Source organism: Melanotaenia boesemani, chromosome 10 (genome assembly GCF_017639745.1).
Source record: "Melanotaenia boesemani isolate fMelBoe1 chromosome 10, fMelBoe1.pri, whole genome shotgun sequence".
Lineage (NCBI taxonomy): Eukaryota > Metazoa > Chordata > Actinopteri > Atheriniformes > Melanotaeniidae > Melanotaenia > Melanotaenia boesemani.
Window position 1 is genome coordinate 20,263,905 of NC_055691.1, and position 143,111 is coordinate 20,407,015.

At 38.6% G+C, this 143,111-nt stretch overlaps 8 protein-coding genes across 18 annotated transcripts; 5 read left to right on the forward strand and 3 right to left on the reverse strand.

The window, feature by feature from the left end:
- Positions 1-7,594: 7,594 nt before the first annotated feature.
- si:ch211-272n13.3 (ankyrin repeat domain-containing protein 26) lies at positions 7,595-34,342 on the forward strand. 10 transcript variants are annotated; one of them, XM_041997464.1, is made up of 45 exons: positions 7,595-7,682; positions 8,687-8,975; positions 9,492-9,606; positions 9,715-9,888; positions 10,315-10,421; positions 10,515-10,652; positions 10,761-10,915; positions 11,023-11,049; positions 11,333-11,369; positions 11,454-11,523; positions 11,611-11,656; positions 11,754-11,950; positions 14,402-14,567; positions 16,014-16,075; positions 16,200-16,296; positions 16,585-16,689; positions 17,105-17,172; positions 17,257-17,320; positions 17,406-17,450; positions 18,033-18,299; positions 18,411-18,512; positions 18,588-18,658; positions 19,256-20,116; positions 21,093-21,268; positions 21,584-21,799; positions 22,360-22,390; positions 22,486-22,627; positions 22,830-23,043; positions 23,180-23,363; positions 24,717-24,863; positions 25,951-26,413; positions 26,505-27,010; positions 27,150-27,302; positions 27,480-27,655; positions 27,873-27,966; positions 28,131-28,157; positions 28,526-28,603; positions 28,891-29,025; positions 29,138-29,250; positions 30,212-30,359; positions 30,488-30,778; positions 30,872-31,107; positions 31,210-31,453; positions 33,407-33,452; positions 33,574-34,342. In XM_041997464.1, exons 2-45 carry the CDS (start codon positions 8,776-8,778, stop codon positions 33,702-33,704), a joined length of 7,125 nt encoding a protein of 2,374 aa, XP_041853398.1. In that variant the 5' UTR covers positions 7,595-7,682; positions 8,687-8,775; the 3' UTR covers positions 33,705-34,342. The 10 variants fall into 10 exon arrangements, with proteins under 10 accessions (XP_041853398.1, XP_041853397.1, XP_041853402.1 ...); XM_041997463.1 differs by lacking the exon at positions 7,595-7,682 and adding an exon at positions 8,229-8,409; XM_041997468.1 differs by lacking the exon at positions 7,595-7,682 and adding an exon at positions 8,229-8,409 and having other exon boundaries at positions 19,256-20,053.
- A 5,595-nt stretch (positions 34,343-39,937) lies between these two features.
- Positions 39,938-44,007, reverse strand: LOC121647764 (myoD family inhibitor domain-containing protein-like). Its single transcript, XM_041997440.1, has 4 exons — positions 43,809-44,007; positions 42,596-42,685; positions 41,874-42,134; positions 39,938-40,518 (listed from the first exon to the last, which is right to left on the reverse strand). The coding sequence occupies exons 1-4, from the start codon at positions 43,906-43,908 to the stop codon at positions 40,247-40,249; spliced, it is 723 nt and encodes a 240-aa protein (XP_041853374.1). The 5' UTR covers positions 43,909-44,007; the 3' UTR covers positions 39,938-40,246.
- A 3,220-nt stretch (positions 44,008-47,227) lies between these two features.
- Positions 47,228-56,513, reverse strand: LOC121647772 (forkhead box protein P2-like). Its single transcript, XM_041997450.1, has 13 exons — positions 56,470-56,513; positions 56,128-56,227; positions 55,868-56,030; positions 55,343-55,447; positions 51,364-51,451; positions 50,889-50,999; positions 49,992-50,169; positions 49,826-49,896; positions 49,339-49,440; positions 49,119-49,240; positions 48,228-48,297; positions 47,767-47,900; positions 47,228-47,680 (listed from the first exon to the last, which is right to left on the reverse strand). The coding sequence occupies exons 1-13, from the start codon at positions 56,506-56,508 to the stop codon at positions 47,575-47,577; spliced, it is 1,389 nt and encodes a 462-aa protein (XP_041853384.1). The 5' UTR covers positions 56,509-56,513; the 3' UTR covers positions 47,228-47,574.
- A 7,208-nt stretch (positions 56,514-63,721) lies between these two features.
- Positions 63,722-72,525, forward strand: LOC121648101 (protein phosphatase 1 regulatory subunit 3A-like). Its single transcript, XM_041998049.1, has 7 exons — positions 63,722-64,611; positions 66,153-66,220; positions 66,304-66,389; positions 66,697-67,104; positions 68,251-68,466; positions 68,659-69,403; positions 72,491-72,525. Exons 1-7 carry the CDS (start codon positions 63,722-63,724, stop codon positions 72,523-72,525), a joined length of 2,448 nt encoding a protein of 815 aa, XP_041853983.1.
- Positions 72,526-79,674: 7,149 nt separating this feature from the next.
- bmt2 (base methyltransferase of 25S rRNA 2 homolog) lies at positions 79,675-87,147 on the forward strand. Its single transcript, XM_041996527.1, is given in 6 exon segments — positions 79,675-79,772; positions 79,774-79,958; positions 83,501-83,642; positions 83,766-83,894; positions 85,995-86,109; positions 86,372-87,147. Coding segments are annotated over 6 exon segments (1,296 nt in total). The 5' UTR covers positions 79,675-79,680; the 3' UTR covers positions 87,005-87,147.
- Positions 87,148-89,311: 2,164 nt separating this feature from the next.
- tmem168b (transmembrane protein 168b) lies at positions 89,312-94,419 on the forward strand. The gene is made up of 5 exons (XM_041996524.1): positions 89,312-91,178; positions 91,353-91,495; positions 93,016-93,290; positions 93,401-94,014; positions 94,046-94,419. Exons 1-4 carry the CDS (start codon positions 90,042-90,044, stop codon positions 93,946-93,948), a joined length of 2,103 nt encoding a protein of 700 aa, XP_041852458.1. The 5' UTR covers positions 89,312-90,041; the 3' UTR covers positions 93,949-94,014; positions 94,046-94,419.
- A 1,009-nt stretch (positions 94,420-95,428) lies between these two features.
- Positions 95,429-116,152, reverse strand: ptdss2 (phosphatidylserine synthase 2). Of its 2 annotated transcripts, none has more exons than XM_041996526.1 (13): positions 115,929-116,152; positions 115,034-115,414; positions 110,856-110,957; positions 109,371-109,453; positions 107,104-107,171; positions 105,657-105,791; positions 104,111-104,161; positions 103,483-103,596; positions 102,544-102,662; positions 102,295-102,409; positions 101,358-101,503; positions 99,547-99,732; positions 95,429-97,846 (listed from the first exon to the last, which is right to left on the reverse strand). In XM_041996526.1, the coding sequence occupies exons 2-13, from the start codon at positions 115,264-115,266 to the stop codon at positions 97,693-97,695; spliced, it is 1,506 nt and encodes a 501-aa protein (XP_041852460.1). In that variant the 5' UTR covers positions 115,267-115,414; positions 115,929-116,152; the 3' UTR covers positions 95,429-97,692. The 2 variants fall into 2 exon arrangements, with proteins under 2 accessions (XP_041852460.1, XP_041852459.1); XM_041996525.1 differs by having other exon boundaries at positions 115,034-115,386; positions 115,929-116,151.
- A 5,653-nt stretch (positions 116,153-121,805) lies between these two features.
- On the forward strand, positions 121,806-123,811 carry LOC121647058 (cyclin-dependent kinase inhibitor 1C-like). Its single transcript, XM_041996201.1, has 3 exons — positions 121,806-122,493; positions 122,612-122,729; positions 123,114-123,811. Exons 1-2 carry the CDS (start codon positions 121,962-121,964, stop codon positions 122,725-122,727), a joined length of 648 nt encoding a protein of 215 aa, XP_041852135.1. The 5' UTR covers positions 121,806-121,961; the 3' UTR covers positions 122,728-122,729; positions 123,114-123,811.
- The last annotated feature ends 19,300 nt before the right edge of the window (positions 123,812-143,111 follow it).

Below are 143,111 nucleotides of genomic sequence, written 5' to 3' on the forward strand. Positions count from 1 at the left end.
TTTTCAATTCTTTCCTTATATATTTCCTTGTTCGTTCCCTTGTATGTTTCCTTATTCTTTCATTATATAATTATTTTTTTCTTCTGTATGTTTCTTTCTTTTTTATTATTCTTTTCCTTATATTCTCTTTTTTTCTCTGTGCATCCTGTTTATGTAGACTGCAGTTAAGTGGATCTTCCCCAGAAATGTAATTACCTTTTGTAGTTAGATTACACAGCAATGAAAATGTTACATTATTCTATTTGTTAAGATAAATCTACCTTCCTTCCACTTCTTCCTGTGGGAGAGGAGATGTCAATGTAGTTTACTATAGCTTAGGATTGTCAGATGTTTAGACTTTGTAACATAAATTTTAACTTTAACACTATGAAATGTACAAAAATAGACTGTCTCCCTTGGCTTTGTCAGAACCAGCTGTAAGTCATGTTGCTGCTGTGTAATTTGGCTCCTCTGATGGGTCTGAAACTCTACATGAAGTCATTGTTCTGATCAGTTATAATATACTGAAGATAAGATATGACCCTCTCATGAGTTTCAGACTCGTCAGATCAGTGGTTTCCAAACTTTTTGAATCATGACCCTCAAGATAACATTTGTTGGCTTTAGCAACTCCCCACAACACCTGGATTAAATGTGTGATATATCAAATGGGTCATCCTGTGGCCTTTCTCTAAATATTAGGCTTGGAAGAAAAAAAGAAAAACAGAAACTTTAAAATTAATGAGGATAAAGTGGTTTTTGGTGGATTTGGTTCACTGCTGTAACAAAGCACATGCCCCAAATCATCTTTTCTCGCAGACACAATGCCAAATTCAGCTTCTTCCTTTTTTTTTTTTTGCTTTGTCACAACGATGAACCAGACGTTTTCAAAAATGTCTATTCTCCAACATCATGTTATGGGCTACTGTTTGGCTCAAAGCACAGGGGGGCTGTCATAAAGAAAAGAATAAAGAAAAGAATAGGGAAAAATATATTTATGAAAATAAAAATGAAGTTATGTAAAAATAAATAAATAAATAAATATGAAAATATTCATATTTTTTTCTCTATATATTTCCTCATATATATATATTTCATATATATATATATTTATATTCTTTTATGGCACTCCTATCATTTCATAATATTATGTGTTTAGTATCTGCCAAATCTTTTTTTAATTGTACTATCATACACTTTAACCTTTAACATAAGACCTGAGCTATGCTTTAACTTGCATTTCATTTCTTTTAGCTATTTGTCGTTAGGATGAACCAATAAATATAATAACCAGATATTATCTTTGAAATAAAGCTCTTTTTCTAAAGGAAAATTATGTCTACATAAGTGGATACTTGGTCTGTGTTACCTCAGAACCCAATCAAGACCCCACTTTGTAATAAATGCATTTTAATGTCACTGTTGCTTATAACTGTTTCCATTTCTTAACACAGCTATTAAAAGAATCATTTTCACAAAAACGGTAGCACATGCTACAACCTCAACATTGTGCTTCTACTTCATGCTTTTTGTGATGCGCCGAAACTACAACTATTCCAAACTAGGAGCACTCTCTTTTAATTCTTTTGGACTTAACAACCATAGATCACAATATTCTGTTATTTCAACATTTTTTCGGACACAGCTCTGTCCTGGTTCAAATCATACCACACAAGCAGGTACTTATTTGTCAACCAACGGGCTCATTCCTCTTCAGCTGTCTCTCTTCATTTTGGGGTTCCCCGGGGGTCCATATTGAAAGCATTGCTGTTTGTTTTGTACATGTTGTCACTAGGTTTGATCTTTAATAAGCATAACACATTTCTTTGTTTTGCAAATAACATTCAGGCCTATAGTTAAGCGAAGCAGTAGTAATGCCGCTTAGCTTATCGTGACACCCTTATTAAACTGTCTGGCAGAAATTAAATCTGGATGAGGTTTAGTTTTCTAAACTTTAACAAAAAGAAGTGATCTGGTTTGGAAAAGCATACCTCATCATCCACACACCTATGAGAGCACTCTGGTCAATTGGCCAGATTCTTCTCGATGTACACACACACACATACACACACACACACACACACACATATATATATATATATATATATATATATACATGTATATATATTTTATTCAGTTAGTTCAAGTCCTATATATATATATAGGACTTGAACTAACTGGATAAAATAGTTTTTTAGAAATCTTAACTTCTGTGTTTTATATGCTATTGTTTCATTTTATGATTGTTGTTGTAATTGTGTACTCTCCTCACTGCTTCTTGCCTCCTGTTCTGGAGGATGGTAATCAGCGTCCTTCATGGGGTCATCAGTGTCTTAATAGCTCCTCTACCTCTGAGCTGTGCAGAGCACTTCCCCCCAGCACTAGTTCAAGTGCCTGTGACAGAGTATGGTACTCTGGAAATTATATCATTAGAAAAATAAAAGAAAAAGATAAAAAGTTGTGTATCACATATTCATTGTTAATTTCTTCTGTTGTAAACTATTGTAAACTAATGTAAACAGAATCTTCCCAAACATTTTCACTTTTTATGCTAAAATTGACCTGACATTTTTACATTTTCAACAAAGCTAAGTCCCAACGTCCACATATGTGGATCTCAAATTTAGCAGCATACTAGATCTTTATTGTTATAAACGTTTGTCAAATTTGCATGTCATATTGAACAAACTAATATGCATAACTTAACTAGAATTAACAATGAAATCATATTAGATTTTTCACCTTGTCAACATTTTGGCTAGATGTGGCTGCCTGACGTTTCGGAGATGTTTGCTGCCATCTTGGAATAAGTCTATTAGGTGTTTTTATCTTCTGACACCACCAGACGGCAGAATAGGCAGATTTCTGTTACAAAAACTTCACTGTTATGGTACAGATAACCATGTCGTAGGAGGTTAACTGAGCTCATGCAGCTCTAGGGTTTCTCTGAGTATTGCAGCTTGACCTTGGGTTGAACTTGCTGGTACTTCCACTCCTGAGAAGTTTGTCAACTGTTTTAAATGTTTTATATTTGTGATTAATAGTTCTCTGTCAAATGATTCCAAATTATTTAGAAATGCCATTATAACCACTCCCAGTTATACATGAGCAACAGCAGTTGCGTAAGATCATTGATGGCATGATTTGGCATTGTGTAACACACACCTGAAATCTCCAGACCAGCAAACTGTAAAAAAATTCTTACACTTGACGATTGTTAATAGAGTAAGTGCTTTTGTTTAGCTGCTACTCACCCTCCTGATTCCTATTAAGTAGTTAAGTTGTTTAAAGTTTTGTTGTTTTTTTACACTCACCTTAGTTTTTGCAGAGTAATATTTTTGTGTTGTTTGCTATATGTGGGTATATATATATCATACTGCAAAACCTGTAAGAAACCAGACCATTTCTTTTAAATATGTCCACATATGTAAAACATTAGAAGTGACCAATCACTCCTAACAAGATGCACTTTACTGCTGTGAACATGGTTTGTCAAACTACTTTTTTTTCAGTTGAGAGACTTTTTTTTCAATAAGAATTTTGTTGTCAGGAGATGTTGCATTAAAAAAATTGTTTACTTGGTCTAGTCTAAACCTCTCTGTGGCCCATCACATCACTTTCATCCCTTAAGACAATAAACCACTGCTTCATTTCACTAAAGCACCAGGATTTCTCACAGCGATGGCTCAACACAATCTTCTTCAATGCAAATGATTTTGAGAAGTCGTGCTCTAGGGGAGATGAAAAAACTTACCAAGTAAATGATCTATATCAACATGCTGTGTCTAATTTTGCTCTATCATGATTGCAATTAACTTGTAATTTTATGCAACTGCTGAGAAAAAGTAAACTTGTTTTTGCATCATCATGTAGTTAGAGACTTTGCAGCAGTTCGTTTAAAAACTCACATTTACAGCAGTCACATCACTGCCTGTGTATTCATCCTGTCTGTAATTATGTTCACTGTTAGACTCAGATGATTAAACATCTTTGTGTGTACAACATCTCAGAGTGGGTTACTACCATCTTTGGTAACACTTGCATGTATGCAAAACACAGTTAAACTGTACCAACTGATTCTTTCAGCAATATTACAGCTAAAAAATAAGATAGTAACATTCAGGCTTAAAAATTGGTCTAGTAAAATTCTTCTAAGAAAAGAAAGCACTTACAGGATTATTTTTATTATCCTGCACCCACCAGGAATAAAAAGGTGATATTAAAATGACTGATGTTATCTGGTAACAGTAAAGCCATTCTGCCATCATGACCCCTATTCTAAATTTCCTATATCAAGCATCCAGTTCAGTTTTGGATCTAGATTTTAGAAAATAAAGAGCACTTATGCAGTTCAACCTAGATCAGTTACGAGTCAGTCTAATGCCCCACTAAAAAATCATTCAGGTCTCTGCAGACTGTTTTGAATACAAATGGTTATACACTGCCTGTCCCAAAACAAAAGTTGCCAGGTCACACACTCTAATATTTAATTGGACCACCCTTTAGCTTTGATTACAGCAGTGTTCACTGTGGCATTGTTTCTATGCCTTTCTGAAAAGTCAGAAGATTTATTTCCAACCAGTGTTGCATTCAGTTTTCACCAAGATCTTTTAAAAAATGATGGCAGAGTCCAACCACAGCACAAAGTCTTCACTAGCACATTCTCAGTGGGGTTCACGTCTGGATTCCGTGATGGCCAATTCGTGTGTGAAAATGCTGTCTCATGCTCCCTGAACCTCCACTGATGGAGTAACCTGGTCATTCAGTAAATTCAGGTAGTCAGCTGACTTCATTCTTTGAGCACATAATGTAGCTGAATCTATACCAACTGCAATAACCCCAGATCATAGCACTGACCTCAAAGGCTTGTACAATAGGCACTAGGCATGATGGCTGCATCACTTCATCTGTCTCTTTTCTTGCCCTGCACTCATCACTCTGGACCAGGGTAAATCTGGACTCATCAGCACATGACCTTCTTCCTTTGCTCCAGAGTCCAATCTTTATGCTCCCTAGCAAACAGAAGCATTTTTTTCCCGTTAGCTTCAATGATTAGTGGTTTTCTTATATAAGGGAACTCAGTCCATTGATTTCTCTTTGCATTGTGCCCATGGAAATGCTCTTACTATCGCTATTAAACACAGCCCTGAGTTCTACTGTTGTTTTTCTTTGATTTAATTTCACCAAACCTTTAAGTGAACAGTGATCATGATCATTGAGCTGTGGAGCTGTGACCATAACTTCTTGATTTTATGGTAGATATAGGGTGTCTTATCATACAATATAACTGGATAAAAGTGACTATCATAGACTATAATAAAACAATTAAATTGACGCACATGCATTTGAGATGTCTGTTTAAAAGTACATCTTTGGAAGATTGTGCTGTATGTCAGTGAACTCAGGTGCTTAGATACAAATGATTCTAAACTGAAATATAATTATAAGAGTGTGATGTAGAGTTACCCATTCTGTCATGTTAATTTTGATTGGCAAATTTTGTTTTTAATGCATCATTCTACATTAAATCTGTATTATCATACCTGTAATGAAATGATATGAGAACACTTCTGAGTGTTTAGAAAGCTGGAAATCTTTGCCACTGCTGTGGTTGACATTAGTCTGTCTGCTTAGCTCTTCTGTTCACTCACCCTCAGCCAAGCTTACAACTGGAATTGACAGGAATTTTTGATGTACATGGTCGGTAGAATGACTCTTACATCTATTGACAACACAACCGTAAATCATTGTTAACGTTAATCATAAACTGAATACAACAATGTGCTATCCACAGGCGGTGACAAACCTAGGCTGCCGTTCTCTTTGACCACTTGACCCACAAAATGGTGACTCACAATGCAATGATGTCATGCAAAAAATACTCTATAGGTAGCTTGTATCTATTTACTTAGTTAAATCCAAGTGATGACTTTTCTTTTACTTTTTTTTTTTTTTTTTTTTTGCCCAGTCAGTGTTTTTATTTATAGACACAAAGATGTCTGTGAAAACTTGAAAAGCTGGACACGGGAGAAATTCAAAGCTTATTAAATTAAGGCATGTGCTGTTATTAAAAACAAAACAAAAATTTGCAATCTGATCTTTCTTCAGAGCCTCCTAGAGGACACAGAGAGATTCAAAATATTTTTGCTTTGCCATGCAATACACCTCACAGCAAGCAAATGATGCTTCTGAGGAAGAACAGACAGAATAGTCTATATTTAAGAAATAAGAATAAATCATCATTTTTGAGCCAAAAGAGCCACAAGAGGAGCTAACATTATGTATGATGAGAAGTTAAATAATTCACAGTCATGAAAATGAATGGAAATGGGAGTTCACTTAATAAATCAAAAATAAATCATATCAGTTGCACTTTTCTGTCTAAACACAAGCCAGCAAAACAGAAAAAGCAGCAACTTGCTTGATTCTGATCACAGCAAACCTACCAAACCTCTTTACCTGCACTTTTAATTCATCTGTTAAGGCACTACATTACAACATGTTCTCTATAGGGGTTTAAGCAATGATAAGCTATGTTGTTTAGCTACAACGTGGTTTCATTAGTACTGTATATGCATATGTCTCTAATCTTTTGATTCACAATGATTATTTTAATCTCTTGGTTGTATTTTAAATAGTTTTAATCTCATACTTCCCCAACAAAAATAAAAATAGACTGGTTTTGAAGGATAAATTATGTCAATATAAATAGCCTAAACATAACTCACATTGCCACATGAGTTAGCTCTTATGTCGACTATCTTAGTTATATCAGTATAAGCTGTTTACCAAAAATCACTGTTTACTATCTTTCAAGAATTGAAAACAAAATGTATTTTTCATAAAGTGATCACACTAAAATAACTGGACCGTCTGAGATTAATGTGTTTACAAATGCTAGAAAATTATAAGGCAAATGTCTCCATCGTGTGCTGTACTTTTGATATTACACAGCAAGTTTTCAGTGGCTTGTAAACCAACCTTTGGTATAAACTAAAGTCGCTCATTGGTCAATGCAAACAGTCAATAACTCGAACTTATTTCTGATTGGCTTCTACAACACCCTGCCTATTCTTTCAGTGGGTCCGGTCCTTTACTGTCAGCCGGGCGATGACCCGGGGAGCAGTGAGGACGAGCGGTGGAAGAGGAGTTTGTCGTTTCATTGGAGGCGAGAGCATTTGCTGCTGGAAGATGCTTTACCACAACAAAAGAGGCACGAGCGAAATTTATAATAAAAATAATAAAAAGTAATAAAGACATAATTTTGTACGCATTTTTCCAGGCTGTAGTCTGCAAACAACCACAGCATCCATTTGAAGTCTTTTAACAAATAAAGACAATGCAGTTTAAATTTGTTGGACTGGAACATAACTTTGCTGCCTCAAGCAGCAGAAAATCTACAGAACCTAAATAAAGGCCATACATCAATATTATTTATCAGGTATGAGCATTTTCGAATTTTATCTGCAAACTGACTGATGTGTTTGTTCCACCAATATGTATAAAAGGAACGTTTTCGCCGAACAACCCGTCGGATCCAAGCGGATCCTCAGGCTGACGGTCGCCCGGTTTAATGGAGGGGAAACTCCGCCCACCCGGCTCGGTCACCCGGACAGTAAATAGTGCGGACCCACCAATGGCATACATTCTTTAGCTTGAAGTTAGCTTCGTGATGAAACTGACCTGACTTCGACAATCAACAGGTTAGTATTTAAGCTATTATATTGTTTTTTTTATCATTAATTCGCATACATGCTCTCGCGGATTTCGAGTTTTAAACACACAAATTCCTATTATGCATTCGTCCTCAAGTCAGCACTCAAAGTAAGCTAAACTCTCCCACGTTTGATTTTAGCGTTTGCTAATTAGCATTGGGTTAGCAGTGTTTCACTTTCTCATGCGAGTTTGATCCTTGCATGCGTGTACAGTATCTTTGAGGCTACCAGAGTTTTGTATATTAGTGTTACTGTTGCGGCAATCCCCGCTGTGCTTGACTCCACCACACATTCATTTCAAATGTGGCGGTTTGCATCATTGGTGAAGTGACGACGTGGGAGGCGCAGCACAGAGACATCCGAAGCTAGATAATGTTGCTAGGCAACAAAAAAAATTATTAATGTGATAAGAAGCGTAGCTTTTACGATATTTAAACCTTTCTGGTTTACTTTTCATCTGTTAATAACACACACACACACACACGAGTTTATGGTAGGTCTGATAATTTACTAATCAGGTAACCTGTCACCATGGTAACAACCAAGAAGCTTCGACACCAACTACGTTGAAGCGCCGCAAATTTAAGCTAATGTAATTAGTGGTTATATTCGTTGTAATGACACCATAACCAGTAAAATGATGAAACATTAACTAGCATTTTTTTTTAGCCCAGCTGTTGTCGTTACTGGATGTAGGGGGACATTCAAGTGTAAGGTATGCCGTAGTTAGCATCACGGAAAAGCTTATGTTAGCATGACAGCTATGTTGCTGTCACCCTACACTGCGTTGCAGTAATAAGATATCATACATAATGAGTTTTACCTCATTACTGATATGTGGACTCGGTTATCACGCCGTGCGTGCACGACAGCTTCATCACTTTGTGTTCGCTCTCTTGGGAGCTGTATTTGTGATACTCTTGCATGAAGCGACACCACGGTGCTCGCAGCACTTTATAGGCTTCTAATCCGCTTTGTACGTCTTATTTTAGGGATGGGAGAGCCGCCTGTAGTGACCCTTCAGCAGCAGGAAGGTGGAAGGTAGTAACGGTTCTAAAGCAATGTTGGGCTGTTATATAAAATGAAGAAGATATTTAGCTTTACTAAGAAAAAGAAACACTCACAAGGGACCCCTGACAATGGGAGTGTTCTTTCTGCTGGCTATGACCTGAAAGACAAGGATCTTGGGAAGGTTCACAAAGCTGCCTTACAGGGTGATTTGGCAAAGCTGAAGCAGCTAGCTAAGAAGAATGACATTAATCAACTTGACAAAGAGAACAGGTAATTTGGAAGTTTTTGTTGACATGTCCATTAAAGTTTGCTGTGGAGAAATGAACATAAGTGACATTTATTAATGTTAGTCATAATCTTGCCAGTACCTTAATGTTTTTTTTGTGTATGTGCATATGTAAAGTATCTTTGAGGCTACCAGAGTTGTTTGCATGCAGTATAGTGAGTTGCTGTACTTGATTATGAAAAATAAACTCTCATATTTAACATTACTACAACAAACTACCAACTGTTGAGTTCTAAATGGCACGTCATTGTTTCTTTTCTACTTGTGTTTCAAGGTAGCATCTAGTTACCATTAACATTTATAATGTCTCAGATGTAACTGAGTGTTGTACTTGAAATAATTTACAGACTTGCAATGAGTATATTGTATTTATGATGATATTAAGTATTTCAGACTTTAAGACTTAGGCCTAACATATCTTCCTTAAAAGAATCAGTGAAGGGATTAAGTAACAGCTTTAATGTCTCCATTAGAGTAAACTCTTTCCATTCCTGTTACAGAACTGCACTTCATATTGCCTGTGCTAGTGGCCATGTTGAGGTGGTGCACTTCCTTGTTGAGAGCAAAGCCAAGCTTAACCTATGCGACAATCAAAATAGATCCGCCTTAATGAAGGTAATCCTCAAAGATGACACTCCAAGTTAGTGTTTGTTTAATCCAAAACAACATAGTTGAATGTTCTTTTTCTGATTTATTGTCTTTGAATTTATGTACATTTTTCAGGCGGTGCAGGGCCAGCATGAGCGCTGCGTGAACATATTGTTGGAAAATCATGCTGAGCCTAATTTGGTGGACATCAATGGTAATACAGCCCTCCATTTAGCAGCAAACATCCCTTCCTTATCCACAGCTGTGCTCTTGTTGCAGCACGGGGCTGAGATCAATGCTCAGAACAAGGTGATGGCACTGCACAGTTTCTATTTTGCCTAATAGTATGGCTTTCCTCAGTTAATTCAAAGCCACAGGTTACCAAATATGTCTGAGACATGGCCTTAGTTAAGATGCCAGGCTCTGGACAATATTTGTCATACAGTTGTATTTTTTTATAGCAGTTTTTTGTGAAATAACATACCTGACTTTGGGATTTAGGAATGCTTGGTTTCTGCAGCACAAATGCTTCAACGCAGGTCATAGAACACCAGTTCAAGAACAGAGCAAAGTCTTTTGTTTAAGTTTTATTTTCCTACTTATATTCTATGAAAATGATAAATGTTTGCCTTCAGAAATGTGCATTATGCTTGTTATTGTCAGTTTGCAAATGTCTGTATGTAAACCATAGTAATGATTTTATAAGTAAACCTTTGAGTATGGTCTGTGGTTTAGGAGGGCTTTACACCCTTGACTGTAGCAGTTCGTGAGGACCACATTGAGATGGCCGAGTTTCTGCTCAAAGAGACTGCTGATGTTAATTCTACAGATCAAGACCAAAGGCTAGTATTAAGCAACACACTTTTCTAATGCATGCTTAGTAATGTATCCTTATCACTTACAATTTGTGTTTGGCCATAATGTTTTATCTCCAGGTCCCCATTAATGTTAGCTGCTGGAAATGGACAAATCAGTATGGTGAAGCTGCTCTTGCAATTTGATGCAGATATCATACTCAAAGATGCCAAAGGATGGTCCGCTGATGACTATGCAGTGATGAATGGGCATCACCCGTAAGCTCTTCCTGTCTTCACACTTAGGCTTCTAGATTTATAATTTCACTGTAATTTCTACATTTGGATGTGCAGGTCCATGACATCGGTGTCTTGTTTCATTTGCAGTTGTTCCCTCCTGATCATAGAGCATGGTACCCAGAGGACGGACCGGGCCTCAGGATCACATCAAGGTCCAAGTAAGAAGAAAAAAATGTTGGGCAGTCCCTCCCAAGACTTTGAAGCAGGCTTCTCTTTGGGAGGACCAGCCACTGACAAAGATGGTAGGCAGTTTTCATCAGATAACTGTGAGCAATCATGATGTACATTGGATTTGTTCATTACTGACTTTGATCATTTTATTTACTCCTCATGCCAAACCTGGATCTAGAGCATGGAGCAAATGAAGCAGGGGGAGGTACTATGCTTAGATGAACTTTGCTAACAAGTAAAAGTAAAAGAGTGTCAGTAAAAATAAGCAGTTGCTGCAAAGTACAAATATTATTCCTCCTGTTTTCAGACAATGCAAAATTCGCTGCTGCTTAGATTGTGGTGTCCTGGTCATTTAGCTTTTGCTGCTTGTTAGGGTGCTTTTAAGATCTTGCTGTGTCACACATGTATAGGTGTGTTGTGAGATGTATGATGCTGACATTCAGTTTGATGAGGGCGAGTTACAAGTAAGATCTTTTTTTTTGCTGCAGATTTTGAGGACAATTCCCAGTCTGAGTCATTAAGTCGGTGAGTCCTATTTTCTTATTGCTTTCTACAGTTTATAATTGCGTTTGATATCTCAAATGTGAGCACTCTTTAATTTTTCCTCAGGGTTTCAAAAAGTGCTGCCGATGAATGGCTCTCCTCAGAGGATGAGGATGAATCTGTTTTACTTGAAAAGGTTGGTGCTATTATTTTCTCCTTTTTGGAGCTTTGTTATTTGTTTGGAAATTTTGCTGTAATCTATATTAAATGTTCTGTATTTCAGAAACCATTAAAAGTCAACCTGAGCAAAATGATCAAAAAGGGGAAAGGTACCCAGAGTCTTTAAGTCCTTTGTCACTTTCAGTATCAGTGTCTCCATAATTAGTAGTGTTTGATAGTAATCCTTTATCCCTGCCTGCCCTGTAGCCTCTGCACTACAAGACACATCTTTGAGTGGCACAGAATCAGAACCAGATAATGAAAATGGAATGCAGAGAATCCCATCCCTCCCAAAGGCTTCATCTCCCATCAAACCTCTGCAGCACCTAGTAGATCCCCCTCCTGTTTCCTTCCTTTCCAATGAACCCCAGATGACTTCCACTCCTCTTCCAAACTACAGAAAGGTAATTTTTTTTATCTTTGCCAGTTGCATGTCTGTGACAGTTTTCTATTCTATTTTCTCATTAATGCTGACAACAAGCAGACAGTTCAGCTGAGAGGAGGAAAAGAAGTATCTGTAAAAGGCCAGACTCTCAGGAAGGAAGTTCAGCAGGAGAAGACTCTGAAGAGGAAGTTGGAGAAGAAGAGGAAGACGATGAAAAAGAGGAGGAGGAGGATGAAGAAGAAGAAGAAGAAGAGGATGATGATGATGATGATGATGAAGAGGAGGAGGGAGATGAGGAAGAAGAGGATGATGAAGAAAGTGAAGAAGAGGAGGATGGATCTGTGGAGGAGGATGACAGTTCTGCTGCTGCAGTCCAGGCTGACACCACTGACCCAGAAGATTTGTTGAAACCTTCTGTTACTGTTGCCCTTAAGACTGGTGAAAGTCCTGATGCTCAAAAGATGCACGGTGCTGACGATACTGGAGCATCTCTTGGGGCTGAAGATAAAAATGATGCCTGTGAGAAAAATGTCAGTGCAGAGACTGAAAACTGTGCCACTAGTGTAGAAACTTATGAAACGTCAGCAACATTAGATGTAGCAGAAGATTGTGTTGTGTCAGCCATCAGAGTAGAATCCAAATTTTCAGATGAAGATGAGAGCCTTGGAAAGGACTGCTTAATGTCATCACATCAAAACATTTCAAACCAGAGTTCTGTAGAAGGGCTTGTGCCATCTAAAACTTACACTCCGTTGCTCACTGACGCTAAAGAGGAAGATTGTGAGAGAGAAATGGAAAAGGATAATAATGATTTAAGGAAAAAACATGATAGTGGTGATGAAATGTGGAATGACAGTGAGAATGAGGAGGATAATAAAATAGAAGGACATCGTAGCAGCACTTTGATTTCTTATCAAAGAAATGTGTCAGCAAAAGTTGATGTAGAAAATCCAGACAGTGAGTCTGAAAATGATCATGGATCACAAAAAAAAGCTTTCAAAGGAGAGAAGTGTCAATCCTCATGGGGCTCATCAATAGAAGGTAGTGAGACCGAGTTGCCTAAAGAAGCTGAGGAAAACAATGACACCATACAACAGGAATGTGAAGTTAAAGCACAAGATTTGCTAGCAGAAGACACTGCATTGCTTTCTACAGCGGCAGTACCTCCAAAAACAGATCAACCAGATAGTTCATGGGATTCTTCATCACCATCCAGAAAATGTGTCTCACCCAAACTAGCTGTAGATGTTCATAAATCATTTGCAGGAACAGGTTTGACAAGCTCTCCCCACTCCAAAAGTAGACCTGGCACAGCAACCGCAGATGAATCTGAATGGGATTCTTCTCGAAATAATGATTCTAAAGTAGGTGTTACAACAGTAGACCAAACCGGAGAGCAGCAAAAGTGGTCTTTAGAGGAAGAGGATAAAGAAAGTATTGAGAAAGGGTCAAATGATCCATCCCCTGTAGTTTCAACTGTACCTGAAGATGAGGATACAACTGGAATTCAAACCCTTGATGATGATGTGAAATCAGATGCTCAGCCTTCACAAATGGAAGGAAAATCAGACTCGGAGAACGAAAAAGAGGATAGTAGTTGGGATGATGATGACGATAGTGATGAGTCAGAAAAGCAGAAGGCAAAGAAGACATCTCACTCCAGCCCAACCAGTTCTCAGTCACTGAATACGGGAAACCGAAAAGGCAAAAAGGTAGCAGACAAACCTAAAATGGATGATGTTGAGAGTGATGGGGATAACGAAGTGATTCCTCATTCTGTTATTGATGGAAATGATGAATCCTTTCAGAACGTGAAACCAGAAGAAGGAAAAATGGTGGCTGATAAGTACAGTCGGAGCAAAGACTGTGAGTCAAGCGAGGACTCAGACAGCGAGCATCAGAATCTGCAGTATGATTTTGCCAGCGCCACGGTCAAAACGCTTGACGTGAGAGATGTTTCTAGCGGCGCTGCTGATGGACATCTGTGTGTTGGTGACAAGTTAGTCGATGAAACCCAGGCTAGACTGACAGCTTATTTTCCACTTGAAAATGAAAGTACCATTGTGACCAAAACAAGAGTGCCATCAGCTGATCTTCATGAAGGGCCAGCGCAGGAAAATCTATTTTCAAATCCACCCACTAAAGATGATGACACCAGCAGTCAACATAATGGTTCAGATGTAAACCCACTGTCTGATGAAGTGTTGCCTCAGACTGACATTGATGATGTTGATGTAGACTCCCCTGATGAAGCAGACAGCACAAGCACAAGAATGCATGCACTCAGAAATGTAGAAGAGTCTGATATGCAGGTAAAGAGAAGTTTATTCCCTGTAGTATGAAATGTACTGTAGCCTCTGCAAAGATGTTCATTCATTATTTATTTTCATATGCTTGTTCCTGAGTTAGTGCTTTGCTTTTTAGAAATGCATTATTATGAATAAACAGTTTTATTATATATGTTATACAGAAAGAAGATTCCACTGAGGATGAGGAGGAGAAAGAGCAGGAACAACTTGAGGAAGCAGAGGAAGATGATGTGTCAGATCAGGATGACCAACCCGAAGATAGCAGAGAGTCTCCAAATGCCACTTCACCCATTCCTGATGAGGGAGTCCGCAGGGATAAGAAAAGGGGTAAGATGTCATTCCTTACTGACAAATTCCATATTTTCATGAAATGGTATTAAAGGCTAAAATCTGAATGCAGCATTGCCCACCCACTACCTTGCAATACTTTCAGAAAAAATTAATAATAAAAAAAAATAAAACCTTAAATGTTTCGGCATTCAAGTATAAGAGCCCGATGAGTATAGCTGAGTCAGTTTTTCTTTATATATATATATATATATATACATATATACATATATTAGGCAGGAGGGGGGAGAGGGAGGTGTGCACAATATACAACACATGCACAATAACCCATACAAACAGTTGCAATAACTTATACGTGCAATAAGTGAACTGGGAATCTGTACCACCTCTACTGTGTGCAATGCTTGTTTATATTATTTTATTTAACTTATCTTATTATTTATTGCATTCTATTTATACTTTTTATGCACCTTATTGCCTCTATTTTACTTTATACCTGTATATATTATATCTTGTGCTTATCCTGCTTTACTGTTGGTGTTGTATTGCTGCTGGTACCCAAATTTCCCTGAGGACTCTCCAAAGGGATTAATAAAGTATTTCTATTCTATTCTATACTATTCTATTTTATATATATATATATATATATATATATATATATATATATATTAACATAAAAGAGTTAATCAGTGAATCACTGAAATAATTTTTGTGGAGTCTGTTAGACAAAGCTTTGGACAAATAAATTAAAAATGAAAATTTCTTGAATTAAGGTTTGTTGCCTCATCACACTTCCCAACTTTGTTCCAGGGCTCAGAGTTAACATTGCATCTCTAAATCTTCCTTTATTATGTTAATTTTCAGTAGTAATTTATCCTGTTAGTATACTTAAACAGATCTCAGAAGTGAAGAACGATATAATATCAGCAGGCCGGATACCTTGTGTCACACTTTGACAGTGCACAGGTTATTTATTTATTGATTTAGTTGGCATTCTGTGGGCCTCTCACAACAGCATTGTTTTATAAATTCTAAAGGAAATTAAGGAACAGATGTGTGATTTAATGTTTCTGTTCAGTACATTGATATGTCATGAAGTACCTAACTGCATCTTTCAGAGCAGCTACACAATAAGCAGTCACATTTTATATACAGGACATCTGCTGTAAATATCCCCAAATACTTGATTTAACTGTTTTTGTTTTGTATTATGATGATTATTTCAGTAATGGGAGGTAATATCCTGTCATAGATTATTAATGATAGACTTTGACAGTAAGTAGCAACCATGTTCTAATTAGTTTTTAATCAATGCAAAATGCTAACTTTTTTAAATCAAAGCAAAAATTTAAATTAGAAGATGCACAGTTAGAGAGCAGCTCCTACAAATTAGAATTTCCCTGCTGTTATTTACCAAGACCTCACTTGTAAAACTGTCTTGTGATGAAGTACATCATCATAATTAGTCTACATTTTAATGTATAGATTTTCTGTCTGAACTGGGTCTGGAGAAAGACGAAGAAGAGCAGGATTTATGGGACTCTGAGGTACAGTAAAGACAATATGTTGGAAAACCATTTAGATGTTTTTTTTCCACAGCTTCTAATGCACTGTTTTTTTTTTTTGTTTGTTTTTTGTTTTTTTTTGTTTGTTTTGTTTTGTTTTTTTCAGTCAAATTCTGAAAACTCTGACATGGCTCATGAAGAGAAACTAGGTTTGCAGACCCAGACTCAAGAGACATCCACTACAGAAGAAGCACTGCAAGAAAGTAAGTCAATTTCAATACTTTCTTATATGTTTTAATGCTTTCTGGTTTGTTGTTGTTTAAATGTAGTCAAATCATTTCAGGCACCATTCCATGCAGCAGTAACAGTGTGATTCTATTTATTTATTGTTATAGAAAGACTCCTTTAGTGCACTGATGCATTAATTTTGTGTGTGCAAACATTGCCCAGGTCTTCTATTATCAGTTAGAATGAAATAAAGAATCTACAGTACAACACATTTTCTGACAAGTGAAACAGACTTCCATCAACTTGTTGCTTTTCTTTTGTAGATTTGTTTTACGTCCCTTCTTTTTTAAGAAGGAAGGGAGACAGTAGGATGGCAGAGCTAGAGCCTCGCAGAAGTGTAGGCAGGCCAAAAGGCAGCCAGGGAGAGGGTATGAAAGTCTTAACTCATGGGTCCATGCTAATCATGCCAGTGATCTCAGCATCACCTCATGATCACCATAAGGGATTGCATGTAGCATCCACTGCTCCGTCCCGACTGCTGCTCATGATCAAACACTCTTTCCAATAGCTTGCTTATTCCACTAGACTTTAGTAAAAATGCTACTAATCTCTGCTATTACTGAAGTTGTGTCCCAGTTTAACTGTATGTGGATTTTTTATGCCTGGCTGATACGTGGGCATGTACGTTACGACAGTGCTAATTAACCTGAAGCTCATTTGCATGGGAATGCTTTCTGCATCGATCTGACAACCTCATTCTGCATCATCAGGAAATGGTTTTGCTGTTTACGGATGAAGTTGCATTTTGTCGAAAAGATAACAAGCATGTCTCTTTTCTTCCAGCTGGAAACAACAGTAATGGCAATAAGCAAGGGGAACCAGTTCATAGAGATCAATGTCAACTGAAAGAGGTCAGTTTAACTACAAATGTGGACGAATATAACAAAATCTGTGATTTGTTGGAATCAAATGGGAATATTTGTCTTGTCTTCCAGAATGAAAGGGCAAAATGGGAACCTGTTCTGAGCAAACATGAAGGAGATGTTGACCCAAAGAAAGGTACACAGAAGCAGAATATTAACTTAAAAGTTGTTTTGAGGATTTGTTTGCATGTAATTTAGTGCTTTTTTTTCTAATTTAACAGATTTAATGGAAGAGCTTGGTTTGGGTAATGTTGATGATCTCGAAGGTGAGATGAAAAAAATACAATATGTTTAAATGTTATTGAGATTGTACATTACTCTTCTAATGCTCTATTTTTGGTTGCCCTTCATTACCTTGATCATTTATGTTTGTTATCTAAATGTCTCAGTCTGTTACCAAAATCAAGAAGCTCTGCTGGGAAATTGTCTGACATATACAGAACATTGTTGTGAAAGCTTTACTTTCAAATTTTCTGTTGCTTCTTCCTGTTTTGAGCTTTTGATTAGTCATTATCTGCACACAGCACTGACTTTTGTATAATTTTATTTTCTATCATCACTCTTTTTGAAGCTAAAAAAGCAGGTCAGTAAAGATGTCCAAAGTTAGATTAGTTAACCATATTTACTAGAGCTGTAGCACTAGTTTTACTTTTTAAGATTCCAGTTGCATAGTGCAATAGAGTAAAAGCCTACTTCAAATTTTCTTCATAGCCATGCATGAGTGCATTCACTCAATCCATGAAGGTATAATGATTATCCCACTGTAAAGTGACCTTTTCCTCTTAGTAACTTTAGTGTAAAGTTTATTTTTGTTTAGTGACCTACAGTATCTTATGCTAATGCTACAGATGCATCAGACTGGGATTCTGCCAGTACTGCCAGTAAGAGGACCCTACCTGGCCGCAGAATGGCTTCCCCTGGGTTGGAGGAGTTTACAGAGTGCTTCACTTCAGCTGTTCATGAGACGGCAGAGGATGTTGCTCCCGTAGCATCCACAACACCTGAGAGAAGCATCAGGTCTGAGAAAAGGCTGCCCGGCACACCCTCAAACTCTGCTCCCCAACCCCAACCTCGCGCAAGGAAGATAGTGCATCAGAAACTAGAGAGTGAGGAAGGTAAAATGTAGTAAGATTCTTGTTTTTCTGCAATATATATATACATACTAGTTCAATTCAGGATCCAGGCTTATTCAAGAGTGTTTATCTCTTTCTTATGCTCCCCCTCAGAATCAGATTGGGAATCCGACAAGATAACTTCCCCTGGCAAAACATCTCCGACTGACAATCAGCTTCAAAATATATCTGAGCCTCCAACACTGGTTAAACCAGGTGAGGCTGGTGGAAGTTTTTCCATTAATCTCTTCACGTCTTGCATTCAGGTTTAATCCTCTGTCTCCTTTTCAGATTCCCCTGAGCTCTCACTGAAGACAGAAGACACAAAAAGTAGTGTGGAGCTTGATAAACAAGACCAAGAGGTAAGAAGTTTTCCAAAAATATCATTTATGCCTCCAAATACTACTTTTCTTTCAGTATATCCATACCTCCTCAATCACAGAGTACATCAGCAAGTCATGTTTTGGTAAATCTGTGCACATAAATGTGTGATTGCTTTGTTCAGTCCCTCTTTGGTTTGGGCATCTGTGCAGACTAAGTTGATCATGTTGAGAAAAATATTTGACAGTGCTTTTAATTGTAAACCTTTTGGCAAGATCAACATTCCCTGTTTGTGTCAGTTATTGGTCAGGTTTGTTTATCTGCCATCCCAAAAGCTTAGTTTTTGTTTGTGTGTGACACATTTATTGGATAATCATGCTGATTCACTAACCTTGTTAAGGCCAAACAAATATCTGCTGCAACTAAAACACGAGCAAAGACACAGCAATCACATATTTTGATGATCCTTAATAACAGCCTTTTAAAATGTTTTAGCCTGTTGTGTTATGGAAAGATGAGGTTTTGCATCCATATTTCAAATGTCTCCATATATATTTGAATATTATGTCCAAACTTAGTTTTTGCATTTTTGTCTTAGTCTGTTCTTTGTTTTCACTGTTCCCCTCATGTCATCAAAGGAGAAAGATGTTGCAATAGATAGATGTGTGTTAGATCTGAATAACTCAGGCCAAGTGGATGATGACTTTAGAGGCCAATGCAGTCCTGAAGACAGAGATGGTGGGAGAGATGACGTACCATGGGAGAAGCGTTATGAGAAGCTCTGGGTAGAGGTGGAGAAAAAGGAAGTAAAGTCCACCTTCAAGAGTGTTGCTGGTGAATTAAAAGAGAGGTTTGGAGAGCTGTTTAAATCAAAGCATCCAGCAGACAAGGCCACAGGAGAGGCCACATCTGCAGAGGAAGAGTCAAGCGATGAAGAAGAGGGTGAAATCATTGTTCGTCCCACAGCTAGAGCAAGGAGTACTGTCCTTCTTACCATACCCGAGCAGAGAGAGTCTGGACTGGAAGACTCCCCGACAGCGTCGCCTGACAACTCCTTATGTGAGGAGAGGATGGAGGACTGTGAGGAGCCTGCTAGTGACAGCAGCAGTTGTCAAGAACCAGCTGATGATTTTATACCTGCTTCACCACAGCTCACCACAGCACAGAAAGAAAGCATAGATGGCATAAACCATTCAACCAAAGCTTTTAGTGTTGGTAACACCAAACCTGTCTGTGCTACTGACCAGAGCTCATTCTTAAAAGACGACAGTAAGCAACATGTAGACCAAAACTTAAAAGATGAAGCTGACAGGAACGGTGCAAGTTCAGAGGACAAATTTGCAGTGCATGCGATCTCTCAGCTGCCCTCACAAAGCCAACGTCCTTGTGTCACTGATGAAGAGCTGGAAGCAGACATGGAAGGGTTGAACCTTGAGGTAGGGATGCCGCAAGTTGTCTTCTTCGATTTGGTGAAAGAAAAGACCCAACTCAGGAAAGAGGTAGAGGACGCCTCTCCCATAGCCTCTTCTAGACTGCATCTCTCTCTTATTTCCCCCATTTCATTCATGATTTTACCTTCTTTCTTTTTCCTTCACAGCTGTGTTATGTTTTTTGTCCTGTTACATGCAGATTTGCCTTGTCCGTGTTTAAGTTCATGTAAAGACATCATTTGTGCATGTTTTTCTGGCATTTCTGTGTCACTTTAACCAACCTCAAACAAGGTAGAGTTGATATTTTTATTTAAATTAAATTAGCTGTACTCTGAGGGAGCCTTCACCTCAGATTTACAGCGAAGAAAACATTGATTGGCTAAAAATACCAGAAGTTAAAACTTGTGTGTCCTGCTGTAGTGACCCATCTTTTGCCATGCATGGACTTTGCATGTTAATATTGTTTTGTTTTTTTTGTTTTTTTTTGCTAAACCTGTTTACCTTATGTGGTGTGAAGGTTGTGTAAATAGTATCCCATTTCATCTTGGAAAGACCTGCCAATGCAATGGGATGGCAACTGAGCCTTTGTGGTTTTCCTCATCTTGTGCATGCTTAGTTATTTAAAAAGATTGAGTCTGATATGTAAACATGTAAATGGACAATTTTGATATTTTCATTCACATAGGGAGCAACTAAATCTAAATTAAATGGTAACATAAAAGGTGATGCAAGTAACATCCTGTATACACTGCTAGAATTGATACTCCATAGAGACAGACTACGTTCGTTTCTGTTTAGTCCAAGAATTCAGCAGTGGATGCATCGCATGGATTCATGCATACTTTAAGTCAACTGAAATTACTTTAAGAGTAACAACACTAAGGTGTTAGGTCTCAAGTGGGAGGGGTGACACTAAATTATGTATGATAGAGTGTACAAGTCCCTGCTTTAAAATGCATCTTAAAAGCCTGGCCCCAGCTTGTCTCAGCTGGGGGAATGTCTCAGTTCTTGTTATCAAATACTGTGTTTACTTTTGTCTTCTCAGGTAGGTCAAGAAACAGCGAAGGCTCCAATGGAAGTTAAAAAATCAAGTGCTTCCTGGGATGGTGGAGGAACAGCACTGGAAGAAGGTTGTTCTGAGAAACTTGAGACTGGTTTAGGCTGCCTGTCAAGTCCAGTCGGAGGAATTAATCAGGAGCAACAACCTGTTGTCTCTAAAAGGTACACATTAGTTGTTTTGTAGGTGTTATCAATTTTAAGCTCTGATACAAAGAAAAGGTAAAAAAATGCCATCATTCCTATTAATCTCAAACAAGACTTCCAGAACTATCTATTCTTTAGATATGACTATACATACTGTTGATTTCTTGTAAATTGCCTCTGAAATATTTAACAGCACTTTTTTTCATCATTGATTCATTCAATAGACAGAATCCTGTCTCAGCTTCCTTTTTACTTCCTTTCTACAACGCCTCTGAAAGCCCTAAGCTGTAGATGTCACTGTTCATTGACTATAAGGTGTATTGCTCTCTATAGCACCAACAGGGCTCCAGTGCAATTGCATCTCCCACTCCAGCAGAGCTGCAATAGCAAGGAACAAGAGGCGCAAGCTGTAAAAGGGACGTTACAGCTGGAGCTGGTCAGGGGGGTCCGGTGCAGCGGAGCCCCTCAGACCAAAACACATGTTAACGGAGATCCTCTCTCTGTGTTTGACGATAGCTCTTTAAGTGACGTGTCGGACGATGAAGGAAGGTATATATGCAGTATGCCACTTTTGTGTGTCAGCTTATCTCACTGTCACTAACCCGTAAGGTATTATTAGTCTGAATGCAAGGTGTATTTTAAAGACTGTAAGTCAGATAATGGAGAAAGGGGTCTTTCTACAGGAAATTAGGGTTTCTTTGCAAGTTTTCAGATCATAAAAACATTAAACAAAACTTTGTTTTTTTGAAAGCTGTGGTTACTTGCACAATGAATAAAGCAGAGAAATTTAAAAACGGAAGGATAAAATTCAGAAGTTGTCAATACTTTCTAAGATCATGTTACTGCATTATGAAGACAGACTTCTAAAAGTTTATTTTGCTTAAGCAAACCAGGGCAGAAATACACTTTGCGTTCAGACAAAGCTCACATCAAACTATAACACTATTGGTAACATGGCTAACTGTTGGTTTCCCCAAAACAGAATCGTATACTGCATTATACCATTACACTTCCAATAACTCTTAAGTGACTTCTTTGCTCATGTGCATCCTCATCAGTCTTAAGTGTTTTGTTTTGTTTTTTCTCTCCCTTATGTTTGCTGTGCTCAGGTTGCCAACTATTGGACAACAGAAAATCAAGGTGAGGTATACATTTAGTCAGTTACTGGATGGACCAGATGGTAACAGAATATGAAAGTCAATTATTTTAATGTCACATTTTGTCTCCATATTCAGAGCCCTGAAGAATTGGACATGGCGGAAGATTTTGATGAACTCTCTCAGTCTTCTGACACAGCCACAGATGACATTGACTCACCCACTTCAGGATGCCGTCATGCATCTCTCCTCATTCAGAAGCTGGACTCTGCCATATTGGGTACAGGTTCAAACATATTATGAGATTAATTTTGCTTTTTAGTTTTTTTTTGGACTTAGTTGTGTGTTTAACTGGGAAAATGTCTTTACATTATCCACCCTTTTTAAAGGCAAAATCTGACACAGATGTTCTTAAGATTTGTGTGAGATTAAAAACCCAGATGCAGACTGTATCATATCCTTCTTTTTCTTTTTTGTCACAGACTCAACAAGCATTGCAAAGCTGCAGAACATTTTCCATGAATATGAACGCTCCATCCAAAAGACAAGAAGTCGCCATGGGTATCTAGCAGACAAGGCAAACCAGCTAGAAATGGAAAAGGCAGAGTTAAAGAGCTCACTGGAGGAAGTCAAAGACATTAAATCTGTGCTAGAGCGCAACCAGTTGGAATTACAGACTGAAGTCACAAACCTCAAGTGAGCACTCCCTCCTTTCAAAGTTACATTACTCAGTAACCCTTTCTTTTATATTTTATTATTTTATTTTATTTCATACATCTGTATTATATTTTTATTTGTTGACCACAAGTTTTCTATTTGACACTTGGTACAGATTTCAGCTGAAACAGGAGCAGGAGAATCGTCGTAATGCCACCATGATGTACAACAGCAGCAGAGATAAGCTGAGGAGGACAGAGGAGCAGCATCAGCTAGAGGTTCAGGAGAGACAGAAGGTGGAGCTCACACTCAGAAACAGGGAGCTGGAGATGAGAACGCTGATCAGCGACAGGAAGCAGGTGCATCTTTCATTATTTCTTTCTGTCTAAAGTGTGCAGTTCTTTTATTATTCTGCTTTTATAATAAAAATGTTCAATTAGTAACTAAAGGGAATCCATATTTGTCAGGTTCCAATTTGATTCCAATACGTAAATTGTTGTATCTGCTGATACCAGCACATTCATATACAAGAGCAACTTTACTTGAGCTATAATAATAAGAATATTATTTAATTAGTCTTCAATTAGTGGAAAATTGACTAAATATAACAGTAGGAAAGCAAATAGCAGCTTAGATAGAAAAACAAGATAACAGATAAGAGTGACACAAACAATATAAAAAAAATAACACTAGTATCACAAAGTGGAAAAACAAAATGTTTGACTGCAGAGTATTGTTGTTAGCTGTGGTGGTAGTGATCTGGTATAAGGTTAGAGCATATTAGGATGTGGGAAACACATTTTCTAGATATGGCTATACCGCTGCAGTTTTCACTTATTTTTAAGTTTTATCTATATGTAAATGAGATGATTAGATCAGAAGAGACAAAGTTGTCCTTTCCCATTTTCTTAACAGTTTTGTTCTGTTCTTCTGCCCCTCTGAACTGACTGAGATCACTTCAGATACCACATATGGTCTAATTAACTATTCCTAAAGTTGAAGCAATCTCTGAAACTGATCATTGTGGCACTATAATATTTTATGTTTTGAAAAACCAATAACTCTACGAACGAAAACTCACAACAGTCTCATCTGCAGTTTGTTCTTACAATCTTCTCATTAAGTCTCAAAGCAGTGTAGAGTGCAGGTTATGTTCCTGCAGTCATGTCTTGGTGAAACAAATAACACTGCGTCTTCTGTATTCTTTTGTATACTTGTTAGCCCTTCAAGCTTGTTCATTTGTTAGCTAGCAATCTCACATTTCCCATCAGAATGGTTGGAAGAAATGGTTTAAATTTCTTGTCCTGCATCCTCTTGGCTTTTTCCAACTCATTTAGGATTTGGCGTGTTATTTCACTCATTGATTAGATTTTTGAGAGCTTAATCAGTTGATCCCACTGGTAAATATTTCTTCTGTTTCCATAGATAATTATAACAGGTCTAAAAACGAAAAAGAGTATATGAGTGTATGAGAAGAAACCACTTCAGCAGCACAGCCTCCAAACCAGCTTAAAAAAGTCATGAAAATTAGCTTGATGTTGATGTTTTTTTTTAAGTTAGTTTGTTTTTGTGTTTTTTTTTAAAAGCATCATTTTAAAATAAAGAATGTGTGGTGGTTCCAAATGTTTTTTTTTCCAGTATTTTAGGAGTATTCATCTTGTCCAGCTGTTGTTTGGTCTTTTCATGATTGTAACATTATTGGGTGAACTTAGCTTGAAGAGGACCACAGTGAGATCCAGAGGCTGCTGGCACAGGAGCGCAGTGCACGGACTCTACAGGAAAATCTGCTCAACAGCCATCTCCGCAAGCAGCAAGAGATAGAGGAGGAGAACAAAAGAACCATGAGAAAAAGCAATGAGGTAATCCTTTGGTTGACTCAAAAATCAGGCAGTGTTATTTTACAGTATTTGAATGAGTAAATTTCAATTTTTGTGGTGTAAGCAAAAAAATAACAGAGATGTCTGCAGTGTACCAGTCTGCAGCAAGACAGTTGTTGATTAGTCATTAACAATTTTTTTAGAAAATGTGAACATGCACTTTACAAAATGTAGATGGAAATGATAAACTTTGACAAACGTTCCCACAACTTTGCTAAAAAAAAAAAAAACTTTGTGAACTTCAGATTAAATTCCACATAAGCGTTATTTACTGTCTAAGACTCTTTATATGAGTTAGTGTTTACATGATAGATGTTTTTAAACACTGATTTTTTGTGTCATCTAACACAGCAAATGTGTATCAAAATCCAGAAATGGTCATGTTAATTACTCGTGTTCAGAATTGTCTTCGCATATGTTATTGGAAGGCTTTTATCTGGTGTTGTATTTGATATATTTCTTGTATCAGAATTTTGATTATATTTGCACATTTAAGTTCAGAGGTGGAGACAAAGCAGATATAATAAATTAAAATGTTCATTTAAGTTATGATTTAATATCAGGCAATCTGTTCACCCCATTATCAATACTGGCCTTTTTTAAAAGGTCTTACCATTTACCATTGTACCATCAACCTATCATTTTAGAACCTGGTAGTTTTGTTTCAGTATAACAGTTTGCACTTATCAAAAGCCCAGAAAACAGTCGTTTTGGCAGTTTTTGGCAGTCTGAGAGTTTACAGTTTGAAAAAGCAGATGTTTTCTGACACTTGAGAAAGGCCCAAAGCATCGCAGACATGGCCATGAACTCCAGCCTCAAATTTCCTAGCAGTCATCTCTAAGTCATTTCTAGTGTGGATTTTTTCATTGTGCATTACTTTGTTTCGCTGGACTAGGCCCTTAAAAAATTAGATTTTTCTTAACTTAGAAAATTAGATGTTCTTTAAAAATTGTTAAGAATTAAGTGTCAAGAATCTATTAAGAGTTAACCATATTCTTTGAAAGAAACAAAAGAGCGATAGCTTGTGAATTGCAGGTTGTCTTTACTTGATGTTTCCTGGTGTCTGTAGGCTTTGTCTCAACTCACCGAGGCCAGTGACCGGGAAAGGGAGCTGCTTCAGCAGATCTCTAGCTTACACGAGCAGCTGACTGTGCTTAGGACGGACCTTGAACGATCACAGGCAAACTGCAGTCTCAAGGAGAGCCACCTTCTGGAGGAGAATGAGGCCCTTAAAGAACAGCTTGAAGATGTTCGACGAGATCTCAAACACAGCAGTGAAACTGTGACCCAAACTGTTTTCAGCTGCAATAACCAACTGACCACCCTGAAGAGCGAGTTGACGGTAACAAAAACCAGACTGGAAAATGAGCGTCATATTCGCGATGCGTTGGAGGTGGAGGTAGAGTCAACTCGCACCCGGCTTGCCGGAGCAGTAAAGGAAGCTGAGCTTCGCCTGGCAGCACACTCTGAAACCGAGAAAGCTCTGCTCCGGGAGAGAGAGGACCACCAGCGTCTTAAAGACAGACTCGCAGGTTAGTATTTGTGAAGAAGTCTTTCTTTCTCTGGCAATCTTTTCAGCTTAACTGGAAGCATGTTTGTAACCCTAATAATTTATTTCCAAAGGTGAAGCAGCCAGTCAGCGTGAGGCAGTCAACAGCCTCTCCCAGAAGCTGACCAAAGAAGAAGCTCATGCAAATAGCATGGAAAATGAGCTTCACCGGGTCACACTGCAGCTGACTGAGAAGGGCATGTTGCTAGATGTCCTGCAGCGTGAGAAAGACCAGACTGCTGCACGTGTAAAAGAGCTAGAGACCACTTTGCAGGCTGAGAGGGAGTTGGTCAGCCGTGCTGGAGCACGCCAAGAAGCGACACAAGAAAGACTAGCCCAAGCCCAAAGTGAGTCCATGTTACTAAGGCAACAGCTAGAAGAAGCCCAAAATAAAGGCGTTGCAAAGGAGAAGGCTGTGACAGATGCCCAAGAGCGTTTCAGTGACATTCTGTCCAAACTGCGCTCTGACTGCGAGGAGAGGGTTCAGCTAGTCGAGGACCGAAATAAAGAACTTGCTAGTAAGGCTGCTGATCTCCGTGATCAGATCTATAAGTTAGAGGAGGAGAAGAATCAAAGGGAGGTAAGATTAAGACTGTACAGGGTAATAAGATTACCTAACTTCATTCTCCAAACCCACTTTTAGCCTTTATGCCACAGGCCAGTTAAGGATGTCCCTTATATCTAACCAGCCTCTGCCCTCTCTGGCTCTGTCTGTACAGACTAATCTAAGGCAGCTGCAGCAGGAGCTTGCTGACTCTCTCAAGAAGCTGTCAATGAGCGAAGCTTCTCTCGAGGTCAACACACGCTATCGCAATGACCTGGAAGAAGAGAAGGCTCGACTCCTCAAAGACTTGGAAAGGCTCAAAGGAAAGGTAATGGCATGAAATAAGGACACCCTGTGCTGGCATTTTCTCACTCCTCTGAGACAAAGTATTAATGATCACAAAGTAATACATCTTAGGTGTGCTGAAATCATTATTTTCAGGTTAAACGGTTGTGAGTAATGAACAATAACTTACTGAGTTATGTGTTTTGTCTGTGTTACATAGCTTGAGGACAGTGAAGATCAGTACATTCAGGCTGAGAAACATATTAACAGTCTGAAAAGCAGTCTGGATGAAAGGGAAAAGGAACTCACCACTGCTGCTCAGAAACTCCAGGAGGCGCTGTCTGCCTCTGCAGCTTCTGATCTCGCCATTAAACAGCTGGAGGAAGCAGTGCAAAGGTATGTGCTTTCCTCACACAAATTATTCTTAAATTACTCATGTTATTTGTCTGAATACATACTACATATGTTCAAAATTCTTTTATGATAAATCATGTAAGTGTGACAAGCAACTTCACAACATTTAAAATAATCAAACATTTGCTGTTATTTGGTACAAATGTTTTCAAGCAGGACTCTACATGTGTTTAAATTTATTTACACTTTGTATCATTAGGTTGGAGATTGAGAATGCCAGACTGGAAGCTGCTGCTAAGCAACAGTCCAACAAAATTGAAGCTCTACAGAAAGGAGCTCAGGAAGCCGCCATGGTGAGTACTGAAATCCTGACTCAGTTACTGGATTCTGTGAGAGTCTCTCTGCGCCATATCTGCCTTTTACAGCTGAAGAAGGTGTAATGAAATATCTTAACTTAAAGAACTGACTCTATATACAAGGTCTTTCCTATATTTTAAGGTTTGCAATCTTTTTGCAGCTAACTGACTGCTCACCTGGAGGAGGGGTTAGTATTCTGGTTGTAGGCTTAGTTTCTGTGTGACTTTTTTTCCTTCAGTAATAGATAAATAATAAAATTACACTCTTTAAGAAATGAATTGTATTCAGGCTTTGTTGGTTTTTAGACTCTGCTGCTAGAGAAGAAATCCATAAAGGTGGAGAAAGAAATGTCTTTGTGTTCCTCTTGGTGATGGAAAAATGCCGTTACTCTTTTATTCTTCTTGATCTTTGTTTGTGGTGTCTTTTTTCACTCTTGTTATTGCGTCTGGAGCTGTGTGATGCATGCTTCTTCTTTTCCTGTGCTATGAACTTTCTAAAACCCTTGAATTCCTAAAAAAAAAAAAAAAAAAAAAAAAGCTTTTCTTCTTTCTGTAGGTCCGCAGTCGTTTGGAGGGCTTGGTAACAAATCTCCAAAGCAGTAAGATGACTTTGGAAGACCAACTCAGTAGAGAGGTTGGTGGTCTGTCCTGTTTCCTCACAATCTATTTCTTACAGAGACAGTCTCATCTTTTTTTGTCTTAAAACTACAAAAACTATAGAAAGTAGCTCTGTTTGATAGACTTAGTCATAAATGGTGACAATGGAGTAGAAATTGGGCCACAGGTGAGGGTCTGATATAAACAAAAGTCTGAAAATTCTTATCATCACACTGCTGAATTTTTTATTATTATTATTGTTTTTATTTTTTTATTATTATTAATGAAAATTTTGACCCACTATATAACCTTTTTTCTTTGCAGGTCCAGAAACAAAGCATGCTATCTCACACAGCCCAGGATTCTCAGGCCCTGTGGGAGGAGGAGCTGAAAAGCCGTTCAAAGTTAGGACTGCGCCTTGCTGAGCTTGAAAAGGAAAAAGGGGAGCTGAGCAGCCAGGTGATCACACTCTTTCTCTCTTAGACTGGCCAATGTTGTGAGGATCTGAGTCGCCATTAGACTACATAAGGGATTTGGACCATGAGTTGTTGATGTGTTGCCTTTATTCCAGATGGAAATAGAAAAGAAGAAAGCCAAGAAAATCACAGAGCAGAAGAAGGCTGTCGACACTCGTCTTGATCAAGAGATGAAGAGAAACACAGAACTTCAGAAAGAAATGTACAGGTGACTCATAAACTCTTCCTCGTGACCTGTGGCAGTACCTCCTACTATTTAGATGCTCCTGAGATCCAGTAGAAGACTTATTTCTTGGCTTATGTAAGAGTGGTACACCAGTGTCTGTATCCTTTGTAAAGATGTGCTTTTCTAAATTCCCAACCTAATAAGTTGGGAATTGAGGCTTGCTGTTAATGTTTTGTGTTCGCTTACTCATTTGTGCCTGTTTTATGAGTGTCACTATTCTGTAAGTAATTTTTCAGCACTTTCCAAAAGTCCTGAGCCAACCCTCCTGTTGTTATTTATTGCCATGGAAGCGGGAAATTAGTGGAGAGATTTGGTGAAACATACATCCATAAAAGGAGATGTTTCATATAAAGCAAAACCACAGTTTGAACAATGGTCTTCAGGAATAGTTCTCCAGGCTCTTTCAAGGACAGATCTTACTTTGGATGTTTTAGTGTCATTGTTTACCTTCTCAGAGAAGCTGATCCCACACTACTTCAGTAATGTTATTGGATTTTAAAAAATCAGCAAAAAGCTGTCAAAGTCCCAAGAAACTAGAGAATTTTAAAAGACTTTAAACAACCCTCAGAAAGCCTGAAAACCTTTTTTCTCAAGACTTCTTTAATAGAATACATGAAAGTTTGCCTGCATGGAAGCAAATAAGAGGGTAGGTCACCACTTAGCACAGTACTGCGCATAGGACTAACCTCTGTATGTATTTATTCAAACATGTTACATGTATAAGTCAGTCTCCATGATGCGTTTAAACTCATTTGTAGTTATGTACTGATATTTTTAATCCAGTGTATGAATGGTTATGTTTTTTTTTTTTGTTGTTTGTTTTTTTTTTGCAGTAATGGTTTGGGGTTTATGAACCCGTCTTTGTGTTGATCGGATCTGGTTTGCGTTGGATATTATGTTTGGTTTTTGTCTGTGAAATGTATTGTGTTTACATGTGTTTTAGGCTGCGCACTTTGTTAAAGACAGCAAAAAAGAAACTGCGGGATCAAGATGCTGGAGGGGCAGAGTTTGGATCGCCAATAAACAGTCTAAGAATGGACCTGGGCAGACACAGCCAGGTTGATGGTGGCTTTGGGCGGATAAAAGACAAGGTTTGTCTATTTGATGCAGCACAATGATTTTGATTTAAACCTTTTTAAAGTTCCCTTCTCAGACTCTTACATATAATTTCATACTTCAGCTTTTGAGGCTTTGCCTTTAAACATGTCTTCGGTCTTAGGTGGATGATCTACAGGTGCAGCTGGAAAAGGAAACATCGCGGCGCAGCCAGCTGGAAAAAGTAAATGTGGAGCTTAACGATCAGGTGGCCTCCCTGAAGAGCTTGAGCCATTGCAATGATCAGCTGGAGAGGAGTAGGAGGCAGCTAGAGGAGGAGGTGCTGAACCTGAGACGACAAATGGAGGCTGCTCAGGTGGAGCAAAGCCAGGTGGACCAGTTTCGCCATGAGGCAGAGGAGAGAGCCCGGCAAGAGATAAAACAGAAACTAGAGCAGGTGAACCTCTTCCTCCAGGTAAAAAACACAGCAGACTTAGACAGAAAAAAGTCGGCATAACTTTATATAAAACTATGCACGTGTCCATCTTAACATCTTGTTTGTCCCCAGTCTCAGGCAGCATCCCAAGAAGCTTTAGATCAAATTAAAGCTGCCAATGAGGCGAACCTGCGCTCTCAGCTGGAGCATAAGATCCGCGAGCTGGAGGGGGAACTGGGTCGGGCCCGCAACACCCAGCAGGACAGCCTTAACCAAAGGGACTCCACACGCACAGAGCTGGAGCGATATCGCCAACTCTACACAGAGGAGATGCGCCTCAGAAAGTCCCTCGCTGCTAAACTGGAGAGGTTAAAATTGCGTCACGTTAGCCTGCTACATACGACACTGCTTTTACATCATGTCAAAAAGACTAGAAATCCTTCGGCTCATCTGCTGTTTTCCATCCACAGGGCCAACAGTCGCCTCACAGAAGCCAATTCCAAGTTACTCAGCGAGCGGAGCAGGTCTCTTATCACCGGCAACATCACAAATGGAAGCCTTATGGGGCCTTCGATGGATCTGAGCTCTTTGGGTTCACCACCAAACTACGGGGCTACACTTGGGCCCCTCAACAGGAGTCTCAGCCTGGGGCTCTCCCTCCTCAGCCCTGTGAATGAGGGACAGAACAGCCGGGTGGAGGACTATCTGGCCAAGGTTTGTGTGTAATTGCACGCTTAATCGGTTATAGAAATTGTAAAGGAATATTCTTCACGTTCACTTTTCTTTACCCATCAGTGCCGTCTGTGGTTGTCTGTGTTAACAGAGTAACTGGTGAAGTTTCTTTTAAATTCATTGTTTTTGTTCATGCTAGTTCATGTTGCGTCATAACCACAAAGATATATCACTTGTAGGTTTTGAAGCATTATGCATCAAATACTTTAGACTGTGGGAAAACATTAGAAAACCTGCTAACATAATATGATTTATTTCCCCTTTTCCTTATTTGTTTCTTCTTCCTGCACTTTTATGTCTCTAATCTTTATACTAGTACTTTACCTCTAACCTATCTTCTATTTCTCACTCTTTTAGCTTCTAGCTCAAAAGTCTGTCTCTCACCTCACCTCTCTTCAGCCAGACTCATAACCAGGTGTGTAGTTGTGTTTAGCTCAGTGTCTGACCTGCTGCTATTTACGTTTCCCTGCTTTTGGCCTGACATTTGTGGCTCTGATGTTTCAGATTTGATTGAGTGAAAATCAAGAGCTTTTTCTAGGATTTACAGGATTTACAAGTTCTATTTTATCTGAAGCGAGAAGTTTGCAAAAAAAAACATGACATGTCAGAACCTGAAGGGTTTACGGCCTAAACTCCAAAATAATAATCAAGTAGAATTTTCTAAGTTAACTGTGGAGGATTCTGTGGTTTTCCTCACGACTCTGCTTTAGTTAGTGGTTTAATGGTATTAATGGAAAATCTGCTCATTTTCAACATGGACTCTTTTACTGTCGTTATGTGGTTGTTTGCTGTGAAACTCCTAGAAAACAAGGATGCTGTGACTGGTGCAGTTAAAAGGTGCTTGTTTATTATTTTAAGGACTGAGCATGTTAGCTATCTTGTATCTATTTGTGTTGGACTTTCTCAGCTTATGTTGCCATTTCCAGCTTCGTTCTGACATGGTCTTCTCTTTAACTCATACCTTTGGAGAAGGATCCTTTTCTTTTTTTCTTTTTTTTTTTGCATTAAATTGCAGTCCAAGGCTAACGTGTGTTTTCTTATTTATTCCCACCTGCGGAGGCCAAATGTTAAGCCAATTTTAAGCTAATGAGGCTGTCACGATATCACAACCTGGAAACATCAGAAGCATGGCTACTTTAGACGATGTCTAAAGTAATTCTGCTGTTTCCAAGACATACTGTTGTTTTTTTTTTTCACCATGCTTTACCTTGTGTGTATTGTGTGTTATTTCCCTGTCCTTGTTTCCCCCCCAATTGTGCCTGTCAGAGACAGCAGTGTTTCAGACTTTGTCGTGTTCAGACACAGCAATCAGTGACCCACCAATCAAACTACAAAATTACCCCTGATATAGTCCGTTTGTCTGGCTTGTGAAAATCTGGCTTAAATTCTTGTCGTGAGAACAAGAAGAGAAGAAGAAGGTAAAAGTAGGACTGAGCTGTAGGTGTCCACGGTAGGTTTTTTTACACACATTTCGACCAAATCCCATTTTCATTCCTATGGGAAAAAAATGTCACAGTTTTTGCGAATTGTGACTTTTGTAAAAGAAGTGTGAAGATGTGTCTGAACAAACAACCTAAAGTGCTACACAATTATTTAATTTACACGCTCCATGTAACGGACTACTGCTTCGTCACACAGCCCATTTGTAAGGACGTGACTTTGTTGTTAATGTGATGCCTCAGAATGAGATGTAAAAAGCTTTTAAATCGCCTGCTGAACACACAGCTTTACTCTTAACCACAGCCTGCATGTTTGGCATGAGCTGCTGTGTTTCACAGCAAAGTCTGGATTTTCTTCCTGTTTTTCCACTCTCTAGCGTTTTTCGGTGTTGAAGCTTAATTCAAGTTCTTTGCTTTTACTGTGTAAATAGATTGAAAAAGTATTTATTGTCTACAGTACGTGTGCAATATTAAAGTAGCTTGCCTTCTTTTCCAGATGCAGAGCGAGTTGGACAGAAACATAACAAAAGAACTGAGCAGCGGTGAGTCCGGTCTGAAGCTGGAAACATGGCGTGAATACTGTCTGCATATGTGGCAGCGTTGTGTAACTTGAAGCAGGAGCTGCACGTTGGTGGTAACTGTGGTGTTTCTTTCGGTCCTCAGCCACAGCAGAGCTGGACGCTGCCTCGGCTCGTATGTCTCCTGTGGGCTCAGCCTCAAGAGTGGAGCTGGACCCCATCAGCAGGGCAAAGCAGCAGTATGTAGAAGTACTAAAGAAGAACAACAGGATCTGACTTCACGTTACAGCTGCTTGCCTTTAAAAGTTGTACATCAGCCAATAAAACTCTAAAGCCAACTCTGAGAATATATAACGCACATTGCACTTACCCACTCAGGAGCAAAGGGTGTGACACACACAGATATAATTAGAGACAACCTCAAAAGTATTAGAATTTTCTGGCTTAATGTTGTGGTTTGGATTTTTATTTGTGAATGTTAGTGTTCCTAAATTTGGATTTCTAAGTACGTGTATTTGTCATTATTTTTGCCAAGATGTTACATTTTGGTACGTGCCATCAGATGGTGCAATATCGCTTACGTCTCACTTGTAGTATTGTGGCATTGTTATTTTATTTATTCATTTACTAAATGAACAAGATATACTTGAAAAAGACGAGCTGGAAAATTCTCCAGCTATAGAAAACAGGGTGATCACTTTTGTATAAGTGTCATTTCAGTTCTTGGTTGGCTCGATTTAAGGGCCTCTAAAAGTTTCTTTGTTTCATCATATCTAAATACTGTAACAAAATAAACTGACTATAATAGGATCACATTTACTTCAACAGTGACGTGAAAGGTTTATTCTGATTATGTCAACTGTACTTCAAGTCTTATCAGTTTGTGTCTATATTAAACATTTTATTGAAATGGATCAAGACATGTCAAGCTCATTTAGATTTAATTATTGTCTTTATAGTCCTTGTCTTTGTGAGAAGGTTGTTGACTGTAAAAAAAAAAAGCTGTAAAAGAGAAGTAACTTTATTTATTTATTTATTTGCCTTGTTCTGTTTAAAATCCAGCAAGAGGCAACTAAAGAAAAAAGCGTAAAGAATGGCTACCAATACCTTTTTTCCTCACTTGATTTTACATTCGTAAATATTTTCCTAAAAAGAACATGGTCTTAAATGCTGGTTTCACATCTAATTTAAAATATAGTGTTTTCTGTTTTTTGAGAGTTGAGTCTTTGCACGGTTTCAGGATCTTGTTCTCAAGTGATGGTAGGATGGAATAAGAGATTGAAAAGAGGATTGGAGCGTCGTCAGCAGTAAAGAGGCCGCTGCACCAGTTCGCTGTGGTGAAGACAGCTGTGTCAAAGTCCCAGAAGATGGATCAGGGTAGCCTTAGCATGGAGCTTGTTCTGACTGACACCCTGCTTATCCGAAGTGTGTAGTTTGGTTGCCGAAAATATGACATCACAGAGTCCTCTGGTGTTACGAATATTAATAACACTCAACACAAAATAAACCCACATAAGCTTTGAGAGGCAAGAGAGAAGCAGAAAATCTGATAATTCATGTTGATTTATTGATTTTTTTTTTTTTTTTTTTCATTATTTGTTTTTGTTTTTTTTAATAAAAAAAAAACAGGAAAAGGTTTTAAAATCCATCCAGACTCACAAGTGATGCTAAAACTGGAGGCAAGATGGGTGAATTGTCTTTCCTAATGACACTACAACAGATTGACAGGGATGAAGCAAAATATAATTGTCTTGCTAAAATAAAGTAACTGAAAATGAACTAAAACTGCACAACAAATGCACATTGAAATAATAAAAGTGAACATGCACTAAAGTTCTATACTGGTCCTCCACTTTTGAAAACAACACTACATAAGCTTCCAACCTTAGTTGTCTTAATGGCCTTTGACACATGAGCTGCATTTTGTTGTCTGGATATCAACACGGTTGCTGTTTGGGACATGCACCATAGCTGCTTTAACAAAAGTCATAAGGGCGTTAGTGGAGGAAACAAGAAAAAGCAAGAGAGTAATTTACAGAACAAGAGTCAGTAAGCAGACTGATTTTTACTGACTGGAGATTTTTTACTTACTGGAGAGAGCTCAGAGAACAGACAGGGTGCAAAATGGGTGCCACAGTGTGAAAATCTGCCAGATTGCAGTAGTGCTGCTTTAAAGTATAAAGACAAATTAATTGTGACGCATCATGGCCTCAAATTTGGTAACATAGAGGTTTTATTACTGCAAGCATACATGTGCATTACATTATATTACATGTACATATACATAAGTAATACGAATACATTGGTGCATTAAGGCTCTCTCTTTCTCTTTCTTTCTATAAATATATATATATATATATATATGTGTATGAGAACTAGTAAGAAGCAGCTTATTAAATTCAGCCGAGTGGAGTGACTACTCAGACTTTTATGCTGCAGTCGTCGTGTTCAGAACTTCTTCATTTTCTGTGTCTTACATTCAAAACAAACATGCAGTTTGCCATCGATACTTTACGCACACCCATTTTTAACCCCAGTCCTCATTAGCTATGTTTTGATGTTCTTCACTGCTCGACCCCCCTCCTTTGCGCCCAAACACGTGAAACTTGAAGGCACGTGTTGGTTTAGAAACCATTTCCCTCACTTATTAAAACAAGACGATGTGTTTATGATTGCCCCCCTCTGGCGTGTCTCTGCTGCCTTTGATCCGTCCTCTCTGCGTCAGCCTCCGATGTTAGATATTCAAATCTGGTTACATTTATTTTTGTTTCCTTTATATCTGATGGGCACATCTGACAGACTGACTATTAGGTGTTTTTATTTCCCCTTTTTTCAGTCGACTCATACACCACACGTAAACCTTGATTTGATTGAGGAGGTTACAAATATTGTCATGAAGCTTTGGAGGCGAGAATACAAATAGATTCAGAATAAAGACGTGTTGAAAGAGTTGTTTTTGAAAAGCAACTCAGGTTTAGAGCAATCCTCTCCTCACTGGGTCATCTTCTACCTGTGATGCCCCATCTTGTTATCTCAGACAACCTGTCCAACAACTCTTCATTAAATAAAAAAGAAGGTGTAAGTTTGAAACCTCAATCCTCTGACAGAAGATGAACAGAAGGAGCCATGTGCAAATGTTTCTTTCAAACTTATTTGTCCAAACAGAAACATTGATTGCTGTGCTGGTAAGATCTGGAGACACATGAAAAGTTGAACTTTTGGTTGAATGAAGCCTTAATAAATAGCTTAAGATGAACAAAGTCACTTTAGTCCTAGAAACCAGCTCAAGCTGCACCATGAAAGACAAAGAAGGATCTGACACAACCTTTTCTTTACAGACTAACTAAAGTTTCACGAAGAACAGATATTCTTACACCTAATGTAGCCGGGTTAATCTGGAAATACATCTTTTTTATATGAACAATTAAAATGTAATTTTCTCTGATTCATCACATTTTAGTTGGTTGGCTGATGTTTTTTATCAGCATGTTTGATCTGTTACCGTCAGGCGGGCAGTGCAGAGCAATCACTGCGAGGACAAACCGGTTCAGGGACGGTTTTTACCCGACAGCAGTAAGAACGCTGAACAAATGGTTGAGTGGCTGATGATTCCACCTCATGTGCCCTAACAAGCTACCTCATGTGTCTTTATTTTGTACTTAACACCTGTGTCTTTTTTAAATGAGAAGACGTTGCAATAACTATATTATACATTATACATTATACTCTGGATGGTTTTACTTTATGTTATTTGATCTTATTTTCACTCTATTTCATCTTATCTACTATACGTTGTATTTTTTCTTATTCTTATATATTATGATTGTTGCAATTATTCTATGTATTATTTTTTTTCTGTTTTGCACTTACTGGAAGGCTTTGTAATTCTGTTGCACTTGTTGCAATGACAAATAAAGTTCTATTCTATTCTAAATAAATAACCAAAGTCAGCAGGGATGTCTGACATTGGTTGGACAAACGACTGTTTTATGTTTTATGCTCACAAACACTGAACCTCTGGCACAAAAACCACATCTGATACAGATATTATTAGTAAGCTTTATTTTGTTCATTGTTTTTTTTTTCAGAAAGTTTTGGTTTATTTCTTATAGTTATATAAGTTATGTATATATATATATATATATATATATATATATATATATATATATAGAGAGAGAGAGAGAGAGAGAGAGAGAGAGAGAGAGAGAGGAGAGAGCAGCTTTGGGATGTGGTGAAACGGGAGATCCGTGTGATGCTGTCATGTCAGTAGGCAAAAGAGGAACAGTTTTGGTAAGTAATATATGTAAATACAATTTTTTGGTAAGGAAATAATGCCAAACTTTGTGCTGCAGCAAGTTTAAGACACAACCAGACGTAAGTGTGTGGCTGCAGCATCTGTTGAAACATAGCAGATGTGTTTGATTCATGGAGGGAGACTTCCGCTGGTAATGGCTAGAACAAATTGAGGGGGACAAGTGGGACAAACCTGAGTGTTTACTTTTTTTGCCATGCTTAAAATTAGATGTCACCACTGCTGGTTGTCACTGGCAGAATCCAAATGTGTTGTGGGCAAAGGAGATGCTTAAATTCCATTTACTTGCTCTAACATGAAAATAAATGATCCTCATGGCTCGCCTACACAGATTGACAGCCTTGTCTTTATCTCCACTTTGTTGTATTTTTGGCTGTTTACGCTGCGTCTCTGCTGTCATCTTTAGAGGAGCTGGCTCAGATCTTCTGAGATCTGGAGGCAATAAACATCCTTTTTATGTTCTAAGTGCTTTATTTGACAAATACGAAAAGGGATTTAAGAAAGAGCTGACAAGTTTCTTATTGCCCTGTTCCTCAGCTGCAAAGAGCTATGTAGAGACAGTCAAACCTGTAATGTTATAACACGAGAAACTGTATGCAGCAGAGCAAAGTTATAAGCCTCTCCTGTTCAGGATCCTGCTGGGTCAAAGTCATTCATTGCAACCTCATGTACAAAAGAGGTATTTATGTGTAATAAAGCCTGAGTTTTAGTGTGCTGCAGCTTCTACTCACTGCAGTGTGATTTGTTCTGTGACTTTTTTTCCCCCCATTGTAAAAAAATAAATAATTTGTGCAGAGTCCGCCAAAAACATTCTGCTAGTGTATGCAGCTCAAACAATCAGAGGCATCTCATAGAGATGGAAAAGTTCTTTAGTAGTTGCTGTTCACTTAGTGAACTACTACTAGCAGGGCTGCTACACAAGACAAACAAACAAACAAACAAAGTCCATGGTGATGAAAGAAACAGAAGGGATTATCTACATCGTTAGGAAATATTCATTCATTTGTTTAATTGAATAAATTAATTAACATACAACATGGACAAGTTAATGCTATTCTTTCAAAGAAACACCAGAAATCTAATGGAAAAATTAAATGTAATTTGAAAATGAACTATTTTTAGAGTTTCCCCTTAATGTCTCAGGTGAGTGTTTTTAGGGGGGGTTTGTCTACTTTTTAGGGGAGCCGAGCTCCCCTTAGCTTCCCCATATGTCGAACCATGGTAGCATCCATGTAACATGATGCAGGGGTGACCCTTAGATAGTAAAAGTAAAATTATTAATTATGTATATTCTTCTTTGTTTGTTTGCTTGTTTGTTTTTCTGTTGGGGGGGGCTTTCTCAGAAATCAGTAGGTTGAGTCATTGTCCTGTAAGTGGAAAGTTTAAACCAGTACCCAGGATGCACTTGTCTAAATTTCACACTTCAAAAAGATACTGAACCTCTCATTACCTGTAATATACCCATTAAGCACTGTGGAATTTACATGGAAAGCCATTTGTGAAAAGCATATACCAGTAAATTATTGTCCACACTGCGTCTTGATTTCCTATGTGTTGTATGGACAGAAACCTTTCCTTCATCTTCTCCACAACTGTTTTGGGAACATCAACAGTGTACAACATAGTGGATCTGACTGGTGACTTGGTGTTGAGTCATGAAGGTAAAAGGTGACTCCAATATTTGGAAACTGTTGATCTGCATCATTCAGCTCAGTAGGTTAACATAGCTGGTCTGACATGAGATCAGGTGTAGCAGTGCATACATTTTCTTTGTTTTTTGGAAATACATGAGATGATTATTCCAGCTCACACATCTACTGTTTACATGTGGATATGGGGACCATGGCTGAAAAGAAAGACCATTAGCTTAGCAGCAGTGTACCCGTTTTAGAAGGCAGGGAACAAATAAAGCCATCCACACTAAAATGGATTAACCAAGATCTTTTTTTAAAAAAGTAAAGATTTTAAAGATGATTGCTTTAGTGCTCAGATGATCTTCACAAGTCTCCCTTGATTCTGTCCAGAACACAGTTTGTCTAACAGCCTGTTGACACCTGTTAGAAGACCTCACTTGCTTTACTGTCAGAGCAAAATTTATTTTTTAACTGTTTCTGTGAATAAACAGTTTTTTGTTGTTGTTGTTGTTGTTGTTTTTGTTTCCTTTTTTTCCAAATTTTCCTAGGGGTTGGGCAAATGAATAATCTTTGCGTCTTCGAAAATAACTGAAACACCTCAGTGTGGAGTCATTCACATTTACTCTAAGTTTTTTTTTTTATCACTCTTTTATTCAAAGCGGTAACATTAAAGAATAACATTCAAGCTTCAGTAGAGCAGATACCCTGGCCAACACATCAAGTGCTATATTTATTTAAATCTGTGTAAATAAATACTTGAAGGTGGAGAAGGACATCCCTGCTTTGATAGAGTTTGGTAGGTAGGTTGTTCCACCATTGTGGGACCACAAATATGGACGGTGTGGACGGTTGAGAGCTGTTGACTCAGATGGCTAGCTTCGATGGCAGATCTCACAGCACTCCAGACAAAACTCAAGACACTCTGTTGGCTCACAGCAGGACTCGAACAAAACCGAGTGGCAGTGGGCGTGGCAGTTGAGCTCCTCCACTGGTGCGTCCTGAACTGCTGAACAACAGTGTGCACATGAGTGGCAGCAGGAGGGGCAAAGACCTTGAAAGCAGGAGGAGCAGGCCTCTAACAGACCCAGCAGCAGCAGGGAGCACTGGCACCAGAGGCACGCCATCAGCAGCTGGAAACACGTGTCTGCAGGCATCACCATGAGGACAAACAACACAGCAAAGTGAATACAGAAGGTCACAAAACATCTGCTGTTTGTTCTAAAATCCTGTCACACATGATCAAAAATAGGGGTTAACAACTCTATTAACCCTAAATTAATCTCTTGGATGTTTGTTTGGGATGCCACCTGGAACTTAAAAGACAAAATGTTTCTCTGCAGTGATCAAGTGTGATTGTGTTTACTTAATCACAGAGCTTTGTTCAGTCCTCAGGGGAAAATAAGAAAGGCCACAGAGGCTTCCAGTGATGAACAACAACTAGGGGGGAACTTGTCACATGATAATTGCTCTGCTACCTAAATTAGGTGCAGATGAAATTGCATATATTAACCTCACAGTTGTGTTATAGTACATCTTTACCATTGTATTGCGACGCCGCTGTTTTCATCCTCACAAGGACTAGATAGAGCCCGAGCTCATGCAAATCAAGCTGTTTCATCCTGTTTACTCGAGGAAGTCAGTGAAAAGGAGATGGCAGAATTCCCTGGGGAGTGGAGTTCAACATTTTCCTGCTCAGCTGCTCAAATTATACACCCCCCACGTATAACTCATGCTAATACCTGCATGTAGCTGAAAAAGCAGCATTACGTGTGACTGCTGTAATTGATTTAATGCAGAGCTTCATAGAGATAATAACATGCTCTATGGTAAACAAGGTGTGGTCCGTTACATTCTTTGATAAAGCCAGAAGTGCAGCAGTTAAAAAGTCTTCATGGAAACTTTAAAAAGCTGCATTTTTATAGAAAAGAACAATATTCTTTTTTGGTCCAATATTTAAATGTATACATGTTCTTCTACAAAGAGACAAAGGGTTAGTTAATCTAAGAGCAATTTAAATTTTCACAGGTTTTTTTTTTTTCTTTGAGCTTATTGCTTCTTTCTAGAAGTCACCTTTTTGTTTTTGTTCGTGTTATTATTATTAGGATGCAGATTATACAGCTCCAGGTACTTCAATGTCCATTGGTTGGATGCTGTGACGACCTGAAGACTACAGCTGTGTAGCCTTCGCTCACAGTCAACATTCATTGGTGTCAGAAATTTCTCTAGATGATCTGAATCTCTTTATATTGTTATAATATGTATATTACATTGAGAAAAGTTATTCTTGAATTGTTGAACTATTTCTCACAGTCTCCCATTCTTACCTCTGCAGCCTTTACCTAGTTATGTTAGTGTTTTGCTGCCTGACAGTGTTCTACAATAGTTTCATGTGCTGTGCTTCCTTTTTTAATCACTATGAAAGTGACAGTTAATTATAATAATATAGTGTCAAGCTCTATTTGAACAGTCAGTGAAAATAAGCTGTATTATGGAGCCTACCAGCAGGTGTGGCAGTAGTTTGATGTGATCCAGTCAAGCTGCCCTTGCTCTTAGTCCTTTTGCTGCTGCCCCCGCTGTGCACAGATGAATTTGAATCCTGCAGTCGGCTCAGACTTGGCGAGACAGGGTGCAGGCTTTGGTCTGGTACAGTGAGGCCACACTGAGGACATGTGGGCTTAAGAAAATCATGCTGAGGACTCTTCAGCATGACTGCCTGCTGTGAGGCTTCTGCTGGACAAGCTACAGCAGGCAGTGGCTGGGCTGAGTAAATCAGACAGAAATAAAGAGATCACTGGACATAAATATTGCAGGACAAGTAAAAATGTAGGTGCTCCATAATCACTGAGACACTTGCAAAGGGACAAGCAGCTAGCTGAAAGTAACCAAACTTTAAGTGTAAAAGAAAACTTTGAGATTATAATTACATAGCAAACCCTAATCTATCTATCTATCTATCTATCTATCTATCTATCTATCTATCTATCTATCTATCTATCTATCTATCTATCTATCTATCTATCTATCTATCTAATATAAACACACACACACAAATATATATATATATATATATATATATATATAAAGAGAGAGAGAGACTTGCTACATACAGCACTTTCTGTCTTTCTGTACCTCTGCTTCCTTCTTCAGACAAATCCATTATCAAACATAACAACAAGGTTTGCTGACGGCATTGTTTGCTGTGTTTCTTGGTTTCTACTTACTGCTGATTAGATCAGTAGGGCTGGTATTTCCTCTGCTAACATAGTCACATGCTGAAAGGATTTCCTCATCTGATTTTAAAAACCAGCTACCTAGAGGCACATCAATGGAAAGTCATGTTAGCCAAGGAGCTGGATAATATCACTGTTTATATACAAGATAAGGCTGAGCCAGAATAAAAGATGTTTACTGCCTGCCTCACTATGTTTACCAAAATATGATGGAAACTCCTTCCAGACTATATTGAGGCAACTCTGCCTTAAAAAGTCTGAAGTAGCACTATTTTCCAAACAGAAAAACAATATAACAAAGTTGTATTTCCAGGCTTTCCCTCCCATTGTAATGACAAAAACAGAAAATTCAAAATTTCTATGAACAATTTGGATCATTAGCTGCTTTTAATTGCATACAAAGCTGGTTTCTAAATGGTTACAACTGTGTGAGAGAGTGAGAGATGAAGTGAGCATGAAATTGCTAAGATTGGGAAGAAGTATGATATGCAACATGCTTACACAGAGCTGCCCCAACAGCAAAGTGCCATAAAACTTTACATAGCCTTGAACAAATTGGTTTGAAATAAAATGTGCCAGTATGTCTTAATTGCATACATGCACAACTGCAGAAAAAGCAAAAGTAAACATTTAAGATTCACGTACTGACATAGATAACATAAAATAAATAAATAGCTAAAAGAAACCAAAAGGTGAGTGTTTAAAATCATCACCATAAGAATCAGTAAATAAAGAAGCTAATAACTTATAAAAATAAAGGATTTCACTTTTTAATCTGTTTTTTGATTGAGCTGCAGAAGAATTATGATACTGTTGCTGTTTAGAGACCTGTGCTATGACTAGGGCAAAACGTTATTCACCAACTTGTACCTAGAGCGTCCATCTGGTGGCTGTTATTTAGCTTTCATAATCACAGTATTAAACACAAATTACTTCGTTTTAAAGTGTTTAGAGCCAACTTTCAGCTTTTTCTTTTTTACTTAGATTCGGGCTATCACAGCATTTTTATTTTACACATAGCTATCATTACCAAATTCATTCATAATCGTTACATAATGGATATGAAAAGAAAAGTAAATTACGCACCACTTCTGCCCATCAGCTGTTTGTTAACAAGCTTAACATTTGAAATGTTACTGTCTGTGTTTATTAAAAAAGATAAACTCATTCATAACTTATTTTTGGTCAGATAATCAGTACTTGCCTTCAGCGGTGCTCAGTTTCTCCCTCCCTTCCACAGATAAATGTTCTCCAGGTAACATGTTGGATACACATGACTGCTCAGGGTCATTCTCACACTTCATTCAGCCGAGAACATTCTTCATCCTCCTGCTTCGGTCTGCATAGAGGGGGTCAGGAAACCTCCAGCAACACCCATCAGGCTAACATGAGTCACTGCTCAGGAGACTGTGAGCTGTGCTATGCGTGTGTGTGTTCTGTTATTGTTCTGTTATTGTTCTGTAACTCTCCCCTTCCCAGTGGCCACTCTAAAACATGCTGATCAGAGAATAGCGCAGACAGCTGAGGCCTGGCTGCGTGACTTTAAGTTGCTTTCTCATTTCTGCCTTTAGTCACCTAACACAATGGAGCCACATACCCCACCAGTGTGTTAGCTGCATATTTTATGTATGTAAACTCAGTTGCTCTCTTTAATACACACACACACACACACGCACGCACGCACACACATAAACACACTATGGTCATTAATTTAGTCTGATGGTCTACTTAAAAACCAAACCAAAATACATTTTATGTAAAAGTATTTTTTTGTCATTCTGTAAATTGCTGCTAAACTTTTTGTTGCTTTCTGTCTGAAAAGTGCTTTTACGTGTTTTAGCTGTTATGTCTTCAGATTTTCCCAATTCTCTGTGGATCAGGTCCTATTTAGAGTTGTTTTGTTACGATCGGCATCTATGAATCTGAGCAAGTGGCCATGACTTGTGGAGTCCCCCAGAGGTCATTCCTCGTTCAACTTGTATATGCTCCCTTTGGGTCAAATATTACAGAATTTTAACATTAATTATCACAGTTATGCAGATGATACACAGCTTTATATGTGTGTGTGCAGCCCAATAGACTTACTGTGTCTGGAGCAAATAAACACCTGGATGAGGAAGAATTTTCAAAAATTTAATGAACATGTAACTGAGATCTTTCTGTTTGGTAGCAAAGAGAAGAGGGTCCGCATTGGTAAAAACCTGGAGACTCAGGCTCTTAAAATCTCCAACCAAGGTTGTAACCTTGGAGTGTTGCTTGATTCAGATCTGACTTTCAGCAGCCACATCAAAGCTGTCACTAAGAAGCTTTTTACCAGCTCAGAAACATCAACAGAATTAAAAGTTTAGTCTCCCAGAAAGACCAAGAGAAACTCATTCATGCATTCATCTCCAGTAGACTGGATTACTGGTCTTTTAACAGGACTCCAACAAAAAGAGCTTTAAACATCTGCAGCTCATTCAAAAAGCTGCCGCTAGAATTTTAACCAGGACAAAGAGATCTGAACGCATCACACCAGTTTTGAAATCTTTGCACTGGCTTCCAGTCAAATGTATACAGAGATCAGGTAGCTCTTTCACAAAATAAGAGCTACCTGATCACACTGGCTGCAGCATCATCATAGCAGGTTGATGAGAGGGTGAATACACACCAGCTTTTGTGGAAGGGCTGTTGACTAAGTGCTGTCAAAAAGTGTTTTACTGAAAAACATGTTGACTCCGCTGCCTCACAGCGAGCATGTGGCACATCAAAGCAGCACATAAGTGAAGCTGTTCAAGTTGTCTAGCACCATGCTAACTTTCAGTCAGCTAGCACGCCACATGGAGTGGCAATCAGAGGAAAATGTCATCTAATCGGCTGACAGCGAATCAAAGGAAGCCCTGAGAAGCAACAGCAAAACAAAATCTAACATGTTATCACTGAAGACAATTACTGACATTAGTCAAAACAGGGAGCTGGAAAAACCTTTTATTCTGCTGTTGTGAAGTTAACAGATGCAGCATCCCTTCATGGAGCGCATCAGTTGATGAGGTGATGAGATGCAGTTTGGACTGTTTGTTCTTTCATATTATTATTGTTCAAGGAAGGTAAATTATCCTTACGAGACAAATGCATTAATTACAGCCATATAAGCCAACAGCCAGCATGACAGAGCTCACCACATTGTAGTGGAGCTGCACTCGCTCAGAGTGGTCAGCCGGAGTTAGAGCCCCGGGTGTGAGCAAAAGAATTCCTTTTGTACATTACATAATATTTTTGTGGCACTTTCCATGTTAAGTTATTTTAACTGCATTTCTTTGGTTGAGTGTAGATGGATGTTACTTGTATCAAAAAAAAAAAATAAAATAAAAAAAAAATAGACATTTATTCCACTCAAACTGGTCCAGAACCACCTGACAATGTTCAGGTTGTACATTAAGTAAAATGTCACACACACACACACACAAGTTTTAACTCAAGAAAACAATCCAAAATATCAAAGAGCATCATTTTTCTCCAGTGTGTAGACCTCCCTACCGCCTACTCATGCTCAGGATATCAGTTAAGGGAACTTTCCCCCAACAAAATCCCTCCATTAGGAACACGCTGCATAGTCAGCAATGCAGACAGCCCTCCCTCTCTTTGTCACCTCGGTACCAAACTGTAGGGTTTAAATCTTACTTAACAAATTAACATGGCTGAATACCCTATAAAGTTTATTTTAAAAATAAATGAAAACAAATTGTATTACACCTACTGTCTCTTTATATTAGAAAAAAAAAGTATTGTTCTCAAAGCAAATCCGTTTTTTTTTTTTTATTGTAACGGTTAAGCAGAAACAAAAAAATGCTTTTTATGGCTTAATATACATACACAGCATCCATATTCTATGATTAATGTTAATATTGTATTCCTTAATAATAACTGACACAATAAACAGGTTTTTAAATGTTTAATAAATAATGTATGTTGGACAGACATGGACACACCACATACACATTGCTATGTGCTCAGTCAATACTCAAACTTTATTACAAGTGAAATATTACAGTGGAAACATATGACTAGGATAAATTGGCCACATACAAGAAAACAAACAACATGTGACAAAACAAAACAAAGAAATCACTTCTTAAAACAATATTTTTTTATTTACAAAATACTAAAACTGTTCTAATGGAGGACCAGCACACAATGTACATTTTTAACTACGTCACTGACATCTTCAACTTTGATGTAATATGCAGCTCAACCAATTAATATCTCTCTGTTACATATCAGAAATGACAATTAATAAATAAATTCATTATGTGGCCTTTATGTACTTCCTTTATTATTGTTTACTGCTAGAGGGGATAAGAAGTTATTTAAATGTTAATTACCTTTAATTGTCAATGGATGCTTCTCTGACACAATTTTCCTGATAAGTTCCCTCTAATAAAAATAATTCTGTGACTTGAGTGTATGCTAAGTAGATATTTCACTATAAATCTGATTAAATAAATGAAAAAAGGCCTCCATTATCAAGACAAATAGCGAGTCAGTATGAAAATGATGTGGCTCTTTAAAATGTTATTTGACAATGAAACCAGTCCTGAAGTTCAATTTTAAATGAGAAAGCTTGTATTTTTATTTCTACTTTAAACAACTCCGCATACTTTTTACCTGTTTTTACCAATTTTTACCCCTCTATTAAAAGATAAAAGCAATTTCGTTAAATGCACAGAGTATTTTGACAAGTCCTGCAGCTCTGGCATTTTTCTTCTCTTGAGTTAAGATTGAAATGTAACGGGCAAAGTTGATTGTTCCAGACATTTAGAGAGATACTATTTTCATGAATATGAATATACAGCAAGAACCATACAGCATGATCAAATGTCTCCATTTTGATGAGGATTTCTGGCTGTGGCTCAATGAGTGCTTGTTTTACTGCTTTATGGTTTAATATTTTGTTGACTTCAACGAGTCATTCGAGGTTAAATAAATGCTCTTCACCATTTTGGGTCATATTCTGCTGCAGACTGGCTGGTTTCATTGTTTGTATACAGACATTCTTGGTCATTCATATTCAGTTCTTCATCCTGGAAGAAAAGCTGCCTGCAAGAAGATGAAAACAAAACAAACTCAGCTCTTGGGTCTGTCATTTCATCTGTTTTTTGGTTTTTGTAACAAGCACAACTCACTGCTGCAATTGAGGAATGTTTGGAGTTTTGTGGCTGTTCCCATCTGCTGCTTTGTTGTCCTGTAAAGGACTCCTGAAGTTTCTCTTCATGCTTCCCTTCTTGCATCCTGGTAGCGATGCCTCTGCTAGTGCAGCCTGCAATGAAGATGGATCAATAATCAGCCCAGTCTCAGCAGAATACCTGTAATAGGTCCATATATTTAAAAAAATGTTGCAGTGTCACAGTCTGGTCAGAAATCATGAGACGGCAACCACAACTGGAGAGGATCCATGATGGGAATCCCAACTAACAGATAACAGAATACATAATCCCATGTAGATCAATTCTAACCCCAACCAAGTGGCTTCAGTTTCAACTTTTAACATTTTTGGGTTGGGCTGGGGTGACCAGTGAGTATGACTCCACCAGGTTAATCTCCTGTGATGAAGATGCTTCTGATCAAAATGTTTTCTAAAACTCACCTGCAAGGTGGCATGCAGAGTCGTACCAAAACCCAGATTGGGGGACACATTTTTTGTCATTGTTGGACTTCTGCAGAGTAAAAAAGAAAAGGTAAACTACTACAAGATAAGGGAATTAAAAGAAATCATATGTGGGCAACAATGTACATGCAATATAATATAAAAAAAATATAGCTTAGACACAAAACAAGACTGTACACATGTCTGATGTATTTGTCCATATTAAACTAAGATTACCATAATCTGATTTCACTATTAAAGGATGCAAAATTCTTTGTGGTTTTCAATTTCACCCTGTTTATTATTGCTTTTAATTTAATTTTTATTTAGTCAGGGAATAAAATTCTTTTCCAAGAGTGTCTTGGTCAGGATAGCTCAGGTCAGTAGCAAGAAATCACAAAATAATAAATACATGTAAATATCATAAAAAAAAAATCCACAATAACACATTCAACGATTAAAACACCAAAACCTCAGAAAATCAAATCACCACAGTTATTACAGGTGAAAGGGGATGGAATAGCCAATAAAACCATGTACAACCAGACAGGTCTGCTACTAATACGTGTAAAAACCAGCTTCTTAAAATTCAGGTGATTCTTATAATTTCCAAAGCAGATGTGACACATTTATGATTCTTTCAGATCCTTCAACTTTTATTGAAACATTTTCATTTACTAGAATCTAAATTTGGCCTTAAATTATTTGCTATTTTCTCCATAACTATGACAACTGACAATTTATTTGAATGTTAAATTACATTTTATTAGCACTTTCAGCCAATAAAATGTTATGTTGTATTATTTGTTGTATAACAATACAATATAAACGTCTTAATGTAATTAGAAATGAACTAAGAAAGCTTGATGGGATTTAACGGGTCTACCATACCCAGTCGTCTTCTGCGATCTCCTCCGCTGGTATTCCTCCTCGTCCACCGTCCACACGGCACCTTTCACGTTCTCCACGCGCACGAAGCACTTGTGCAGGCTCAGGTTGTGGCGAACAGCGTTCTGATTCAGAGACAAAACCATATTACTGAATAATTGCTGCATAAATCAGGTGTGACACACAGTGGGATCACAGTGTCAATTATCTGCGGCTGTTGTACCTTCCAAGTGGCAGCGTTGCGCCTGAAATATGCAAACGTCCTCATGAACCAGTTGTATATCTCATTGAGTGTTAGCTGCATGTCTGATGCTTCCATAATAGCCTGTAGATGGAGAGGACAGGAGTAAATGGAGTAACAGGATGAAATTAAAGTCCAGAGTTGTTCATGTCTGATGTACGGGAAGGTTAAGCTGCACCCTTACAACTCAGATGAAATCTTATTAGTAAATGAGACCGGCTGATACCCAATAATCCAATCTTGGATGAATAAGGCTACAATAACTGTCTTCAAAGTATTTCTGGCAAGGATTCACTTTAGTTCAGCAATGTTTCTAGAGCTGAAGAAAGCTCCTTTTAATTACTGAGTTGATCTGATTATCCAGTTTTAGTCCAGGATCCTATATGACTCCCACATTCCTGGCATGGGACAGAAAAAAAAGAAAGTATGGAACATGAAAACATGTGAGGCTCCAAACCACTGATCATACCTGTCGAATCAGTGTTGCGTAGGTGAAAGGTGGTCTTATATCAGTGTTCTTGTAAAGCTCATATTCATTTTCTGAAAGAAGATTAAACAATAATAAAATATTGAGATGAAAAAAATCTGCAATAAGTCAGCTTTTATGTGTAAATACGATCATGTTTCAACTTTACCCGAAGACAGAGAAAAGACCAAAGGGTGGTGACGACGTCTTATGGCTCCAGCAGACAATAAAGTTGGTGAGACTTTTTCACAACTCTGGGATGCAGACGTGACTGGGTCCAGAGGTCTGGGGGACACCTGGGCAGAGTCCAGCTGTCTCAGTTTGCTGGTGACTACTGTTGGACTGGCCTGAAAAGAAATGTTCCAAGTTAACAAAGAAACAAGAGGACAGAGAAGACTGACAGAGAAACACAACACAGTGCGACGTTTTAACAGAGCGTAACGGAGCGATTGGATTTGCTTCCTCAAAGGTGATTCCTCTAATATCGCAAAAAGAAAGGGGCAAATTATTGTTAATTACAGGGTGAAATTGTTTGGTGAGTGTTGTGATTAGGGTGCATTATTTGCAAGATTAACACATGATTAGCTTCCATATTACCAGAGCATCATGTCTGCTGTCTGGAAACACAATAACACCCATCTGGCAGCAACAGCTGGGTACCGTAAGAAAAAGGATCATGTTCAGAGAGGCTGGAGAGCTCCATAAAGAAAGTGTTTGAACCAGAACTAATGTAAAAGTTACAGGAAGAATGTGCCAAAGCCTGAAACTTGAAAAGGGAATTTGTGATACAATCTATCATGTAGGTTCAAAAATGTCTGACCTTCATCTCATGCAAGGTGCCTCCAAGCCTTGTGTTTTTGTTTGTGAGAAAATACCAACAGGCTTTTGTAGCTCATTCAGCTGTAAGAGTTCTCCTGGTCAATGACAGTGTAGCGATATCTTCATTACGGCTGGGGAAGATGAGGTTTCAGCCAGACACTCATTATGTTCACCACTTACTCAGAGTCGTCCTTTAACTGTAACCTTTATGGCTCATTTACTTAAGTATCACCGCACACTGTCTTACCTGTGGGCCTCGAGGGTCAGCGGCCGTTTCAAGCTGCAGCGATTCAGCTTCTAAGGAAGGCAGATGCAGGTGAGCCATCATTGCTTGCAGGCGATCCCGTTCTTTGCAGAGCTGTTAGAGGAGATAAACGAGTGGAGGGGAAATCACTGGGATTGATGTCACATGGAAAAGCCCCTACACAGAATAACTGTGAACCGAACAAGCACCAGCAAAAAGAGGTGGCATGGAAGATAATTACTTCAATACTTTATTTTATTTAAAACTGAGGCAAATTAATCTGATGGCTGATGTGTAAATCTAGCTCATGTTTACAAAGTTAGTTACCTTCCCCATATTTTGGGCTGAAATTCTTTTGAATCCACTCATTTAGAAACTACAATGAAAGTAGACACTAAATACACTATTTTTATGTGTCAATTTCAGCTTCAAACTAAAACGTTTGCATGGCTACAGAGACATTTATGCTACTGCCTACCTGAAGCTCAAGCTGCTGAACAACCTGCGTCTGGACTCTGCATTGGGCTGTGCTTCTGTCGTCCAGAGTGTGTTCACTGCTCATGTGCCTGAAACGCACACAGGGGTGTTAATCAAAGTCTTTCATCTCTTTCAATCAAAAAGACCTGAAAAAAGAGATTGCATTGGATTTTTTTTTTTTTTTTTGGACTAACTGGTTAAACTTCACTGCAAATAAGTAAGATGTATTTCACACAAGATTAATGTATTATTTTTGAGTAAAATATCAACAATAAGCAGCATGTCACAGAAGTTTGGTCGATGTAGAAACTTTTCAGTTATTGAAAGGCTCAGTTTGCTCATTTCTTAGTTAAATGTTTATTTCCGCTAACTCCTCAAACCTTTTCCCACAAATCAAAAGCCATGCTGTTGTCTTTGCATCTGCCTAAATCTCTGAGAATTGAAATAGTTTATGCCTACAAAGGAGAGTCATACAAGACGATAGCGAAGCTTTATCTGGTAGTCGTTTCCACAGTTTTTAATGTAATTAAGAAATAACATTAATAGGAACAATGTAAGAAAAGTTGAGGCCTGGAAGAAAACTTTCACTGCAAAAACCAACCAATACTCATGCCAAATTACATCATTTTGTCTGGAAAACTTGATGCCTCTGCAATGTACTCAAGGTGTCTTTTGGCCTTGATGCATTGACCACAGATATTATCTTTCTATATATTCTATATTTTCATGGATGTGGGGACTAGCAGCAATAAGGCTGCATGCTGAGCTCCTATAAAATATCTTTCTGATTGCTTTGTTTTGTTTAAAATGAGTGATCAATGAGTTGCTGAAAAAGAGGTTGAGCGCTAAAACTGCTTTATTATAATTTCACTACATTTACCTGATACCTTGCAAACTTACACTTAAGGCTTACTTCTGCTATCATTTGCGATGGCACAAATTCAGCCAGTTATCAAGGGCTGTAAGATTCAGCATACCTCATACTCATCAGAAGAAAACTTCTCTTGTATCCCCACCACAATACTTACAATAAGAAGTTTACAAATGAACAACTAAGTAAGTCAAGAGTATTTTGGAAGATCTGGAAAGTAAAAAACTCCCTTGAGGTTAAACATGAGAATGGCTTGATCATGGTTCGGGCCAAGATAAAATGCTGGAGGCAAACATCAAAAGTCAATGGCTTCTACAACATTTTAATGATCCTTAACACACTACAGAATGTGCAGTGGACCACTTTGAGGGGAAAACTGTCAGTCCTACAACCTAAACAAGATCGAAAAATCTGAATAGCCTAGAAAGTGCAGGACATGAAATACACCCCACAAATCTCCCTGACCCCTAAGACTTATCTGAGAACATTTCCAAAATATCTGACTTGTGGCAGTAGGGGAGACCAGGCATAGTTATAACAATTTTGACATTTCTGTCTCTAACTTTAAGCTCTTTTAACCCAGTGTGTTCAAACGGCTATTCACACCAGATTCAAATGTCTGCTAATAAAGGGCAGGGATATTGGCTGTGCAACACCAACAGAAAATTTATTGAATAATCTCAAACGCAGGGAGTGAAATGTTTTAACTGACCCCAAAGTCAGGGTCGGTTGTAACAAGCCTTGGGGTAAAATGTAACATGATAAAATAAGGACCATGACAATAACTTAAGATACTACAAGCTTTCTATTCAAAACCTTTAAACATAAATGCTATGGTCCCACAGAGCATAGGAGTTAAAGATGCACTACGTAAATTTCCGACTTTAAAAATCTGTGTTCCGGCGGCACTGTGACGTCTACACACTGACTGTTTTTAAACAGCAACCATGGTTGATTCAACATTAAACTCAAGAAGACATTATCGAAAGAAGAAAGGAAAGGAAAGAGAGAAAGAGACAGAACAAGAGTCAAAACTGTCTTTTGGTGGCTTGAGAGATCTCACAGTACAGGTAGGATGTAAGATGGATGCTAAGTTAGCCGTTGATGCAGGGTGCATCACTGGGAAAATTGCAAAAGTTCTACAGCGCATCTTTAAACTACTCTAACATCTTAAGTGTGAAAGCAAATCAAAGGTGTGAAGATTTTTTGATTCCCCCACCCGATCGAACAAAGTCCCCGTGACTATCCTGGTGTGAATGCACCTTGAAATAAAATGTTGTCATTCAAATCACATTTTTACTCATATTCATTCAAATTTAGTTGTGGTCTAATTTAATATTTTCTAAACTGTTACAGCCTAACGCAGTAAGTGTGTTACAACTGTCCCTGAGTGCATTACCGATACGCTAACTTGCTAGCTCAGTGTAATTTTTATTGCATGTTTTTAATATTTCTATCAGTTCTCTTTTTACTCTGTTTTGACAAGGTTTTATTTGTATTTATTACATGGGTTTTATTCACTTTTGTCAGGCCTGCGCCTCCTCCACCAGCCCGCTCATCATCTCCAGAATACTGAGCCCTGGAAAGAACTACAAATCCCATACCCTCCAGACTCCGCCATCATGGCTACCACCTGCGCTCCCTGATCAGCCTAACAACCAACACCTGTCAACATCCCTATATATACCTTCAGTCCACTTCCACTCCTTGTCTAGTCTTGTCTATGCTCATGCATTCTCTCTACTGACCGACTTAATTAAACCTTCTAGAAACTACAACCTGCGACTGTGTCTACCTGTTCAGCGTCAGATCTTACAACTTTCGATTTCGTTTTAATTGCATTGCATGTAAATTTGAGTTCTTCTAGCCTGCTTACTAAGTGGTGGACAAATCTAAATTACCTGCACCTGTGATGGAGTGACTGACAGCTGACGGACGAATCAGCAGCCGGGATTTGGGCAATACAACCAATCAGCAGCACGGATGACGAGTGCCTTGACCCGCAGTTGGAATTGAAAAGGAGAAGCGGCAACAGGAAGCTGAAGATCGCGCTTCAGACGCCGACCAGCCAGAACGGCCAGGTGTTACGCCACAAAGGACATGCAGAGGCATGAAGGGAGCTCTGCCTGGTGTGTGAATATTTTCCAGACCCTTAGTAACACCTGGATGCCAACAGTCTGACCGTACTTATCCCTTTAATGTGTCATATTTGATACTTACAGTTTCTGAGGCATTTTGCATCCTTTTGTGGCTCAAAACCCTGTTTCATACAGTCTGTCTTGTCTTCAGCCCACACGTGGATACAATAACCTAATACAATAATGCACTACAAACATTTTGACATATCACACGGTAATGAACAGCAAATAATTTACACAATTTTTTTATTTTTTTTTTTTATTTTACATTTAGTTAAAGGGCCAAATAAAGACTTCGGATTAAAAGAAAAATTGATTTTTCTCCCCATTATTTCTTGGTCCAGGCTTTAAAGGGTTAAGAGCTTAGATGTGGTGAAATGGTGGATGTTTCTTTTCTGATTTTCAGACATAGCACGTGAAGGCACAGGACGGTGGTGGTGGAGAGCATGCAAACAATGATGCCTTACCTGGGCTCCCAGTGGCTGATCTTTGCCTCCATTCCTTTTAGTGTGGAAGACCTCTAGCCTTCCTGATATTTTTGTTTTAATGCTAGAGCTTATATTTCTTTTATCTGATATCTTACTCCTTTTAGGTCTTTTTCATCCAGTGATCTTATTATTGTTATGGTTATTGAAATAAACAGTCTTATTGTAACATGATGCTGATGATGGTCCCTCTTTTCCCTTTGATTTTAATGCCATTTCCTTTTAATCTCGCTCAGCAACTAGAAGTGTTTTATTTTTATCTTGCTCATAATAGCTTTGTAACTTATGCTTTCTGATACCAAAAACTGAACTTTTGGAAACTGCTTAATTGTGCAGAGGACAAGCTGTATTTTAAGCAGATGACTGCAAACACAAGAAGGGTTGGTTGCAAAAGAACTTTCCTGTTTTTGACATTTGAATCTTTTAGAAAAGTCGATATTTAACAAGAAACAGATAAAAATGCATGAAGACGGAATTAAAACCTACTTGATAAACTGGGTGAAGCTTTCACAGATTGCTTCACAGCCAGGCCAGTTGCACACTCCATGGGCAAAAAGAGTGTGTACAGCAGCTTGATCACCCTTTCCAGCGCTGAATGAGGAAGAAGACCATCATGATTAAAAACCTCAGCAGCCAGATAACACAACATCAATAAAAGAGACATGAGAGAGAGTTGTTTTCTTTTCAGGCAGCGTGAAATGACAGAGAGCGGTGCAAGAGAGCACAGGAAAATAAACGGAGAGCTATTTACTTTTGATTTGGGACATGTACCGTAGTCATGTAAACTTTTCCTTTGCTGAACCACCTTGGTTGGTGGAACACAAAGCAAACAACACAAAATACAGCATCCCAAGGGGAATTAAAAGCGAGTCTCAAAAGCAAACATCTCTCCACCTGCACCTTGGGGAAAACAAAAGGGCTGCAGATGACAAGTCTTTGTTGTTTAAATAATAACGAATAGGCACGTCTGAGCATTGTGATGTGTTTATAGCACAAGAAGACAGATCTCACCGTTCTGCCCTGTGAGGAGACACCGACTGCTGGTCACTGCTCAGTCTCCCGGTAGCTTCTGTTGACGTTTTCTGAGCTGAAGAGTTTGTTACGATTTTATCTTCAGTTATTCCAAATGTGAGCTCTTTCCATATCTGCTGCATCTCTGCAGAGCTGAGACATGCTGCAATAAAAATAAAAATACAAGATGACTTTACAGTTGGTTTGCTTTGTTTTTTTGTCGGGGGTTAGGGTGGCGATAAATGTAAAGAGGAGGGGACCTGCTGGGAGAGCTGCAGGAGAGGACAGCGTTGGCTTCTGTGCCTGGAGGAGTTGCTGGTGCTGCTGCTGGAGTTGGAGGAGCTGCTGGAACACCAGCTGCTGTGCAGGGAGCTGGAAGACGAAGTTAAAATAATACGTTTACAGTGACTGACTAAAGTGACTGATTATCCAAATCACACTATCTCTCAAAAGTAGTAAAATGCTGCGGTATATGTATTTGTTTTGTAGTATTCGTATGATGTGCGGAGGACATGGATGTGGAGTTTACACACATCCATTTTACAAAATGTGGAGCTTTGTATGCATGTAAAACAAAAAAAAACAAAAAAAAAAACATTTACCTTGACTTTCTTACTGGACGGCTGTTGAAGTAGCTGCATCTGTTGCTGTTGCTTTTTGTAAAACTCTTTCAGATGTTGCTATTAAAACATTTCAGTGGATTAAAATGTCATTATTACAATTTCAATATTTAAAATTCCAGACAGCAAAATAAATTTCAACAGTATTCTATTTAGTATTTCACATTAGCAATAAATATAACAATAATTAACCCAATTAATAAATGAATGAATGAATAAATCAAACCAGTTTAAATATTTATAACAGTATAAAAAACATAAACATTTTTTTCTTTCATGTGTTAAAGATTTATTTATTTATTTATTTATCTACCTGAGATGTTTATTTACAACAAAAGAACACAAATAAACCAAAATATATAGGGGTTATCTACTTGCAGTTTATTGTACATTTTTTCCCCTCTAACAGATTTGTTTGTTTTTCATATGATTTGTACAGGTTATTTTTCCAGAAGTGTGTACACTTTTATATTTTTTATATCCACTGTACAAAGACCAAACTTAAAGCAGTCTTTAAATCTGGAATTTCAGGGTCCTCTGAAACTAATGTGTTTGCTATTCGTAAAAATAAAAATAAAAAAAAATAAAATAAAAAAAAAAACACAGATCACTCAGTCATTTCCAGCAAACATTTCTCAGAATTCCAAGTTCTGATGACAACTGGATGGATATATAAATGTCTTCACCTGCCAACCAGAGTCATAAATCTGTGCTTCCTAGTTCATTTATTTACATTTATTTGTTTAATTGTTATCCCCAGTTATATATTTTATCCAGTTTATTTAAGCTGACAGTTTAGCTTACCAAAATTGTACGGAAGATGTGGCAAAAGAGCCTGAACAGTTCATATTTATCTCTTTGTCAGGCTTTAGACCTGCAGTGGATTCTTTTGTCTGCAGGTTTAAAGTGTCCTTGGAGAAAATACTGAGCCCATAATCACATCCAATACCATTTAACTCAATGATTATAGGTGCCATCTAACTTAAAAGCTGGACATGGATGGTCTGCTAGGAGACCAACTACAGAGTTTCTTTTCCACAACAAAAAGCAATTAAATATTTTTAAATAGGACATTTTTTTTCCCTATAATAGAGTTAGCTGGATTGGGTTTGGAAGTAATGGATTATATGTAATTAGAAATATGTATAAAGTTGAGAAAATTTAAAGATAGTTATTCTAACTCATTTGGATTGTTGTTTCATCTTGGTTACTTTGTGTTCATTAAAATTTGAATAATTTTAACTTTTTCCATTAAGGATTTTTATTTTTATAGTAAATACAGCTGCAACAAACAAACAAAAAGGCTCATAAAAAAACAAATAATAAAAAAAGAAAATTGCTGTGCCATTTCAGTTTTTGTAAAAATAATTTGATCTGACCAAATATAAATATTAAGTTAGCAATAAATACAATATTTTTATTTAAATTGTTGAAAGAGAAAAAAATGCATTAAGTTGAAAATGTTTCACTGCAAAAGTAATTTTGTTATTTAATTTATTACATTACAAATTCCACATTACTGTGAAATTTGTATTCAGAAAGTGGATATATTTGAAAGTGATCTGTTTGTTACTGTACATGTTAGCATTAGCAGTACTAGTAAAGTTAGATGCGTATAAATACCTGCTGAAGCAGAAAGGCTTGCTGCTTCTGGTGGATCACAGCCTGCAGCTGGTTGGGAGACAGAAGCTGCTGCATCTGCTGAGGAGTCATCATAGCCAGAAAGACCTTTAAGATGAAGAAGGACACAATTAAAAAGGACGACAGTTTACAGAGCGAAGTCAAGAGTGTCAGGTAATAAACAGTAATAGCCATCGAAGTCAGAATATTTCCAATTACACAATAGTGTTGTCAACCCTTTGTGAACATCATCATGCCAGATTGTGTCATTGACCCTAAATGAGATGGGGGACAGGCGAACCTAATTAGCAACACAATTTCATGCTTGTTGTGGCTCCTAATAGAAGTGTATGGGCATTAATAAAGGCAAACGCCCACAGAATATTAACTGATCTGCACTCTTTGTGATTGATTGACAAGCAACCGAGTGACTGACTTCCTTTGTAAAAGTGGCAGCAGCAATTTTCACGACAGCATCAAAACACAACAAAGGCCGCTTTCATATTTCTAAGAAACAATAAAAAAAGACACAACAAAGGTGCTATCAATTATTATTGGGGAAGGTATAGCCTATTGTACAATTTCACAGTATGTGTCTACTATTTTTTATTTCCTACTGAAGCCTTGTGTCATATTGGAGTAATATCTCAGCAGCTTGCTGGATGTAATGAAAAAGACATTTTTTTACGTCAGTCTGTTGAGATAATGTCTCCTGTGCTTTGAACAGACTAATAAGATGGCCAGAAAGTTATAAGAGTTGTAGAAATCAATTAAAGACCTTTGGCACAGCAGGTGTAAGGCATTGTGTATAGCAGGGTTTTATCTGGTCTTATTTGGTAATGAAACTTTTGCTCTTTGATTAGCTGACTGATGGAAATTAAATCAACAATTTAAAGAGGTTATTAAATCTCATATAAACCTTTTTCAGCTCCTTAGATGTTGTCTTAATTTTACATATTTCCAGCGTGGATGCATTTATGACTTCATGTTTGATTCATGTGACGATCTGCGTATGTTTAAACAACTCAAATAAAAACATTTAATTGCAGTTGAATGACTAAAATGGCAGCAGTAACAATTCTTGAAATTTAGTGTGAATTTTAAATTCCTTGTTTGAAAATATAAAGCACCATAAATATGCTTTTGCCCTAAATTTCATGTTTCTTTTTTTTTAAATGTACTTTATAAAACAGATTATATTATTTGTAACTAAGTATTTGTTGCTGTGCAGAATTATAATTTTTTCTTCAAATCATTAGGTTTCCATTCATGATTTGTGAATTAGATGCAGTTAGAAAAGAATAACACAACAAAATGTTCTTTATATTAAAGAAATAAAATGGAATTGATTTTCATTTGATTAGAGTTTGTATTATTATAAAATATTGTATGTTTTTTAAGGAGTGGATTGTATTCTGGCCGGCAGGGAGCAATGACAGCAAGTCATCATCTAATCTGTACTCAGCTAAATTTAAGGAGAAAAACAGAACAAAACAGAAAAAAATATGAGAGAACAGCCTGAAGCGAACATTTCTGGCCATGCGTTCATTATGGAGGCTGTTTCATTGATCCAGCAGATTAAGCGTACCAGGGAAGGAAATGCAAGAGACAACCATAAAATTATGTTGGGCCATGCTTATTTGCTTTTCACTTGCATCTGTTTGACCTAGGTCTGTGTGCAATTATTTCTCCCTGGCTCAGACTTGCAAACTAATAATAAAGGACAAACAAGAGTTCTGTGTGTCAACTCCCAACTCAGGTCAGATCTCATATGAAAACCGCTACTGTCAACAGAGCTGCAGGCTCCTGGTTTGGTGTCCTGTCAGGGGATATCTAATATCTAATATGGAGCTTTAGGGAATATAGTCTGTTTGCTTAATACTTCTCTGTTAGCTGCTAATAAAAAGAGGAAAAGGAAGTGGTGAAGGGAAAGAAAGGGTGAACGAGAGGGACAATTACAAATAGTCTGAACGTACCTGTTTGTGGAAGAGACTCTGCCAGTTTTCACCACTCACTCCACTGCAGAAGTCCCCATTAGCTGCTCTCTCTGCTCCGCTGTCGGTGTGACTGAGGAGGCTGCTGGCTGGGGTTTGACGGGCTGCCGTGGGACTGAGAGGAGACTCGGGCATCTCAGCTCAGCTCCTGGAAGACAACAGCCAACACTGAGTAAGCAGTAAGACTCAAAGATTTTGGAAGAAATTTCACATCCCAGTAAAATAGCTTTTAAAACACTTACAAAAAAAAACATATTTGAAAGAATATCAAAGAAACTAAAGAAGATAAAGAAGAAACTGCAAGCACTAATAAAACAAAAGATTCAAATCAGCTGAAATGCTTTAAATGAAATTTAAAGAACCAAAGACTTTACAGAAAGTGAGAACATCTTTTAATCTGGTGTGAAAATGTGAATATTTCCGCACATAAAAGTTTAATTTAAAATTACATTAGTCTAAAGTATAATACACTCAATTTTAGTAACAAATGTTATTAACAACTTAACTAATTAATCTTTTAGAACATGAAAAATTATCATAATTTTAGGTGAAAGTAAAACTTTAACGTATCTTCCTGATAGAAATTTATCTCTTGTGTTTCTGTCATAAATAAATTCAGCTTACATACCGTAAATGTAAATAGTCAAATTCAGAGCAGTCAGATAGATGGTGTCTCCACGTCAAGCAGGTTTACACTGCGGGAGGCAGATAACTGATGGAGTTGTGAGTCTACCTGAGGGGGAGGAGTCGCTCACTTAATAAATATGACAGTCAGGATAGCAGTTGCTTCATGAGACATGAAAAGTAAAAAAACAACAACAAGGATTTAATGAGCAAAAAGCACTGATTACTTTTATTTTAGGCCCAGTGTGTTACAAACCTTTGCTTACACAGAGCATCTTTATACACAGTTTATACATTAGCTCACACTTTCATTACAATGTAAAGATATAAAAATACACTTTAAGCTGTTTATACTATTTTTTTTCTTTTTTAATGCTTTCCATAGGTCAAAATTGCAGTAAGAAATATAGCATGTAGGAATTAAACAGGGATAATTTGCAATACTAGATGAGAAAAACAAGCATTTGTCTGTTGAGAGGACAAGTATAGCTGTCTGTGACTTTATTTAGATATGCAGTATTTAAGAGTTTGAACAACAAAAAGAGCCCTGTTACTACACAGCTGTCAAACTGTTATCAAAGACATGTTTACAGTTGTAGCTGCACTCTTTGCTTGAATCTCATATCAATGCTTCTATTAAAAACATAAGTGTTTTAATTTAGGCTGCAGATAAATAAAGTGTACCCTAGAGTGTAGATGTTCAACCATACACTGACAAACAACACCTAAATAGCTCTGCTTCCAGGGCCTCAGATATAAGATATAAGACACATAAGAAACTTTAGATATGTCTGCATAATAAAATTTTCTTTGTGTTTGATTGTTTTTATGTCATTTTATCTTTTGCATTTGTTGGCTTCCTTTCTTCACAGAATACCACCTTCATCACACACATCTCCTTATGTTAGAATTATAATAATGAGAATTATAAGATCAAGCACATGTCAAAGATTAAACTGTTTCTATCCTGTAGATGTGAATTGGTGCTTTACATTTAAATAGATAACAAATCATGGAAAAAGGGCAAACAGATATTTGTGTTATCATAAAAATGTAATGAAGAACATTAGATCTTTAAGAGTTAGTTCAAGATGTGGTGTTAAGTACAATTTTCTGCCACCTACTGGATCAGTATTGATCTTTTTTGTAGTTGATTTTGGAGTAAAAAAGTGACATATATTTTCTATGTGCAATCAAAGATAGCAAAACCTTTATGTTTATCTGTTACACTCCAGAACAGTTCAAGGGTTGCATTAAAATCTGATTTTGTAAGCCAGAGGATGAATTATATCATTGATGGATGGACACATGCACCAATAGCAAGGAAACCTGAAAGGCTTCACTGATGCCATCATGAATCTGGTGTCATATGACTCCGTTATGTCTTTCATCACCTGATGTGGAGAGATCACTGGTGGGTAATTAATTTCCCACCAGTGATGTCTCCACATCAGGTGTTGACTGTTGCACCTTCTCACATCTGCAACTTTGTGATGCGAGTCTGGCAACCCCTCTGGACAACAATAACGTGTTGTCCATTTGTGGGGCTGTAGTTGACCCAAATTGATGCTCCAAGGCTGATAGTGTGGTTGGATACAGTCCCATGAACTTTGCTTCCCTCCTGGATCCTGCAGAGGGCATTGTGCCTCCACCCAAGACAGAGACCGAGATCTTTTCCCAGCAAACCTTCCAAGCAGGCAACTGGTCTCCAAGCAAGCCAAACACCCCGCCATGCTCTCATTCCGCTCTCTCCCCCTCCTCCCTCTTCTATTCCTGTACTGCCTGAAGTTTCCATGCTGGAAGGCTCTCAGGTGAGCTTGGTGGACACCCCAGTAATGGCCGCGACCGTCCTCGCACCGGCTCACCTTCACAAAGCAGTCGTTCACGGATAAGTTGTGGCGGACACTGTTCCTCCAGCCAGGACCCCGGCTCCTGAGGTGAGGAAACTGCTCCTCCATCACCTTGTAGATGGAGCCCAAGTTGAGCTTCTGCGATGGGGAGGAGAGGATGACTTTGGCAATCAGGGCAATGTAAGAGAGCGATGGCTTTGAAGAGTTCTGTGCATCTGTAGGGGCGAAGCTCATCATATGATCTGTTGGATGGACGGAGCCTGTGGGGATGCTCGTATCGTCTAACTTTGTTGCGGTTTCTTTTACAGTGATGCTGCCCTCTTCTGTTTTAGATGCAGTTGTGAAGTCATGTCCTACTTTTTTTTCTTTAATACATGAAGTTTCCATTTGTTGCTGTCTTCCTTCCTCCATTGTTTATCTCCCAATAACTTCCAGGTTTGAGTAAATCAACAGAAGTACGCTATCTGTATCCTCCATCTTCCAACAGCTTGAACAAAGTGACTGTCATCCTTGTCATACTTTTATAATACTCTCCTCCAAGCAAGGGCAGGGCTCGCCATTCTTCAGTTAAGCTATAACATTCTTACTCACTGTTAAAGTATGTATTTTTTTACTTACTCTGATAAAGGCCTAACCACTTTGGGCTGGATCTGCCTCTTTGTCACAGCTGCAAGATAAATACAGGAAATACACTGTAAACTGTAAAATCGTGGTATGAGCTGATAAATCCTGGTATGGGATTAGCAAAGGAAAGATTAATCTTTTGTGTAATGTTTGTGCCTAACTAACAGGCATTCACAGTCATCACTCCATTGGTCAAAAGACGCCTAAACAACATGGAATGGCCATTTGTCCAATTTTAAATCTCATGTGACCCATTATAAGTCAAAAGCTATGTAGCTGCTGTGAACATTCTCATGCTAACGGTGTATCTCTTGGGAGCAATTAAGAGAAGTTGCGTAAAAAAGATGCCCACAAATGTTTCAGAACTGGGGTACTTTTTACCAAAACAAAAAATAGCTTTTAATCTATAGTTTAGGTTACTTTATATAATAAAAGTGGTGAATGTATTCTCCCTCTGAGCTTAGACCACTGTACATAGTTTATGTCCCTTCTGGCCTATTTATAGTGTTGGCCCTTGCAACAATGTCATCTGTAACTCGACTCCATCTGTTAAGTCGGAGCATGTTGAATGTCAGTTGCCAGAAGCAGAAGCACTGCAGTTTCCCGCTGACTCTCACAGACAGCTCTATGGAGTTTGTGGGACAGCCAAGACCTTCTGAGGCCTGCAACCTCTTAGCCGTCCCTGGCCTCAGCTGCTTGGATGTGGATGAAGATGAAGGTGAAGTGGTCATCGGCATCAGGCCCAAATCTTCTCCTCTCCCACGGAGAAAGAGCTCTGTCACTGATGAAGACTCAGAGCCAGAGCCACCTCCCTGTGGTTCCAGGAGAGTGTCCTTTGCAGATGCCAAAGGCTTCAGTCTGGTGCAAGTGAAGGAGTTTGATACATGGGATGTACCCAAACTGCCAGGATATGACACTCCGGATGGTAAAGACAAAGATGCAGAGGAATACTACCTCTCAAGTTTTACATTTTTCCGTCCACTGTCATCTGAGGAGCTCTTCAACAAAGTATTGGAGCAGAAAGTAGAACTGGAAACAATTGAGTTACTTCCAGGGACCACTATAGTAAAAGGTGTGATCCGTGTCCTCAACATCTCCTACAGTAAGGCAGTATACATCAGAACCACTTTGGATGAGTGGTCCACCCACTTTGACCTCTTGGCAGAGTATGTCCCTGGTTCTAGTGACGGTGTGATGGACTGCTTTTCATTTAAGCTCACCTTAGTGCCTCCCTTTGGGGATCAGGGAGCCAGAGTTGACTTTTGTCTGCGGTATGAAACCCCTGTGGGGACATTCTGGTCTAACAATAACAACAGAAACTACGTGCTCTTCTGTCACCACAGAATGAAAGAGGAGAAAGAAAACCCACTGAAGGAAAATGTGAACAAGAAAAGCTGCCTAAAGACTGTCAGGTAAGAAAACAATTCTATAAGATCATTAGTAATTATACGCTAATCATTATTAGTGTATATTTGTTGTGCATAGTGTGTAAGAGTAGACTGTCCAACATCTACCACAGGGTCTAGACTCCATTCATAGAAAAGTTGGGATTCTCCCTTCAATGAAATGAGAAACTTAATTTATTAAGTTATCTAACTTTAATTCAACAGGCATTGCATCTTTACGAAGCAATGCCAGAATTTTTCAAGACAGACCGATCTGTACTACAGTCAAGCACACACCCGCTGTCCATGAAGCCTCATTATTCTAAGTCCATCAAGAGGTCTGTCATGGTCCTGCTGAAAGAACCAGTGACCTCCTGGAGAAAGACGTTTGAATCTTTCTCCAAAATTCTGCCTGTCAATGGCCTGGATGGTCTTTCTCATCTCTGGAACATAGTTTTTTTTTTTTTTTTTTTTTTCTTTTCTAAAAAGCAGCTGAAATGTGGACTCATCTGAAGACAGACTACATGTCTGGTGTTTTTCTGTCCTTCTGAAAAGAACTCGGAGGCATTTCTACAGAGTAATCGTATTATCACAATATTATGCACTGTACATGTAAAAAAAAAGGAAAAAAAACTGTTCTTTCGAGTTGTACTTTGAGAAATGTTGGTGGATGTTCCTGACACCCTCACCTGTCACCAAAAAAGCTGCAGATTACAGAATCTTCCTTCACTGTATTTTATATTTTCTATAATCCTCTCTTCCCACTTTTTCCAACTGTTTTCAAGCATGGTGCTATCATATTCAAGATTTTCTTTTTATTCTACATCCCATAAAACTAGTCTGTGAAGACACTTGAAATTATTTCTGTCGATTAGGGTCGATTAAAGATTTGAGCTCATGAAAAATGGCAGATTTAAAGTTTTTTTCCTTTTTGTATTAGTTTTTTCTTTGCATTTTAGAAAAATTTCTTAATTTCTCTGGATATGTAGTTTGCAAATGACATGACAAGTATTTATTAACCTAAGTTAGCAGTTTGACTCAAATTGTTCCTGATTTTGTGAGTATTGTGTTGTTTCTGTTAGCCTTGATGTAAAAAAGAATCAGTTTACCATAATCCTTTAATACCATATATATCATATTAGCCTCCTCACACACGATTTCTGAGACCTTTTGCATCACGTTATGGTAAAGACTTAGCTCAAACCACTGTTGTATACAATCTGATACAAATCTGACATATCACACAATAATAAATGGTAAATACAAAATTGTTTTTATTAATTATCTTTTACATGCTGTTAAAGGGCCATATAAAGACTTAAAAAAATATTTATGAATGAATGAAATAATTTTGCATAAATGGGGGGAAAGTTAACTTGATTTGCAACCATTTCAGTTTCAGAATAGCAAATTAATGGACACAACCAACAAAGTTTGGGTTTTTATCTATGCAAAACATCTGAGGCTCTACCTTCACAATGCTCTGTTATTTGGCTTCTTGACTGATTTTACTAGCATAAAACATTAGACAACAGACATCTAACTTGAGTCTGACAATCAATTCACAGTCCGAACATCTCCCCTGTGGAAAACAAGTCATCTAAGCAAGAATCATCAGAGGAAAATATTTCAACAGGTGAAGCTTTGTTTTGAAGTGTAAAATATCCTAACTGTTGAATTCAGACAACTGTGACAATATAAAGTGTATCCTTACTCTAGATGAGCCTAATATGGAAGTGGAAGTACACCAAATGAAAGCTGAGAGTCCATCAAGAACATCAGAAGAAAAGAAACAGGAATTACTGGTGAGTTCTACTTAGTCACTTTATTGTGTTAAATGTTATAATTTATTAGCTAGAAAACTTGCCATGACCCATGCTGCACTTTTCCCAAGAATGTCATATGGCTGAAGCTTAAGTACTAATAATGCACTGTGCATCTGAGAGATACTGTGCTTGCTGTTTGCACATCCTCAGTGCGTCCTGTTTTGTTGTGCTTGTCAACATATAAGCAGTCAAGATGTTATTTAGTGTGACATGCACTCCCATTTCTCAATACAATACAGCTATTATGCATGCAAGCTGGAATTAATCTATGTCTATTGATGGACAGATGGAGAACAAACAGAACAGCAGCCGAAGAAGACACAGGAAGGCTGCACAGTTGGCCAGAGTGAGGGACTACTTTGCTCAAAGAAATGGAGGAGCAAATGACTCTGACAGAGATGAATCACATCCAGAAATAAAACAGGCAACACAAGAAGAAACCCAAGGGGAGAAACGTGCAGATATGCACTCATATTCTACAGGGAACAGTAAATCAGAATGCACTCAGTTAGTTTTTGAGGCCTTGGAAACAAGCAGCGAACTTCGTCATAATGTAGCATATGATCACCCAACTAGCAAAGATGTGGAGAAATCTGACCCAGCCACATTAGCACGAGTTGAGAGTGCAACAGATATCCCAGACAAGCAGTCAGCTGAGTCTGCTTCTGGAAAACAACAAAATATCAGTGAGCTTGTGAGAAAATCTGAGGAAAGCTCTTTGAATGAAGATGTGAGTTATGCACATGTTGACAACACAAGAGCAGTGAGTTGTGAAAGTCTCATTAGTCCAACTGGTACCTTCACATTCGGGACAGTGGTGGCTCCATTGTATCATCAGGTGTTTAGCAGGGCAGGAAGTGAAAGACAGAGAGCAGGTAGTGAGGAAAATCCTCTGGATACTAGAGACTTCAATCCTTATTTTGAACAAAGACAGACTGACAACATCGTTCCAACAGAAATTAAAATTAATAGCAATGTTCAGGGAAATCTGATTGATGGCCGGGCCTCAAACCATTCAGAAACCACCCAGAACAGTACAGACACCACCCAAAATCCAGCTGAGACTGAACAGGGGATAGTCCAGGATTGTACAAATAAATCTAAAGGTCCAAATCTTCCTTTTCGAGACACATTAGAATGTCCTGAGGCTGTAAATCGTTTATGTAATACTGATTTGTTGACTTCCCAGAGTCAGAGAGAAACACATCTTGACAACCTAACCCAAGACCTCCACAAACAAACAGCTGAACCACAGCAATGTCAACCACCAGAGCAGACATGTGCACAAATTGCAGCTAATGTGGATGGACAAAGTAAAACGTTAGCTGGTTTCAAACCTGTTTGGAGTGTGTCAGAGCATTTTATTAAAGAAATAGACCAACAGACCAGCAGCACTGTGGAGAACAACTGCGATCATGCAGAGGTTAGCTGTGGCACAGGCTCAACAGAGACTACATCAAAACCTAGCTCATCTTTTAGGGAAAACAAACTATTAGAAAAGTTGGAGGATTTTATTTCCATCCATGTCAATAACACAGTTACAGAAAGAAGTGTGAGTAGCCTTGATTCTTGTGAACCAGAGAAAACCAATCTCATAACACTTGAAACATCTTTGGAGAGTCAGAAAGAAACTAATACCAAGGGAAAAGGAAATAAAGGAATAATAGTTTCACATAAAAATGAAACTGAAAATAAATCAATTCATGAAGTAGCTGAATTAATGACACATGACTTGATGAGTAATGATCACAGTCACTCCGACATGTTTTTGCAACTCAAAGTTCAAGACACTTTAGAAAAGACAGAGCATTGTAATATGGAAGCTGGTGTCCCAAAACAGGATGAAGACTTCTGGTTAACAGACACTAATGTGCTGAAAAACTGGGAAATGATGGTAGAAGAGGAGGAAAACGCCATATTAGCAAACGAAGAACAAAGTGAGCTCATAAATGAAAACGCTAAAGAAGCTGAAGCGCTGGAGAAAGATGCTACAGAGAGGAAAACAGAAGAAGTGGAGAAGATGGACAACACTGTGGCGGTAGAGAAGAAGGAGTGGGTAAGAGAGGAAGAAACTGTGGATACGGAGGCTATAAAAGATGTCAAATTAGATTATGTTAAAGTCATAGAAACAGAAAAGACATTTAGTTTAGAAAAAACAGCTGAAGAAGAGAAAAAAAAGGAAACAGAAGAGACAGACCTACAGAAAGAAAAACACTTAGGAGATATGCAGCAGGTCAGTGGTGAAAAGACAAAGGTCCAAGATGAAGAGGGAGTGAAAGTGGAGGAAAAAATGGAAATGAACCATGGAGGTGAAGCAGGTGTTGAACAGGAGCATCACAGAGAGCTACAAGAGGAAAAAGAAGAGGAACACATTTCAAATCGTGGAGAGGAAAACACAGTGATTGAAACAGGAGAGGCAGAGATTGTAGAAGCAGACTCCGAAAACAAAGGCAATGAAGTGGACTACTTTCAAGAGAGGTCAGACATTACACAAAGCAAGGTTGTAGATGGTTTATCTGCTCTGGTGAGCAATGGGCTGGAGGTTGAGAAAGAATATACAAAGGAGGAGCAATATGAAAACATTATGAAAGGTTTTCCAAGCAACGAGGATGTTACACAAGACCGATCAAAAACCAACAAACACCCTGCTTTAGAGGGAGACATGAATGTTTCAACAGATGAACCTGAAAGTGACCAAACATGTCAAGACAGTGCTTCAGCAGAGTCGGACTCCGACGATGAGGTGGAGTTGTACATGCACTGTTTGAGGGCCGTTGGGGCTTCAACACCAGCCCATAAAGACAGAATCAAAGATGCAGGTTTAACTGTGAGCAAAAGGCCGTCTATAAGCAGAGGAAAACTGCCTTCAACACTCATGCCGTCCATCAGGGAATCTCTGGATGAAGAGCAGCACGTTAGCATAAACGAGGAGAGTCATGACGACATGAAGACGGCAGCCTCAACAGCTCCGTCAGTTTCAAGTGGACAGGAGGGTAGTAACCAAAATGTCGTGTGGTGGAAAGAAACTTTTTCCTGCAGCAATATCTCAAAAACATTGTTATACACCACCTTGTTAGTGATCTTTTTAGCTGTAGCATACCATTATGATTTTCTTGCCTGCTTTGGGCTCTACTTGATATCTGTTGTTTGGCTTTGCCGTCAAGGAGACAAGCAACCGGTTAAAAAGAACAACAGGGCAGACTGAAATGGAAAAATCAGTTTCAGATGTGTTTCAATGTATCTTTTGAGGTTTCTGAGGAAAGATTTTGTTGACCTCATACACATTTATGTATTTTCCTGACTAATTATAGTGGAAGAATTAACTAGATCACACAGCAAAAAATGATAATGGGCATTATACATTATACATGACACATATGATAATATATATTGTATATTCCCTATGGGAGGATATTTAGTCTCTGTTGTCAAGAGTATGAACCTTTGTCTTCATGTCTTTATGCTCTTCTAATCATAAAACTTTATGCAACTTCAGCAAATTCTGCTGGACAATGACTAATTCTGAAGAGCAATAATATAGTTTGAGGTGTAAGTGAAGCCAAGTGTAAAGTGTGCGGTTGCCAGCCAAAATTGGTGTTTTGTGTTTTCATAGCAATCACGTTAATAAACTACACAGCTGACGAATATACCTGTGGGTCCGTTTTCATTCTGTTGTTTAATAAGTCAGCTCAGAGGCACTGAGGCAGCAACTTAAAGCATTTAAACATGTAGACAGGGTCATGACGACTTGCTGAAGTTCAAAGCGAGCATCCGAATAGAGAAGAAAGAGGATTTCAGTGACTTTGAATGTGGCATGGTTGTTGGTACCAGATAGGCTGGTCTGAGCATATCAGAAACTACAGATCTACAAGGAAATCTCACACACAACCAGGGTTTACCGAGAATGGTCTGAAGATAACAAACAATCCAGCAAGAGACAGTTCTGGACAAAAATGTGTTGTTGATGTCAGAGATTGGAGGAGAATGGGCAGACTGCTTGGAGATGATAAAAAGGCAACAAAAATTCAAATAACCAGTGGTTACAACCAAGGTATGCAAATACCTAAATGCACAACAAGTCAAAAATCCAGGCAGATGGGCTACAGCAGCTGAAGACTACACCAAATGCCACTCCTGGCAAATAAGACCAGGAAACACAGACTATATATAATTTATAAGACACTAAAATGGACAATAGGAGATTGGAAAAATATTGCCTAGTATGATGAGTCTCCATTTCAGCTGCAACATTCAGGTAGTAGAGTCAGACTTTGGTGTAAACAACATGAAAGCATGGATCCATGCTGCCTTGTATCAACAGTTCAGGCTGCTGGTGGTGGTTTAATGGTGTAAGGGATATTTTCTTGGCACACTTTGGCCCCCTTAGTACCAATTGAGCATTCAAACACCACAACGTACCTGAGTATTGTTTCTGACCATGCCCACCCCTTTATGACCACAGTGTACCCATTTTCTGAAGGTGACTTGCAGCAGGAAAATGTGCCATGTCACAAAGCTCAGATAATTTTCAACTGGTTTCTTGAACATAACAATGAGTTCAATGCCCTTATATGGCCTTCACCTTAGTCTATCTCCACCAGATCTAAATTAAACAGAGCATCTTTGGGATGTGGTGGCATCATTAATGAGCAGTCAATAAATCTGGAGCAACTGTGTGTTGCTGTCATGTGAATATTAAGCAAAATCTTTAAGGGATGTTTCCAAGACTTTGATAAACCTATGCCACCAAGAATTAAGTAAGTTCTGGAGGCAAAAGGAGGTCAAACACGGTAAAAAACGTGAGTGTACATTTACTCTAGTTTTGTTCCTGAGCACAAGCACAGTTTAAAGGTAATTGTACTTAATGTAAGAGTATTTCATTCTACTTTGTATTTGTATGGCAGTATATCCATCCACTTATTTTCTGACAACAAACTGAGCAGAGATCTGCAGACTTCTGTCATCCAAGCCACCTCCTCCAGCTCTTCCAGGTGAAAAATGAGGTGTTCCAGCCTGAACGAAGTGGACATCATCAAATAGAAAAATACCATCTCATTTTTTTGTCCTTGACATTGTTTGAAAAAGAAAAGATCGAGGAAGAAATTTATTTATATATATATATATATATATATATATATATATATGTATATATATATATAAATATATATATATATGAAGATGTTGTATGTCAACAAGAATCCAACCACACTTACTCTAAATTGTGATGTGGGTTTGCAGCTCTGACACTAGATGTTCAAAATAATTTAACAAAATAATCAACTAATCATCAATTTTGATCAACAAATAAAGTGAAGATAACAAACATTATATCACAATCAGATCTGTTATAAACTCCCTGTTAAGTCCTGAGTTCCAGTTAATGCAGCAGTATAATAATAAATATATTTCCTTTCATAAATGAGGAACCAGTGTTTCTTATGGTAAACAACACAGTAAAAGAAGAACTAAAGCTCTTATCATGGCTATGCTTCTACACTGATTTACTTTGTTTTGGCCCTTCCTAAGCAAATAAAACTATTTGAGCAGACATCCAGCAAATCCTAAAGTCTCCTCACCGAGGTACATGTTGAAAACAACATCCCTCATCCAAAAGGCATTCTTATCAGATGCCCTAGTTACCTCAAAGAGCAGCAGTTCTACTCCAAGCACCTCCTGAATAACTGAGCTCATCGACCTACCCCCATTTAACCTTTAGAGGAAGCTTGGATTAAAATCATAAATGCAAAATACAATAGAAAAATAAATTATGATATTTTGTCATAACTGTCCAAAAGAACATAAAGTAGTTTAGCATCATCAGCTGCAGCATTAAAGTGATGCTTACACATCAGCACATCGAAAATTATAAAGAAATAACAGAATGTGCATTAACAGGAAATGATCTACTCTGGATTCTGAGAAAATTTACTTTTAGCACTAAACGTTTTAAAACCTGAGGTCCCCCAACTAGGGGACCTTGAGAACCGATGTGCCTTACTGTGCTAAAATGGCCACCTTTTGTAGACTTATCTGAACTGTCTATACTAAAACTCTAATTTTGTTCTTCTCCCCTTCATCAGAGTTGGCCTTTACAGAGATGATGCTCACATACTGAGCTATTATTTGATAGAGATTTAGAGCTGCAGCTGCATCGTTCCAAAAGAATTTTCATATTCAACTGGAAAGTGTTTTTTTTTTTTTTTTTTTTTTTTTTTTTTTTTAGGCAAACCTGAAATTTTCTTTATCTGTGCTATGTCTGGAAGTCTGAAATGACGCCTTCTGGTTGAGATGTTAACTGCAGCTATATGTTCAGTTGCTTTCCTCAGCCTCAGCAACGCGGTAATTCAGCATGAGCTGCGTGAACTGGCTGTACGTTTACGAACAGTTTGTAAGTGTTAGGTTTGGACAGATTCAGTGTTCTTTATTTTCCTCATGAGTCATTGTGTATACAATTTGCATGTGATTTAGTGCCTTTTATGGAAGTTTTGTGATCAGCTCCTTTTCAGTGGGATATTAGCATGAAGCTGCATGCTTATTTAAGAGTACGTGTGGCAGTTGCTTGTTACTTAAGTGAACAGAATTTCTTTGTTTCAAACCATCATTTAGGGCTGTTTTGGTGGTTCCTGTGAGCACTAATGTTAATAAATTTTAGGACTGGAGAAATTGCACTGCCCAGAAAAATAAAGGGAACACAATCATTACCAGGAAACTCAAAGTTAGCCACACTTCTGCGATCTCATTCTGTCCAGTTAGGATGTAACACTGATTGTGAATCAGTTTTATCAGCTGTTGTACAAATGGACCAAACAACAGGTGGAAGTGAGACGCAATCAGCAAGACAATTGATTTTCTGATCAGTTTGTTCAGGCTCTTTAAGTCTCTGGCTCTGATGCTGCCGCCCTAGCAGATACGCTGATTGCACTTTGCACAGCAGACTTATAGAAGATATGCAGCATTATGGTGTGGACATTAAATGATGTCAGCTTCCTTAGGAAGCTGAGTCTGCTCTGTCCTTTCTTATAGATGCTTCAGTGTTGCATTTCCAGTCTAGCATGTTGTATAGCTTAACTTTGGGGTACTTGTATACCTTCACCATCTCCACCTCTTCTCCCAGGATGTAAACAGTGTTTTGTTTACTCCTGTCCCTCCTGAAGTCAACAATCATCTCTTTTGTTTGTGTTCAAGATGAGGGGATTGTTTCTGTACCATCTCACAGCCTGACTGACCAGTTCTCTGTACTCAGCTTCTTGTCCATCACTGATACACTCCGCAACTGCAGTGTCATCAGAGCATTTCTGCAGATGAAAGGACTCAGAGGTGTATTGGAAGCCTGAGGTGTACAGTGGGAAGAGAAATGGTGAGAGTACAATCCCTTGTGGTGCTCCAGAGCTGCTGACCGCCATCTCAGACACACAACCTTTCAGTCTCACAAACTGTTGGCCGTTTGCTAGGCAGTCATAAATCCAGGTAGTTGTGAAGTTATCCACCTGGAATTTGTGGAGCTTTTCACACAATAGAGCAGACTGAATTGTATTAAAAGCACTTGAGAAATTACAGAACCTCAAAGTGCTGCCTAATTGGTCCAAACGAGAGGCCTCAGTTATGAAAGAGGGGCTAAATAAAACTTTGTTTTTGCACTGCTAGCAAACATCCCCTACCAAAAATCTGTGGGTTTAGTATCTATCACATCTTCGCAATTTAGCATTTATTACATCATACTTCATAGGGAAAGTTATAGAATCTAATACGCTGCCAACATGTGATGCCACAATATGCCACAGTAATTTTACTGCCATCATGAACTCTGGTTCAAATTCAACATTTTTTCTCAAAACGTTAAGTTGGAAGATGTTTTTATCCACTGTACGTCTGCAGAAGAATACAGAATCAGAAGAAAAAAATAGATAACATGAATGCTGTGAGTGGTATGTCAATGATCTGTGGTCTAATCCTGAAACTTAGCAAAAACGCAGAAACCAGAGTGAGCTGATGTTTGGTTTTCAGTTTCCAGTATGTTGAAATGTCTCTTTTTGCTTTATAACGGGTTGCATTCTGATCAAATCAAGTATCTTGTTATCAGCAGTTATCAGTTTAAAATATGTTTGGCATCAATAGGACCAACAGAAGCATAAAACTGAACTGTTTTCATTGTTTAGGTGCCAAGTTTAGTGTTTCTGACGTGCAGCCCTACAATCAGTTCCAACTCAGAAACAAACTGCTCTTGTTCAAGGGGTCAAAGGAAATAGTTCTGCAGGATAGTTCCTCTTCTGGCTCAGTTTCTTATCTGTGTCTGATGAGGAATGCAAGACTTTTTTCAAAACAGCACGATAAAAAATAGTTGAGAAACCTCGAGAGGAGACAGTGCTCATTTCTCACATACCTGTGGCCGTCCAAAACAGTAAATCTGGTAAAGTGGTTGTTCTTTGGCAAATACTCAGCTCCTGTTTGTTGTAGTTATTTTTTCTTAGAATAAAGGAGGACAAAGTGATACTAAGAAGCTTGGTTACTGCTCTATTTTCAAATTAGGCTTTTGGCTGTTTGAGCTGATCACAGCTGCAGGGCTTTGAGGCAATCCACTATTAGGATTTATCAGTTTTAAAAAAGAAACAATATTTTCAACAAGTAAATCATACAAATGTTCAAATTCCAAAAAAAACCCATCAGATAGTTCATGTCTGATGAAAACCTACCAATAAAAGTCAATTAGCAGGGTTATAACTGATTTTAAAAAAAGAGTTGAACAATAAAAAGGTAGTTGTTGCTAAATGTCACATCTAATGGGCATCAGATCTAATTGTGCTGCCTTGAGAGCAGAACCCAGGAGAGAAATAATATAAAAGTTTTTTATTAGCTGTGCAGGTGAAGCTTATTTTGGCCATGTGTCATCAGAGCCTGTTGGCAGAACCCTACATCCATTCTGGTAACTATAGTGTTTAACACAAACTCAAATAGCTGCCAGACAACTGTCCTCACATCCACACAAACAAGATATCTGATCTCTTTATTACTAGAGTGCAGTAGTAAAACAAGTCTAAACAGCAGAGATTTCATATATGAGTAGTTCTGTCTTTAAAATGATAGGAAACAAAAATAGATCAAATATTTACTTTATGAGAGAAAGGTATTCAAATGAGAAATAATGTTAGAAATAATAAAATAGTAGCCCTGATGAATATTTTTGCTGTTTATTTATGTATTTTATTTATGTTGTTAATATCATCCATTGAAATGATTATGGTTTTATGATATAATTACATTCTCTCAGGTGGAGTCATGGTGCGTCTAGAATGAATATCTGCAGCTAAATAAACAGTACAGCAGCAGTCATGTGCTGTGTGTTATTTTAGGAGAGAAGAATACTTGCAATCATTTTAACCCCACCCTCAAAGTTTGAAACTATCGCATAAATAGTTAGTACTAAATACAACTTTAGACCCCGACCCATGTGGATTTTTTTAAGGCCAATGCCAATTCCGATATTTGGGAGAAATAAACTTGATAATTGATTAATCGGCCGATTAATTTAAAAAATATATGAAAATTATGTTCTGTTTTATTTATTTTATTTAAAATTTGCATTGTGAAGTTTTCTTTCTATGGAGCACGCATTAATATAGCTACCAGCTGTACTAATGGATTTATCTTTAGATTTAGACCATAGGTGTATGCTATATATAAACAATATAATGAATGAAGTTACTGGAAAAACATTATTTATGCAGCCCTCTGAAGCCCTTTAATCACATTTTCTCTACTCCATTTTTTTTTTTTTTTTTGCCATGAGGTCATGACTCATATTAACCAAAATAAAAAACAAAGGTGTTTTTCTCAGACAGAGTTGCATTTTAAACATCAGTCATGTTATAGGGAAAGTAAAACGAAGAGTAACATGACAGCATGACTGTTGCCTAAGATAGACAGTAATGTTCCATCATTTTGACTTTTCCCCTCCTCTCTGTGTTCACATCGGCCCTCCTTAAATATGTCTTAACACAGACTTAATGGAGTGATGGACGCTAGTTCTGTACTCTCAAATATTTTGAATACTTACGTTATTTCTGCAGTTACTGTCTTTTGAGATTTTAGCTAACGCTATGCTAGGTTGGCATAACCACTGCGTTGTTATTGCTAACATAAAGACTGTGGCTGTGTCCGAATGTGCACCCTACTCCCTTCATAGTGCCCTACATAGAGGTCATGCCATTTTGTCGGAGTGTCCGAATGTCCAGAGAGAAAAAAGTAGGGCATTCAAAATTACCCACAATGCATCTTAAAAAGTAATGAGCATCGATGGTCACTAAACGGGTAAATATAGACCACAATGCATTGCGAGGAGGCAAAAAAATTACCAATTAGCAAACAAACAAAGACTAAAAAATACAACATAGAAATAAAAATAAAAATATTTACACACAACTTTGGATTGGATTCGGAATGACATCTTGACGTTGGTTGTGGTTGCCGTGGTAACGGCGGTAGTCACGTGGTTTGCGGCAACGAAAAAATAGGCAGCTTTGTGTCCGAATCGCCAAGAGAACTAGTGCACTATGTAATGTGCTATGTAGTGCAGCCCTATGTAGTGAATGAGGGGTTAGGGGTTAGGGTGGACATTTGGACACAGCCAGTAACTTAAGTTAGGTTAGCACAACTTTGGTGAAGCAACATAAATTAAAAACATGGTCGACGAAACGAAGCATGTGTCCCTATCTTGACACATGGCAAACAGAGTTAAACTGAAAATGATGACATGTTGGGTCATCCTTAATTTCACAACGTCGTTATAAATGTACCTGTCGTAGTAGCTACTATACTGTAGTGCTGCCTGGCTCTAGGTGCTGCAGTAGTTAGTGGTGAGGACTGAGGATTGAAGGGAGTTAGAGCTCCATGTAGTATCAAACCGCGCAACAACATCATTCTGCTTGACTCCGACACTTGGCAACATTTATTGTTTTATGATAAATAAAGAATATATTGACGTTTAATCGGCAAAAACTCTGACCGATTGTGGTTATTTTGAAAAGGGTTTAATTGGCCAATTTATTCGGCCAGCCAGCCAGCCTGTCAATCAGTCGGGCTATAAATACAGTTGTTCTCACTTTATGCCTTACTTTATATTAAACTTATATTCTTATTTTAAATCAGAATCAACCTTGTTAATCTAATAGGCAAACGTCAGTGTTTAGAGGCATCCCCCCTAGGGATAGATCAATGTGGATTTTTTAGGGCTGATGAAAATTGCCACTCCATGGAGGTCAGAACAAAACCGCGGTGTAGCCGTAAGGTGGTGCACACACACCCGGTGTAAAGGTGGGGTAAGGATCAACAGATGCATTGGCTGGCTGATATTTGCTATTTTTTTTTTCTAGTTTTGGCATCGGCCAATACTTTTTGTTTTGCAAAAAGGCTGTACTGTACTGAGAACAACTTAACTTAGCAGAAAAAGTAAGGAAATTTGTTTGATGGTATATTTTTTGTTGTAACAATACTCCTGACAATAGATCTTATGTGACTCGAAAGCATGTGTATTTCCCTTTTAAATGGTGCCACATTTGTAGGGAAAGTGCATTTATGATATTAGTTGGATGCAGTGTGATGGGGTGGAGTGACATCTCCCTCACTGAATAAACAAAGCTTGTAATCACTGGAGGCAATCTCAAGGCAGAGATATGTCAAGATGAGATTCTGCAACCGGTGGCAATCATCTTCATAGGACCAAACTCTATCCTCTAAAATGAGATGAGAGACTACCTCCAGAATCTGCAAGTGGAGAGAATGGAATGGGCTGCCTGCAGTTCTCACCTTAACCCCGTTGAACACTCATGGGACAAATTCTGGTTGAAGAATGAGATGCCATTCCACAGCAATGAATGACCAGGCTGGTGACCAGCACGAGGAAGCGGTTCCAGGCTGTTGTGGCTGTGAATAGTTTTTCCACATGTGCCTGAGGCTTCTGTTTGTTAAATGAAGAAATTGTCAAATTCCATTATCTCTTGTTTCTTCAGACTTCAGTCATCTAATCCAATAAACAATTTAAAAGTGAAATAAACAGGCTTTCTAACGGTATATGATTTATTGCCAAGAACCACCGGTTTCCAGTCAGACAGTATGTTAAGAAACAAGGGTATGTCTCAAAACTTTTGTTTTTCCAAGGTCTTGTAAAATGGAGATCAGTTCTCTTATGTCCACACAGTGGAGAAAACCTCTGAAACCATTGGGTGGCACTATATACCCATAAAGTGCAAGTCAAACTGAATGCATCATTGAATTAATCTTTCATCAGTGTCTCTATTAGTATAACTGGGTAAATCTTACTGTTAAGTAGAACTTTCATTATAGATTTTTTTTTTTTATTCAAATTAATTAAATTAAAAATATTTAAGTACTTTTAATGATCAAATCTATCTATCTATCTCTATATATATCTATATCTATATAGATATATATCGATATTAAACTACTTAAACACTGGTCTTATGCAGAATGTTTCATACTTTGTTGGCAGGCTGGGATTTCCCCAGCTTTTAACAACAGTGTTGGTGTTAACCACAAACCAGACTAAAATGCTTCCTTTTATGCGGTGTCACATATCATTTACCAAAGATATAACGTTTGATCTCCAATACCATGATTATCCTGGATTATCTCTGAAGATATTTTTATATTTATATATTTCTAATGACCTTGGAAAATCCACAATGGAGCAAAACTAACTTTACTCTACCCTCATTGAACAGCACGAGACATGGCCAGTCAAATTGCCGAATCATTTCGGCTGACATCTCACAGCTGATCCTAAGAAGATTACCTCACTGGCAGAGGTAGTTAACCAAATAAAAGCTCTGTGCTGTGTCGCTAAATCCGTGCTAAATCCGTGCAGGCTGTATTGAACATTTGTCCGGACAAGTTCTGGAGCAAGAGTATTTCAAAGTAGTTAAACCGAGAAGTGGTGCGCAGAGCGATTCTGTTTAATGTAGGTATTGAAACATGTATATTTGCCATTTTCAGAACGGGCTTGTTAGTTGTGCATACTATAATTATTATTATTATTTGGTTGTCCCTGAAACCACACGAGGAAAAGAAATTAAAAGAAAAACCCCGTATTCATACAAATAAATTAGACTGGGTTAGTAGTTTTTTACTTGTTTTGTGTGTAATTCACGGCTAGCGTCAGAATGGTGTGATTTACCAATGTACATTAACGCACCACGGTACGCAGTCAATCTAGAGCACGCTACTAGTTCTTTGATAGGACAACACACAATTCTAAAGCATGTCTGTCAAATTCAACCAATCAGAATGCGTGTTCTTGGCACGCATCCTGGTTCGCCGGTCGTGTTGCCGTTTGCAAAAGGGGAAGCGGCTGACGGAGGCATCGTCGGCGGTGCGGAGATATGAACCCCAGGGACAATGTCGAGACAGGAGAGACGGAAACCCCGGAGATGTCCTATATGGCGATTCCAAATAAAACACCGTGCAAGAAGGAGCAGGAGAAGCTGTCAGGAGTCGTCAAAAACGTTCACAGGAAACTGCGCAGGAAATACAGAGAGGGTAGGTAGCCTCTTAGGGTTCTTCTGTTTGTCTGTGGCCCTGCTAGTTGCAAACCCTTTACGTTAGCTCGAAAATATTAAATTAACCATATCTACTCAGTCTTAATATGGAGCTAAACCCGTAATTATAAGTCAGTGCGTTTTCTACGGTTACCGTTGCCTGCTAACGGTCTTGTTTGTTGACTGGTTAGCTGTTAGCGGTTTCTTTGAGCATGCAGGGCCTTTTAAGCCTTTTAACATTTCATGTGCATGAACTGACATTGCTGTTTGGGTATACAAGTCTGTAAACACATATTATCTCTCCTCCAAACCCAGTCAAAGCAGACTCTTAATAGGTTACTAATGAGAGACATTAAACCAACCGATCTGTTGTCAATGACTGACTTTCTATTGCCCCTTTGTTGCCTGTAAGAGATAACAGTGTTGATAGAGCAAACATTGGTCTCAACTTTTACAACTAGACTACTTTAATTTCTGAGTATTACTCCCAGTCATAGCTCAGTAGCATAAGTAAGTTGACATTTCTGCCATCTGATAATGTGACAGAGGCCCAGAAATCAATGCATTTTTATCCAGACAATGAAGAGTTTGGTTAAAGGCATGTATTCCTTATTTCTGTAAGCTGATTGTAAGTTAGAGGTTGATTACATATTCAAATATCGGGCTGGAAATAATAAGTAGTGAATCACAGGAGCTCAGGCAGAGGCTGAACTTTAGCATTAAAATAATAAATACATGACTGAGTCTGCCCTTTTGTCAGGATATAATCTAAAGATGGTGATTGATGTGCTGCTAGAAGTTAACAGCATGTTAAATGTTCTTAATTACAATACAATTATTTATGTTTTGTTAAAACAGGTGAATTCACTTCTTAATCAATATGGTGAACACAAATGCAGAAATCCTGCAAATCCATTGCTGTGTAAAAGTCATAACCCCCCCCTCATTTCTTTATATTTTGCTTCCAGGGAGTCAGAGGTGCCTATAATCCTTTAAAGTGGTATTAAACAATAGTTTTCTAGATTTTCTGGAAAACTTTAAAACTTTCTTTAATCATTGACTGCTTTTTCTTTCACCCTCAGTTTGGTCCTTGTATTTGATTATTTTCAGAGGAATGTGATCTTTATTTTGTTTGTTAAGCTACTTAACACAGAGTTATGAATCAAGCATAAAAATGGCCCATTACTGAAGTGATGATTTAGATTGTGTCCATACATAACAAGTTGGCAAGGAAACTATTTTATATTTAATCTTTGGGGACTTGGTTTTGTTGCATCTACATAAACTACCAAAGATAACACAGTTTGACAGACAAAATAATGTCTGCACGAATTAGTTTTTTTTTTTTTTAGCTGAAAAACATGGTAGGGCAAAAGAAGAAGTGTCAGTGGTCAAATGGTGTAAATGGAAAAGTGGCTGTCAAGAGGGGAAATAGGGAGAAAAGACTGAATTATGCCACATTATTGGAGAATTGAACTGAACATTGTTGGCTGAATGTCTTATGGAACAATGAATCCTCCTCAGAAGCCAGAGCTCGACTTTTCTGAAGCACTCTTGAAAGAAAGCAGAGGGAAAGGCACATTTCAGTGAATCACTGTACATATTTCCTGTTTTTCTGGCAATAAATACAGAAATGAAACTTTGTCCAAGACTTTTGCACAGTATTGTAAAATCACATAAAGTAGTTTCCACAATAAAGTCATATTTCCTCGCTGTGGCAGTTTGTCAGTCACATTGGGATAATTTTATTCCGTTTGGGGTAAAACAAAACGATAATTGCTATATTTCTTTTTTCTTATTTGTGTGTGCTAAGCTGAGAGACTCCTCAAAATTTTATGCTTGCATGATGACAATAAAGATCTTTAATCTTGGAAAAAAAAATATTTATGGAAGCAGATGATAATCTATCACTGATATGAGGATTTCTTAAACAAAGCAGACCACCCAGGATGTTGTTGTCTGTCTTCACTTAAAGCAAGGTTGCACTAGTGTGAATGTGTGTGGGTGTGCATATGTGTGAGACTGGCATAGAAAATGTTTGATATTTTAGAAGCTGCAAGGGTTAGGGTTAGTTAGGGTTACTGTGAGGGTTTGGTTTTCCTCAATGTGTGTGAGAGAAAAACAGAGTTTTGAGGACAAACACCATGGTCTTGTTGGGGCAAAATAGGAAGTTTGGAAAAACCCTTACAACACAGCAGCACGGCCTAACGTCATCTTCATTTTAACTCAGCATCTTCACTCATCACAAAAGAAACCAACATTTCAATTTAGAGCCCAATTACAGGGTTTTACTCCATGTGTGAGTTCTGGATTGAAGATTTTAGCTTAAAGGGGCCTGGACTTAAAGCCTTGCTTTGTTACCTGCCCACACTTTGTGCTGCTCTTGTTGTTACACTCTTTTTTTGAGTCTTTTTCAGGAAATGCATAGCCATGCTGGAGTGTGTGTAGGTGGAATACAGAAAAAGGCTGGTGTAAATTCTTTATCTTAAGATAAAAGTAAGCTTCAGAGTCATTTTTGTAACTGAACAGCACTTTATAAGATATGCAGGGTTTATATAAATTTTCCAGAAGACACAAATGTCATGAATTTGGTAATTTCTTACACAAATCCCTGACTGGTTTGTGTCATTTTAAATAAACCCGTCAGGCATTATTAGAATATGTGAATGGTTATTTCACTTCTCCCAAATCATACATAAAACATTTTGAAACTTAACCTCGTAGCAAAATGTGTTAATTCTACTAAAACTAATGCATAAAGAGATCTGATTTTTCTTTTGTGCGCACATGGCTCCAACTTCCCACATTAAACACTTAATAGCCATCAGTGTTCAAAGGTGAGCAGAGGTTGTGTTTATCTGTTGAATAAAGCACATTGAATTAGAGAATATTTTTTGCACAGCAGAGGCTGGTTGTTTTGGAGACTAGAATAGCACAAAGAAGTTGTCCTGCAAGCAGACCTCATGATTGGTTAATAAGTAAAGCATGATCTGGAGGGTTTGGCATTTAATCCCAGTGGTCATGCTTTCAGAGCACTGCTGTTTACCACCACTCCTCTTGTTGTCCTTTCATTTCTGCAAATCAGATATGGAGTTTTTCCTTCTGGTCATGGGATTTCTCCCTTATCAGCATGTTTGCTTATGCCACAGGCTGTTGGCTTCTGATCAGCTGTGAAGATGTTTTAATGGGAAGTTTTGTGGACATTATTTTTGCTGTGGGGTGGCTATATGAGGAGGATTTTTTTTTCTTTTCTTTTTGAGAAACAGTGCTGCCTCTGTGCTAGCAGAAACGTGTGAACTTGCTGGCAGTGCTGAAGCATCAAAGCGTCTACAGTGGTCTCAGTGTTTTCAGTTGGTTTTTCAAAGAAGTACAAATGTTTTGGGGCTAAAGTGGATGACCAATGCTGGAAAGTAGGTTGTCGATGTTTGCATGAAGATTTCAGCTTGATGTTGAGTGACTTGAGTTTCCTTTGAAAGTCTGAAATTAGTCCTCTACGTTGTGAAGTTTGTGACTGACTTTTTGATTGTATTCCTCTTTTTCCAGTGGGTGACTTCGACAAGATCTGGCGTGAGCACTGTGAGGATGAGCAGACACTGAGCGAGTACGCCCTCGCCATGAAGAATCTTGCAGACAACCATTGGACCAAAAAATGCGAAGGGGAAGGCCGCATCGATTGGTGTCGCAGGTGCAGCTGGCTTCATTCGTTTTCAGACCTCTTTACGTTTTCATTTAATCTGGTTTAATCTGATGAGCTTCTTACTTCTTTTCCCGGTGAGAGTTGATTAATGTTTGGATTTGACTTCCTCAGTGTCTGTCAAGAATATTTCTTGGATGGTGGGATGAAAAGAATGTTAGAAAAGGATGAGAAAAGTGCCACACTTGCCATGGGTCTGACTGCAGCATCTATAAGGGCCCAGGCATACAGCACCATCCCCAGGTAGGTAGAGGAACAAACATCCACTGCTTACACACGTGGAGAAAATTCTTGGTACCCTTCGGTTAATGAAAGAAAAACTCACACTGGTCACAGAAATAACTTGAATCTGACTAAAGTAATAAATAAAAATTCTATGAAATTTAACTAATAAAAGTCAGACATTGCCTTTCATCTATGCTTCAGCAGAATTATTTTAAAAAATAGCCTCATGAAACAGACCTGGACAAAAATGATAGTACCCTTAACTTAATATTGTGTTGGGCAACCTTTTGAGACAATCACTGCAATCAAACAATTCCTGTAACTGTCAGTGAGACTTCTGCACCTCTCAGCAGGTACTTTGGCCCACTCCTCATAAGCAAACTGCTCCAGTTGTCTCAGGTTTGAAGGGAGCCTTTTCCAGACAGCATGTTTCAGCTCCTTCCAATGATGCTCAATAGGATTTAGGTCAGGGCTCATAGAAGGCCACTTTAGAATAGTCCAGTGTTTTCCTCTTAGCCATTCTTGGGTGTTTTTAGCTGTGTTTTGGGTCATTGTCCTGTTGCAAGACCCATGACCTGCAACTGAGACCAAGCTTTCTGACACTGGCCAGCACATTTCTCTCTAGAATCCCTTGATAGTCTTGAGATTTCATTGTACCTGCACAGATTCAAGACACCCTGTGCCAGATGTAGCAAAGCAGCCCCAGAACATAACAGAGCCTCCTCCATGTTTCACAATAGGACCATGTTCTTTTCTTGATATGCTTCATTTTTCCATCTGTAAACACAGAGCTGATGTGTCTTGGCAAAAAGTTCCATTTCTGTCTCATCTGTCCATAGGACATTCTCCCAGAAGCTTTGTAGCTTGTCAACATGTAGTTTGGCTTTTTTGTGATTTGTTTTAAACAATGGTGTCCTCCTTGGTCGTCTCCCATTAAGTCCACTTAGGCTCAAACAACGACGGATGGTGCGATCTGACACGGATGTTCATTGAGCTTGAAGTTCACCTTTAATCTCTTTAGAAGTTTTTCTGGGCTCTTTTGTTACCATTCGTATTATCTGTCTCTTTGATTTGTCATCAGTTTTCCTCCTGCGGCCACATCCAGGGAGGTTGGCTACAGTCCCATGGATCTTAAATTTCTGAATAATATGTGCAACTGTAGTCACAGGAGCATCAAGCTGCTTGGAGATGGTCTTATAGCCTTTACCTTTAACATGCTTGTCTATAATTTTCTTTCTAATCTCCTGAGACAAATCTTTCCTTTGCTTCCTCTGATCCATGTTGAGTGTGGTACACACCATGTCACCAAACAGCACAGTGACTACCTGTAGTTCTATATATAGGCCCACTGACTGATTACAAGATTGTAGACACCTGTGATGCTGATTAGTGGACATACCTTGGATTAACACGTCCTTTTGGTCAAATTATTTTCAGTCTTTTCTAGGGTTACCATCATTTTTGTCCAGGCCTGTTTCATGATTTATTTTTTTAAATAATTCTGTTGAAGCATGGCTGAAAAGCAATGTCTGACTTTTACTGGTTACATTTCATAGAATTTTTATTTATTATTACTTTTGTCAGATTCAAGTTATTTCTGTGACCATTGTGAGTTTTTCTTTCATTAACCGAAGGGTACCAACGATTTTGTCCATGTGTGTATGTTGAAACGTTTTATTTTTTACTTGCATTCACAATACTGCATGTGCAAATTTTTGGGGATGTTTGGTCAAATTACATTAGTCCTACCTCACATTTATATTTGAAATATATGGATAAAATTAAAACTAAAGCATTAAACCAACTGACTCTTAAACCAAACTCTTTCCTGCAACTTGTACAATATTTTAAGTTTAGTTTTTTCTAAAATAAATGTGGACATATAGTCTTTTCCCTTAAAATTTAGTGCATCTAAAAATTGTCACTTAAAACATTATTATTATTTGTAATTATTATTAGAATATAGGTTGCTAAAGAACATCCCTTTCTCAAGCAGGTAGCATGATAATATTTGGTCAACTTAACAAGCTACAATCTCATTTGCTGTTTCTCATCAGGTATCCTGCCTTGGCATGACAGTAAGCTCTGAGCTGATGTTTCTTCTTCTTCCTGTAACAGTTCAATCTCTCAGCTTGGGAAAATCCGCCTTCTGGATGTGGGAAGCTGCTTCAATCCATTCCTGAGGTTCGATGAGTTCCTTACAGTCGGTATTGACATAGTGCCTGCAGTTGAGGTATGTGTGCTTCTTAATTTTTTTTAAATCCAGGTTTATGTAAATAAAATGCATTCTTGAGTGCTAAGTGTAGCAAAAACAACAGCACAATTTACTCCTGTTGTGGTTTGAATGTCTTGTGTGAATTTATTCAGAAAGCAGAACAAAGTCTTTGAATTCTGCAGCTGTGAGTTATAAAACTAAATGAAAGCAGTGAAAGTAGTCAGTGGTGTAACAGGTCTCATCTGAACCATGATTTGTGCTGATTTATTCACCTTTTCAGAGTGTGTACAAGTGTGACTTCCTGAACCTTCAGCTCCAGCAGCCTCTCCAGCTGGCAGGTGATGCAGTAGAGGCCTTCCTCCGCCAGCTCCACAACCCCATTGATGCTCTGCCCGCTCAGCTCTTCCACGTAGTGGTCTTCTCCCTTCTCCTCTCCTACTTTCCCTCGCCATACCAGCGTTGGATCTGCTGCAAGAAGGCCCACGAGCTGCTGGAGCTGCACGGCCTGCTGCTCATCATCACACCTGACTCCTCCCACCAAAACCGCCACGCCCTCATGATGCGCAGTTGGCGGGTGGCGGTGGAGTCGCTGGGCTTCAAGCGCTACAAATATATCAAGTATTCCCACATGCATCTCATTGCTTTCCGCAAGGTATCTCTAGCCACCACCACCGACCTGGTGTCTCGCAACTACCCCGAGATGCTCTACATCCCTCAGGACTTTAACTCCAATGAGGAGGAAGACTGTGCCGACATTTCGGCGCATGTGCGCTCTGAGTTCGAAGATGACCAGCTGGCTTGGGGTTTCTCGGAGCTCCCGGACACGCCGTACGATTCAGATTCTGGGGAGAGCCAGAGCAGCTCCCTGCCTGGCTTTCATGAGTTCGAGGACCCCATACTGCTTCAGAGCTAGGCTAAACCAGCACCCACCCCCCCTCCTCCTCCAGCAGCCCTTCTGTACCGTCTCCTCCCCTTCTACTGCTGCGCTGCCAAATTTTAACCTGCTGCATTCTTCTCCTTTCCCCCTTTGAAAAAAAAAATGCAGTTTGCACAGTGTGAAAGAGAGAAGTTTAAAGAATATTTTCTCATATCCACACCCATCTGAGAGTACACATACACACACAAAAAAAAAGATACGCACATACACAGACACTAAGATGGATATATTTTGATAAATAGCTAGTTTTTTTAAAGTTGGAAACTGAATGCCCTTAAAGTCCTTGTTTTTAAATCCCCATCTTCAATTTAATAATTACAAGTCAGGTTGTCTGCGTTCTGATCTCAGTCTCTGTTTGAATAAGCTAGTGTCGCAGGCTGCTCAGTACAAAAGCCAAATACAGCAACCCAAGCAGTCTGGCGGGAGTTTGATTGCACTGGAGAGACTGAGATAGAATGAGTGGACTGGTACGCTTGCTTCTGTATCTGTCATGCAGCTAGACTTTCTGAAAACCCTTGATGTGCATTTATGACAAAAATTCCCCCAAAAACTTAATTGTTCATATATGTTAAGGCTGTTACATACTCCGTGAGACCTTTTTTCTTGTTCTTGGGGCCACGAGAACAAAATGACGTAATTTTGCTCTAGCAGATGTGAATGTGCAACTTCGTCCATGACAGGTGGGGGTTTTGCACGCTGCAGTGTCTGTGTCTCTAAATCCTATGTGTTGTTTACATTTACATGCTTTCTCACGACCTCAGCGGTTCATTAAAACTATCTGTTCAACCGCTCATCAGGGCAAATGCTTCTTTTCTGAGTTAAAAACATCAAATGTCCGACCATTCACACAATACTTCTCAGAGCCCTACAAGAAGAAAGTTCTGCTCGGCTGATGTGTGGAGAACTGTCCTCAATCACGTCCAGGAGAGCAAAATGACATCATTTTGTTCTTGTGGCTTTAAGAACAAGAAAAAAGTTCTTGCTTCTCATGGAGTATGTAACAGCCTTTAGTCAAACTTTGGTGTTGTCCAGTGCAAAGTGTGGCAATGCCATTTTAACTTGACATCCTCAGAATGATTTGTGTATCTCTTGCAAGAAGTTGGTATTTGTAGCATTTAAAAAAATTTCAGTACCATACAGTAGGCGTGTTGCTAGGTTTACTAATGTGAAATTTTAAGTGTTTACTTGTTGTGTAAAATGGTACGAGTGTAAAATAGGTATTCTACTTTAGCCTCCAATCACCATTTTTGCAGATATCAAATCAGAGATGCATCAGATTTCCAGTTCCACTTTTCTTTCTCAAACAGAGAAATAGTACATTGCATTGCAGTGACATATTATAAACTGACTTGACCACAACAGTATACTTTGTTGCACTTTCCAAAACAATCCAGATCGTAGGTCCTCACTGTCAGAAAATTGGCCGTGACAAGACATTTGCACTAACTTAAGGTTTTGTCGTTGGGAATCTGTAAAACTAGGGAAAAGTTGTTGATTTTTTTTAGCAACAGAAAACATGGTGAGATTGGAGGATACTGTATGCTCCGTGTAGAGGTTTTAGCTAGAGATACTACCATGTGAAATGGTGTATATTCCTGCTGGTCCCTTAACAGGCCAACTGTGTGAATATTTTTGGGTTTGTATGTGTGAATGAAGGGTTTTTTGTTTTTTAGGGGGATATTGATCCTGAAGGGTGTCGCAAAATGTAACACCCACTCTCTGTGATGGTAGTTTTACAGCTAATGATGGGCCCATAAAATAATCCCACAAAGTATAGGGTGCCTTGTTCATATTTATTTTGCCCCTATCAACCTATTTAACTCATATCAAGCCTACTTTTGGCCAAACTGCACAAAACTGTCCAGTTTTCCTTTATCATATTAAGGGAACAAGAAACATTTTTGTGAGTGGTGCATTGCAGTGTGTTGTTTCCATGCCTGTATATCATTTCCTAATGTAGAAATGAAAAGTAGAGAGAAAGGAAAAAAAAAAAAAGTATTGCACATATTCAGGCTTTGAAAGTGTTTTGTGATTTGTCTTCCACTGTTTCTTTTGGCAGTTTGCATGATTCATCTTTATTATCATTTTCAGTAATGCAGAACAATGTGTGCTTATAGGATGGTCATATTTCTTTTATAAATGAATGTAAATGTAAGGTGTGTGTGTGTGTGCTTGCTTCTAAATATTCTAAATAATGCTTTGTTCACTATGTACAGTTTTATGAAGGTTCTGTGACTATAGACTGCAGAGGTAGTGCTTTCATCATATTTAGAAATGCTGTACATTATGCATTTTACATACAGGTTTTTTGTAAAGTAAATCTGGTATTTTACTTAAACATGACTAAACCCGTTTTTTAAAGTAAACTACACACAGTTTTAAAGTAAAAAAAAAAAAAAAAACACCCTAAAAATGTACTCTCAGATAAAGAAATCTTATATCTGAGATACCATTTTAACTATTAAGGATTGCGGCATGTTAGCTATGTTATATTTCCCTTAAACATCTAGAGTAAATTCCAATTAAACAGGTCCTGTTAAATATTTTAGAGAATTTAATTTGATTATTTTTCACCCAAACGACGAATTCTGTGAGTTTCGACTAGGCTTTCAAACGCGTAAGATATTTTGACCCCAGCACTTGCCGTAGCGAAATCCAGTCATGGCGACTGTCATCTGACTAAAGTTTTGATAGGACAAACTTTTTTGAACTGATGTGTCTCGTACCTCCAACATTTTTCCCGACGGTATTGTGTCTGAATTGATTTTAATCGTATTCAGCATTAAACGAGAAAGGCGGCCTTCAAGATGTAAAGGTTTATGACCGCTTCGTTGACCGGGGCGAAGATGCAAAGCTGACAGCTTTACGACAGCTAAGCTAGCTACTTTTAACAAGTCTGCTAGCTAAAACTAAAGTTAGTGTCTCGTAGTATTGTAATTGTTGTAACGGACAAAAAAAGTGTAAATAAGTAGACGGAGTGTCTTGTCTTTTTGTCTTAACATTCCAAGTCACAATGTGTCGTTTTCTACGGTATTGTGTCAGCCACTGTCTCCATGTAGCTATAACCCGGCTTGGGGAAGTCAACGGAGAGGTGAGCATGTGGTCGTCGGTCCGGTGGCTCGGCTACCTGTCCGGGCTGAACCTACTCATGGCTCTGTGTTTGGGTCTATATGCGCGGTGGGAGAAAACCGCAGAGTCCACTCTTCTTGTTATTTTTGTTTTGGCCTTGGTTGTACTAGCGATAGCAAGTATACTGTACTACTACTTCAACATGGAGCGGTTCAGCCTCAGCCTTCTGCACCTGTGGTACGGTTTTTTGTTTGGTTTACTGTGTTTCCTTAACCCACCGGATCTGGAAAGCGACATCAAGGAACAGTCGGCCAACTATCTGCTGCTGGCCAGTGTGATTCTAAGGACTCTGTGCGCGCTGCTGGAGAGGCTGCTTGGATGTACAAGGTACCATCCTGCCTTCCTCACCTCAGCAGAGCGCGTGGAGCTAGTCGGCTTTGCCACAGCCAGCACGGCACTACTAATACAAAAGTCTCTGAGCGTGATGGTGCTCGTCGTGGCGCTGGGCACGGTCATGGTTGCCCTTCGAATTAAGGCTATTCTTGCTATTCCTAACTTGGTGGGCTTTGCGGCTATCACTGGTGACATATTTTTCAAGTCTCTGAACATTACCACCAACCCGTTCGCCATCGCTTGTTTCTTCAGCCAGCTCATTTGCAACCCTCTGCTGGATTTCTACTTCAGTGGCCTCTCAGTGACCGAGTGCTGGAAGCCTTTTCTGGTGTGGAGAGGTCTGTGGCGCCGCCTGTCCCTCCTGCCTCTGTTGGGGGTGGAGGTGGCCTTCCTCATTATTGCTTCCCGGAAACTCACGGACTTGGACCAGTGGTACCTGATGATCCCAGGGTTTGTGGTGTGTGTGCTCTTCTGGGCCATTTGTCACATGGTGTTTGTCATTACTGTGTGGGGCTTTCACACCAAGCTCAGCGACTGCCAGAGGTTATGTTTATCCCAAGGGCCAGAGGAAAGCAGTCTGGACAAGGTTATGGCGTCAAAGGGCATGAGACACTTCTGCCTCATCTCTGAAAGGCTGGTACTCTTCACACTGGTGTCAACTGTTGCTGTTGCTGCTCTTTGTTGGCAGGTAGGCAACCTGGGAATTAAAGCGTGGTCCATTGATCATGAGCCAGTTTTTTTTAATGTAAGAAATAGTTGTCTACCTCCCTTTTTGTAGCTAAAACAGATTTTTCTTGCTACGATTGCTTTATCATTGACTGATATTAAAGATGTCTCTGACTATTGTGAATCTGCTCGTCAGGCCTCCAGCAGCATCTTTGTGAGCACAGTTCTGCTCATTCTGCCCCTGGAGACCCTATTCCATGGACTTTTCTACGAGCTTGGGAACAGTCTGGGAGGAACCTGTGTGGGTTACGCAGTGGTCATCCCCACCAACTACTGCAGGTTGTACAAGTCTAACTTCTGATAACTTGCAGTGTGTTTATACTGCTCAGTTAGACAGTGTTGTGGGGGACAACATGTTAAATCCTCTTTATTACCAATGTATTACAGGTAAGGATATGATTAAAAAAAACCAAAAATTTTGAGGTCTTAAAACAAGGTCAATAAAAGCTAAAGTTAATAAAATATAATAAAAGACAGTTTGCATTAAGTTCTCAGCCATTTACTAAAGACTTAAGCTAAAATGCAAAAGCAGCATGTAAAACAACAAAATATCCCCTTCCTGCCTCTGTGGGAATATGGAATAAGTAGAAGCCAGGTACTACTAATCATTATTAGCCAGTGTGGTTAACTAAATGGAAAGATATCAGCAGTGGTCTTAGAGAAACAATCGTTGCTTCCTATCAGTATGGGAAAGGTTAAAATGACATTTCCATTCAATTTTAAGTACACAATTCTACACTGAGCTTATTCACAAATAGAAAACAATAAAGTCAGCTGTCAAACTCCCTAGGAGTGGTTGACCAAGCAGGTTAAACAGTGCTCAAAATAATGGCAAAAAAACAGCAAAAAACCCTAAGAGCTTCATCCCAGATTCTACAGACCTCATTCAGAATGCTTAACGTTCAAGTTGATGACTTGTTTGGGAGTGCTAACAGGAGAGAGCCTCTTCTCTCTAAAAGTAATACAGCAGCTTTGTTTAGGTTTTTTTTTTTTTTTTTTTTGTACCATAATCTAAAGCACCACATTTGATTATAACTAAACCGCACAAACACGTTAAACCAGCTGTCAAGCATGGCGGTGGAGGATTGATGATTTGGTCTTGTTATATAGCCACAGGACTTGGACGTCTTGCTGACTCAGCCATAAGGGTCCTAGAGTCAAATATGAGGTTGTCTGACAGCTGAAGGGTTACTGAAAGTGCGTCATTCAACAGGACTGTTATTGCTAGCACAGCAGCAAATCTACAACAAAAAGGCTGAAAGACAGAAAATAAAATCGAGGTTTGCAATAACCCAAAGTCCAGACCTCATCCTGATTTAAATGTTGTGGTTGGATCATAAGAGTTGTGGATGAATGAATCATAAAAGCCTCAATAAACTGAAGCAACACAGGGAAGAAGGAAAAGGATGCTGGAGACTGATAACATAGAAAGTAATTTCTGCTGAATGTGAGTCTTTCATGCAGTGCGACTAGTTTTTCCTCATGCAGCTTTTTTTTTTTTTAAGGTTACAGTATCATGTTGTATCATGTTCTTTATATGAGGTTGTATTTTTCTCGTTTTAAAACCTGGAAAGGATCAGATAACTATTCTTTTTTTTGTACTGATTTAGTAAAACATTAAATTATTTATTTGTAACTGTTATGTCAGGAAAGTATTAAATATCTTTTTTGAGTTCCAGTCAACAGCAGAAAAAAAAAAAGAAAATCAATATACTTTCTTTTTCTCATGAATCATACATGCATGGATATTCTTTTACAGTAATTATCGGTGATAGGGTTATTCCTTCTCTGTCCTGTAGCCCTGATGGCCAGCCCATGCTGCTGCCTCCAGGCCAGGTGCAGCAGCTGAACAGGCGCTCGACGGGCATGCTGAACAATGTCCAGCACTTCTTTGCCCACCACTTGATTGAGAATTTTGGCTGCGACTATTCCACAAGCGGGGTGACCCTGGAGGCTCTGCAGGCCAAGATCAAATCCTTCTTGGAGCTCCGCACTGCTGATGGGCCTCGCCACGACACATACGTGATCTTCTACAGCGGACACACACACCGCACCGGGGAATGGGCACTAGCAGGTGAGAGGATGATCAAGCATTAATGTATCATTTAAATGAAATATTATTTAAAACTAGTTAGTTGTACAGTTTGGATTCTATAAGTAATTAGTTTCTGTGTTAATTGTCAGGAGGAGATGTTCTTCGTCTGGATCAGATCTTGGAGTTTTGGAGGGAAAAGAACAGCGGCTTTTGTTCGCGCCTCATCGTGGTACTCGACTGTGACAACTCGTTACCATGGGTGAAGGAGGTTCGAAGAGTGGAGGGTCTGTATGTTGCTGTGCAGGGAGCTACACTCGCTAGAGTGACGGACGTTGAACTGCAGGACCCCCCGCAGCTTGGAGACTTCACCTCTCAGTGGGTGGAGTATAACTGTAACTCCAACAGTCACATCCAGTGGTCCGAGAGAGACAGGGCTGTTTCTGCAGTCTACGGCATCTCCAAACACTGGAGCGACTACACGCTGCATCTGCCCACGGGAAACGACGTCACCGATCACTGGAGGATGTACTTCCCCCGGATAACCTACCCGGTGGTGCAGATGGCGCTGTGGTGCAGCAGCCTGAACTTGCTGTGGATCTGCGGCTTCTGCCTGCGATGTCTCAAAAGAATCAAACTCAACTGGTTTCCACCTGCCATACTGGACACTGGGCAAGGTTTCAAACTGGTCAGATCATAGAAATATAAGCAGAGCAGTTTTTATTGTTGAAAGTACTTTATGCAGAATATATATATATATATATATATATATATATATATATATATATATATATATATTTATACACTGAAGACGGGCAGCTTTTTGTCACCAACAAGAATCCCTGTAAGTTACTCCGAAATTAATTAGTTACGCCTGAATTTGTCTTTAAGTTCTAGTTTTTATATTCTGTAAAGATACTTAAGTTAATGTGTGTAAAATTTGACTTGAAGGACTTACTTTCAGTCCCTGAAAAACATAAAAGCAGATTTTTTATGCCTGAGCACAATATTTGCACATTTCTACCTTTGTTGTAGTTCCACCTTGAATCTATGTGCACTCACACAATGCCTTCGTTTGTTTTTACATATGTTTTTATATATTAATATGTCCAAAACTCACTCAGCTGATCTTTTTAAATGTAAACCAAAGTGGCTGCAGCACAATGTCATCTCTCAGGCATGAAATATTTTGAAGCAGCCAGATTTAAGATATCTAGTTTTTCTGTTTATCTATTTTGATAAAATAATCCCTTTTATATACTTTGTACAATATGAATTTTTTCACTTGAACTTGATTACATGCTTTACTATGCCTGCTTTGTGTATGGAAGAATGCTTTCTAATGCTGTTGGGTGATAAATATTTTTAAATCTTAAAATTTTACTTCAGCTGCTTCTGAAGTTTTAAACATGAATGCCCTACAGAGGTGCAGTATTTTATTTTATTGTATTTTATTTTATTTGATCTTTTCTGGAGCTTATTGCAGTTACTGGGCTATGCAAGTTTTACTTTAATCAGTTTGACAAACCAGATAAAGAATGGATTACTATGCAATTAAAGAGAAACTAACTGAATTTTTATTTCTTGAAACCCTCCTGAAAGTTTTCCCTGAAACAAGCAGAATTCAGGAACCTGTTTATCTAGTCAGATCAAGGGATGATATATTTTTTTACATAAGTTTTTTTTAGAAATGTTAATGTGAGCTTTAGATGAACACTTGTTGACCTGAATGAGTGACACAGGATCTAAAATCCTTTAAAGGTTTTAAAGTAATGTTTATAATGTAATGTGTATAAAGTAATGCTGATAATCTTAAAGGGACTCCTCATATGCAGGTTATTTCAGTGTCCTCTTGTTAATGTACTCATCTCAACCTGTTCACCTCATCAGTGAAACATTGGTTACTATGGTGATGGGGTAAACATGAACCAGGATGGACACCAGTCTGCTATGAAAAAACATCAATTAAAATCTCTTTAACTTATACTTGCAAAATTAGAAGAAAAGTAAATATAGAATCCATTTCTAACTTGTCACCACAAAATGCTGCAATAAAAACACATTTATTAAAAAAAAAACATCAAAATGTAATTTCTTTTTATTGAAAACATTATAAAATTATGTGGAGCAGCAGCATATTTAAGCTTTCTAATCCTTAACATTTACACATTTACACAGACCAAGTTGAAAGTGGCATTTACTGTACAGCAAGTTGTCAAGTCATCATCCAGGAGAACGGACTGCACAGAGCGATAATAAAACGTCTACCGCCCCCATGTGGCCACAAGAGAAACAAAACAATCATGTTGGAAAAGATCCTGTCATTTCTTCATTCCCTGCTTCCTTTGGGAAGTCAGGGTTAATGTGCAAATTCAAGACTTGCATTGGTTTAAACTTTTAGGACATTTTAAACCAAAGAATTTTAACCAGTCTGAGGCCAGGTGCACAATGAGCACAGGAGTCACTGTATTAAAAAAAGAAGAAAGAGGACAAAATAAATAAGACATCTGCATGATATACATGAGTGAGCCATGTAGAAATGACTAACCTTAGTGTATTGTTTGGCAAAATAAAATTAATGAGCAGACTGTTGGATTGTATTCACCTGAAAAATGACTACAGTACTATAACATCAGCCTCTTTTACAACAGCAACATCTGGCGCTAGCGTCACAGATGTTGTCTACTTTGTCCTTAGCCATGTATCGCAGAGTTACGCTGAGTAACACGGAAATTTACAACTCATCTCTGACAGCCACAAGACAAAGACGAAAGGTTTTTGGTAGCAGTTGCTGAGCATGACTGAAGCATGCTTGAATTTTCAGCTCCTTTCAGTTTGAGCATTTCTGATTTTTTTTTTTTTTTCCCCTCCTGCAACAAAATGAACATGAAACTAGAGCTGTCAATAACTGACTATTCTGCAAATGATCAGCTAATCTACTCATCGATTAAACATCAGCATTTTGTTCGCTCTACCGTCTGAAAATGACCTGTTTACTCCCACATCCTAATAAAGTACAGCATCAGATCCTCACACTGAGGAGTCAAACTGTAGTAGTAGTGTTGGTGACTTTAGCAGTTCTGGGTGGTTTTATGGCTTTGGCTTGGCCCAAAGAGCAGCAAAAGACCAGTTTGGCTTCCCAAACAAACGCCCATATTAAACCTTAATTTCTCCTTCTCAAACAAAGTTGGTTCTCCTATTGATTTGGCTTCATTCAACCACAACAGAATATGAAATTATATTTAAAAAAATATAAATTTGGCAGAAATTACATACAAAAAAAAAAAAAAAAAAAAAAAAACACGAAAAAAATATTTTGTGACTGAATGAGCCGCACACCGTCAGCCATCATCCAGATTTCTGTCATTTGCTCCCATGTATGTGTCCATGAGGAAAACCAGTCAACGTCCTGCCAGTGTGATTGTCGAACATGTGTTTTTCTTTTTTCCCACACAAAGAATCTCCAGCATAATCTAGTGTTTATATTCAACCAAATATTTACGATTACCCCAAACAAATAACTAATATAATGCCTAAGAAAAAATAAAATGAAAGAAACTATCCCCACTTATCATGTATATCACCATATTTAACTAGAATATGGTACATTTTGATTTTTTAGTTATTTGGTTGTTTATTTTTTTTACAAACTTTTTTTAAAGAGAGAAAGCTTTGGCCAGTTTTCTTCTCACAGAGTGGGCCTCAGTGCTCCCATGAATGAGCCCTGAATTGCCAACAAAAAGTGTCCTACATGCAAACAATGTTTCAAGTACCTGGGACCAAATCTGCTCTAAACTATGAGAAATGTGCTGGCGTGTAATCCTAATTTAACATAAAACTGTCATGATCCTTAAACTAAAAAAAAAAAAAATCCATGGTTCTCTCATGGACTACAAACAGAATCCAGATCAGTCTTTATACAGGCAGACGTGTTAAATGATCTGTCTCCTCTCATCTGCATGAATGCAACAACACCACAAGCATATTTACAGTTGTGGATATTTTCCTAACATGCTCCTCTGTTTCTTTATAAAAAAAAAAAAAAAAAAGGGAGTGCAGAAGAGAAACACAAACTAAGGAACGCAAGAGTGTATCATTATCCTTTCTAAACCTCCTTGCTTTAATCCACCTCTCCTGAATTCAGATTCCCCATTACCAGCCAACATTCAAGACAATCACACAAAAATGCATCATCATCTGTGTTAAAAACAAAATGAGGTAATTCCCTGTAGTATGAAAATAACTACACAATTACACCAAGTTACCCCCTCCCCTCCCCTCCCCTCTGTTGAATAACTAATCAGTTCATGTTGGCACAAGTACAGCCTGCATGTGTGTCCATCTGCTTTTCCTCTACATTAGACTTTGTGCAACAATTCCCTTCTTTGTTTTCCTCATCCAGACTTCATCCTTCCCCCTTCAAAATCACTGCCGTGACTTCCTCTCAGGACTTCCTCTGCCGCAGCGTCTCAGAGCTGCCGTTGAGTTTGCTTCGCCCAGACGGGGTGGCTGTGTTGCCGTTGCCCAGCGTGCGGTCCCAGTCGACAGGCGCTTCCTGCCTGCGCCGACGGGTCTCTTTGTAGCGGAGTGTAATGTCACTGTGGGAAGGTGGGAAAGGAGACAAAGCTATTACTAGAAAGAAGCAGTTTAGGGAACATTTCTGCCCTGCTGGTTTAAATTCTACTGTTTAAATTGAGCTGCTGATATGCAGATGTGGTTATTATTGTTATTATGAATTAAGTATTTTTGTTAAGAAGCGTCTTTCCTTAAGCAGGAAACCTTTATGGTGAAATGTTTGAGCAGGTAGAAACTCATTTCTTTAATGGAAACATAACACCTACGTACAGTATTTAAGAAGAATAATTGAGCTCAAATGAAAAGTCAGTCAGTTGGCATTAGCTGCCACTTTATGATCCTCTGCAGCACATGTAATACAGGTGAGGATCATGCCACATGGTCATGCCATGACTACATTTGAGTTTGTAGATGACGATAAACTGCTGGAAAATTAAATAAAGTCTACAATTACATTTTCAGGAGTTGAATAATAATAATAATAATAAAAAACTTACTTTGCCTTAGAGTCAAAAATCCACCACCACAATTCTGAATAATACAATATGTAGTCTAAGATGTATTAATACCATTTACATCCCAAAGAACAGTGGGGCACTTTAAACTTCCATCATCATACTCAGTTGTCTCTGCTGAAGCTTACCGAAACACATTACATACGAGGAGTGAGTCGGGACACATCGGAGTGGCATGCGAGTGTGGCTCTGCAACTCTGTTCAGCCCTCTCAGTTTCAGTCAGTAACTCCTAAAAGCCTTAAAGTCTACACTGCTTTTATATCTTGGTTTCTGTCCAGCAGCTCTTACCAAAAAAATCCAAGCGCTTAATAGGTGGAAAACTACTGAAACATTTTCACACAATTTCACCCATAAACTGCAACGTGACATGCTTTTGGTGTCTGGTGTCTTTGATGCACTGTTCGCTATGACTGGAGGGAGGTGCACCATGAGAGGTGGTGGAGCTGATCTGCTCAACTCTTAGTTTGTTAAGAACGTTTTCAGTAGATAAAGCTGGCATGCTGACTAACAGTATGTGAAGTGGTTGATTGTTCGCTCTCACTTTGACAGCGTCAGCACAAACATGATTTCCTCAGCATCACTAGAATGTGAGTTAAAATGGTGTGGTGGGAAATGAAGATGAGAAATTCATCACAGCAAGAAAAGGTAAAGTGCCGAGCAAAAGGTGGATCAACAAGGAATGATCTGTGTTTTCTAGAGAATTAAAAGGTTGACAGGTTATTATAACCAGACAATGAAGTGCTAAAAGAGGGAATAAATAAATAAATAATAGAGCACTGCTGATGGGAAGAAATGGACAGAGCAAGGCATCATTATCCTATTACCTACCTCTCCTGATAAGGACATTACTGCATTACTGCTGAGCATAAACAGGATGGGGTTGGTAAGGAGGGAGGGAGAAAAAGCAGACATGAAGCTTAACATGCTGGGGAAGAGCTGCATCTAACAGGAATACTTAATAGAAAAAGTGAATTACATAAACAAAAAAAAAAAAATGTCACATGGGCCTGGGGCAACAGAAACAAGCAAATAACTATGAAAAAAAACAAAAACAAATGGACTTGGCCCAGCTCAGGCCCAGAGCTCAGTCTTGCTTAAACTCCTCCAGACCACATCAGCTGGAAATGGTAAATATGTTTTGTGAATAGAACTGAGTCATTTATTATTATTATTACTTCACTTGCAATTTAAAAAGAAACGTTCTTACCGAATGAAAAATCGCCATAAGGTCCAGATAAGTATGAGGAAGATTCCTAAGAACCAACACTGCATGATGAAAAAGGGGATGGGCAACATGATGGTGTTGGGGTCATACTTGACCACTATGAGAAACTCAGTCACTGTGATTGCTGCCACCAGCCATGCCTGCTGGCCGAGCTTCTTGTGGAACTTTCTGTTGGAAAAATTATACAATGTGTTATTACGGAAAAGTTATACAAGCCAAAGGACATTTCTACTGCCGCTATGGAATTTTGTGATGTACTAAAATAAATATTACATCAGAACAATGCCACGGTGCCACAGGGGCCTCATTTATCAAACAGTGCGTAGCAAAGCAGACTACTGGTGGCGTACGTAGGGAGAAAAAGGAAATGCAGCACACAAAAACTTTTAGATTTATCAAAGTGTGCACACACACGTCCTACGCCTGTTTCCCTTTATAAATCAGAATCAACTCTAAAGTTGGCGCAAGTGAGGGAACGCCTTGCCACACCCGCATGGTGGCTCTACAAGGTCAGGTGAACGCCTATAATAAATATTCATCACATCATTTCCATGATGGCTCAGGAGGGGAAAAGAGGGAAGAAGCAGATTTTTTTGGGATGTGAGACTGAGATCCTGATGGACCATTTTGAAAAACATAAAAAGGTTTTAACTGGTGGGCATGGCGTGGGCATTACCAGCGTCAGAAAGGCAGAGGAGTGAAGCAGGTGGCAGATGCTGTCAACGCCGTGTCAGAAGGCAAAACACGCCAGAGGCATCGGATAGTGCAGCTGGATATCTCAACTGGCTGTGCACCAAAGTTTGAATCCCACTGGCGGAGTATTAACACCTTCCAGTTGGGCCCACGGTAGGTCACTTTGGAGAAAAGCGTTGGCTGAATGATGCTAATTTAGTCCTTTGTTTTAATTTATACAATAAATATGTACAGACACATCTGCAGAGGGTTCTATTAACGAGGTGGGAACAAATTGGGACAACAATAAAAAGCTTCTTGTAAGAATAAAAAAATAAAAGGAAATCCACCTCTTGTGTGTTTCATAAGTGTTGCATCACTTCCAGACGCTCCAGCCTCCAGTCTGCTTCCCACTCTGCTGGGTCTTAGAATGAATGACCATTTGGTAGCAGTTGCTGAGCATGACTGAAGCATGCTTGAATTTTCAGCTCCTTTCAGTTTGAGCATTTCTGATTTTTTTTTATGCCACTTTTACTGGCACATGCTGGCAGCAGACTGCCCACCTTATTTAGCTGAATGTATTTTAAGTTATGTTTGACAATGACAGAACATATTTAAGTGGTCTCATTAATACCATCTCTTTTTTTTCTGAGCCTGCACTCCTAGAAGTATTATTATCGAATGTGCATCTTTAATCATTTTTGCAAATAGCTTTAATACAGAGCATGTGGTGTGAAATGTAATATTTGATTGTGGAAAATGTCTCACATTTCACATCATTTCCTTGATTTTATTCTGTGCCTTGGTGTCGCAGTTTCCCGTTTTTACAGATTTTGTGCGTACAGGAGAGTCAAGAGTTGCCATGGAGGTAGGAACATTCTCAAGTCAAGTTTGGTTTTTATAAATTCCAGAAGTTGACTATAACTGGCGTACGCCAGCTTTTGTACCTACGCCAGCTTGTTAAATGAGGCCCCTGTTCTGAACAAACAGGAGTAGCATCTGCAGTAGATGTAAACACACTCCAAGCTATGAATGATGATCCAGACAATGCATGGACTCAGTGTATTTACATGTGTGACAAACATATCAGCCGCACCAGTTAATTCAGCACTGCTACTCACGGGTCATCCATGAAGTCATAGATCTCCCTCATGGCCACGCCTCCCACGTTGACGAAAAAGACGAGGCGGAGCAGTACCAGGTAGTGTTCGGGAGGCATCCACAACACAAACTTCAAGTAGAAGGTGTTCAGCTCTGCTAGCAGGAACTAATGGAGGACAAAAATAAAAACACATATCTTAAATGAGGAGGACAACCAGCTGAAAAAAGGCAGAGTAAGGACCAAAAAGTATGAAAAGGGACTAAGACAAAATGGTACTGTCATTTCATTCTTTGCTTCCATGACAAAAAGGTCTCGTTTTAAAACCAGTAAACATAGAATTGTTCATACTGGTGTAATAATACCTCAATCTAACGGATCCAACGATCAACAAGCCAAAAGCAGAAATTAAAATGGAAAATATGAATCAAATTATCAACAGCAATCATTTGTGAGACGTACATAAGAAAGAAAATTTGGATTTTTTTCTAATTTGTTTTATTCTAACAACCAAAATGTCTTATTTTTATTTGATGAGGAAAATGTTGTTATCCAAAGGTGTGGTTTAATTGTGATAAAGCCAGACTGAACCATCTTAGTTATAATCAAGTTCCATAAATGTTTTGTTTGAGACTCTAAACATGGGTAAGATTTACACTATATTCTGCTTCAATATCTACAAATAGAAAATTACTCTTTTAGTTTTATATTATAGGAAAATGTTAAAGCTCAATATGTGCATCAGTCTACTTGTTAAAATACTGTTTTCATTTAAATGCCTGTCTGAGCTTGTTGTTTTATCTTTAACATGAATGAAAGTGATCGTCTTAAATCAGCATCCGATATCTTCTTGTATTGAAATCAAAATTGTATCAAAGGGAAATGTGTGATGTCTGCAAACATCAATTCGTTACCCATAGAATCGAAATAATCTTGTATCGTGACCCCTTAGTTCCTACCATGAAGATGATGCCCAACACAGCAAGCCAGCGACGAAGGCTGGAAGCCGGCTTCCACTCAAACTTCACCCAGCTGTAAGGAGTGAACTGGAATGCAATTCGCTTTATCTTCCCCCTGTGAGGGAAACATACCATTAGGTACTTATCAACATGTGCACGCTTCATGTAGGCATCAGGTGTGGAGCAGTGTAAGAAAAATGTTAAAAAACAAAAAACAAAGTAATTTTTTGTCCATTTATACAGACGTACTTGTATGTAGGAATGTTCCAGAGGCCCTGCCACTGATAAGGCTTCATTGACAACCAAGCCAGGGTCTTCATGCCGCAATAAATCCCCAAACCATTGCACACCAACACATCCATGATCCACTAGAGGGAGAAAACCATTTTATTTAAGGGTGAATGAGGTCAAGAAATCCTTCTACAGGTTTATAAGATTAAACCTTTTCTAAGGACAGTGTGGGTGTGAACAGATCATGATTGGCTTACATCTCCCCGACTCTCCTGTTTGTTTTTGTTTTCTATTGGAAACGCTGACATTTTCTCTGTCTTCTAAGATAATGGATTTTAATAACCTAAACAAAAAAGAACACAGCCAATCTTTGTGTTTGTGTGTGTGTGTGTGCGCACTTCCTCTGAAGCACCATAAACTCTTGTATTTAGAGCGGTTTAGATCATCTAAATTACATTTAATATCTAAATGTATAAACTTGCAGATTAAGTCATATTTACTATAAATTAGTTATTATCTTACACAACTGCAGCATTAATCTGACCCAATATTACATTGTCAGTTAATAGTTGATCCTTGTTTAGTATCCCTACAAGTTCTCAAATCCCATTTTATTGCTTTATTTGACCACTTTACTTTCATATAAGTATAATATAATATTCTTATCATGCAAACAAATGAGTACTTAATTGCTACCATAAATCTGAACAGCAAAATGATTGCTCCACTGCTTATATTGTTCCTTAACCTGCAGCTGTGCAGAGCAAGAGCTCGGCACATCTTTTCTGCTCTTTGTAAAGTGACTACTTCTGTTTTAAATCTCCAATAATTCAAGTGTCATAAAGCCTTGTTTTGAGAAACTTTGACATAAATCTGCTTTCAGTGCTTCATAAGAACATCTTTTCAATATGGATGCACTAGCAACAGTAGAGCGTGAGCAGAAATACTTATACGCACATGGTCCCACCAGCACTCTGAGAAGTTGGGCAACTGATGCTCCAGACTGTATTCCAGGAACTCAAACATGACACTGATGATCATACACATCCACCAATCCCGGATCATCAGAGTCTGAGGAATAAAGAAGAAAAATAAAAAGGTAAAAAGGGTTGATGATAGAAACTTTATTCTGTTCACAGCTATAAATTCACAGAAGAACTCTTGAAATGTCAGGTTTTCTTGCAATGTGGTTATTACATACGAGTATGTGCAGGCTGACTCACATGCTTGAAATCAAATTTATCACAGTTTCTTAATCTTTGCCAAGTCAGACGCTTTCATTAAGTAGTTCCCCTTTCACTTCAATAAGAACCGTTATCTTCGAAATAGAGAAAAAGATGCATTTTTTAATGGCTAAAAAATTCTTCTTTTTTCTACATACCAGAAAGTCTGACTTGTCGTATCAAACCCACACCTTTTAATTTTAATTTCACTTGATCAACTTCTCTCACAAAGCAGGAACTGAAGTTTTTATGGTTTTAATCAGAAAGGTGTACTGGGGATTCTCAGAAATCGAACAGCAACAAAGCTGAGTCTGTGTTGAATTATTTCCAGCTTTAAGTTATGCAGCCTTTTCCAAACCTACCTTGATATACCATCCCAGGAAATGAGCTGGAACAAAGCCATCCATCTTGTCCTATTGAGACAAATTACAAATAAACACCAAATTCTGCTCACTAAAATGTTGTTTAGCTTCACCCAGTGTGAAACTGATGCCTAACATACAATCGCCCAACAAACATTAGCCAATTTTCAGGCGACTTGCAACGTAAACAACTAAAACCCGTCCCACCATACTCCAGATAAGTAAGGCGCCTTAAACTGAGAGTGTGAAAATGGGAAGTAACTGAAGCACATTTACAGACTTTAAATTCTCTCAACGCATCTGTCATATTGCAACTGAAGCATATAGAATAATCATAATTAATCAAACAGTCCGCAGCCAAGTGAAGCACAGGTCTTTATTTAAGAATGAAATATGAGTAAATGTGCTGTTTATTGTGTTACAAGCACATCATCGAGTTCATTACCTCCCAGCAGGACACATGTAGATAAACATTCAGCTTTTGATTTGACAGGCGATGGATCAGTTAACACTGTCATTGTGCATGACTGCCTGCTGTGTTTACCTTCATAAAAATCAATGTCAGGTAACAGGAAAATGTTGTGATTATTGTGGCTGACCATGTTATAACACCATATTGTCTGTATACAAGATAATCCAGTTCTTTTAGACCCTCTGTATATTGCACTGTCTCGCTTATATAAATTAAAAAAGCATTTATGCTTGGTGATGTGTGTACAGTCTGTGTGCCCAAGATAGAAATGTACTTTATCTTTAGACAGTTTAAATGTTGAAAAAAAAAACACCACATCTAGTTCACATTCATACTGCACATGGTGGAAATGAGCACAGTGAATACTGGGTCACCAAGCAGGACAAAACTTAGCTGGGCATCAGAAAACACTGAAAGAAAATACATCTAAGGTCACTTCTTCACTGTGCATCCACATACACGGATTCCACCTTGTTTAGCACCAATTTCCTAAAAAAAAAACATCCAAACCAGTAGAACTTTTTTTTTAATATCTGGTCATAATGTAACATTTTGCTGTGGTTTGTCCCACTCAGAGAGGCTGCAATCAGGCCAGCATCAGAGATGGGTTTAGGTCACGGTGGCAGAGGTAAGGCTGCCCCACCAAGGGAAAAGAAGTCCTGATTCTGCACCAGACCCAAACCTCTGTTTGATAGCACAGATAAAACTCGTGGTGGGCATGTGTGGGACTCCAATAACAAGCAAAAGGTGCAAGAGACATGACAGGAAGAGAGCTGTCAAAAACAGAGGGAGTGAGTGAATAGAGAAAAGAGAAAAGGAGAAACTGTCTCAGTGCAGACGACCATGCAAAGTCCTTTTTTTTAATGCAACCAAATTATTGAAGATCTGGGTCATTTCCTTGTTAGTTGTAATTGTAGACGAAGGGCACAAGATCATAGCTGCAGGATGGACTCAAAAATGTTACTTACTAAGCTGTCTTCAACAGATTACAAATCACAAACGGAGTAATGTTTGAAATGATTAATTCGTTTAAATCTGCACTCATGACATTTAAGCTAAGTGTATTTTTCTCACCCAGATGTTGTGAAAGGGGTCCGTGGCGTTCCCTGGATCGTAGATGAGACAGTTTCCGCCATAGTCGCGCTCTGGGAGCGGTACCCCTAACTTGGGGTCGATGTACTTCATGAATTGCCGCCCATCATGCACCGTCTGTGTGACGAGTTGTTAAAGTGGAAAATTACAACTGTGGAAGTTAGAATTTACTTAATTTACCTCACACTTTTTGTGGCATCAGAATACAGTTTTAAAATTTTCCCTGACCTAGAACTTCAATATTCCTCACACAAATCCACAGAGTAGATGGTTTAAGTAGCTGTCTGACTGAGTTACATTTTAATTTAACTGGAGGAAAGAAAAGAAGCTTCCAGGGATCAAAGCGGAGAAATAATCGGAGCAATAGAGCCTCGTTTTTTAAAGAAATCCTAGAGTTTGACCCCTAGTTTTAATATATCTTTATGGCCTCCATCTGGACTTCTGGAAGGTTATGAAATCCAAAATTTTAACTGGAATATCAGCAGCTTCTTCAGTGAAGAAGATATATTCCTGCATTGTGATGTAGGAGAGAGGCGTGCTATGAATGTACACACTTCACTTAACACTGTTCATTCTAAGGATGCACCAACTAAATCAGATGGTTTTAAGTTAACTGGCAGAAGATTTTCTCCCACCTGTAAATTACTTTTCATTTATATTTAATTTAATTGATTAATTTATTGAATTGGTTCAAAGAGAAATATTTCCCACGGCAGCTAAGTTCCAGCAGCCAATGACGGCTCATTGGCCTGTGTATCCGAGACTGTTTTCAGACAGACACTGTTCTGGTTCCGGCTCCGTTCTGGAGTCTCAGAACCTTGGAGCTTTCTGGCGAACCGGCCCAAAATCACAACAGTTTAAATATAGCCAAAGGAGGAAGACTTTGAAGAAATAAACAAATTGAAAATTTGGGCATAAAAGTTGATAGTTAAGTCTTTAGGCTCCATTATAACATACGGCTTCCCAAAATAAACTATAATCTGTTTAGTCTGTATAGTATGCTGTCAATCCGCTGTTGTTACTAGCGCACCCTTCAGCACGCATCGCAAACATGAACCAGTTGCAACCAGTATCTTTTTGGGAATTATAAAAATCGATTTAATGCCCAGCTCTACATAGCACTGATGAATCTTTTTTTTTTTTTTTTTGGTCACTGTAATGCACCACATACATAACAATAACACACTTAGCAACAAACTTATCCTCCACCTAGAGGTTTTCACTGCAAGTTAAGAAAATCCAAAGCTTCCAATATGAGATAACTTACACACAACAACCTAATACCTAAAATTACAAAAATGATTTAATATTGCTTGGTTAAAGTTGAAATAAAATAAAATAAAATAAAATAAAATAAAATAAAATATCTATAGCTCACCCAATCTCTAATGTTTTAACAATTCTAGGTCACAAGTTTTCCAATACACACCTGAAACAGGATGAAGATGAGGAACAGTTCATAGACGACAGTGACACAAAGCCAGAACCGCCAGTAAGCTACAGAAAGAGAGAAACAGGTTACAAAAGATATTAATAAACTCACTTTTTGTCCTCAAAACCAGCACTGGATTAGTCAAACTAGCCATTCTGAAACCACGCATGCAGCTCTGAACATTTTCACTGAATTCCAACTTTATTGTTAAGTTATTTAACACAACTGCTGAGATTTAAAGTTTAGTTTTCCTTCTGATGAGATCCTCTCAATTACATTTATATACATTTATTATCATCTACCAGGGAATAAAACCATTTTAGTTCTAACTGAGTCCTTTAATGAGTAAAGGGCTGAAACATATCTATTTTTTCTTATCCAGAACCAAGACGCTATTGCTGTTGCTACTAGGGACAATAGCTAGGGCTGGGCGATACGGCTGAAAACTGAAATCATGGTACTTTCTGGCTTTATCCTGATACAAAATATACATCCTGATGTTTTGAAATTTCCTCTAAAACACTGTATAAATATTAAATTCAACATTACCATGCATAAAAACACACCAGTGGGATTTAAGTAAGCTCAGTTAATTTATCTTTATTGTGATTTTTTTTTCCCATTTCAACAAACTTTATTTTGAACCAGGAACCTGCTCTCAAACATTTAATAAAAACCAACAAACTCCCACCAACCCTAGAAGATCAAGTTTATTTTATTTTCTATAATTACTCAATTAATATCCAATATATTTTTTTCATTCAATTATTTTATTTTAAAAAATATTATTTTATTATTTAGGTTCTTTTAATTTTGCACCAGATCCCAACAGAAGTAATCTAAGATCCCTTTCCTCTAGAACAGGTTTATAATTCGTCCTTTTATTAAAAAAACGAAACAGCCTGGGTTTTTTTTTTTAATCTTATTCTTATGTTGACATGTAATGACGTCGCATCATGTTTCTACATGCTGCATGCACACACAGGTGAGCGACACATGTTAGAAATTGTTTGCATCAACCACCTGTAAAACAGACAAGAATATCTGGTTTAACATCAGCTCTTATTTAATAATAAGAGCAGCTGGAGGAGTTTCCTGCTCCGGTGTACTAAGAACTTCATGTCCATCGGGAAACAGTCTCATTGTCGTCATTTCTGAGGCGTATTACTGCTTAAAATATACGTCTTTCATACAGCTTCTATCTCTTAACGATTGTAAACTAGCTTGCTAACTAGCTAGCTGCATACTCTGTGCTTCTTTCCTGTCTCCCCTGAAACAACATCATGCGTGTGCACAGGAGAGTTTTCTGTATGGGTGGGAGAGTGAGCTGTCTGCTGTGAGAGAGAGAAGCTAAACTACGAAGAAATTCACATGTAGACGCTGTAAACGCTGCCGGGCCAGTGTGTACTCGATGTTCGGGAGATAGACATTTTATATATCGCATGTAAAACTTCTCAGGATACATCGAGCATATCCGATATATCGCCCAGCCCTAGCTGCTACTGTAATATTTTGTGCATTAAAACATGAGCCCTGCTTTCGTGGCACTCCCAGCCTGTGATCCAGCAGGATTACAGGCCACTGGGACTTTTGTTTTCCCAGGATACAAATCTGTCGAGTGTAAACTGAAGTACAACAGGATGAACAACACACACACAGCCAACATGACTTGCTCGGCAGATCAGGGTGCGTGATTTAAGCAGTCTATCAGTGTAAATACACCTGAACATTGTATTTTAACCAGAAAAATCAGGGTGATGCACACAAAAAAATGCAAGAATGGCAAAAACTAACACTCTAGATGCTGTTAGAACACAGCCATTTGTTACATGGGAGCTCTAAGCAATGGCCCATTGGTGCCGACTGTACAGACAACTTTAATGCTGGCACATTAAAGTAAAGCTGGGAATAAAAATATACAATCTTTAAAAAGCTAGCATACTCTAAAAACAGAGTTAGGTTAAAAGAAACACTGAGCAGAAAATCTTTCTGGTCGTACTGTGCAACTCTCTGATCAATGGAAGGCGTTAAATGTTTAGCTAGGCTTAAAAAAAAACTTTACTGAAAGAAAAATGTTCTTGTTAAATGTTCTTCTTGCTTTCAACGTAGGGTTACTAGTTGTCTCCTGACAATTACATTTAGCTTGCAACTGACAACCTGCCTTGTATTTCTTACAAGATGCAAACAAGTAGTTCTCAAACACACTTATAGTTTATTGAACTGCCAGCAGTGCACACAGAGAAGAATTAACATGCTTTTCATACCTGGATGTGGTCTGGTGAAGGGTCCATCTTTGGCTTGTGTCACCCCGAAACAGAGGAACACCAGGATGCTGGCCACAATACCCCTGCAGCAGCACAATTGCAAACACATAAGTTCATGCTGCAGTATACATGTAAAAAATATTCTTCAGTGTGGATTGAAAGCATTTCAAGGACTTGAGGATCCTATTCAACCTTTCTTTACAGATTAAACAAAGCTACACGGCGCTGAAGACAGAAAGTAATGGGATATTTTTCGATCTTAGTCAAATCTGGATGTCTGTCTACGCTGCTGTCCATGCATTTATACCTTATTACATTTTCCTCTATATGTAGATCAGGCTAATCAAAGCTTTGCTGCCTAACATCTGAGAGCCCAGGACAGTGCTCTGAACGTACAAGGCAGGATATAGGACACTAAACACACACTGAGATTAAAGCTTGTATGTGACTGAGAGGTTGTGTGTGTGTGTGAACTACTGACGGCCAATCAAAACACACAATGTAGATTGTGAATTCATTGTAAAGGCAAGTGTGTAGGCAAGATTCAGACCATATACAACCCCAGTTTCAAAGCACCCAGACTCTTCGACTACAAAGCCATGCTGCTGAAATAAACGCATGCTGTTCTTACCTTCTAGTGTTTTTCATAAAAACAGTAACGTCTCAGTTTCATTATTTGATGTTTTCTTTACTCTATTTTGAATTTAATATTAGCTTATGATATTTATAAATAATTGGATTCTATTTTTATTTTGATTTTTCAGTGTCCCTTTTTTTTGGGGGGGGGATCAGGATTATCTATAAGTGTGTGAGTGTGCTCCACTACCCGATAAAAGCTTTAGGGTGTTTACCCCAACAAGCTCAACTGTGCTGACTGCAGCAAATCCAGTTAAGAACCTTCCCGCAATCTCTTACATACACCAACACTCAAGCACAACTTAGGATCACTCGCTCAGTCTGTCGCAAACACACACACTTCCTTGTGCTTGGCTTTCCTTGACGATCTCAGCCCCTTTATGAGGTTGATACTTGCAAAAATCCTATGAATATTTTTACCATTTTAAAAAATTAGTAAAAGGACTTGCCATAACTTACACTAGGTAGATGGTGAAACAGTCTTATTTTGCTCATATCTGAAGATCAGCTCTTGTTGCTGCATAATTTCTTCCCATATATTTTTAAATGGTGGTAAGAAAAACATTTGTCTCTAATTCCACGATGCGACCTATTTATCAGGTTTGAAGTGCCATGATCGAGGACACATTAAGGAGATAATGATAATCTTTTATAAAGTAGGGCGATGGGGAACATACTCATTTAAATCTTTTCTCTCATGATAATGACTGAAAAAAAAATCATAGCATATAATGTAATCTAATCAAAAGGCTCTAAAGGTTTAAGTAGATTTTTTAAATGCCCTTCCTTCAGAGTTCTGCAGGACTTTGTTCATGGAGACAGAGGAAGTGATAAATCCAGCCTACTGACCTTTTAGTGTTGTAAGCTGTGTCCTGAGGAGTCTCTTCCAACAGGGTGACGTAGACCAGAGCACAGGTCAGAATGAACAGCACCGTGACCGTATGAGCTCGCCTTTGGAAGGAGTGGAAGAGAAAACATGGAGAAGAAGAATATAAATGCTGGTATAGGGGGGGAAAGTCGACAAAAGCCACTGAAAGAGAGTTTAAAGGGAAAATAATATGTTATTTAAGATGAAAATGGTAGAAATATTAGAATATACAATGTGAATTAATAGTTTAACACGCTTCCTGTTAGGAAAAAGGTTTAATAGACTTAAACACAGTAGAAAAATGGCCTTTAAACTTTTCTCAAACCTAAAGCGAAAAAGTAAAAAATGATTTTCTGATTAGTTTTCTGTCAACTTGTCTGACTGAATTGTGAAGCTCCTCGTTTCTGTTGATATACCTGTGAACATTAAACATTGTCCTGCCTTGTTACATTTGAAATGGAGCGTGAAGGCCATGATGTCGGTCACTAGTTGGCTGTTAGCTATCTTGTAGACCGATGCTGAGATTTATTTCAACAGCAAAAGCAAAATATAATTTTTCCATTTACAAATATTCTCTGGCTCTTTGAAGGTCTGAGCATTTCAATCGTCTTTGGAAAGCTAACACAAATCTACAAGAAAGTGGCAAGCTAAAAGGAAAACCTTTTTTTTCCCCGTAGTAAGATGCTGGACCGGAAACTGGTGACTGTAAAGGCCATACCATATGACCCATAGGATTCATTTTTATGTGTGGTATCTGTGTAGTCAGTAATGTACTGAACCAGACCATTGCCACACCGAAATACACCTGTAAACTACTGATTGGCTCATATTTGCTTTTTCCTGTTTTCTACTGAGTGGACAGAACCAAAAAACCATCCTCACTATGTGATTGTCTCAAATTCTAAATATCTGGAACAGACAGATGTATTAAGTGCATTAAACACCTCATATTCTCCATGTGCTCTCAGAAAATAAACTTATCCATTTTAACAGTTATAGCACTTGTAACTGACTAGAGTTAAGCGCCTTTTTAATGCCTTAAACATTTATAGCCAAGTGACGACACTTAACAGACTAAACGTGTAAGATCAGGTAAAACAACTACACTTAACATGGGTGAGCAGCCAATGTACAATATAAGGATATACTTTGGAATACCTTCAGAAAATCTGGAGATCTACTGCTCAAGACCACTAAGAGATTACAAAAAACTCTGCCTTCTTGGTGTACTTTGCTGCCTTACAAATAGACGTTAGCGCTTTACACCTTTTTAGCAACTTATTGACATTTTTACAGCCCTGACATCCAAAATTCATTGTGCAAGCTTTGTAAAACAAAGATAGCAAGTTCCTCTCAGCACTTGCAACCAGAAAACAGAATGAAGAAATAGCTTCATGCTGGCAAAAGAGGGCACAGTTGCAGGACAGAGTTGTCATGTTGCAGCATAAACACTGCTCATGTTTACCGTTTAGCAAAATTCGACCTGCTGCATCAGTGACTCTTTGATATGTATTCTAGTGGCCAGGCTCACATTTTTTTTTGTTTTTAAACACCGTTTTCTCTCATAACGGGATAATTTATATCTTTATCATAACAGATTATACAAATGTGGGGTCGCGATGGGGTTGTAGCTGCTCCTGGTCCATCACAGAACCAACACAGAGACAAACATTCAATCAAACTCGCACTCACCCCTAGCAAGAATTTAGACACTCAAACCTGCCGAACATGCAGCAGTCTGTAGCTGAAGGAGCTCTGCAGGGCTGTCAGTGTTGGGGAGGGGTGTGGGGCGGTGGGGAGGGGGACTGTCCTTTAACACGAAAGCGAGCTTAGCTATCATCCTCCTCTCATCGTCCTCAGTACAGTCAAGCCAGCAGCGACACAAGCTGATGTCAGATCAATAAACATCCATCCCTGATCAATGCATCCAATTTCACTTCTATCAAGTCTGAAAACGGCTGACATTGTGACATGTCTGACAATTAAGGTTTTACCATTAATCATTCACAGAATTACACAGATACACCATGATTTCCCTCTCCATGGAGTCCATGTCATGGAGTCCATTTTAATCAGTAGGTGTAACACAGTAAAACTTACTTTTGCGCCCACTTTAATCATCTCATTATCTAAAGAAAACAAACTATTTTCTCGAGATAACAAGATAAATTATCCTGTCTTCACGTAAAAACGGCCCTCGTTATCTCAAGATAACGAGAAAATGAACTTGTTATCTCGAGATAATGATTTAAAAAATAAAAGTCCAGCCCGGCAGCTCTCGGCTTCCCTAGTATTGAAAGTTTTAAAGATAAATAAAAAATCACATAACACTGGTGTAACTGCTTGGTAATGCCGTTTAACTTCAGTTTAGAGTTTTTTCTTTTTTTTTTCCAAACTGCTGACAGTTATGACAGTCATTAGCATTTTCTCTTTGTTCCACCTCCTTATTCAACCTGTTTAGCAGGAGACAGAGAGGAGGGACTGGCTTCTCTCTCTTGCCTGACAACCAAACAACAACATCAGGAGTGACAAGACAGAAATACAAGTCTGGTTCAAGTGAAAGACAGATTTGGATTAGAAATGCATCTGTGTGCTTAAGTTTGAACATCTAGATAAATCAAGCTGCTAATTTAAGACAGTCTCTCAGCAGAGAAGTTTCAGGGCTGCCTCAAAGGTTAAAAAGGGTTGACATATTAAGTTTATTTGTATCCAACCAGAAAAGCTCAAGAAAATTGGCTGTAGTTTGAACGCAAAACATAAAGTATTTTTATGAATTAAAAAAAAAAAGAGAGAGAGCGAGAGAAAAGAAAAAATAAATTTGGTTTCATCAGACTGATGTTAAAGCTGGTCCTCTTTTCTTGGATTATGTTAAACTTCTTGTGTGTGTGCCAACAAATGCATATGCAAGTTTTCCTTACCAACAAAAGGAATATGCTGTCTACACAGAAACAGTTCTTGGGAGCGTCCCACACAAAGCCTCAAGGCTTCTGTATGGTCTTAGTCATCAGTAACACACTGGAAGCAACTGTCTTTTTTTCTACAACTTCCTGCCTTTCCAAATCTTTTTGCAGTTATTGAAAGTCAGCTGTCAACAATTTCCTGGAAGTTTGATTTAAGGCGAAGGCTGGTAGCGGTAGGGTGTATTCTAAAAATAAATAAATAAAAACTGCTAAATGGAAACTTTAAATGACAATAGCCCAAAGATTTGAGATGCTTCTGTTTATTTTAGTTATCTAGTTATTTTTTAAACCTTGTTTTAATATGTTTGTGCAGTTTTTCCCTGTAAATACTCAAAATGTCACATGAACCTAAGGTTCAGTGCTGAAAACTAAATTATAAGACTCTGCTATAACCAAAGTGGTAGATCCAGCTACTGAAGCCAAACACCTTCCCTCTAATAACTTAAACCACAAGCAATGTTTTGGTCATATTGAGACTAAGCTGAGCTACAGTTCAGAAAAAGAATTCTACCTTTAATTTGGATAGTGTGTGTTGGATAAAATTGCCTTGTACATGCCTATTAAATTTCTCTCTGGTAAGACACTAGCCTTTGCTACCAAGGATGCCAAACAGCTTGGCATGATACACACATACTAAACTCAGGATAAAATATTCCTGTAGCGACAAGTTGAAGGGCCAAGCCAGCGACTCAGAAGGTTACAAAGGGGAATGTCACTTTTCCAGACCAGCTGGTTACGCTTGCATAACACCTGAATCCTACACATTTCTACACACGCTTTTTCTGCCTTTGTGTTGTGCATGCTGATAATATCTGCCTTCAAGTCTGTCATGGATATCTTTTTGCTGAGGGCGCAGGGTGGGATATTAGCTGGTGTCTTCTCACATTAGCCGGTGTCTTGTCAACGACTAGCTCTGAGTTGGATGTGAAAAGTAATCATCCATGACAGCATGGCAAACACTTGGAGAACACCTTTAAAACTGGGGACTACGCCTTTTGTGATTTCAGTACAACAAATTTCTTGCTGACCTGAGAGTCCTCAGACTTGTATGCATCACAGTACATTTACAGATTTGTAACAAGGCTGCAGTAGTTGCGATTAATGGAGGTCATCTAAGTCCGTCTTTCAGATAACCTTGATAGACAACACATCCTTGCTGACAATGAACACATGGACCCCCCCTCTGAATCATAACTCACCAGAAAAAGGTGTTGGTCCCGTCGTCATAGACTTCGCATTCAGTGTTTCTCCGGTACAGACTCTCCCTAGAGGTTTGTTTTATCATCTTGGCTTTTAAGGTTGTGCTCTGCTCCGGACACCCGAGATCCACTGAGCCGTTATTGACCTGCTCGGCAGAGGATGCGGCGGTGGCGCACTTGCCGGTGGCGTTGCTGCCGGCTACGCTGCTTTTCCTCGATTCGGGCTTGGTCATGGCTTAACTAGCCAACCGCAAACTGTGATTTAAAAACGATCTGGTGCGGTTTGGTTTATCCCTGAATGCTGCCCCTCCTCTGTCATCTGCGTCTGCCCCACCCAAGTGGTTGTCAGCATCCTGAGGTGTTCGGAGGAAATGAAGGTTACTAGGACGATAACAGGGAGGAGAGAATAACCTGAAAATCACGTCCTGCAGTTCTTTTAATTGCTGACCTGCCCAGCTCAGACAGACAGACAGATACCAGGCAAAATAAGCATATGGGAAATGTAGCTAACACTTTTCTTTGGCAGAGCCTACATATAACAAATCACGTCTAAATAGCAAGCAATGCTATCGTGTGCCAGCAATGGCGACCACAAACATATTCACTTTGGGGACATTTAACAGAAGGATATCGGATGATAAATTATAGAATGTGTACCGCGATGGGCGCGTAGAATTAATGACAGATTTGTTAACTACGTTAGCTATTTGTAGCAGAATCTTTTTTTCTATTTGACCTTGTCCCCAAGGTAAAGTTAACTTGCAAGCTGTTATTAATTAACTGAACGGCACGAAACCATCATTATTCAACACAGCGTTTCACCGTGTAAATGTAAAAACTGTCTGTACACTAGCTTGCCAGTGGCTGCCTTTAAAATGTTGCTAACGTCACTTACCAGCTAAATTTGTGGGATTACTGGCTGCCGTCCGGATGAGTCCGAGAGCCGCTACATTTCTATAAACGTTTTAAATCCGCTTTGCTTTAAGATAAAGTTAATTAATGGCTAACGGTATCACAGAGCCGGAGACTGCCACCACTGAAGCTACAAACAAACGGTTCACTTTGGGGTGTCTTTCGAGAGTACAGTCTACACACATAATCACATGGGCGAAGCGTTTGTTAGAGATACAACAGTGCTTCCGGTCCATTTCCTTCAAAATAACAGAGTCTAATGCTGTCACGAACGTCAACTGTTTTACTTTGTAATCAAAATATTTTAGGCGGAAGTTATTCTTTGGCTCCTTGCTGTAATTTCAGAGTATTGACAGCCTGACCTTACTGGCGGGTTTAATGTAAGGCGGTACATTTATAGGCTTTATTTATGAGTGAATAAACACGTTTTGAAACCTGTTACAGCAATCGACTGAACAATGGTAATTTGACCAAAGTGTAATATTTAGTTTGCTAAACAACAAGCGCATTCTGTTAAAACAGTCTTTAAGCATGGATGTAATTGGCTAGTTTAAATGACGTAACATCCGCCTCCTTAGAAATACTATTTCATTTAAAATTTATTTTGATTTTTTTTTATTCTTTTGTAAGTTAAAATAAATACAACGAAGTTTAACAAAAATAAAAACAAAACGTGAAGTATTAAATGATCTCCCTAGCTTGTTGTGTATAAGGAAACTCTTTTATAATAGATATTTTGTGTTTATATCAGCATTCTCATGCAGTTACAAAATGTCTTACCAAACATCTTGAAATTAGATCCAGATGGGGAATGAGGTCCTATCCCAAATGGAGGAGTTCCAAGTATCGCTGTGTCTTGTTCACAAATAAGGGAAGGATGGAGCAGGAGGTCGACAGGCGGATCGGTGTGGCGTCTGCAGTTAACGAAAAATCTCGGACAAGCTCAGACAACAGCATATGACAAACCACATTTATCTTTTTCTAATGTGAGAAATCAGTGACTCAAAGCCAGAGATAAAATGAATAAAAGAGTCTAATGTATTTATAATTCAGAAAAGGTATTGTTAGTGCTTACTCCACTAAAATGATCCTAATCAAACCTTTGTGAATAAATGTTCAAGATTATAACTGATGTTGAACTGGATTGTATTGGATTGGCTGGGATGGATGGATGGATGAATGGATGGACGGATGGACAGGCGGATAAAAGTTTAAACAGGTGAACAATTACATTAATTAAGTTATAGATTTGAATGTCCTTACTTTAGTCTTTATTGTTTGACAATATCAGTTTACTACATAGCCATTCAGTCATTACGATTGTCTTTACAAATTACTTAATCAGCTTATGATTGCATTTTTTAAGACACTAAAACAGACAAATAAGTGTATGAGCGTGCAAATGTGTGTTTATGTCTCTCTCTCTCTTTTGTTTTCAGAAGGTAAATGAATCTTTAGAAATGAATCCTAATTCTGTTTATGATGTTTTTTGCTTTGCAAGTGATATCACTGGGATTAAAATAGGATTAAAAAGGAACATTATTTTAATTGACTGATTCAGTGCATTGCACTTTTTTCTATAATTAACTGTAAAATTGTGATAGGACTTCAAAGGCTGGAAAAGAAAGAACTCTTAGTGCTGAAAAAAACAAGATACAGAGTTCATATGAGTTAAACAATTATCAGGACAAAAGCACACAGGTGTAAACATGTTATTTCCAAACAGCAGAAAATGTCATTCAAACCTTTGGTTTTCTTCATGGCTTATGAAAGCATGACAAGAAGTGTTTTGAGTTTAGACCTAAAAAAGCTGACTTTGTAACATTAGTACATGAAATGTATTGCTGTACTGATTTCTTCATATTTTACTGATCACGTGAAAAATAAGTACATCCTCATTCAAACTAAGAGTAAAGCATGAGCTCATCTGAAAAGTCAAACATGAGACCATTTGTCCAACAGCTAAAGCTTGGCTGAAACTGGGACAGTGCAACTGGGCAATGACCTAAGCACAACTACAAATCCACAAGAGAATGACTTAAAAAAATAAAATAAAATAAAATAAAAAATCAAGGTTTTCATTTGAGGGTCAGTCCAAGCCTTTATGGGGTCCTAAGCAGAATTGGATTTGGTCTATCTTTATATAAGATATCATGATATTTCAAGTTCTTTTTGGGGGCCTCCTGGTGGGGTGGAGGCCCGCAAGCAGCTGCTTACTATGCTTATGCCCTGGTTGCAATGGTCCAGTCCAGACCTCAACCTGATCTACAATATGGTGACAAGACCTCATGAGAACTGTGAATAGGCAAATGGTAAAAATCCAGAAAATGACTGTCACGTTCTTGCTGCTGAACATGGTTCTATAAATACTGAAACATGGGGTGTAGCTAGTTGTTACAAACTACATCTGTATTTTAGTTTTTGTTAAATTATTAATTACACAAAGTAACATGTCAGGTTACTTTCTCTATGACCAGACAATATTTTATGTCCTTATACATAAACCCGTGAAAGTGAAAGAAGATGTACTTATTTGTATGGTACAAAAAGCCTAAAATGACTGTATCTGATAGAAGACTTACAATGCACTGTTCTGTAATTAATGTTTGCAACATTAATTATACGGCTGAGGTGGGGAGATACAATGAAACACATTCCTTTTGTATGTTATTAGTTGGACTGCATTAATTAGGTAAAAAGCCGTATCTTACACCCATTCAGAAAACCACTACAGCTGGGTGTGTCATGTGCTTGCCAACTTCAAGCAGCTTTATAGGTCTCACCTGAGACTGTGGGATCAAATGACCATTTTCACATTTTTAAAAGGTGCAGCAGTCATGCCTGCAGCACCTTTGCAACATCAAAAGAGGCAGTTTGTTCAGGTTAGTGGTCTGTGTGGGGGTGGATACCAGTTCCTGGGAAATGGCCTTTAATGTTTTTACGGGCCAAAAACAGGAACACCCAATACAAGCAACATTGGAGGGAAAAAAGCCAAAAATGGGAAAAACAGAAAAAATTCCAAGTTAGTGTCTGATGTGTTTTGGATTTCTTCGATTGTCTTGTTATTATCTTACAAGGCCTGGACAATTACTTTTCCTTTTTTTTTTAATAAATCCAAATCCCTGTAGTGATTTTATAAACCTTTAACAAGAACACCATCTTCTAAAACTGTCTTTTGTCCTCTGTCCTCTCCATTAACCAGTTTTCTGTTTACAATCTGGGTGTTTGCCCTCTGGATATTTTTTTTTATTTCAAAGAACAAGCCAACCTTAACAAGCCACAAGCCCGTTAAGCCACCTTAACAATGGATGTCTTTTCGTGTTTTAAAGATGAAAGAATAATACTCCAGCATTTGTCAACCAGGCCAGGAATCATTGTTTGTGCTGACCATGTCTGACGCTCTGTTAAGAGCTGTGAGATTATTATTTTGCGATGCATACTTTCTTCTTGCCTTTTTCATGGCCTTTAAAACTGATGTTTGACAAGTGTGACAGACGAAGTGTTGCCCCTTGTCACAATGTAAAATCAGCAACCAGTTTAAAAGAAAGTAAAAAGATATAACAAGAGAGATTAATTTCTTTTTGAGCAAATATTTGTCTAAAAGGGTCTAAACAAACCACTTTTATGATCAAACTGATTTAAATGATTTAATTCTCATTAACTGTGATCTGCTCAGTTAAAAAATGTTCAAGTATTGTATCAGTTACAAAAATTAGATGGACTACAAAAAGCTGAGTTAAGATCTGACTAAATCTAGTGACCTACACTTTGATTAAAAACAGCCTCATTTCAGTAAGTTCAATTCACCATCAGAGGGAGCCAAAGAGCAACATAACCTGATTCCTGCTTCTTTGAAGTAGTGACGCCAGAGTCTGATGTTTGACATACTTAAAATTGGTGTAATTTTTCTGTTAATGGTGAACTGCAATGATCACCAAAGATTGAAAGACGTGTTAAATATATTTACTCCTGCATAAGAATGAATAAATATACTGTAACAGTACACTGCTTATAATATAAATTGTGCTATAATTGCCCAGCAGTTCCATGTGAATTGGATTGCACAAAATATTTTGTCATGTTAAGTCAATTTCTGAACCACAGGCTGCAGAAATGCAAAACACACTTTGTGGATTAGAACTAAACAGCCGTCTAACTTTCACAGAATATGTTCAATGCACAAATTACAAGGACAAAGTAAATTGGTATTGGATAAAAGTGATCTTTGAGCCCCTAGGCCACATTATATTAAAAACAGGCATAATTCTGTCATGTAAATCCTTGTAAAGCCTTGCAGAATATCTGCTGTTCATGTTTTCTTATCAATGAGTTAACTTTTTAAAGCTAATTATGGCACCACAAGTGATTTGACAAGAAGAAAACATACTCCAGCATCACAAAAACATAAAGAAATCACACCTGATGTACAGATGGATGTCCCCAAAGCAAATCCAGTTGTTCATAATTTGCTATAACAACAGAATAATTTCTTTTAATTTTCTGAATCCACACCCATTTATTTGAACAGAAGAGGGTGTGGAGGTTTACAGTTTGTCATCAGGTCACCTCTGTAGCATAACTATAAAAGTGGAGGCAGAACATAACATGCTGAGGGTTTACCTGAGCTGCAGTGGAACAGGTGTGCAGTTAAGCAGACAACCACATACAGGGCTATCCCTGCCTCTATTATCTTCTTCATGCAACTCTGATGACGCTAAACTGTGACTACAGGTGTGACCTGCAAAACCCAACCAGCTGGTGATTAAATTTTACTCTGTTGCATAAGAGAGTCTTGATTTCTCACTGCAGCCTTGACAGACTTAAGAACACAGCCCTGTTAATAAATCTGCATGATTACCCATCATTCTTACTTACTTCAGGCATTCGCATATAATATAGAAAGTACCAACAAATAATTCCTCCTTTCAAAATAACCTATACATCTAAAACATGTAGGACAGCAGCCCAAGAGGTCGCTTCTGATCCCTTATGTGTTTATAATTGGACCAGTTATTTCTAATCCAGTTCAATCCGCTTTGACAACGTGCAGTTTCAGTTGTAGCCACTAGAGGGCGCTGCGCACCAACAATCCCCAGCAAAGGCGTTGTCGGTCCCCCCTGACTGTTCAATTCTGATGACAGCGGACTCTGCAGGCATCTCTGCAGTCAATGATCACTGGCTGTTTTTCTGATAATGTTCTGATAAGGTTCAATTATACCACATCACACCAAATTTATGTAAACCTGTTTTTTAAAGCCATGCACACGTTGACAATAGATTGACTGAGTCATTAGCTACTGAACTTTACCCCCCTTTTTCATTCGCAATAAGCGTTATATCCAGCTCCAAATTACATCATGGTCACCTGTTCTTATCGCACAGCTGGGCTTAACTGTTTTAAAGCGGTTTTATTCACGAACACGGGTTTTTAAAAATTTAATCTGCAATACTGAATGGAAAATGACTTTTGAGGGTGGAAAATGACACGGGTGTCTGCACTTGTGACTATTTGGGAACGCCAGTGGATCAACTGTTTAAGATTTTCCCGAATGAGATTAAACATCCCAGTGCACCTGATAATATCATCAACTCGAGCATCTTTGATGGAAAAGTGCCTAATCCGCACGCAGCACATTATCCTTGACTATGCAGACCTTGCCGGAGGTTTGACTTCGGAGGAGAAATCCGCTCTATTCGACTCATAGAAAGGGCACAGAGGGTCGATGGGAAATCAGGGTGGGGGTTGTCTGTGTATTTGTGGAGGGTTGGACTTAAAAGCAACCAATGAGAAAGTCGTTCGAGGCCTGAAGCGACTCACGACACGTTGGGAGGTTATATATCACGGGAATCAGTACACAAGGTACATTTAAACTCAGCTGTGCGGGGAAGGGGTAGTGAGTCAGGAGCGGAGACACGCACTCATAATTTAACACCAAACAACAACAAAACTATATTCAGGAATCAGTTTCTCGTCTTATTTAGTATTTTAAAGCCGTTGTTTAAAGGGGTTTTGGAGATGTCCCACGTCCAGTTATCGAGCAGTGCGCTGGAGAGGTTGGTGGCCCGAAGGACCTTCCCTCTCCACAGACGCACTAGCGTCTGCCGCAACCTCTTCGGACCGGTGGATCACGACGAGCTGAACCGGGATATGAAAGACAAGCTGCGGGAGATTTCCGAGCGGGACCAGCTGAGATGGAACTTTAATTTCGACGCAGACACCCCTCTGGAGGGGGATTACAAGTGGGAAGAGGTTCCCGTGGATAAGACCCCGGCGTTTTATCAGGACTGTTTGCAGAACGGCAGGACCCGGGTGCCGGCGACGCCCGTGAAGCAGAGACCGTCCTCGGACTCTGAACTCCCGGAGACCCCAAGTGTGGATGTACTGGAACGCTTAGCGGGCCCCGAAAGCAGCAGCACCAACAGCATTCCCTGCCCGGTGGAGGTGAATCAGGAGAACCGCAAATACAAACTGAACTCAGGAACATCCAAACAGGCTCCGTGTGTTAGACGCAAGAGGGCGGCGGCTGGCAACAACACGCACATCACAGGTCAGTAAAAAGCGTTTTAAATTTAATTTCGGGAAGAGTGCGAACTTGGTTTGAAGGCTTAAATGTGTAGTATATAATTTCATCTTATGTTCATCCATGTTTTTTTCTTTAATTACAGACTTCTTCGTGAAACGAAAGAAGGCTGCTGATAAAAAATCTAATGACATGAGCGCTTGCCATCTTTCCAAGTCTCCAATCCCGGTGGAACAAACTCCACGAAAGAGGATTCGTTGAAGGTAAATAAAATGTGACTTGTGAAACCAAAAAATGTGAAATTTATATGTGAATGTTAAATTATAACTTTTTTTTTTAAAACAAATTTTTATGTAATTATTTATATATGCATTTATTAATGCATGTTATTGCACGAGTCTTATCAGGGTGGGGGAAGTGAGGGAAGGTTGTGGTGGTGAAATCGCAGTAGTAGTGATAGTAGTAGCTGTAGTAACACCAGTGGTTGGGGGAGGGGGAATGTGCGTCACGATGTGGCGGGAAAAAGCTCGGCTAAAGGGTGACGCCTGCGTCTCCTGTTTCCGCAAAAAGCTGACTCGCCGTCTTTCTCTGGAATAGCTGTTCTTCAGAACTCATAAGTGTTTTATCTTGTTTTATTTCTTTGCTAGGTGGTTTTTGCACTATTTCCCTGCGCTTTTTGTGGATTTCTGGAAAGCCGTTTATACCCACCGAAGAGGAAGAACACGAAGAGGGGGAGGTGGAGGAGACAGGAGAAGGGTGGTGCGGGACAAAGAAGTCCGACAGGTCGGCTGCGGCTCGGTGCTCCCCGGCGGAGCGCAGCCTGAGCCTCGGACCAGACTCTCAGGACTGAACGGTTTGTGGGAGGGAGAGAAAAAAGGCAAAGAGAAATTCACAGAATGACTTCTATCCAGTACAAATGTAGCATTCATTGTTGCTTTTGCATACAGCCACTCGACAGTGTTAAATGTTTTAACATCTGTGCAATCCTAAAATTTCTTTAAAAGAATACACTGGCCAAAAGTGTACAGCTTTATAGAGACAGCATATATTTTGTGTTCATTTTTTTTTCCCCGTAAATGTATATTTTTAAGTTTATTCTAACTTATAAGTTATTTATGTTTCTCTTTATTTGTTAAATGCCTTTTTGATTTAGCCAAAGGGCATCTTTTGTATTTTATTATTTACATTTTTGTATTGTGATATTTTTTCAATCATGTAGCTTCTCCATAGTTGTTCACACTTTAAAAAAAAATTTTTCTTTGTCTCTGAGCCGTGTTTTTTCATACAAGTGCCCTAAATATGTCTTGTAAAAGATGTTAATAAAAAGAAATATCTTTCACTTCAACTTTAAGATGTGTGTGTTTTGAGCTACTTCTTCTTTTTTAAGGCTTGCGTAAAGATGTGAAACTGAGACGAGACTGTGACGTGTTTGCGTTGCCTCAGACTTCACACCTCTAGACCATGTTTAATGACTTATGAAACCATCACCGGTTTGACCTTCAAAATTTCGTCTTTTTCCATTTTGAGAATCAGGCTTAAGCCACTTTATCCGTGAGTGTTTCTTACTCTGTGGACCCGCGGACCTTGCGGGGAAAAAACGCATTCAGACGTGCAACTTTAATGGCAGCTGGGGGATATAGGCTCGGATTTAAAGGCCTTTTCGCCCATCTAAAGAAGCAGCAGCTGCCTTTGGATCCCCGCTTTGTCCGTCACGATGACACCCCCACATCCACCCGCACTCAACAAGCTCTCTAAAGACCCACTCTCACACACACAGTGCACACACACGCTGTTTACCCCACTGCAGATACACCGGGCGTGGAGGCCACCTGCCAGAGCTGGAAAAAGAAAAGTACTAGTCATTGTAATTGTCCTCGTCTATTGAAACAAACCATTCTACGGGTCATACTTGCAAGTTTACCTTTTAATTGAAAGAAGCCAAAACGCGGCTCGTGAATGCGCGCAGGGCCTGCGCCGTCGCCTGTTATCGCGCACAAAACAAACACGTTTCATAGTTTTCCATGAGTTCCTCTGTGCTTTTGAATGGTCTTGACTGTCTGACACGAGTGTTTAAATAAAAATGGAGACTTTTGATGGCCAGAGTGACTTTGTCAGTTCTATGCAGCCATAAGCTGTGACGGAGCTTGTTCTGATTTCCAACACAAAGCGCTCTCCGGCTCCATTCTTTCCTTTTTGTTGCCATATGGCAAATCCATGTAGACATAGCCAAGACCTATTCAGTCAGCCACAGAATGTCCTGCATCAAAGAACAAAAGACACTTTGTCTGGCTGTTCTATTGATACGAATAGAAGAAAAAAAATATTATAATTAATCTATGGCTATATCCAGCTAATTAACGCCCATATGCCCACGGGGAGCTGAGAGGCCATTCAGCTCAGTTTTAAAATCTCAATAGTTTACATGTTAAAGACAACAGCTGTTTATGTGTTACTTTAATGAAGTCTCCGCATTTTCGGAGACTGGACACATTCAGGGGGCTCTAGTCTTCCAATAATACTAAACAGGTCATCTTCTTCCATTTGTCTCTCCAGCTGTTTAAACTTGCTCCAGTAAATGGAACTTGGAGCCATATTCGTGTTCTTAAAAAGGTATTCAATTTGAACCTTTCTGGGAAAGTCACGGCTTAAGGCCTGAAAAACAACTAATCAGTTTATATTTAAAGGAAATTGTAGACCTGGATGTATAGTAAATTATCACGTTATCCAGCATATCTGAAAAAGATATGAGAAGCGATGTCATTTTATGAGCTTTTAACGCATTAAGGCCCGACCCATTAAAAAATTGTTAGAAAAGTTACATTTTTCAAATATGAGGTCTTCATTTGGCCCTTTAACAAAAAGTAACAAAAAATTAAAAAATTTTTGGGAGGGATATCTGCCATTTATTACCATGTGATACATTAAAAATATTATAATGTGGTTTTTCGCTTCTGGGTATCTATTAGTGGACAGAAGACAAGTATCACATTGTGTTCGACAGAATTTTGAACAAAGTTTATACCATAAATTGAAGCAAAATGTCTCAGAAACTGTATGTAACATATATGTCACGTGGGGCTCATATGGGTTAAAGTGAATAGTTTGAATTAGCTCCATAGAATAGGCCTGTATGACACTTATAACTTTATTCAGCCATGTTGTAAGTATGATGGACATAAAGGAAAGAGATGACAGCGAACATACAGACCTCATTAACATGCTCTCTACAACAGAGTATAATTCAACAAGCAGCTGCTGATGGAGAGAATCAGTCTCATGGGCCCCTCAGACCCCATCTGACCTTTAACTCACATCCACCGTTTCGTTTGTCTCAGTCATCCACAAAATTAGCATCTATTAAAGTGGTAAATAAAATGTCATCTGTTGTATAACATGCATTGATATACTGATGTTATTTCAAATGAGTTGAATATAACTTGGGGGGTGCAATTTAGTCTATGCAAAACAAAACCCCAAAACAAAATTAAAATGGTCCTTTATACAATATATATCTCTTTAACTTGATACACCATTGGATTTTGTTTGACGTTTTGATTAATTAAAAGCTTTTTAAAATATTAAACTTACTAAAAACAGTTTGGTTTAGGTTTTAATGTTAATTTAGGTCCTGAAAACGTACTATTATTGGTGGAAATGGGCAAATATATAAACCTTAATCTGATCCAGTCTGTTTTCTTCTATTTCTTCCTTCAATGACCTAATGATAAAAAAGTAAATAACCCAAATGGAAATTAGTGTGTTTGTTGGCATCCAGATGAAACCGTTCATTACAAAAATCATCTAACTGCTAAAGAAAATCAAGTTATCCGCGTTTCCTCGTAAGGCAGGCTCTGTAACAAGAAAATATAATTTGACAGAATAGATTTTCCACTTAAAATACGCAATTAACGGGGCGTCTGCGGAGACTGCAATTAAATCTAGAAAGGGATGAAAATCAGCCAGGGGTTGTGTGTGTGCGTGTGTGTGTGGAGGGAATTAGCATTTTCCATGACCATCTGGCATCGGCGCAGGCGACAGGGAACAAAGGCGAGTTGGATGGAGAGGAGAGGCGAGTGTGCCATCGCATTGACCTGCAAATGAGGCTTTGTCACCGAGTTAGGGCTCCCTGACCCCCTTTACCCCCCCTCTGTACAAGAGAAAGAGAGTGAGAGGGAGAGAGAGATCTTTTCTCATTTTTTCCAACTTACAACGTGACGAATGAGAGCCTGAGACAAATCTGTGTGTTTAGCAGCTACAAAGCCACGAAACGTCAAAAATGAGTCAGTGATAAAGTGCAAACAATAAGCACGTTTGTTTTATAATCTCGAGGTGTAACAAAGCCAATCAATTTAAAGAGTTCGTGTTAAAGAAGAAATGACATGAATCATGCTGTATGATTTAACTTTATGTGGTTCACTGTAGAACCAAAAGTAGACACACTCTGGTGTGAGATGCTCCTTTTCCTTTTATTTTAGGATTTAAAAAGAAAAATTGGGAATTAGTTGTGACAGTCTGTTAAAAAAATCGTACGCTTCTACAGTGACATAAATGACGCGCGCGCGTGTGTGTGGGGTGGGGGGGTAGCTGTCGGGGTTGTTGGACACCTGTCCTCCTCAGAGGGTTTCAGTTTGAATGAGTGGAGTTTGCAGAGCTGCTTTATCTGAAAAGGATCTTTACGTGTGCTCCTGTGCGCAATGAAACAAGCAACTGAGCTCGAGATTTGGGGTTATTAAGTTGCAGAAATAAACACTTATGACATGGCAACCAAAACAACACAAGAGTTTTCCTGAAATGAGCCAATTTTATTAATAATTTAGGTAAAATGGTAATAAGTAGCACATTTATTATGACTATATTTATTGTGATTAAATGACAATAACATTCAGGACCAGAAAACTCCACAATAAATGGAATTATTGAAGATGATGTGTAGGTCAAGTTACTTTCACTTACCAGAGGCAGATGTACCACCATTTTTTTCTTTTCGTCTCTTGAGCCTTTTTTCTCTTTACATGCACTCAGTATTCATGCTTGTGGATAACAAAGAACACGGCTCAATCCACGCAAGAGGCGGTGTGACAGGGAACTCGTGGCAGCTTTTCAAATATCTTCTTTCTGTGTCTCCTCCTTTTTTTCTATTCTTCTTTTTCCCCCTTTTGCATCTCGACTTCGGTCTCGGTTGGAGGGGGGAGTGAAACGGCCTGCCGCCTCAATCTCTAATTCACTTTGCTCTCCCCACGCATCAAGGGGATCGGATTTAATGCTGCGCACAAGAAAAGACATCCTTTACAACAGTTTCACAATGTGATAAAGCGAGTAGCGCACCGAGGTTCCTTTTGGAGTCCGGCCTGAGCTCGTGCGCAAAAACAGAAAGAAAGCCCAGAAAATGGTCCTGTTCTACACGGAAAAGTTCGACTTTAAAATTGAACCTGTTTGCAAACAAATGTCTTTTTAATAATGCTAGTTAATGGCAGTTTTTGTTGTTGTTGTTGTGATTACAACAGATCGTTTCTTTAGGCATAAATCGCGAGGATGACCTCATGCCTTGGTTTGTTTAGACGCTTAAAGAATCAACTGAGTGCTTCTGTCCGCTATAAGAAAACTTTTTAATGAGTTTTAGAACACATCGCTACTGTCATTATAACGACCACACGGGCATGAAATAGGCAAATTTCTGAATAGCCTATTGGGAAGTATTGTTTTATTATGAGATCAGATCAGATTTACAACCAACTCTCAGTATTCAACAGTGATATTTGGTTACTTCACCTTTACCCATTTTAATTTCTACCTCACTTCTCTTTTCCACCGAATTCGAATATTGTTAAAACAAAGCCAAGTCGGGCAACAATGGTCTTAAACTGATGTGATGGGAAAGCATTCTTAAAACAATCCAGTATGCAACATATCACACATTTTCACATTCTCCATATCAGTAAAAAATAATTCACATTATGCAGCACAATTAAGTAAAACTGCTGCAATTTGAAAACTTCAAACTGCTACAAATGTGTCTTAAAAAGATCATGAAATGCCTGCAAATATTTCCCACATTTTAACCCCCCCCCAAATCAGCAAAGTCTCATTTGAAATTGTGAAATATGAGCTTAAAAACTGATGAGGCCACAGTGTGTTGAATATGTTTTATGTAGGATTAGCATCACATTATGAAATCCCAATACATATCAAACTATGCAGTCCATAATAATGTATATTCTTTTGACTCTAACCATGTATTTTTTAATGTGAAAATGTACCATAATTCTACTCCTTACCATGAAGTATTCAATGCAATTAGCAAGTGATAATGAAGTAGTAAAGTAGATAACATAAAATTAGAAAAGTGAAAGGACTGAAAAAGATTAAAATAAAGGGGTCTGCTGTGGAAACTGGACATTTTCCACTGCTGTTATGTAGAAAGAGGAGTTTAATTATCATTGGTAACAAGACAGGAGCAACACAGGAGTGAGGAAGCAAAACGAAGCTACTGTACACCAACATCATCAAGTTGTTTTATATTTTGTCCTGAGACAAAACAGTGAGAAAACACTCATTCAGATGCAGTTCTTTCACGTTTCTGCTTTGCTGCTTCACCATTTTTCTTTCCTGCAAAACAAATCTACTCATGTGGGATGTGAGTTGGGATTTTCCTCATGTTTCTAAAACAAAAATTTTGACAAACACACTTTAAAGCAGAACATTTTCAAGACTGAATAGCACCAATTAAAGGATTTTTGCTTTCTATGGCCCCCACTTGTTTTCCTCTAAAAAGGTGAATAAGTCAACTGTGTCTGGCGCCACAACAGCACAAAATTCCACCATCTTTCTTTCACAAGTGGAAAGTCCAAAATATCCAAAGTTTAGAGACAAGGAGGAAATTAAAAAAACTTTAAGGGTCTTCACAAGTTAAAATATTGATTTAAGCTCCTAAATGAACATAAAGCAAATAATATTAGGACATCTCAGCTTAAATAGACATATGAAGTCCTTATTTTGAGATTGTTTTATCTGTATAATTTCTTTCCTACTCATTCAAATAATATTTACAAGCAGCATGAATTATCTTTCCTTAAACAGAGCATGGAAACTTAAATTTTAAAATCAAATATCCAAAGTGTATTTAAATCTTCACAGCTGTTGTGATCATATGACTTTTATCTGTGTAGCTTTTATGGCCATGCCTACACACAGACCTCTTTGTTACTTCAAAACTTAACTCATGTAGCAGGAAAGGTGTAACTAATAACATAATCAATGCCTCATTTCCATCAGATTGTCACAGAAAGCCATGACAGTGATTCACAATACAATACCAGTGCTGTTGCACTGACACACCTAAGTGGACCCAAATTTAATTATATTAGCTACATCTGCTGTGCTTTATATATAAGATATAACACAGAATCTGATAATCTACTAACACCTGGTTTCTTTTATGGAGACCTTACCGCATTACAACAGCTCATAAGTTACGTGTTTCAAGTGGTGGTGACATCTTAACATGTGAAAGAGTGACTGAAAAAGATTTCACACCAAAACGGTCAACATCAGTTGAAACTTCTTGTGTTAAAAAGCCTCCGAGGTGCAGAACCAATCCTTTAGATGGCCCTGAGGTGCAGTTCACTGGTCTTTGTGGCACCACCACTACATCAACATATGGTGTGTGTTACATCCCGACACAAGGATACACTGCAGCAGCCGGTGATGCTTGAATGTTGGGACAATGTTTGACTCCCATTAGAGAACAGAATGGTAATACTGAGTAAAAGTCTGTTTATTTATATTTTGCTTTCAAGCAGCCAGATTCTCTTGTAATCTCTTGTAAAGAAAGCAGATGAATCCCAGTTTGACCGCCCTCTGTGACTTACTGGTTAGACTCATGTTTGCATTCAGAGGAACTCATATTTAAATGAGCTGTCTCAGCAGCCACTTGTGCTAACTCAAAGAAAATCCTGCTGCGGCCCCTTTGGGGTTCCCCCATACTGTACCAATCAGAAACTGCCTAGTTTTTTTTTTTTTTTTTAAGTGTGCTGGCTTTACAACCAGAGAACCATACGCAGCTCTGCAGGAACAGTACTGCTTCATTGTGGTTATAATTGGTCAGAGAGAAGAGAAGAGGAGAGAAAGATAGTGCGATGACACTTGAGAAATGAGATCTAACTCCATCCCAGCGGCAGTCCTGACAGCCAGAGTCCTCCACCTCCATTCTTCTCCTTTTTCTCTTTTGTGCAACTCCTTTTCAGCCACTCTGAGGCAAACCTGTTCCCCCTCACATCCCTTCTTCCCCAGGATGAGAGTCCTCTGTTGAGCTGCTGCTGTCTCTGCTTTATCTGTCCATCCATCTCAGTGACGCCTCTTCTTCCTTGCCCCTCTCCTCCCCATCCCTCACTATTGGCAGGGCAGTTTTCTTCTCCTTCAATCATCTTGGCTCATAAAACTTTGGGAGGAGGGCTAGCAGGCTGTGTTTTCAGGGCTGGCTACACCGCTATGTGTGCACTGACTCGGACTAATGCTATTCACGCCTCACATTTGCTCTCCAGGTCCTGTGAAAAGGGACGGCCACGGCAGCCTTTATGGGATACACAACAAAGGACCATCATTCATCAGGCTGCAGAGCATCTAGGAGTGGCAGAATTTGGGCTCATCCTGCTTGGACTCAGCCGCTTGCTTTTGCCAGCATCATGTTCAGGCATGGATGTTTTTTAGAGGGATCTGTGATCTTCTTTCCTTCTAATGCTGGCTTAACCCCCCCTCCCCCTCTTTTTTCTTGCGTGAAAAAGCAGTTTACAAGCTAATAGAGTACCCTAATTTTCACAGAGCATGGACATCATGTACATGTGTTTGTGTGTGTGCAACAGACAGAAAGCGTCTGGTGGCGATATAGACCTACAGCCATACTCCAAGGTCAACAAGTCACTATTAATCTTCACCTTTCCTTGGCTGTTCTTTCACTCGGGAGCTGAAGCTTTAGAGGCCTGTTGGCAGCTCACAACAATACCCAGAATGCCTCAGGGCCTTGTCAGCCTGTCTTAATTTGTGGCTGTGGTCCTGGGGTTGAATTCAGTCACTGCTGGCTGCTTGACCTGGCAGATTAGCAACATCTTTTAGTCTCCACACATGGCAGCGTCAATGGGCTGATATGCAGCCTGCAATTACACAGCAGGAATGGCCTGCTTAGACACACATCCATATGAATTCATGCATTAAAACACACACACACACACACACACACACACACACACACACACACACACACACACACACACACACACACACACACACACACACACACACATGTATATATATCCAAAGGTGCATGGATGGATCAAAGGAAGGATAGCTGGCTGAGAAGTAAAAAGGAAAAGCAGGTGATGAGGTGGAAAGTTGCTTTGAAGATGATTTTAGAAAGCAAGAGGGAGACTAAAGAGAAAAGGAAATAGTCTCAGTGAGTGTTTTGGGGTTTTGTACTTACACAGTGGGTATTCAGCTTACATTGTGTACATGGAAAGTAATGTATCAAGGGGCTGAGCTGCAGCATGTCTTCACAGAAGCTCTGTAATGGAGCAGCACATCTGAATGCCAGCAACTCCTTGGCAAAGATGAGATGCTTCATATTTAAATCAAACCCAGGGGGTTATTCAAAGGGTTTGAACGGGTTGCAACTATAGTAATATTATAATGTGGCTGGTTGTCATGGTTGTATGACCAAATGGGTTGCACATTTCAAAAGGTCCGAGAGTTCAGCTCATAAAAGTAAAATTGGTACTCACAAGGAACCTTTGTCAAATTTGTGTCTTATAAAACTATTTAATTTGAAAGTAAATTATAAAAAGGTTGTTTTGGCTGGTGAATCTCTTCTGTTGAACAGTTTTGCACTCAACAGCAAAATGTTTAAGTCATGAGCAGCAATAAGCTGATAACAAGCTGCCCAAATTAAACAAATGCAGTATGTGATAGACAGGAGGTTCAAACTGACTTAAATCAGTGATTTTTTTAAAGATTAGTTGCTTTGGATTGGACTGATTTGTCCCATTGTTTATTTCGCTCTAAAATGACATGATTTCAAGAATCAGAAAATCAGAAATCAGAAAATATAAGCAGCTGTGCTTACATGGGTAAACCATTTCAAGCTGATCAAAAACAATAAAAATATGTAGCCCCAACATCTCAGATCAGACTGACCTGCAGGTATTTTGTGGGGGTGATGCACTAAAAAAAAAAGAAAAAAGAAAAAGAAAAACAACATTCTTGCATCTGCACACATTTAAACAGTTTTTCTCTTTAAAAGTGCTGGACCAAGATTTGGGCAGATATACAGCCGGTTAAGCACAGATCAGACCTGGCACCATACAGCTGCATCTTACAATGCGCCCAAAGCCTTAAACGATGGGAACTGGAAAATTGGCAAACCTAACGTGGTGCCATGCCATCATCCCTTGCTCCCTCCCTATGTCTCACAACAGATGCTATGTTCTATGAAGACACTGTCAGCTGCACAAGAATGGCTCGAAATTTGTCGACAATGACGGAGAAAAAAAAAAAAGTGTTCCCAAAGTCAGCATCCCAAGTTAACAATGACAGCACACCACCATGAGGAGGAGGGTGCAAGTGTATGCACAGACCTCTCTCCAGGAATAGTACTTATTGCTATGGAAACATGCTCCCACCCCTCCCCACTACTATTACTATAGTATACACGCACACACTTGTCAGCTGCAGGCCAGGCGCTTTCTGGGCCCAGATGGTGACGAACTGCATAACTCACTTATCTGTCTCTGGCCTCTAAAGGAATGCTTAAAGGCCTCTCCAATTCCCAGTGGACGTCACCTTAAAGAGAGACAGGGAGAGGCACGCCATCTGCTCCCAGATATCACGGGCAGTCCCTTTTCCTGTCCGTCCCCCAAACTCTTCCTCCTCATTCATATCTTCCAACCCCCCTGCACTGTCCTGTGATCCTTCATCCATTCCTAGAAAGGGATTGGAGACCAGTATTGAAGTCTAGTTCCTGTTGTGATCTGCAGCTTATTTTAATTAAAAAAAAAAAAAAAAAAAAAAAAAAAAAAAAATATATATATATATATATATATATATATATATATATATGTATATATATTTATATATATATATATTTACAGCCCATGAGTAGATCCGTGGTTCCCAGAATTTTATATAATGAAAAGAGAGTGATCAATGTCTTTGTACACACTACACATGAAAAAAGTCACACAGTAACACAATTACTTCATTCTTCACCCTACACAATTATTCATTCATTTCTTCTAGGAAAACATTTCAATATCAGAAATCCCACTTCACATAAACAAGGACAGCCTTGCAGGACTTTGTTCCCAGGAGTAAGTTAGTGTTGAAAACACATCAGGTCAGGTACATGCACTCTATGTTGAAAATGCTATTGCTTTGGTGATATTGTATGTTTAATTTTGTTTTGTTTCTTTGTTTTGGTTCTCATACTGTTTTGTTTGTCTGTTTATGACGTGCTGCAGACCTCTTGGCCAGGTCACCCTTGTGAAAGAGATCATGATCTCAATGGGTTTTTTATCTGGTTAAACAAAGGTTGAAAAAAAAAAAAAAAAAAAAATGGGACCTTGCATACTTTGTTCAGAAATAACGCAATCCACAGTCCTGTGCAACCTTGTGTCATCAAATTTTCTCACCCTACCCCCAAAATCTGCATCCATCTGCTCTATTGTATGCCTTTTTAACAAAAAAGCGCACATATACTTTCAGTCTCCTTTTTACTTAGCAAAACATATGCTGGTGCACTTACTGGTATATTTAGTTCACTATGAAGCTAACTTTCAGTTTACTTTTGTGCAGGCTTAATTATCTGAGATAAAGCGGAGTAATTCTAAATTAACTTTAGGTTAACTTTAAGTCCACTTAAAAGTATACGCCAGATGTTAAAGATACATAAAAAGAAACCTTGTGATATACTTTCAGTTGCAAAAATAACACATAAATACTAAACTACAACTTTGATCTTTGGTTAACTTAGAGGAAACTTGAACATATAATAAAAACTGTACTTACAGTGATGGGATTTGTGGGATTTTCCTGTTTTTTGTTTGTCTCCAGCTCCTACTTTCCCTTTCAGTTCTGCTCCCAAGTGTTGATGATTACTTCTCACCTGCTCTGATGGCCTCCTCCTTTAAGCCTCGGTCTGCTTACCAGTCAGTACCAGGTCATCTGCTTCAAGTTTTCAGTTTAAAATTCCCGTTTTCATAGCTCTAATTACTCCTTTCATATTCAAGCAGTCCTGTGCCCTTTCAAATGAAAAGAAATAAATCTCCAGCCATCAGTAAGTTCTGTGTTGACCACCTGTCTTCCCTTGCACCACCAGCACTATCATCCCTGGAAGGTCAAAGTTTTATGTTAATCAGGAATATTTACCTGTGGACTCACCTGTTGTCATCCTCTCCTGCAGTCCATGTCCATGACAGAATCATCAGACCCCAGCAACTTCCATGCTTTAGTGCACCTTATAAATAAATAAATATCACTGACATTCTTACCCATATTCAGCATTTGTAACCTTTAATGTGAGCTCATGGGTCCTTCCCCACATAAATATGCTGGAATTGTGCAAATTAACATGATGCCAAATATGTTCCAGGTTACAATAACAGAATTAAGACTTATAGTTGTCATGTTTGGTTGCATGATTTGTGGAAATATTTGAATATATACTGGGTTACAGTGTAAGTCATCAGGTTCAAAGTGTCCTTGCTGTAAAACGTAAAGAAAAAAAGGCAGTAGTCAACACCAAAAAATAAAGAGACATCTAAAACAAAATTAGAGAAGTCAGTCCATGAAGGCAACAGTGAGTTATACCATCAGAAGGATGCCATCTCTTTCCCCTTGCAGGCAACATCCCTCTCCATCTTGCTGTATGCTGCCACTCTGTTTAAACGTCTGAAATGGGGCCAATTCTCCACGACCCACTAAGTTGAATGTGGCTCAGGTATGTACACCACATGTGCATGCCCGTGTGTGGTCCAGTTCCTATAAGCATTATACAATGATTTTCTTAGTCTTGTGCATGACTGTGTGCAGCTTGGAGTATTCTTGGACAGAGTTGTCAGGGTAAAGACTGACAATGCAACTTTGACTTGATCCAAAAAGCCTGCTTTTACATAATTTGATTTAGTTGAAGCTGGTGCAGTAAGATTTTTGTCATTGTAATAAAGTGGAAGTCACACACTATAGAATTTACTGGTTTGGTGTCTGAAACTCAGCTTTGGTTGCACTCATCCCATCATTTATCCATAATTCTGCAGCCTTTTGACTGTAAACCTTTCACTTTATCATATGCCCCCCACCCCACCATCATTGGTGAGCTCCTTAAAAGAAATCTAAATCTTTACAGCAATCAGCACAAAACAGTGGATTAAAAAGGAGACATCAGACCTCCATCAGAAATATTTAGGCCCCCAGAAAATATGATCTTTACATAGTCAGCATGTCCCTTAGCTCTAGATAAAACCATGTTTTTTGCTGAATGTTCACATAGCTGTAGCATGCCTACATTTGGATGGCTTCAGGATTAAAAATTGATATTGCTTGGAAATAATAAAAATGAACTTTTTAAATGCAAAAGTGCTGAAAATATGTGTCAAAAACATAGATAAATGTTTGCTAATATCTCAGGTCATGACTTCAGTCTTTAACAAGTCTGGACAAGACTTCCATCAAGCGTCCTTACCGCAACACCAGCTCTGAACAGCTTTCTGCCAGCCAGCGACAAAAACTGTGGACTAAATGGCACCAGCCAAATGGAGAGCCAATAAGGCAGGGGGCCCTTGTTGAAGTGAGCGTGATGATAAGAGTGTGTGTGCATGTGCAGGAGCGCGTGTGTGTTGATGGAGTGTACCCAAGCAGACAGGACGTGGTGTGTGTGGATTTTGCAGAGTGAATGCCGATTGTGTATTTTCAAAAGAGAGGGGGTGTCGCCCTGCGTGAGAGCGAATGTCCAAGTCCTCTGTGAGTGAGGCCGTGTGCATGTCTGTGTGTATGCACGTGCATGTGTGTGTGTGTCATAACAAGCCAGTGTGGTTTAGAAGTAGAAATCTGTCGGTTTAAGTATGCCCCCATGTGACAGCCGGTAGAAGTAAACGAGTTGAGACAAGCGCAAGATAAGGTTTAGTTTTTCCTTTCTAGCCTTCAAGTGAATTTTTTATTAAGACAAACAAACAAACAAAAAAATGCATTAGTGTTTTTGCAAAACGGTCCTGTGCAGAGCTCTGAAACTACATTTTTTTAATCACCAGCTGATATGGCTGGTAGATAGATTCCTAAAGTTACCAGCCAAACAGAATTTCTGATAGGCAGATTTTTTTTTTTTCAGAAAAACCCCGAAGAAAAACAACAACAACAAAAAACAAAAAAACAGATTATAAGTGCAAGTGGATGAATTTAATCATACGTGTTTCTTCAAATAGTTTTTTTTCTATTTCTCACATTTTCTCAAGAAGTGCCAAACAGAAGCAAGAACAGCAGATTTCTCTTTTCCAGCAAAGAACAAAGTAACTTTAGCTCTTAACACATTTGAAATGATCTACTGTAAACTTTAGCTTAGTAGACATTTATTAAATAGCAAAAAGAACTGTGGCTGTCCAACATTTTGTATTAGTTGAACAGATAAGTTTCACTGTCTTTCACCTTAAAATTATTTGCTGTATGCACCGATACTTACAGTACATTTCTTTCTATTAAAAATAATGATAATGGATTAGATTTGTGTTGTGCTTTTCTGCTGATGGCACGCCAAGGGCTTTACATTGAAGCTATTATTTATTCTTTCCTGAATCATACTTAGTAGCATCGGTCTATTCTCTGACCACCACTAAGCATTCATACACATTCATACACCAGTCATGCTGACACTGAAAGCAAATGGCAATCCATTGTTCGATTTCCATGATTGACGCCTCTATCGAACAGTCAGAGTTAGGGGAAATGAGTGCATTCAGAGGACGCAACAAAATATAAACAATGGACAAAACAATATTTTATAATAATTTTGTTGGCTGTGAATGCACAAAAACCTAAACATTGATACACACACATGCCGATGTGTAGTGTCCATATTTTCTTCCATAAACATAGAATGCTGCATGTTATGTCTTCTTCTTCTTCAAGGCCATAGACTGTTCACACTGGATCTGATGGAGGTCACATTTAAATTGCAATTTGAACAACCATGCAAAAACAAAACAAAACAAAAAAAACAGCAAAAAAACAAAAAAAACAAAACAAAAAAACAAACAAACAAACAGCAAAACAAAAATAAATCTCAGCAAAAGATTGGAAAAAAGCGTTAAGACCTGCAGTGTAAACCTACGTTTTAGTGGTTGGGATGGTAGGTGACCTGGATAAATTAAGAATCATTGTTAGCTAGCACTACCTAGTTGGAGCTGATCTGTTTTCTTCTGTTTTTTTTTTTTTTTTTTAAATGAGAGACGCAACACTATTCCAGCAATTCATCTGGGAGACACCATGAGTATAAGGATGCTTTTACACCAGCCTTTTGATTCAAATCTTAGTCTGTTTGCTCGGAAAGTTGCTTTGTTTGGGGTATTGTGAATATGTCTTACTGCTTAACAGTTTAGGTCCAAGCCGCATCCTGTATAATAAAACTTGTAGGTTCATTACACAACCCACCTCCCAAAATTATGGATAAAAAGACAGTTTGGTTTCACCACTGTCCCATACTCAAAAAGCAAAATGTACTAAGTTTCAAAAGCTTCATTGAACTAAACTTTAATGTTTAAAAGCTTTATTACATCTGCACCAGAGCCACTTTGTGGATACATCCAAAGACAGGACAGCAGTAGGATTACAAGGAATTTGGTTAGTAATAATTGTAAAATCCTCTTTCACAGAACCACCTTTGGACAGTCATCCTTTTCCATAAGAGGCACCTATATCTGGAACGCAATGCCAAATGGAATAAAGGGTATGACAGATTTTTAATCAAACTAGCTAAAAAAAAAACAAGAATGTGTCCACAAATGCAATAGCTTATGTTATAAAGCTGTTCTCTGGAATAGTTAGTTTGTGTGCTTTCCTGATGCGATTTTAGATGATAGGGTTTGTGTTTATATTTGTTTGTTATATGTTGCATACTTTCAATTATATTGGTGTTGTTTATATTGCACTATATTATATTGTTTGTTTTTTCTCTACCTCTTTTCTTTTATTTTTTACTTGAAAATCCCAACCAAGCACAAGAGTTGCAAATGAGCTTAATGCTATATACTCTATATGCAAAACATCAGTGGTTCTGTATGTCTGTTTGCATTGTCCATGGTAAATAAACTAAAACAAAATGTGTAAACATACTTTGGTCTGCCTGCAAATGCGGATTTCTGTTCACTTTCAAGTGAACCAAATACAGGAAGTAGAATACAACGTGACAACCAAAGCATATGTCTGCTCTGGCTGGGAGAAATGTCTTGTGGTTGGACATAGAAGAACATGATAAAAATTTGAACTCAAATCAACCCAAGACCGCCAGGATCTGATCCAGCTTCATGTTCTGCTGTTATGTGGTGGAAACAGAGGTTGTTCTGCACCAACCAATAGATGAGCCTGTTTTCTTCTTTATGTGTCTCATCTTCTTCAGTATTTCTTGATGCAGTGCTGCCTCAGTGGAATACGTTATTTAAAAGGTCTGATTCCTTTGAGTAGTGCGGTGTGGAAGAATGGTGGTGTGCAGTCAAAATTAAATTGTGGGTTCTTCTTGTTGTTCATCGTTACTTTCATGAGCCACACATCAGCTAAACTAAATGATGCTGAAAGTGGACGAAACACTCTGTTTCTGTCTTTTTAGCATGAATGGACTTTAAGAGGGCATGTTTTCTCTCTGTATCTGTTTTATCACAAAAAAAGCCCTAAGTGTTGCTGCCAGCAGTATGTCCAGGCTGTGTTTGCCATTTCTTCTGAAAAGCATACCTGTAAGACAGGTGGTTGTGCCCGGACAGCCAACAACATGGGATCCGGAAAGTTGATCCATGCTTTAAGCCCATACACCTCTGGCGCTTAAAAAGTGGTAATTAGCAGCTCTGATTATTATATCGCTGTTTGTTCTAGCAAACATAAACTACCATAGTAAGTTTTGCTAAGTAAGAGAATGTCCTTTTTACTGAATAAGGAAAGAGAAGCAAAGTTATACCCAATGCAATTTTAGAGCCCAAAGAATTTTTTTCCATGGCAAAAACTCTAAATGATATCATTTTCAATAAAACAAGTGAGTTCATAGGGGTAAAGAACTGCTGGAGCAAAACTTTTAAGGGCAATAGAAGGAAAGTGGGTAATGTTAAGTCTAAAACCAAACTGCAGCTAACTGGATCCTCTTAGCCACCATACAAAGAACTTCAGTGATCATAGCATTGGAGTCATTGTTTACCGAAGAAAAATATACTTTGTTTTTAGTGTATGGAAGTTTCTGGGATATCTGTTGTGTTTTTTCTTCACTTTGTTAACTTTTGAACCTATTAAAATGGCTTTAGGGTGGCAGCCTTTGGAAGTTGCACCTGTAAATGATCAAGCTGAACAGTGCCAGTGCTCCACAGGAGAGTCTGTTAGTAACCATCTCATCCTGTATTTTCTTCGGTGCAGAAACAAATAATGTCTTTTCACTTTGGATCAGAAGGTTTCGCTCATGAGTAGCTGAGAGGATTCTAAGTCTCACTAACAACCCCAATCCCTGCTTCTGCTGCGTCCAAGAGGATTTTCGCCCCTTTCATTAGATTCTTTATTCAAAGAAGCTGAGTGTTAGGGTTTTAAAGCCACCCAAGAAACACTATCAGCTTTAAGAGACAGGGGGGGTTGGGCAAGCAAAGTAAGCAAACAAACTCACTTGGATTAGGATTTTATGGGTTTATCTTTTGTCAAGAAAACACAAGCCTGTTTTGTTTTGCTCTTTTTTTCATCAGATGGTCATAATGAGCTGCTGTCTGAATGGGTCACTAAGAAGGCCTCGTGATCAGAGGTGTTCTTATTGTTTATAGAAAACTTGAAATTGAACAACAACCAACACTGAACTTCATAGCCAGCCTTTTTATTTTCTGCCTTCCCCCAATTCGCTCCCAATACTGATGTTGTAGCTCTGTTTCAGAGACCAGTGTTATCAAACCACTAATGTTGAGAATTACGCCAAGATCCAGGATGCTACTTGCTCTTTAGATCCTTAGATGGAAAAAAAAAAGAAAACCATCCAATAAGTCCTTTCATCTGCCCACAACGTCACATCTGGGCTGTCTCTGACATCAGTGAGAAGGCCTCTGTCAGATGTGGCCCCAATTAGCAAACATGGCTGCTTCCTTGCCGCCTGTCTTTCCTTCAGATAGACATGAAAAGGCCAGGCGGCTGCTGGGTAGCTGCAACAGAGTGTAAAAACACAACTAATTGCGCTTGGCTGATCTTTATGAAGTTGGAAGTTGTGTCATTCGGAGCAACGCCCACCTCTTCCACTCTGAAGTCACACAGAGGCGACAACTACACACTATAAACACTGCCCCAGCTGGATTTGCGGTCACTGCGATCAAAGCAACAAATGGGAATGATAGGCTTAGTGCTGCATGTGTTTGAGTGTGTGGAAGTAATGTAGGGCTTTTCTTGTTGTAATTCTTTATGACTGCACTTGATAAGCGAACATGATGCTAACATGCTACCCTCTGACGCACTGAAACACTGTGTGTGTTTGTGTAAGGGCATGTGTTTCCTACCAAGAGTGAAAGTGCAACAGTTGCAGCTCATGCCTGGGTCATGTTTCCTGATCAGATGCTTGAGGTGCCTTGTAGCAAGCTTCAATTGCATCTCTAGAGGACCTGCATGTTAAGCAAAGCTGTGAAGTTTCTGACAAGCTCAATTTACTGATGCTTTGTCAGGATAATTTAGCTTCACATTATAACACATCCTGTACGCTCAAGCGTCACTTTAACATGCAAGGTTAATCTTTAAAAATTCATATTTGAACCAAATCTAGATCTTTTAACACCAGTAGTGGTTTCTAAACATGAAGTAACATCAATGATAAAACTGAAAACACGATGGTCTAAACATGGTACTCACAAGTGACTGAAACAATGATTTTTCAAGGTGAACTTAAGTAGAGAAATGCACAGTGAATTTCACATAACAATTTCACACTGGACTCTAACCAGAATATGTGAAGTTTAAATACTAGCAATTAATTTCACCACCACTCCTCCTACCTTTTTATACAGACTTCTTTGGATGTTTGTCATAGGAATGCTCATGCATAAGGGCAAAATAGTCAGGCCATATAGTCAGCAATATTGCTCAGGCCACTGTGTTACCTAACCAACCCCTAAAGTTAGAAACACATTTTAGGAATGTAGGGCTCTACACTATATCTTACACCAGCCCAGAGTAAAAGATTTCAGTGTTATTTAATGAAAAACAACATAATTTCAATACAGTCCAGTAACATTCATGAAGAACCGTGTGAAGTAACTCAAGTTTTTTTTTTTTTTTTGCTTTAACCAAACAAGCAGTGAGTGACAAGGACAGAAAACATCAGAGACTGAAACTACTGTATTTAACACAAAACTCAGAACAGGTGACATAGATGATAATTATGCTCTGGTCTCAGCACACAGGTGTGAAGTGTAAGAACATGCTACGTTCATAGCTAAATGACAAAGAATGTTTTTTTTTTTTAATGGAGAAATGAAAAAAGTGGGGTTTTATGCATGCGCAGGCTGTTTTAAATTGGCACCGGCTGTTGGACTATACTTTATTTTACAGCAGTACCACTGCTTGTTGTAAGCAAATTGAGCAAGTTTTGATATTTGCTCTCAGTTTTCTTCAGGACACTGACTTTAAGTAGCCTCCACATCTGGCAATAATCCTCCTTATTGCCCCTTCTTCTCACTGTTCCTTCCCCTTATTGTTCCCTTTCTCCTTTCTTTTCCTCATCCTGTTTCCTATTCATTATTTTCCTGTCAGTTCCACTTTACTGCCATCTTTTCTTCTAATTCTCCTTTTTCCTTTCCACTTTTATTTCAGTTATTTGCATCAGTTCTTGTATTTTGCTCATCCTCAAATAATATTTGGTGCATCTTGCCTTCTTTGTAACCCTTTTTATTTTCCCACTCCATCTATTATGACCAGCTAAGAAAAAAACTAAACAAAAGAGTCTTTTTGGTTAAGAGCCAGAGCAAACACTGATAGCTAGGGTTCCCTCTCCCTCATCGTTCTCTCCTTCCACTTGCAGCTGTCCATAACCAAACACAATGTAACCGAAAAGACATTAACACAAATACACACTCTCTGAGGTGTCCACTGTAGCTGTTTGCTTAGTTGACATGCTCTGCAGTGGTTTAATTGCAGTGGACTTTATGGTACACTACAGCATGCAGATGTAGACCTCTCTAATGCTTAAACTGCAGCCAAGCAGAAACAGCAACAAACTTTGGGCAGGCTGAAAATAAACAGACAAGTTTTGTCTTTTGCATGGCCTCTCTGGTTATTTTACTCTGCATTTTTCATTGGACTGTCAGATATGTTCACGTCTGACAGAGGAAGTCAGTTTGAAAAGCAAAAAAACCCCCTAAACTTTCAAAAATAGAATGATATATGAAATAAATCTATAGTTT

What these genes read in the sequence shown, in the direction of transcription:
- LOC121647772 (XM_041997450.1), bottom strand. Translation starts at nt 56,508, where the DNA reads ATGCAGCTACTTCAACAGCCGTCCAGTAAGAAAGTCAAG. An exon ending in TCTCCTCACAGGGCAGAACG is followed by an intron (nt 55,448 to 55,867) that starts GTGAGATCTGTC and finishes TTCCTCATTCAG; the next exon opens with CGCTGGAAAGGGTGATCAAG. An exon ending in CTCTGCATGCCACCTTGCAG is followed by an intron (nt 47,901 to 48,227) that starts GTGAGTTTTAGA and finishes TCTTCATTGCAG; the next exon opens with GCTGCACTAGCAGAGGCATC.
- ptdss2 (XM_041996526.1), bottom strand. Translation starts at nt 115,266, where the DNA reads ATGACCAAGCCCGAATCGAGGAAAAGCAGCGTAGCCGGCAGCAACGCC. An exon ending in CAGAGTGCTGGTGGGACCAT is followed by an intron (nt 102,663 to 103,482) that starts GTGCGTATAAGT and finishes TTCTCCCTCTAG; the next exon opens with TGGATCATGGATGTGTTGGT. An exon ending in TATGACTTCATGGATGACCC is followed by an intron (nt 99,733 to 101,357) that starts GTGAGTAGCAGT and finishes TTTTTCCAACAG; the next exon opens with AAAGTTCCACAAGAAGCTCG.
- si:ch211-272n13.3 (XM_041997464.1), top strand. Translation starts at nt 8,776, where the DNA reads ATGAAGAAGATATTTAGCTTTACTAAGAAAAAGAAACACTCACAAGGG. An exon ending in AATGATCAAAAAGGGGAAAG is followed by an intron (nt 11,657 to 11,753) that starts GTACCCAGAGTC and finishes CCTGCCCTGTAG; the next exon opens with CCTCTGCACTACAAGACACA. An exon ending in AGGATTTATGGGACTCTGAG is followed by an intron (nt 16,076 to 16,199) that starts GTACAGTAAAGA and finishes TGTTTTTTTCAG; the next exon opens with TCAAATTCTGAAAACTCTGA.
- LOC121647764 (XM_041997440.1), bottom strand. Translation starts at nt 43,908, where the DNA reads ATGAAGTGTGAGAATGACCCTGAGCAGTCATGTGTATCCAACATGTTA. An exon ending in CCCTACTGATCTAATCAGCA is followed by an intron (nt 42,135 to 42,595) that starts GTAAGTAGAAAC and finishes TGATTTACTCAG; the next exon opens with CCCAGCCACTGCCTGCTGTA. An exon ending in AACTACTGCCACACCTGCTG is followed by an intron (nt 40,519 to 41,873) that starts GTAGGCTCCATA and finishes TGATGCCTGCAG; the next exon opens with ACACGTGTTTCCAGCTGCTG.
- LOC121648101 (XM_041998049.1), top strand. Translation starts at nt 63,722, where the DNA reads ATGTCATCTGTAACTCGACTCCATCTGTTAAGTCGGAGCATGTTGAAT. An exon ending in AGAGGAAAATATTTCAACAG is followed by an intron (nt 66,221 to 66,303) that starts GTGAAGCTTTGT and finishes TCCTTACTCTAG; the next exon opens with ATGAGCCTAATATGGAAGTG. An exon ending in AAAAGAAACAGGAATTACTG is followed by an intron (nt 66,390 to 66,696) that starts GTGAGTTCTACT and finishes ATTGATGGACAG; the next exon opens with ATGGAGAACAAACAGAACAG.
- tmem168b (XM_041996524.1), top strand. Translation starts at nt 90,042, where the DNA reads ATGTGTCGTTTTCTACGGTATTGTGTCAGCCACTGTCTCCATGTAGCT. An exon ending in ATCCCCACCAACTACTGCAG is followed by an intron (nt 91,496 to 93,015) that starts GTTGTACAAGTC and finishes TCTGTCCTGTAG; the next exon opens with CCCTGATGGCCAGCCCATGC. An exon ending in CGGGGAATGGGCACTAGCAG is followed by an intron (nt 93,291 to 93,400) that starts GTGAGAGGATGA and finishes GTTAATTGTCAG; the next exon opens with GAGGAGATGTTCTTCGTCTG.
- LOC121647058 (XM_041996201.1), top strand. Translation starts at nt 121,962, where the DNA reads ATGTCCCACGTCCAGTTATCGAGCAGTGCGCTGGAGAGGTTGGTGGCC. An exon ending in CAACAACACGCACATCACAG is followed by an intron (nt 122,494 to 122,611) that starts GTCAGTAAAAAG and finishes CTTTAATTACAG; the next exon opens with ACTTCTTCGTGAAACGAAAG.